This window comes from Ascaphus truei, chromosome 4 (assembly GCF_040206685.1).
Source record: "Ascaphus truei isolate aAscTru1 chromosome 4, aAscTru1.hap1, whole genome shotgun sequence".
NCBI lineage: Eukaryota > Metazoa > Chordata > Amphibia > Anura > Ascaphidae > Ascaphus > Ascaphus truei.
This window is the reverse complement of record NC_134486.1, coordinates 111,807,730-111,951,908: the sequence shown is the minus strand read 5'-3', so window position 1 is coordinate 111,951,908 and position 144,179 is coordinate 111,807,730. Positions and strand designations below refer to the sequence as shown.

Below are 144,179 nucleotides of genomic sequence, written 5' to 3'. Positions count from 1 at the left end.
TCTGGAATGCCCTTCCCCTCAATACCCGACTAGCACCCTCTATCCACCTTTAAGACTCACCTTAAGACACATCTGCTTAAAGAAGCATTTGAGTAGCACTGGATAATCATGAACACATGATACATAAAGCTTGGCCCCCTGCAGACGCACTTACTAGTATTCCCTCCTACTGTCTCAATACGTTCTCCCTACCTACCAATTAGATTGTAAGCTCCTCGGAGCAGGGACTCCTTCCTTAATGTTACTTTTACAGTATGTCTGAAGCACTTATTCTCATGATCTGTTATTTATATTATTTGTTATTTATATGATATGTATTACTACTGTGAAGCGCTATGTACATTTATGGCGCTATATAAATAAAGACATACAATACAATACTATACAGCACACTGAATTGAATGTGCCAGGTGGTGTCTTCCTGTGCTGCATGGTGTCTTTTGGTAAATGTATGTATGTCTTTATTTATATAGCGCTATTAATGTACATAGCGCTTCACAGTAGTAATACACGTGACAAGCATATAAATAACAAATAATTACAAATAACAGATCATGGGAATAAGTGCTTCAGACATAAAAGTAACATTTAGGAAGAGGATCCTTGCTCTGAGGAGCTTACAGTCTAATTGTTAGGTAGGGAGAATGTACAGAGACAGTAGGAGGGAGTTCTGGTAAGAGCGTCTGCAGGGGGCCAAGCTTTATGTATCATGTGTATAGTTTTATCCACAGTGCTACTCATACGCTTCTTTAAGCAAGGATATGTTTCCTCCTGCTGCCTAGTAATGTCTAGTTAATATCACTTATTAACTAAGTAGTAAAGCACCACTTATTTACTACCCAGCATTTTCTGTTACTTGTGGACATTATGGCCCACATTTACAAACAGTGTAACACTAGGCACAAAGCATTTTCTTCCAACTTTAGTAAGCCATGCACATCACAACTACAGATTTCTAGTACACCACAAAACATTTCCTCCCCCACTTTCAAATATGCGTTAAAGTTATACAAAATCCACCACTAGGTTAAAATATCAATAAATTAGAGAATATTCTAAAATTTCCACACGAAAAACTGAACAATATTAGACAATTTGAACCAGAAGATAGATGCAACGCATGGTCCATGCACATGTAATTTATTAACTGCAAACCATTACAAGTTCTGATGCAAAGAAAGAGGTCAGCACCTTTTGGTGGAAGAAGTATCTCTGTAGTGAAGACTGATGTGAATGTCCTTTCAGGTCGTGTCTCTAGCTTAATGTGACATGAGCAAAACCGCTACATAACTGTGCATCGGGTACTAAAAATGAGACTGTGTGCTCTCTGGGTGAGGACTCCGTGATGCCTTTATTACACTGCAATGTGCAGGTTAGCAGTGCAACATTACAGTCTTCTTATATTATGCTACAATGTAAAATAAACTACTATATATAATCTGTACATAAAGAGGATTAGAACATGAAAGTAAAACATGGGGAGAATTCATGCCCTAAAAAGCTACGTTGAGTAATTGTAGCTGTATTATTATCTTACCTTTCGCAAATAAAAGTATTCATTCTATGAGCTTTATGAAGCTGTATATTATGTTGAATTAAATCTGTAGGTAAGGAAGATAGTCCAGGCACTCCGTCTTTGCAAAGACCGAGTGCCTGGACTGTCTTTCTTACCTATGTGACTTCTTGGGGACCTTGCAGGACGATCCCCCTTGGTCCGTGGGCACCGGCAGGTGATACCTATCATTGTACTATTGAGTGTGTGCCAGATCACCCTTCTCCATTGAATTAAATCTTTAGGGCATGCTGACATTTTATTTGAACGATTTATTATGTAGGTGCATCTGAGGCTGTACAAAGCTATATACATGTCCATCACAAGAAACCAAGTCTGGTTTAGGGAGCTTTTGCAATGAAATCCGCCCCGGGAAAGGCAAGCTGGTTTTTTTTATACCCCAGGTGAAATTATTCCCATCAGACATGTCCGTAGGGCAAGCACCCCAAATCAGCAGGCGTATATGTTCACGCAACGTCTCATATATAACCCAGACAGCGAGAAAAGCTGGGGAGGGATAAGCAAACTCTGCTTACCTTGTCATCCACAGTCTCACAGGGAAGGCTTCCCACAGTCACATATTTGGGGTAGGAATGGATGAGATATTCTACGGCGTCCACGTGCTACATTACAGAGGAGAAAAGGAGTCAGATTGTGGAACCCAGGCCAACGTTGGAGACAGGGAAATCTTACTCTACAAATTTGTTGCTGTCCTTTCAACCAGTAAAAGGGATGGGGAAAAAGTAAAATTCAAACCTGTAACAACCTTTCAACAAATCCCCCATGTAATAAACATTTGAAATAAATAATATATACACACACACACGGCTCGACAAATGCGGTCGCCCGGGGCGACTGCATTGTGGCCGCTGTCGACTGCTTACCTGCGGCGGTGTCCTCCCGGTCTTCTCAGTCTTCATCTTTAAAATCATGTTTTTCCCCTGCAGCACTATTCAAAATGGAGCGGCGTCATATGGCGCCGCATTGCTATGGTAACAGGATGCTGCCTGAGGTCCCGCAGCGCCGGGTTACGCGGCGCCGCGTGACATCACAGCATCCGGTTGCCATGGCAGCACGGTGTCATATGATGCTGCGTGGCCATTTTTAGTGCTGCAGGAGAAAAACATGATTTTAAAGGCCAGAAGGCAGCAGAAGGCCGGGAGACATCGTCAGCACCCCGCAACCGGACCCCGGCACGGGTTGTCGTGGGGTACAGATTGTGACTTTTGGGGTGGGTGGGTTGGGCGGTGAGTGGGTTTTGGCCCAGTTTGTCGGGCCGTGTTTATATATATATATATATATATATATATATATATATATATATATATATATATAATGTGTATAGGCTCGAATCTATATAGGGCACACAGACAATATTTCTGATTTACAGCGAACAAAACCTCATGAAGAATAATATATTTGGGGAATAATGAATATGGGTAAAATTCTTAATGATGCGCACAATTAATTGCAGGCAACGGGGAGCCCATGGTGCAGCTGTGTCAGCGGTCCTACTTCTGACAGATCACAATCAATTTAGCGATTAAGTTGTCCTCCATAATCCTAAAGAATTGATACACCACTTATTCAGCTGTACTCCTCCCACTGACCACTGCCCTCTCGCCACTTATCTCGGTATAAATGATGCTCTATTTTGGAACATATATATATGTATCATATATATATATATATATATATATATATATATATATATATATATATATAATATGTAACTGTACTATGATTATTCTTTGTGCCGCTACCCTATCCCCCTTTCTAATCCATTTTGACATTTCAAAAGGCAAATAATGCGGAGTTTAAAAAATAAATATTGTTCTTCCAGCAATTATAATGTACACAGCACTGTACATAACACTGTTGCAGGCACAGTGAGGACTGCCAATCTGATATTAGCGCCTGATTTACAAGGAAATACAGTGACTTGTCCAAGGTCACAAGCAGAGCAGACACTGGGATCATTCAGAATACGTTTACACATTTAAAGTCTCTGCTCTTGCCACAAAGCTACTTTTTCTGCCCCTTTCCTATAGATTTCTTAGCTGTGGACGAAACATCCTGACATTCTATTAAATGATCTGATGAATTTTTAAAAGTTTTTAAAAGGAGTAAGTAAGCAAGCAGGTAATAGTGTAGTGAAGGAAAAAATTAAAACTCAGCATATACAGTACTAAGCGCTCAGCCTATTGACCTAACTTAAACAATACACTATAATGATTAATAAGTGCTCTAAATGTTGGAATCTCCTTGAAAAAACACAACAATATATTAAGGGATCCCACAACCTGATGTGATAGGCTGTGAGAATGGCTGCCTAAGGATTGAAAAAACAAACCTATCCACAAGGTATGTACAACATTAGCATAAAACACAGAAAATAAATAAACAATGAAACAAAATAGTCCTTGGCGCACTATCGGGTATATAAACCTGACACACAATGAAGTCCCAAAAACTTGGTAGTAGGGATGAGTGGATCCAGAGTCCAATTCCACTTAGAAGTCCTTTAAGATGGAGGAACCAGATCTGCAATTATACAAGACAAGACAACCATTGCGCAGTACTTCTGGTCAATCGTTATCTCCCCCACCGTTGCCAGCTACTTGCTTAAAAATAGAGAAACAGGTGCATTGAATGGTATCTTTGACTTCCTTCCCGGCTGGCTGTTCTTATATGTATTGTCAGGCGACATGACCCCTCTTCAGACACACGCTTACAACACGATACACCGGAAAGCAAGGAGAAATAAAGGCACCAATGGTAGGATACCGTAAAATGTAATAAAATACTACAGGACTAAACAACAGTACACTCACATGCCGATAGTCCCTATGCACAGGATACAACGTGCCGTCCGCTTGCGTGAGAGGATGCCGGGGTGATGCAGATGGAGGTGGGACCTAGCGTGAATCCCCGCTTCGTGGCCGCGACTCGGAGCGCCTTGTCCCCCTCCGATGACGTCACTGCTATTGCGCCCCTTCTCCTCCCCACACACGTGCACGCAGTATCACGTCTAAGAGAACTCCACCCTACGCACGTTTCGTGACTGCTGACATCCCTTCTTCAGGGGTTAATGGAGTAATGAGGGCAGTATGTGCTATTTAACCACATTGGAGAGGGGGAGATAAAATGAATCTGATATCCAGACGCGAAAGCTTCTGGATATATACCCTTAAAACCCTGACCCCAAGAGGTCTGAATATAGAATTTGATCTGGCATCATTTCTGAAAGATGGCTAGGTCATTTTCGATATTCTAAGGGCATTTGCTAACCAATCCTCTGATTCAAAACTTTTTTCCTCTGTGTTCTCTGTCTAATGAAATCAATGGAAGTCTCCGTTGGCATTATAAGGTCTAATATCTCCCGTGGAGTTACTAGCATTATTTATATATTTTTTTAATCATTGTATTCATATTAATGGTTTGTTTCTTGCAGTTGTAAGTGATGTATAGGATACATATTTTATGTATAGTATATATAGGATGTATGTATACTAAGTACGATTTTGATATGTGTTTAAGGGAATAAGTAGGAGGTTCTAGTTGGGTAATCATCCAATAGGAGCCCTGCGGACATTCCCTAATGTGGTTAGCGTTTGATAAAGCGTGGGATACCACGGGAAACGCATCAGAGTGTTCTTTTTGGCTGTTACTATGCCCTAAAATAAATTTTTGCACCTAGGATATTTTGTGGTTTGCAGTTTGTGGTTTCCATTCTTCAGCAGCAGCAGCAGATGCACCGCCGTTTTCCCTGTACTCTCTCCTAATGTGGTTAAATAGCACATACTGCCCTCATTACTCCATTAACCCCTGAAGAAGGGACGTCAGCAGTCACGAAACGCGCGTAGGGTGGAGTTCTCTTAGACGTGATACTGCGTGCACGTGTGTGGGGAGCAGAAGGGGCGCAACAGCAGTGACGTCATCGGAGGGGGACAAGGCGCTCCGAGTTGCGGCCACGAAGCGGGGATTCACGCTAGGTCCCACCTCCATCTGCATCACCCCGGCATCCTCTCACGCAAGCGGACGGCACGTTGTATCCTGTGCATAGGGACTATCGGCATGTGAGTGTACTGTTGTTTAGTCCTGTAGTATTTTATTACATTTTACGGTATCCTACCATTGGTGCCTTTATTTCTCCTTGCTTTCCGGTGTATGGTGTTGTAAGCGTGTGTCTGAAGAGGGGTCATGTCGCCTGACAACACATACAAGAACAGCCAGCCGGGAAGGAAGTCAAAGATACCATTCAATGCCCCTGTTTCTCTATTTTTAAGTAAGTAGCTGGCAACGGTGGGGGAGATAACGATTGACCAGAAGTACTGCGCAATGGTTGTCTTGTCTTGTATAATTGCAGATCTGGTTCCTCCATCTTAAAGGACTTCTAAGTGGAATTGGACTCTGGATCCACTCATCCCTACTACCAAGTTTTTGGGACTTCATTGTGTGTCAGATTTATATACCCGATAGTGCGCCAAGGACTATTTTGTTTAATTGTTTGTTTATTTTCTGTGTTTTATGTTAAGGTAATAGTGTAGCAGAGATGAACTAAAACGTAGCACATACCTGCAACAAACTAAGTCAGACAATAGGAAAGGAAATCCCTGCCCCGGAGAGCTTACAATCTAAGTGGTATGTTGGAAGAGTTACGGAGACAGCAGGTGAGGGAATCTGTGCAGTAGATGGCAGTGCTTGGCCTCAATGGTTGGTAGCAGTGACTGTGAGTGCAAGCTATTGGGATGCTTCATTTAAGAGGCGAGTTTTAAGGTTTGACTTAAAGTTGGGGAGAGAAGGTGCTTGGCGTATACTGAGTGTGAGGGAGGGCCACAGATAAGGGGCAGTGAGGGAAAAAAGTTTGAGGTGAGAGAGAGTAGTAGTGGTGAAAGGAGACAGTTATGGGGAGAGCGCAAGAAACGAGCAGGGGCACAACGAGATAAGAGCCGACACAGTATATAGGGAGGAGCAGATGTGTGCAGAGCCTTGAAGGGAAGGAGGAGAACTTTGCAGGCGATCTGAAACTTGATGGGAAGCCAGGAGATGGATGTAAGGAGGAGATGAGCAGAGACTGTTTGGGGAGAAAGTGAAATTATTCTGGTAGCCAAAATTTGGCTAGATTGCCAAGGAGAAAGTCTCTTCTACGGTCTGTAAATATTAGACCCTGGGCTCTATACATTCAACGGCAATAATTGCGTTTCCGTGAGAAAACTGCAGTCCTCACACAACTGCAAACAGTTTATTGCCACAATTTATTTCTGGACATTGTGGAGTATGGCGCTGTACAGCGCTGCGGTATATGTCGGTGCTTTACAAGTAAACGATAATAATAACGGTAACACTGCTACTTACTGGAGGAGGTGTGACAGAGGGCACCGGAGAATAGAAACAAGAGGGGGAAAAGAAACCAACTACAGAAATAACACGGGACAGGGAAGCAGGGTGGAAAAGAGGAAGGTAATTATTCAGATCACTCAGAGAGCGACATATAAATATTTACACCCTTGTTTGCTTTCCCTTGAGAAACCGTTGTACACTTGGGGCGACGAGTATTGGGAAGCTGGAGAGCCCCGGCTTACAGACTCGGGGGGAGGTTTGCAGTAGGTGAATAAAGTGCCAGGCAGGCTTATACATTTGTGGCCTAATTCCTGGCTCGGGCATTATACCTAATTTGGGGAGAAATCTCTTTACCCTCAAGTGCCTCAGTTTACCCTCTTCCAAGCAGCTAATAAACACAATTCTCTGTCTGCCGAAAGAACTGAACACCAGAAATGTACTGCCAGCAATACACCAAATAGGGGACTAACTGTACCCAGTTAGGGTATAAGCACAAAGCTCTTTGGTACCTAGCCTGGATCAATGAGATACAGAAATTCAAGTTATTATTTACTACCAGGCCAGTCACAAAATAATTCCTTCTTCACAAGTTTAAGCTGTAGCATGGTATAATTATCTAAGGAATCCATCTACTCCATCAGATGCTGGTTATGTGTTGCAAGCAATTAGTGTTATATTCCACAATAGTGGCTGTTCTGGATGAAACACACCCATGTGTACTAAGCGGTGCTATTCTATAGGAAGCATTTTGACGGCAGAAGACATCCTACGGCCCCTTCAAGTAAAGCGCAGGTGTTTTCTGGCGTTTAGAGGCATTTCCTGGAGTAGCACTGCTTAGGTAATACGTCCCTTGGTGCGTGTATGTCATTTTTACGTTTGAGCAGTAAAAAATCATTTCTGGAGCACTCCCTCGTCCGACGTTAGTGTGTGTAATTGTGTTAACTTTAAAGCAGCAGTTCAAGCAATATCCTACATGTGTGTTTTTTTTTAAATAAATCAGTTCTGTACTATGAGAAAATACTTGCAGCATTAAAAAAAAACAAAAAAATAACGTTTTAAAGACATTTTTAATGTTTCTAATGTAGGAAGCATCCCCAAAGTGACAGCCCCTTTCCCTTCTGATAGGCTCTGGCTCTTGAGCCCCGCCCTCTCTCTAGCAGTGTACCAATTGTATCTAGTAACTGCCCAGCCAATCATATTCCAGGACTACATTGCCCAGAATGCTGTGCAAGAACTGAATTAAAAAACCCTGAGCAAGCAATCTATTACAGTATATGCAGTATATGCAGCTTAGCTAATCACTTGTCAGTGTGCAGATTGTATTGATGCACATATTGAATGGGAAAAAAATATATATGTATTTTAAAAACGGCAGCTTGAACTGCAGCTTTAAAGCAGTTATTACCTCCTGCGCTATCTCCATGTACTTTGGCTCCTCCTTGTGGTATATCCTGGAGTTGTCCATTGTGTAATATAACAGGCAGACTTCTCCTTCGCTACATAATCTGGAAAAGGATACAAAAAAATAAATAAATAAAGTATGAAGCAAATTAATGTATCTTTGTGCCCAACAGTGGCGTAAAATAAAATGTCCATCGCTGCACACGGCGTGTTGTGTTCTGTCCCAAGCCCTTTATGTCAAAGTTTTTTTATAGATCCCATTGATAGAAAATACTTAATAGATCTAGGGAGATCTTGTCCTCATTTTAGCCTTAGTTCATTACCATCATTATTATTTTTATCAATATTACTGGGACATTTATTAATACGCAAAGCACTTTTTATTGTTTCACTCATTTAATGTATTATTGAACCAATCACTGTTGAAACCTTCCTGTGTTCCGAGGCCTGGCAGTAACCTGCTATAACAGTGCTGCCGAACCACTAAGAAGCTCAGAGAACAATACATTGATTTAGCATTGGGACGCCATTCTTATTGATGTAGCACTCCAAGAGAATGGTAAGATATTTTGAATGAAATTTGGCCAGTGGACTAAATAACTTTGATTTTATGTATTCCCTTGAAAGATATTCATGGGAGAGACTGCATTTAAAATTCAATTTCTTGTTTTGGTAATTTTATCGGAGATCTGCCTTTATGTACGTGGGTTAAAACAACATACATCTCTCAGCTCAACTCTGCCTTGGTACATATTCTACATCTACAATACACACACACACACACACACCTTAGATCACTCTAGGCCAGTGATTCCCAACAGGGGGCTCGTGAGGTGTATCCATGAGGTTTGGCCAAAAAATGATGTATAGCGGGTTCCTGACTGTGTGTGGAATGCGCATTTAGTTGGGTCCCAAACTGCACCTTGGCGCGGGTGGTATATCTGTCAATTACAGCAGGAGCTCCCAAAGTTGTTACCCACAATCCTCTACATCCACAGCGGCAAAGCATTGTAGGTCCTGACTTTGGAAGTTCCCACAGTGATTGACAGCTATACCAGCCATGCCGTCTGCACCCACTGAGGTGCACTTTGGGGCAGTATTAAGCATGTGTTCCCCTCACAAGCCCAGGATACTATATTGCCTGGGATTGGTCAAACAGTTATGTTACCTATTATCTGACGAGTACGTAATAAGATTTATTAATTAGAAGCTTGCAGAACAAATATTTTCTAGCAGGGTGTGTATGATGTAAAAATGGTCTAGCCCAGCGGTGCGCAAAGTGGGGGGCGCAGGGTTTACAGAGGCCCCGCGCGCTTCCCGAAGGCACTTAAATGAAGTGCCGGGGGAGCTGCAGGGCCTCTGTAAGCCTTTACTTACCCCGATTCAGCCGGCATCTAGAGACGTGTCACCGGTCATGTGACGTCACGTTGCTATGGCGACGTGACGTCATGACGTCCAGACGCCGGGAATCCAGGTAAGGAGGAGGGAGGGGGGCGCGCGGAGAGGAGGACATCCAGCAGGGGGGCGCAGGGAAAAAAGTTTGCGCCCCCCTGGTCTAGCCTGTAAGCGGAGTAGTGTAATTATAGCCATCACGCTTCCTTTATTAGAGGTCGCTAAAAAATGATACCAATGTTTTGGGTTTTACTTGACAAACCGCTATTGTTATCCATTTTGATATCTCAACCTCAAAACAGAAAAGCAATTCAATACAATGGCCTAAAACTACTTGAAGGAATAATAATATAATTCTATGTACAAGTCATGCAATATAGGGTTGCAGAGGAAGAGATTAGACTGACCTCACAATTCCACTCCGGAGAAGACTTATCCGGGTCGCTTTGTCCAGCAGGTCCAAGTCGTCTCGGACCTGTCCGTCCTCCCACCTCACTGGTGCGCCGTGTACACTGTGCGCCTTCTCAGCTGGAAGTGAGGATGTGTCGAATCAATCACCCAACAGTGTCCAGGAGCCATAAAAACGCGACCTGCTGTCTGGCGCCAGAATCGGCGAGATCTGCCATGGACTATAATGGCCGATTCAGCGCAGATCGCGCCTTGATGATTCCCAGACAAAGGTTAGGATGCTTACGAAAACCACGTATTCCTCTAACACAACTACAATGTGCCTATCTTACAATAGGCTCTGTGTACAAACGCAGCGCGGTCCTTGAACATTAGGGTCATACCATGTGGTAGAAAACCAGATCATTTGACAAAATCCACATTTATTGCATGGATTCCTGAGATCTTAGAAGCCTTTACAAGTTGAACTCATATCACTATCCTGCCCAGCTCTTTTATATTTTTATTAAAATCTTGATTATTTTCATCTTTATGGTAACCTTTAGACTGCTCTGAGCTCTCGGGTGAGCTCCATTTTAACCTTCCGGACACATAATATTTCACACCCTTATATCTCGTAATCAGATTTTACAACCGAAAACCGCATTGGAAACGGCGACAAGGGATCTCCTAAATACGTTCTTTTAAAATACATAAAATGTCATCTCTAGGGGTTCAAGGAGTTGCCTCAGCATTGACGGGCGGGGACATGTTCCGGCAGCGGGGGAAGACACACACACACACAGACACACAGACAGACACACAGACAGAGACAAATCTCACCCCGCACTACATCCAGCAGCAGGAGGGAAGGGAGCCGGGTAGATGTGCCGGCAGCAGTGGGGGGTGGGGGGAGATATATTCAATATTACATTCCCCGGGCGAAGCCGGGCACAAAAGCTAGTTAAAAGTATCTTAGTCCTGTGAAGACAACATGATGCATAAAGGTTTTACTCTGTATAGTAAGATCTCACAAGCAGGACCTTTTCTACCCGTTTGTGCTTGGTTGTCCTTATTTGGTACGTCCTTCTGGTTATGTAATTTACATCACTCTGTAACCCCATATGCCGGCACTTTACAAATAAAAGTGAATAACAACATTAACGGAGGTATACCTGGTGTAAGTGCAGGAGGTAAGCAGTCATGCAGGAACTCCTTAGCCTTTTGATCTACAGCACCATCCACTGGGGCGTACTCCGTCAATTTTTTCATCAATGAATGAACCTTTCGCAGAAATATGCCTCTACGTGGGTCATCCTGTTAGAAAACAAGCCAAGCATTACACAGTATAAATATCTATTAAATAAAATGGTCTTTTAGTTTAACATTTTTGGCCAAAATTGTTGTAAGCCCCTGAGCCACTGCACGGCAGACCACATTTCCAGGGGTCCCTAACACTAATATAAATTCTTAATAACCTGTGCAATACCAGGAAGAATAATTTATAATAAGTCTGTCAATATTATTATTGGATGTGCACTGAGCTCTGTCTGTATTTTATGTTCTGTCTCTGGTTTTAAATATATATATTGCCATGCTCAGTAGCACTCCTCTGTGACACTCATATGCTTATATATATGTTGTGGTTATTTTGGGGGTTCAATAGGAGCTTGTTAGGTGTCCAGTAAGCATTACATAGTGCAAGGATGTAACATTGTTCATTCAGAGCGCTCCCACGCTCAGGCACACAGGCGACCTAACTGTATATGTACACTGTCAATAAGGAAATTATATAGGGCAATAAGGCCCTGAAGAGCATCAATTGTATTTGCCTGGATCTCCGGTACTAAAAATAAATAAATCAGTTGTCCTGTGCTCATTGTCCCAAAAGAGCCGACACGGTCAATGCGCGCTAAGTAGCTGAGAGACAGTGGAAATATATCTGGAAACACATTGATCTCCACTGATACATTTTGCCTATATTAAAATTCTTTTAGGAAATGCTGAATCTGACGCTCCCATTACCATTAATGTGCTAAAAGGGAGGGGTCCCTTCCAACGTGTTAAAGCTGCAACTCCTGGCGACATGTTTTTGTTGTGGTCGTGTTTTCGAAATGTGTTTATTATAGGTTGGAAGCTGGGGGTCTCCGGAGCAGGACCGCGTTGATTTCAGGGGACCCCCTGCTTCCCCGAGATACTTAGCTTGGAAGGTGATGGCCGGTATCCCTGCAGGTTGAAATGTCCCGCGTCACGTGGGCCAATAGGAAGCCGTAAGGGATGAGGTCACTGCTTCCTAATGGCACGCAGGAAGGACATTTAAAGCCGCCATTTTGATAGCCCAAAACAGCCCTGGGCTGTTGCAGACACCTCCTTCCTGGGTAAGTAACTCTAGAAGCAAGGGGTCCCCGGGGCTGAAATTAATGTGGTTCTGCTTCGGGGAGCCTGCTTCAAACCTATTAAAAAATATATATATTTAAACACACTAAAAAGTGTCGCCAAGAATGCCTCTTAAATACAGCAACATACATTTTCACAGCATCTGCCATTGCAAAATAGTTGCTGTGTGCACTCCAGTATTCGTGTGTATGTGTATAACGCAATGTTACCACGTCGGCATTCTGGACGCCCATGTATTCCAGGTAATCCACTGGAAGCCCCTTCCGAAATTCCACATCTTCCTCAGCTGCGACCTGCAGCGCTGCCGGCAGGAGCTGGGGGGGAAACCAGGGGGCATGCAAATGAATGGCAGGTTGCAAGGGCAGCGTGCAGCAGATGTTAACCCCTCCAGTTCTACTGGAATTTAGAAACGTACATATGGATGGTAGATAACTACTTGGCCCATCTACTCTGCCCACTTTCCTACTTACCGTAAAGCTTCAGCACGACCTGTTTTTTCCTCCTTATTAGGGTACATTTTCGCCTAGTCCAAGCTGCATTGATTTACTTTGCTATGGTCACCTTCACCATCTCTGCTGGGACACTCTTCCATGGATCCACTACTCTCTTAGTGAATAATTACTCTCATGTTACCCTTGGGCTTAGCACCTTCAAATGTCAGAACATGAGCTCTCTAGTGTTTTCTTCTCAAACCCTTTCCCCTCTCCCCCCATCCCCAAACAACCCTTTCCTCCTTCGGCCCGTAGATATTATTGATAAAAGTTATTAGCATATCCTCTGTCCCTTCTTTTCTTACAGGTTTATACATGTAACACGAGATAAGAAAACATATCAAAACAATTACAAATAGTGATTATCAGAAAATAGCTTAGAACTGCACTTTTTGTGTGAGAAAAATGCAATGCTGTATTGTGAATACACGTATAATAAATGCCGTTTACAATATTGTGGGTGATAAAGATAATTAATTACACTATTCAATATAAAGCTGCCTTTTTTGCAGACTCATTATTTGCTTTATTTGGTAAAATGGGTTAGCGGTTGCAATGCTTTCAGTTAGTATGTTGTATGCAGCACAATGGTGGTATCTGTGTTGTATGTATGATTTATGCAGCCACTTAAAGTGATGCTTATCTCAAGTGGCCAGGTAACTTGTACAGTTAATTTAAGCATCTCACATTAAGTCCCGCTTTTGTGGCAATATTTGCACATTATTTGTGATGACCTCTGGATTTCCAGTTTTGACACACAGTTTTAGTTATCCCATGTAGCCAGCAAAATAACCTTAAACTAATCACACTCTGCTAAAAGCAAAGACATGGTTTCTTTGGTTATTAAATTAATTAGAGCAGTGGTTTTTTTTAACAGGGGTTCGGGTTCCCTGCAATTTTCATGAATTTACACTGCATCTGATCTCAGACGCGCTATTAGAGAGGGTTAGGGTTCCTTACAATGCATCTGATCTCAGGCGCGCTATTAGAGAGGGTTGGGGTTCCTTACAATGCATCTGATCTCAGACGCGCTATTAGAGAGGGTTGGGGTTCCTTACAATGTATCTGATCTCAGACGCGCTATTAGAGAGGGTTGGGGTTCCTTACAATGTATCTGATCTCAGACACGCTATTAGAGAGGGTTGGGGTTCTTTACAATGCATCTGATCTCAGATGCGATATTAGAAAGGGTTGGGGTTCCTTACAATGTATCTGATCTCAGACCCGCTATTAGAGAGGGTTGGGGTTCCTTACAATACATCTGATCTCAGACGCGATATTAGAGAGGGTTGGGGTTCCTTACAATGTATCTGATCTCAGACCCGCTATTAGAGAGGGTTGGGGTTCCTTACAATACATCTGATCTCAGATGCGCAGTTAGAGAGGGTTGGGGTTCCTTACAATGTATCTGATCTCAGACCCGCTATTAGAGAAGGTTGGGGTTCCTTACAATGTATCTGATCTCAGACCCGCTATTAGAGAGGGTTGGGGTCCTTACAATGCATCTGATCTCAGATGCGCAGTTAGAGAGGGTTGGGGTTCCTTACAATGCATCTGATCTCAGACTCACTATTAGTGAGGGTTGGGGTTCCTTACAATGTATCTGATCTCAGACGCGCTATTAGAGAGGGTTGGGGTTCCTTACAATGCATCTGATCTCAGATACACTATTAGAGAGGGTTGGGGTTCCGCAGAATTTCACAATATGATTATAGGGTTCCTTAAACCCCGAAAGTTGGAAACAACTGAAATAGAGGAATGATTGTCAAGCAAATGTTTTGTTTGCTTTTTACAGAGAGTCAGTAAAGATAGGGGGAAAGAGAGGGGAGGAAGTAGAGTGCGGTGTTGCCTGTGCAAACTCTTGTTGAACACAGCGATTTTATGATTACAGAGCAACAACAGTGCAGAATAATTAAGCCACAGAGAACATTCAACCACATATAATTAGAGTACCCTGAATGGGGAAAAAAAAACAAGATATCATTTAAGCAACAAAGTAATGTCTTAAAAAAAAAAAAAAGGATGCTAATCCTAAATAGTGGGACCACAGCACAATCTCGTAGTGAAACAGGGAGAAAGCAGCACTCTTGGAACAAACTCACAGTTAAGTAATTTTCTCTTAATGGAAATTGAAGAATTCTGTTCAAAACGGACTCAGATTTTTTTTTTTTTAATATACGTGTAATTACGATGACATCATTCATCTTTTATGGTGCCCTTGTAGCAAAGGGTAACGTGGGCAAGACAATCCGACACAGTCTCACATCTTGGGTAAACCCATTGAGAGGTTTAAACACGGTTATGTATGATTGTATTTAACTCACTCCCCGGGATGGAAAGCCGTGTTTGTATGCTCCAGAATAAGGGAGAACGACTAAACAGTGAGTTTGTTCCGAGAGTGCGGCCTTCTACCTGTTTAACCAAAAATCACCATGAACAAAATATACAATGCAGGGATAAAGGCACCAGGCAAAAGCAAAAGTAGGAAGGAGGGGGTGCTAAAATCTGAATGAAGATTACACTGCACAACAGAGGAGCCTTTTTGTGTAGCCCAGAGAAGCTCGTACCTTGCCCAGTAGATCTACCCAGCAGTTCCGCTGATATGAGGACACTGTTATGTGAAGAGAATGCGCGTCGGGAAGGCAGTCTCCCTGATGAATAAAACCTCGGGGGAAATACAGAAGATCTCCAGCTTCAAGCACTGTCTCCAGAACGGGTTCCCCAAGATCGTCGTCACTGAAATTAACTGTATTAAAAAATTAATTAAAAAACACGTCAATGCTTAACCAATGATTTAATCGTGCAATGCCCCATGTGGGTTGTCTAGACCAGGTGTGGCTAACTCCAGTTCTCAAGGGCCACCAACATGTCAGGTTTTAAGGCTCCCTCTGCTTCAGCACTGGTGCCAAATCAGTCAATGATCTGCTTCACACCGAACGGTGGCTCATGAGGACTGGAGTTGGCCACACATGGTCTAGAACAGTGGTTCCCAAACTTTTTCGGTTCAAGGCTCCCCAAGGCAATCAGAATTTTTACGCGGCCACCAAAGTAAAAACAAAGGTGTATATACATACCTAACAGTTGCAGTGCGCAGTTGGTGTCTCTCTCAGACACTCACACACTCTCACTGACCTCACTCTCTCTCTGACCTCACTCTCTCTTTCTCTGACCTCACTCTCTCTTTCTCTGACCTCACTCTCTCTTTCTCTGACCTCACTCTCTCTTTCTCTGACCTCACTCTCTCTTTCTCTGACCTCACTCTCTCTTTCTCTGACCTCACTCTCTCTTTCTCTGACCTCACTCTCTCTTTCTCTGACCTCACTCTCTCTTTCTCTTTCTCTGACCTCACTCTCTCTCTCTCTCTCTCAGACATCTCTCTCTCTCTCTCTCAGACATCTCTCTCTCTCTCTCTCAGACATCTCTCTCTCTCAGACATCTCTCTCTCTCTCTCTCTCAGGCATCTCTCTCTCTGACCTCACTCTCTCTCTCTCTGACCTCACTCTCTCTCTCTCTGACCTCACTCTCTCTCTCTCTGACCTCACTCTCTCTCTCTCTGACCTCACTCTCTCTCTCTCTGACCTCACTCTCTCTCTCTGACCTCACTCTCTCTCTCTCTGACCTCACTCTCTCTCTCTCTGACCTCACTCTCTCTCTCTCTCTGACCTCACTCTCTCTCTCTCTCTGACCTCTCTCTCTCTCTGACCTCACTCTCTCTCTCTCTCTCTCTGACCTCACTCTCTCTCTCTCTCTCTCTCTGACCTCACTCTCTCTGACCTCACTCTCTCTCTCTCTGACCTCACTCTCTCTCTCTGACCTCACTCTCTCTCTCTGACCTCACTCTCTCTCTCTGACCTCACTCTCTCTCTGACCTCACTCTCTCTCTCTCTGACCTCACTCTCTCTCTCTGACCTCACTCTCTCTCTCAGACAGACACTTTCTCTCTCTCACTCTCTCAGACACACTCTCTCTCTCTCACACTCTCTCTCAGGGAGGGAGGAAAGGCATGAGATCCGTGCAGGCAGCTCCCTGCACACAGACACACACACACACACAAATAAATACACACATAAATACACACACACAAATAAATACACACATAAATACACACACACACACACACAAATACACACACACACAAATAAATACACACACACACAAATAAATACACACACACATAAATACACACACACATAAATAAATACACACACACACAGATACACACACACACAAATAAATACACACAGATACGGGGGGGGTATGGCTGAACGGCCCGGTCTCTGCACGGGGGAGGTCAGTGCTGCGGGGGCCTGTGCCACGTGTGGGGAGGGCCGGTGTGCTGCGGGGAGGGAGGGCCGGTGTGCTGCGGGGAGGGAGGGCCGGTGTGCTGCGGGGAGGGAGGGCCGGTGTGCTGCGGAGAGGGAGGGGGGGTGTGAGGCTGCAGTGCTGCTGGGAGACATCTGTCTCCCGGTGCTGCTCCTCCAGCGTGCGCGCCGGGCCTCCCTGTCGCTGAGCCGGGCCGCGCTGAACAGATGCACAAAGCCCCTGCATCTGTAATCAGTGCGGCTATAGTTCCTCCGGCCTGGGACATAGTAAGCGCTTAGGTGCTGCTGCTGCTCGCTCTACCATGAGCTTTTTGCTGTCCTGGCAGAGGAGACAGCAAGCGCGCTTGGGAGGCGGGTATCACTGTGTGTTTGTCACTTGGTAGCCGTCAGTGTGTGTGTGTCACTGGGGAACGTGTGTGTGTGTGTGTGTGTGTGTGTGTGTGTGTATGTATATTATATAATATTTTAAAAATTAAAAAAAAAAAGACATGTGAGAATAAATTATTTATTAACATTGTGCAACTTTGATAAATATATTCACACGCACACACCACACACACAACGCACACACCACACACACCACACATACATATATACACCACACATACATATATACACACACCACACATACACATATATACACCACACATACACACATAATATATATATATATATATATATATATATACATATATATATATAATGTATATATATATATGTATATATATATGGATATATATATATATACCACACATATATACACACACACACACACCCCCTGCAGCCCGTTTTTCTCACACACACACCCTGCAGCCCGTTTTTCACACACACACACACAACACACACACACACACCCCCTGCAGCCCGTTTTACACACACACACACACACACACACACACACACACACACACACACACACACACACACACACACACACACACACACACACACACACACACACACACACACCTTGGTGCTGCCTCTGTCTGGTGGCTCTGAAGTTGCAATGCCAGGCAGGCTGCAGCCCCATTGGATGGGAGCGGTCACGTGACCGCTCTAGCTGCTGGCGGCCCTGACCGCGGCGCCCCTCTAGCCAAGCCGCGGCGCACAGTTTGGGAAACACTGGTCTAGAATAACCAAACCCCTACGGCGCGTCCCTGTGATTAGGAAATCATCGTGTGACTGCACTAAAACGTCTTATAAATCTGTTACCGATAACAAGCAAACTGCTACATTCGCTTACCGCTCGAGAACTGGGGGAGCCGTTCAGAGTTTTGTCTGCAATTAAGAAGCAATAGGAAAGTTAGAAAGGATACAGGAACGGTTAAAAACAGGTTATTCTGCATCCTTCATCCAATAATATTACGTTGCAGTTATTCAAATACAGTTATTACTACATTTTCAAAATCATTGTCTGCATCTCAACTTAAAACCTGTGTGTCTGCTCTATAATCATTCTCTTCCAGACAGATGAAGACAGTAGCACATATATTGTGGAATTTGGCACCCGAATGCCAATGTGTAGATATCTTTAACCCATTCCCTCCCATTCCTGGGGAGAACCTCGGTATTTTCAGCCCTGGGACCCTTAGTACTCGAGATACTGGTGAAGTTACTAGTATTACTTACTGGTTTTTAATGGCCGCCAAATCTCGGGTCAATAGGAAGTCGCGTCGTCATCAGTTGCAGCTTCCTATTGGCCTGAGATTTGGCAGCCATTTTGTTCCCCCTGGAGGTTAGAGCCCGGTAACTTCACTGGTGTGTATCCTGGGAACGGATGGTGCGGGGAGCTGAACAAAAAAAATGCGGTTCAGCTCCAGGGGACCCCAAGATTCCCATTCTGTACAAAAAAATGTTGGGTTAAAAAAAACCCAAAAACAAACAAGTCGAGGGCATTGCTGCGTTAAGTACTGAAGGGGCCTGCAACACACTGTAAAACCTTCAGCACTGTAAGCGGAGCGTCTTCATTCATTCTCCTGCACTCTACCGTGATTCCAATCTGTGGTTGAATTACTTAGGAAAACACTGACCGTGGGCAGTAAACTCTCCAGTGCTTCTTCCCTTCCAGCTGAACCACAAAAGCTTCAATGTCATCATAATGTGGTGCAAATCCCTGAGTACCCGCGGGAGTCAGATACCTGCAGCAGGAGAGCGAGGGTTACAGAAGCAGCATGCAGTCACTGGGCTGGAATAATAGGCATGACCATACCATATGGAGGTAGGAGCATGAAACATTATATTAAGCAGTGGTAGAAAGGATGCTCTGCCATGGGATACAGACATTGGTATGAACAATGTTTAGAGACAAGGAGACAAGTTTTTGCTAAAGGCAGTGCCCTTAATCTAAACTAGCCGCAGTCTCTTCCAAGTCCAGGAATGGCTTACTGTCTTCCTGGGGTCTTGCAGATTGTCTAAGCCACTGTGTTACATACATAAATGTTGAGGGGAAAAAAAAGTGTACACACACACACACACACACCATCAAAAACAAATAGTCTATACCGTTCTGTGGCTAACTAAATGCTTTTATTTGTGCGAGCTTTCGAGATAGTGATTTCTTCTTCGGGCGATGTTACAATTGATTAAGCCAAAAAACTCTCTTAGAAACAAGGCAACTGGAATGTTATCTGTGAGTGCAGCCTACAACCGCCCCCCCCCCCCCCTGTGCAGTATGCGATTTGAGTGTGTGGAGGGGGAGTGTATAACAATGGTATGGGTAGGTGTACAAATGTGAGAGGGTGTTGCATTTCTGTTCATGTGTGTGGCTACTATGTAGTCCCTATTGATATATAGGGATAGAATTACATTGTACATCTGTATGTGTAAGAGACAGGTGCGTGTGCATTCATATAGCGCAGTGTCATGGTAATATCATGAGCTACTAGGCCGTTTAATTCCCTTTGGTGCTTGAGGGGTTAATGAGCTACACTTGTTTGACAAAATACCAAATGCTGGGTTTGAAACTGGCCAGGACTGTTTCTGTCTGCTCTGAATTTCAAAGGAACTTACTTGGGGTTGGGGTCCATGTGGAGAACACACTCAGGGTGTTAATTGTTTTAATCAAGGGAGAGCAGCTTCAAAGTATTCTGTAGAAAGGGGTGGGCTCATGACAGTGCCTTAAGAAAGAATTGTATTTAAGTCTGGGCCAGGTTGTAAAATGTCAGATCTGACCAGGGGCATGCTTGGGAGAGCAGGGTAGATCTCATCTTCGGAACCAGCGCCTCTCTGTGAAAAATCCATAGCATGTGGTAATGTACTGTATAGGATTTTCTGTTTTACCCCTTTTATTTTAAGAAGCTGTTCTGCCTTATATGTTAACCGTATGTTTACTTTGTAATACCTTTTCTGTAATCTAAGCACTATATTTTTCTATATATTAAAACATTTAATAAGTAATGCTTTGGGCTCTGAACGAACTAATGCGCGCTCTGGAGAGAATAACTTACGAATTCGGGCACATGTTACTACAACTGATTTTGTGTTAAAGTGCATCGTTTTTCCTATAATAAACAGGGACCTGGGGCCCTGGTGATATTTTAATCTAAGATCTTTTATCATATCTGCATAACCTCAGGTGGTGGCAGTGGATGGTTATGATGTGCAATTGGGTAGGGGTTAATGCCAACTCGCTGGTTCCTTGCAGAGGAGAAAGGGGGGTTGCTAGAGTAGCCTTTGTGTATTAAACCTGGTTGCATGTCTAAGTCACGTGCTCACTTGTGTGCTGTTCGTGGCGGTGGTATATTGGGACGGCTTGAGGAGAGATACAACTCATTTGAGGGACCCTTGAAGGGGTGAAGATGGTAAAATAAGGTGCAGCTTAAATGGTAAAATAAGGTGCAGCTTCAACCCTTCATGTAGATTGCTTTTCCTCAATCCAAAAGTGTCAGGTATCCAGGATGTTTGTGAGGAGCGCAGATATATATGTGGAAAGAAAAACACAAGCAAAATAGTGCAAATATGCCTTTAAAAAAAATGGATATTCAGTGAGTTCTTAGTAGAATCCAGACAAATTTGTACTTACAAATTTCCCAAAGTACACATGTACATAAAGGTATCTTTTATCCCGAAACAGCAGCTTTCACCGAGATGTATATATATATATATACTGGGACCTTATCGGAATAGAACAGAAATACAGGACATAGCGCAGACTGTTCAAATTTTATCTTCTTAAAATACAAAGTATAAAAATGCACTCACATTTTACAAAATATAATCACGCATTTAGGATATAATATCCGCACCAACAGAACTCTGCTTCCACAATCTGTATGGCGTGTGACGCCTGCTCTCACGTGTCTGGAAGGGAATCCCTCAGGCTGACTGGAGATCGAGCTGCAAGCAGACAGATGTCCTTGGATACGCCGACCTCAGACGTCACTCGTATCCAAGGACATCTGAAGAGATTTCTCTTGTGTCAGGGTAGTGGCTCATGAAGCTGCGGTCTCGGTTTAGGCTACCGGTGAGGGTCCCGAACAGTTTAATAAATTTGAATTCATGCAACAGTCTCTCCTTCGGTGTTCTAAGATTACCTTTGAGTATGGCCACCGTCAGATCGTTCATCTTGTGGCCAGAGTCAGAGAAATGTTCGCCGACAGGGCTGTCTCTTGTTCCGCGTGTGATGCTGTGGCGATGCAGATTCATTCTCTTGTTTAGCCCCTCTCCCGTCTCACCCATGTAGTAGCAGCCCCCTGGGCATTTCATGCACATAAGGTACATGACATTGCTGGAGAAACAGGTGAACCTTCCTTTGATTTTGTACTCCAGATTCCTGTGTGGTATTTTTATTGTGCCCGTTGTGTGGAGCATTGCACAGGTTTTGCATCTTGCATTTGGCATGGTCTTGTCCCGCATTCAGTTGTATTGTTGAATACTTTACTTATCACCATATTTTCCTTGTGATTATGAGGTTGTCTGTATGATAATAAGGGTGTTTCAGGGAAGACCTGTGTCAGTCTTGTATCCTCCTGGAGAATGGGTTGTAGTTCCCTGGTGATCTTGTGTAGGGCTTCTAGGTGTGGGTTATATGTTCTCACCAAATGTTGCTTGTCTCTTTCTTTATGTATTCAAGGAGATCACTTCTTGGTATCCTGGTGGCATTGCTGGTCTACAATTCTGTGGTTGTATCCACGGTTAATGAAAAACGATCTCAAGGCTGTAATCTGCTGGCCTTTGTCTGCTTTGTCGGCGCATATCCGGTTGTATCGTATGTCTTGACAGTAGATGGTTGCATGCTTAGTGTGTGTGGAGTGGAAGCTGTTGTCCCTCAAATAGCTGGCTCTGTCTTTTTTGTTGGATCCTCCTGCAGAGTTTGGTGTAATGGAGTACCCGCAGGTAGTCTGTGGTGTTCATTATGACCATTATTCCTCCCTTGTCCATACAAATGTACAATGCAATTCTATCCCTATATACCAATAGGGACAACATAGTAGCCACACACATGAACAGAAATGCAACACCCTCTCACATTTGTACACCTACCCACACCATTGTTATACACTCTACCTCCACACACCTTTTGTAAAGCGCTGTATACACTGTGGGTGCTTTATTAATTTAGATACACACAGACACACAGACAGACAGACACACAGACAGACACACACACAGACAGGCACACAGACAGACAGGCACACAGACAGACACGCACACAGACAGACACGCACACAGACAGACACGCACACAGACAGACACGCACACAGACAGACACGCACACAGACAGACACGCACACAGACAGACACGCACACAGACAGACACACACACACACACAGACACAGACACACTCAGACAATTTAACACCTTAAGTCATAAATCGCATACTGCACAGGGGGGGCGGTTGTAGGCTGCACCCACAGATAACATTCCAGTTGCCTTCTTTCTAAGAGAGTTTTTTGGCTTAATCAATTGTAACATCGCCGAAAAAGAGATCCGTGTATCTCGAAAGCTCGAACAAATAAAAGCATTTAGTTAGCCACAGAATGGTATCGACTATTTGTTTTTGATTATTAAGCTCGGCTAACACGGAACAGATATATAGATAGATAGATATACACACACACGCATATACAAACGTTCATATCAACACACAGCAATAACAGATACATAAATATTTAATGTTACAGCAGCGCAATTGTTATAAACTCAGGAAATCTTAATGTGCCTATGCAGGATGGCAGATCACAACATATGGAGAGACAACAAAAGTACGAATTATAAAAGATTCTTATTTCATATATTATGACGTTCACTCGATGCAAACAAGACTCCATCTTAATGTTCCAGCACTCAACGATCAATGATTGGCTGGAAGATGACTATTACACCAATAGCCTTGTAAAATATTAACCAGGGGTTATGTATCTAGACAATGCAATGCCTGGGTATGATCATTTTTTTTTTTAAACACAGAATTTGGAGCATAAAGGGTATACTTTAAAATTGGCGGTGAACCAATTACTAAAAAGCCTACATTTTATAAATACTATATCCTACAAACTGCAACAGTACAACATTAGCAATATGGCAAAAAGCAAGCGCGCATCACTTAAAAGTGTGCGTCGGAAAGTCAGTCTCCATACAGATCTCCGGCTTCATGTACGGTCACCAGCATGCGTTCCCCAAGATTGTTAAAAAGATATTAAACTATATATAAAAAATAGCAAAAAAAGAAAAGACAACTGCACTGTAGGTTCGAGTTTTATCTTTTGACAATAAGAATGTATTGATTTTTTTTACTTTACATTTTGTACGTTCAGCTGATCCTGGTTGAATGCATATAGCTATATATTTCAACGCCGGCACTGCAGAAAAGCAGAACGTGGAGCAGCGTTCCTGTGAAACCATCACTCGCCATGAGTTTGTGCACTCGCGCGCCTCCGCAGGTGCACTCGCGCGCCTCCGCAGGTGCACTCGCGCGCCTCCGCATGTGCACTCGCACGCCTCCGCATGTGCCCTCGCGTGCCTCCGCATGTGCACTCGCACGCCTCCGCATGTGCACTCGCGCGCCTCCGCATGTGTGATCTTCACCACGTCACTGTACAGTATTTTTCATTTTTGCCCAACAAATCCCACTCGCTGTGAAGATGTTAAATATATCCCAGGGGACATTCATTACGGACACTGGCCAAACAATACCTACGTGTTTGCCCCAACCATGCTTCCAAAAAGCTCTTGCAGGGTGGATAAAACGTTCCACACTGTGAGGGAGAACGTCTGGGGATTCAACATCCGTAGAGAACATCCATTCTGTAAATAAAAGTAAAAGGTGAGAAGGGCATAGGAAATCAGCACATATGCTACCACCTATTCATTTGAAGGTTGATTAAAAAGCTCCCCTGGAGTTGTGTGGTCATCTGAACATCTATGCGTTTGAATGACATCACAAGATTTGAGTAACCTTTGAAAGATGAGCAGCCAGACCACCTAAAGAGAAGTAGGAGCTCCCATCTATTTTGTGACTACGTGTGTGACGGGAGAAAATGGTATTTAGGAGAGCTATGGCCTGCGGTGTAAATATTGACCGACATCCAAAATCCATTCCAAACTGGGTGTACTTTATAGAAATAAATCCTGCATAAGTCCACTGGTCAGAAAGTGCATTGCCCAGCAGATATTAATGCCAATTATTGACTATGGGTACATAGTGTATGGTACAGAATCCCAAATTCACCCGTGACATTAATTACACTCCCATTACGGATGGCTATTTGGCACCAGGGGAAGCAAGGCCGACTTTCAAATTGAGAATTTATTTGCCTCTGATTTAAAGGGAAGTACCACGGTCCATCAGGGGCGTGCGAGAAGCCTTTACAAGGTACCCCCAGAAACACTGCCCCCTTGCTCATTTGTATAGTATAGCCCAATTTAGTTGATTGCCATTTCTCACTTTGGTTTTGTGAGTGGACAGCATCCCCTTGCTATCTTCTTTCTCTCCTGTTTTTGTGAGACGCTTGTCCTTTTCCTGCCTCTTGGCAATTGCTTTTACAGTGGTGGATAAGTATTATTTCTCTGTATAGTATCGGGCTCACTCTTGGTTCCCCGTTTTCATATTGGACTATTGTTTGACCCTCTGTACTATCCACTGGAATTATTATGCTTGTGTCATAAAAATAATTATTTTATTTGACAAATGTCATTACTATTTGGGTTCTACTGCAGTCCCATTAGAATCTACTCTACATTCGAGTGCTGAAGACGCTTGTTTTGTGTTACGATCTTATTCGGGAATGAGAGATTGCCGATGTCTTTGACCACCGGTAGTTTTATCACATATTAAGAATGTTCTTTTTGAGTTGGGCTGTCTGGCCCAGACTATACAATTCCATGTGCCACTTTGTCTTCTTATGCAACTACAACACCAAGCATTATAATAAGTCCATTGGACTAGGCCGGGCCGCAGATAGATTTCCCGGGGCCAGGACTGGAGTTTCGGCCGCCCCCCACCCATGGTAACCCGACTATACTGTACTGGACTCTAGAGACAGCTACATTGTGTCCTCTCAGACACTTCATATTTCAACTGCTCATCTGAACAAAGCTACAGATTTTAAAAACAAACAACAAATCCCCTGAAAGGCAGAGATGCCGTCTGTTAATAATAATTTAGAAAACTATGCAAAAAAAACCCCCAAATACTTCAAGTGAAGACTGCTGCTTTAATGTGAATTCATGATCATTATGGGTCAAAACAATACTCGGTTACACTAAAGTTTGTATATTTTGTTGTCAACATTGATCATATTTACATTTTTAAAACGAAAGAAAGACCAAGATCATTTACAGAAAAGAAGGGTCCCGTCCAACCTGTCTTTAGCATTAAGGACCATATTTCCCACAGTTTAGTAAATATAGCCCTAAATCTTACTCGTCATTTCGTTAAACTGCAAGCTCCTCGGAGAAGGAATCCACTGCGTTTACTCTTTATGTTTAACACTTTTACCATGTTCTGTATTTGCCATTCCCTTCAGTTTAAAGGAGTTATTCTGACAAGTGTACCCCCCCCCCCCAGTGGAAAGCAGGTCTCCCTAGCCGGGTCATGTCAATCTCAGCCCCGGGGGACCCCGTACTTCCTGTGATACTTACTTCCGAAGGTGCAACGGAACCATTCCTGGCTGAGTAAACAATATGAAGGTTTAAATATCCCACGGCACTGGAGCCAATAGGAAGCCGCAACATCCCCCTCAGCCTTTCTTCCTATTGGCCCGCAGGAATTTAAGAACCAGGCAGTACCAGCCACTCCTACAGAGGCAAGTGTCTCAGGCAGCACGGGGTCCCCGGAGCTGAAATTAACGAGGTTCCTCTCCGGAGACCCCTCTGCTTTGCACCGAATTAAAAGAAATAACTAGAATGTGAATGTGTCTCGGTACATTACATTATATTTATATCTAACATCATCTAAAACACTTAATTGTTACATATTTTGCTATCATGCTTGGCTATTTGACTATTATATGCAACTCTATTTGTTTCATTTACATGTATTTTCTTCATTTGTTATTTATATTCTTAAGGTTCATATTTTATTAGGTTATTATGCTGTAGTATTGGTTATTTAATTGTTATGTACATTGTACTTTTCCACGGGATAATAACCATGTGTGTATATTTTTCTTCATTAATTTATATTATAGATGCTTCACATTACTTTCATTCTTGTTTTTAACACATTTTTTATTTTGTATTGTTGTTTTTTGTTTTCCTGTGTATATATACCTGTTATGGATTTTTTTTTACACATTTTCGTCAAACATAGGATGTCTTATGTGGAGTAATTTGACCCTATCCCTGGCTTTCAGCTTATTATTATTATCTGACCAAAGGGGGAGTAGCCATTACCTACTTAATGTGCCTGTGTGTTGAGAGTTCTTCACTCTTTGATAAAGTCCCATGACAGGACGAAACGCGTCAGAGTTTCTTTCTCTGTGATGTGCAGCACTTTGACTAAATAAAGCTGATTTTATTCCAAGTTTGGCTGATTCCCATCTCGCAGTGACCGCCTATCATCTTTATTTTCACCAAAAGAAATAACTAGCTTGGAATGCCGCTTTCATTGTCTATATGTTTTTACTGCAACGTGCTGCATACCCAGTTAGCACTACAATAGAAATACATCACTTGCTTGTTTGAAATAAAACCGACGGAACACATAAATAAATAATAAATAATATATATATAAAAAAATAATGCTTCATTTCAATTAATTGACACTGCAACAAAACACCAGGCTTCTGATATTCACCCTCTTTTCTAGCTTCACAAATATACTGCACTGGTATCAATGTTCATCGCCTTGCTTGTTCTGCACAGAAACAAAGAAGGACATCGAGCAGACTCGATCTACAACATTTCACCGCCTCCGGGAAATTTAGCCACCAGCCGTTTAGCTGCCAAGGTAACCCCTAAACCTTAACTCCTTACTCTTATCCATTAACCCCTTATCGCTAATCTTGACCCTAAAATCTTTAACCCCTTCCCCTAAAACCAAACTTAACCCGTCCCCTAAAACCAACCTTAACCCCTTCCCCTAAAACCCATTACCTTAAAACATTCCCCTAACCTTAACCCCTTCCTCTAAAACCCCTAACCTTAGCCCCTTTCCCCTAAAACTCCTAACCTTAACCCCTTCCCCTAAAACCCCTAACTTTAACCCCTTCCCCTAACCCCTTCCCCAAACCTAAACCCCTTCCCCAAACCTTAACCCCTTCCCCTAACCTTAACCCCTTCCCCTAAACTCCTAACCTTAACCCCTTCCCCTAAAACTCCTAACCTTAACCCCTTCCCCTAAATTTAACCCCTAATGTCAACACTAATCCCTTGCTTTAGGGGGGGAACGGCTGACAGTTGTTGGTCCTTGGCGGCTTAAACGGCGTGGGCGAAAGGTCCAATTCTGTTTACTGGGTGAGAACAGTAGCACTCTGCTCTTCATGCTTCACAATAGTTCAATGCAAGCCCGTGTATGTGCAAGGCTGGTCTCACCCACCTGGTAGTAGTCCCACACAACCAGGGGCAGAGCTCTGCCAGGGGGATTGTGGGTCTCTCGCTTGCCGTCAGTATAGCTGGTGATGTCCAAGTTAACGCCGAACTGCACATTATTCTAGAAATGAAGAGAAAAGAGGCTCTGAGATAATAGGAAAAGGGAAGTAGAGGGGATGTCTATTGTACTGTGAAGGAATTATACCCCTTTCCGAACAGAAAATCCTGCAGGAAAAGAAGTATGAGAAAATAAGAATGACATGCCATCATAAATTATTTTCAACGTAATTGTATTTCTGCGCATAACTGTAAATTCCTTGTGTGTGTGTGTGAATGTGTGTGTTTGTGTGTGTGTTTGTGAGTGACAGTGTGTGTGTTTGTGAGTGACAGTGTGTGTGTTTGTGAGTGACAGTGTGTGTGTTTGTGAGTGACAGTGTGTGTGTTTGTGAGTGACAGTGTGTGTGTTTGTGAGTGACAGTGTGTGTGTTTGTGAGTGACAGTGTGTGTGTTTGTGAGTGACACAGGGGGTGTGGGTGGTCTGCGCTCTGTGTCCTCTTCTCATATGTCAGCGGGCGTGTGGGGGGAACGGCGCCGCTGCCAGCCACTTCTGCGCATGCCTAGCGTCCGTCAGCGGCGCCATCACTACTGCGCATGCGCGGCATATGTCAGCGGGCATGTTGGGGGGGAACGGCGGCCGTTAGGAGCGTGACGTCATTTACGTTTCACATTTTCGTCTCCATGAAGGAGTTTTGTTCCATCAAAATTGACAAGGTGCCACTAAAGAAGTTTCACTTCAAAAGTCTGTCAAAAAACAGCCAGCTTGAATTGCCACTTTAAAAAAATGTTGGCTGGACCGATAAGGAAGTACAGACAATATGGATCAGCGAAACCAGCGTCGCACGGGAGTAAAAACAATTCACTCACTTCTCTGAGAATCTGATCAAACTCTGAAGTGGAGAATAATCCACTGTAGTAATTTATATTGTGCCGTCTGATCAGTGCAGGTCTTTTTTCCCAAATATCCCTGCGAGACAAGAAATAAAAACAAAGAATTATGGGGGTTGGAAGAGCTATATAATATATATCTTGTCATGTTATCAGTGTCTAACTATGATCTATATTTATTATAGACACTGGGTGAAGAAACGAAGGCCTCAAAGGATAAAACACAATATAATGCACTGTAATAGGCGATCAAAAAATAAAAAATGCTGTATTAAACGTAGTGACCGAAACGGCAACAACAGATAGTCTAAGCAACACAATAATTCCATGCAGAAATGTTAAGGATGCACCTGCTTCTGAGAGAAATCATTCATTTGAGCCACGTTTTAGTAAATGAAAGATGCTCACTAAATACTGCTTGTATCTAATGTCGTTTGCACACAACATGTTTTTAACCCGTTCACTGCCTGAGGGGCCTACAATGCAAGAGTGCGTGTGCGTGTGTGAGATATATATATATGTATGTATATATTATATATATATATATATATATATATATATATCTCACACGCGTACACACACACACACACACACACACACACACACACACACACACACACACACACACACACACACACACACACACACACACACTAAATTGTCCAAAAGACTCGTCTTGAAATGACGCCATTATTGGACCCCACGTACACTATAGAAAGCAGTCAGGAAGAGCATGGGTGTGCAAACTGGAGGGCGCAAGATTTTCTAGATGGGGCACGGTGGTTACAGAGGCCACGCGCTCTTCCCCAAGGCATTTAAATTAAATCTCAGGGGAGGCGTGAGGCCTCTGTAACTTCTCTTACCTGCTCTATTCGGCATGGCAATGCGGCATCAAATTATGCCGTGGGGTCGTGACATGACGCATCGCCATGGTAACGCGCGTCAAATGACGCTGCCGGGTAACGCGACATGACCCGCGGCGTCATTTGACGCCGGGTCCTGGGGGAGGGGTGTCCTTAGGCTGCCAGGGAGGTTGGCGCAGCTCAGAAACTTTGCGATCCCCCGAGGTAAAATACTGCTGTAGGGGCTTGAAAAAGAGCCCATTGCTTTAAAATGTCGCCCGTTTAAAATATATATATATATATATATATATATATATATATATATATATACACAGTGGTTGACAAATCACCAAAAAATGTACTCGCCACACAAAAAAATCTACTCGCCACCTAGTACCAAACGTGTGCTGCTTGGGCCAATATTTACTCGCCCGGGGGTTAAATCCACTCGCCCTGGGCGAGCAAATGTATAGGTTTGTCGAACACTGTATATATATATATTTTTTTTGTATGGAGTAACTAAAGGCACCATCACTATTTCAAGACTGGAGTGCTGTGGACAAGTTCTCTCTATTTTTGTATGCATCCGGATTCATTTTGGTGTCCAACGACCACCCATGGAGAGATGTACTTTTTTTAAAATTAATTCAGATCCATTAAAAAGACTGACCTCTACAATCCGATCTACATCACAATATAGAATGTGGTAAAGGTCACAATAGGCCCCTACAATGTGCACTCAATGCGGGAAAAACTCATTGTAACAGATTCCAAAATCCCTTAGGACCGGAATAGGTGGTGTATCGCCCACAAAGTATCTGGGTAGGTCATACAAATGTGCTCAATCAATAAAAACGGAAGAAAATAATACAATTTCATTCCATAATAGCAACAACGACGAAGGTGATATATATACACAGTGACACATATTTAAAATCCCTATTAGTGGGACGGTAAGATGGCCCGTGGGAAATAATGCGTGTTTGGACACAATACATAAATGTGCCAGCAGGCTGATAGCCTAGTTTGCATGGATAGATCCAGATTAAATTTACGGAGACCAGTTAGTCCAGCTGTGAGCCAGCTATTGCTCTGTATAAACAAGGTCTCTGTCTACATACTGTATAGACACCACAGTATATACTCAATAATAAATAGTGACATGCGGTTTATATGCAGAACCAGCTGTTTGTGGGACATATCTAGATATCCATGATACGTCTCACAGGATGTCATGTGATCAAATGATTCAAGGAACAAGTCCATACAGCGTAAATAGACCCTGCTGTTATGGATTGCATATCCTGTGTGTGGGGTAAATGTATGTATATGCCAATACAGCCATAGAGGGGCAGGTAAATAGCAGCGAATTGTACTCGTTGTTGCTATTATTGAATCAAATGTTATTATTTTCTTCCGGTTTTACTGATTGAGCACATTTGTACGACCTACCTAGATACTTTGTGAGCGATTCACCGCCTATTCCGGTCCGGAGGGATATTGGAATCTCAGTTACAATGAATTTTCCCCGCATCGAGTGCACATTGTATGGACATTGTGACCGTAACTCAAATTCTATGTTGTGTCGTGTTAATGAATTCCCTCTTGCACCCCTGCTGTTTTAGTATTCCAATGTCACACACACTTTGGCAAGCGATTTGTCTCGGTGTAGTATTATCTATCAACAGCACCAGACTCTCAGGTGCAACCTTGAAGTAAAATGTGACACACCTGAAGAAGTAACCCGGAGTGATGGGAGAAATCAGCCACTTGAAGAGGCTGTCAGCTCTGTCTTTGCTGTTCTGGATCTTCCCCAGTTCCTCAAGCACAGTCAGGAGGGGAGCGCCAATGTGGCACTTGGCACTGCTCACCGAAACCTGGAAGACACCAACATTAATTGGGATTCCATTCTCCTCTACAGAGCACCTGGAGATCATTCTGAAGATGGAGACCCAACATAAAAAACATGACTCCCCTGACGGCTATTGTTGGCCGCGAGTTGGGCACCATGCACGACATACGTGGCAGGTCTGGTCAACGCGCACGAGTGGGACGTGCCGAAGTTAAATGTTGTGGTAAAGCGAGAGTCAGCCGTTTGATTTGAAGCACAATCCACATTGCATCAGACACACCACCAGCTCACAACAGTGGTCAAAGTGACTGGAGGAGAAAGTAGCGGCAATACATTTATTAACCTTTGGAGCAAAACGCTTAGAACTATATTAAAGATAAAAGAAAGCAGCAAATCCCACATAGAAATTGTATTTATTTTGCACATATTTGGCACCAGTGAGTCCTTCGTGGTGAATCTCATATTTAGCACCAGGGACTCTCCTCCCCTCCAGTTCACAAGATCATTACCGTTGTACTCACTGGTGCCGGGCTCCCTCCTGGGGATACAATATGGCTGTTCCTGGTGAAGAAAATAGCACGAATCAGCAACGGAGGACCCCATGGTACCAATTATGCAAAAATGAATTAACATTTTTGGGGATTGCTACTTTTAATAAAACGTAGGCTGTCAAAATAGGTAAGGGAAGAGGCATTCCACCATGAATCACATTTCACTTAAAAAGTGGGATTGTAATTAAAAGAAAATGGTGGTACTCTGGCTGTGAAAATAAAAAAGTAGTGGTCCTTTCGCATCATCACACTTCGACTACTGGATCACAAACCACCCCCCCCCCCCCCCCATTGTAAACATAATTTGATTGGCTCCCGTAAACAAATGAAATGGCGCTGGAAGTCTTGTTGGTTTATTTAGAAATTAAGACAAATTTTCTTTTCACCGGGCACTCTTAATATGGGAGAGGGAGGCACCAATAAAGTGCTTTCGTTACCATTAGACTCAACTTGTTCTTGTGAGAGGGGAAATAATGAGAAAAGTGGGAGAACGAACAGGCCCAGATCCAGACGTTGAGCCAAACGGTGCACCTTCATTCAGCCATGTTTCCTCCCACAAAGAGCTGAGCGGTAACTATAACGGACATTAGTGATGACACGCAAAAGAGGCGGCAGCATAGGATTGCATATCCAATCAAGTCCGTCATGGTTTACGAAGGCGCTTAACGCTACGTTCGTTCAGTCATAGCGAAACTTGTTGTTACACAAATCCAAACCCTTAAATAGGGCTTTTACAGGGTCTGGATGGGTGTAACGCATCGGATAGTTAGGATTTAACCAACATGGCGTTATTTTTCTGCGTTCCCTCCCCCCTCTTTCTGAACTTGAGTTAAAGCGCCATTTGGGGGTCTCGACAGGAGTAACGCCAAAACACACTTGACATCAAATTAGTGGAAGATAAGGCAACACCATGCTACCACGCGTGGCATTATGCCTGTGTTAATGACATGTAGAGTGGCCGTTGCTTCGGCACATACTTAGCTTTGGGGAAACGCGTTAACCTCAGGGAATATAACGTCCGTTGCGGTTTGAGGTAATGTCACGTTATGAGCCCTGATTCCATGAAGCTTTGTGGATCTAGGCATGGGGTGCTCAAGACTTTTGGGGGCGGGGGGAGGAGCGCGTTTACAGAGGCCCCGCGCTGAGAGCGTGAGGCCTCTGCAATAAATTTACCCGGCTTCAGACCACGCGTCTCCATGGCAACACAGTGTCAAATGATGCCGTGGGCTCATGTGTCATCACATAACCCTGCGGTGTCATTTTTCGTCGCATTAGAGGTGGGAGGGAGGGGGGGGGGGCGTTACACAGGGGGAGAGCAGGCAGTGGGGGCGCAGAGCAGGAAGTTTCTTTCCCCTGTTCTAAGCCACAGTTACTTCTCACAATAGGACGTAGCGACAGGAAAGGAAACCCCCATCACGTACAAAAAAAACATGATCACTATTTTGTGCGGCGACTTTGTACGTCAACATATAAAGGACGTCAGAAATATTACCGTCTCCAATCGCGAATCGGGTGTTTCCAGTCTCTCATTTTTCCCAACACAATTGTGTTTTTTGGGCTTTTTCGCTGCCTTTTTAGCGGAGCGGTCTCGAGATGGGGTGAAAACCTCTCCATCTAGTCCGTCTGGATGACTTGGAGTCGGGATGCTGTTGACGTCCACGTCCTTTACGGGACGCGTCAGCTTTTTCTTTTTCACCAGTTTATGCTTTTGCGACAGCTTGGAGACGGGTCGTTTATTCTTCCTCGCCACGACCGTCTGAAAGACATAACCACGGTTATTCATACAGGGCAACAAGAGCTTTGTGCGCTAGCAGCGATTGGTGAAAGGGATTAGGCGGTCTGCGTGGGCTTCACATGCGGCCCCCAACTGCTGCCCGTCGTGGACTCTCTTCCTAGTGCAGAGCGCGCTGTGCATGAGCGAGACTCAGTGCAAATAATAGGCCGCGCTGTGCATGAGAGAGACTCAGTGCAAATGTGAGGCCGCGCTGTGCATGAGAGAGACTCAGTGCAAATAATAGGCCGCGCTGTGCATGAGAGAGACTCAGTGCAAATGTGAGGCCGCGCTGTGCATGAGAGAGACTCAGTGCAAATAATAGGCCGCGCTGTGCATGAGAGAGACTCAGTGCAAATGTGAGGCCACGCTGTGCATGAGAGAGACTCAGTGCAAATGTGAGGCCACACTGTGCATGAGCGAGACTCGGTGCAAATGATAGGCCGCGCTGTGCATGAGCGAGACTCGGTGCAAATAATAGGCCGCGCTGTGCATGAGCGAGACTCGGTGCAAATGATAGGCCGCGCTGTGCATGAGAGAGACTCAGTGCAAATGTGAGGCCACACTGTGCATGAGCGAGACTCGGTGCAAATGTGAGGCCGCGCTGTGCATGAGCGAGACTCGGTGCAAATAATAGGCCGCGCTGTGCATGAGAGAGACTCAGTGCAAATGTGAGGCCGCGCTGTGCACGAGCGAGACTCAGTGCAAATGTGAGGCCGCGCTGTGCACGAGCGAGACTCAGTGCAAATGTGAGGCCGCGCTGTGCATGAGCGAGACTCGGTGCAAATAATAGGCCGCGCTGTGCATGAGAGAGACTCAGTGCAAATGTGAGGCCACACTGTGCATGAGCGAGACTCGGTGCAAATAATAGGCCGCGCTGTGCATGAGAGAGACTCAGTGCAAATGTGAGGCCGCGCTGTGCATGAGCGAGACTCGGTGCAAATAATAGGCCGCGCTGTGCATGAGAGAGACTCAGTGCAAATGTGAGGCCGCGCTGTGCATGAGAGAGACTCAGTGCAAATAATAGGCCGCGCTGTGCATGAGACTCAGTGCAAATGTGAGGCCGCGCTGTGCATGAGAGAGACTCAGTGCAAATAATAGGCCGCGCTGTGCATGAGAATCTGTGCAAATGTGAGGCCGCGCTGTGCATGAGCGAGACTCGGTGCAAATGATAGGCCGCGCTGTGCATGAGCGAGACTCAGTGCAAATGTGAGGCCGCGCTGTGCATGAGCGAGACTCGGTGCAAATGTGAGGCTGCGCTGTGCATGAGCAAGACTCTGTGCAAATGATAGGCCGCGCTGTGCATGAGCGAGACTCGGTGCAAATGTGAGGCCGCGCTGTGCACGAGCGAGACTCGGTGCAAATAATAGGCCGCGCTGTGCATGAGAGAGACTCGGTGCAAATAATAGGCCGCGCTGTGCATGAGACTCTGTGCAAATGTGAGGCCGCGCTGTGAACGAGCGAGACTCAGTGCAAATGTGAGGCCGCGCTGTGCATGAGACTCTGTGCAAATGTGAGGCCGCGCTGTGCACGAGCGAGACTCAGTGCAAATGTGAGGCCGCGCTGTGCATGAGCGAGACTCGGTGCAAATAATAGGCCGCGCTGTGCATGAGAGAGACTCAGTGCAAATGTGAGGCCGCGCTGTGCACGAGACTCTGTGCAAATGTGAGGCCGCGCTGTGCACGAGCGAGACTCAGTGCAAATGTGAGGCCGCGCTGTGCATGAGAGAGACTGGGTGCAAATGTGAGGCCGCGCTGTGCACGAGACTCTGTGCAAATGTGAGGCCGCGCTGTGCACGAGCGAGACTCAGTGCAAATGTGAGGCCGCGCTGTGCACGAGCGAGACTCGGTGCAAATGTGAGGCCGCGCTGTGCATGAGAGAGACTGGGTGCAAATGTGAGGCCGCGCTGTGCACGAGCGAGACTCGGTGCAAATGTGAGGCCGCGCTGTGCACGAGAGAGACTGGGTGCAAATGTGAGGCCGCGCTGTGCACGAGCGAGACTCGGTGCAAATGTGAGGCCGCGCTGTGCACGAGAGAGACTCGGTGCAAATGTGAGGCCGCGCTGTGCATGAGAGAGACTCAGTGCAAATGTGAGGCCGCGCTGTGCATGAGAGACTCAGTGCAAATGTGAGGCCGCGCTGTGCATGAGAGAGACTCAGTGCAAATGTGAGGCCGCGCTGTGCATGAGCGAGACTCAGTGCAAATGATAGGCTGCGCTGTGCACGAACGAGCGAGACTCGGTGCAAATGTGCCGCCGCGCTGTGCACGAGCGAGACTCGGTGCAAGTGTAACGCTGACTCAGAGCAAACAAGATGGATAAGACATATGGAAACCATCATACCCTAAAAATTAAATTGTCGTTTGGACCATAGCCCACTTACCACATAGATCTGGGGTACTTGGGGGGTGGGTGGGAGAGAGAAGAGGGGGGGACTTTCAATCAGCAGAAAACTAGGGGGGGGGGGGGGGGGGAATACCACTTCTGTGTATTCACTTTATATATAATCTACTATTCACTTTACATGTATAGGTAGGAAAACAATGTTTGTGAATAGAGAATGGGAATGGACAGGAGACGCAAGCCTTGTTACTGCCCCTTAGAGAGCCCGCACTGGCCCTAAATAGGAGTCAAGTGGGTTAATGTTACTCAAAAGGTAGGATGCCATCAACTAATGCCCCTTGCAAGTATGCATCGTTATTTATATATCGCCAACAGTGTGCGCAGCACGTTCCAACATTACAAATCCCGGGAGATTAATTAGAAACAATGAGGTCAATTGCGCAACATGTCAATAATAACATAAGTAAAAGGCAGAGCCTGCCCAGCAGAGCTTACACTCTAAACGGTAACTACATTCATAGATTACACTAAAGTCGCTTTATTGCAACCTGCAAATACAAATCCTGTGTCCACGCTTTAGTTGGCCATGTGGCTCTATACTATTAAATAAGCCCTGTGTATTTTATTTATTTATAAAATATTTTACCAGGAAGTAATACATTGAGAGTTACCTCTCGTTTTCAAGTATGTCCTGGGCACACAGTTAAGACAAATAATACATGCTTACAAATACAGTTACATAAATGAACAGGGTATACATTATATACAAGACATTGCGTACACAGTTAAAGAAAATATATATTATGAGCGTATGAAACAGTTACAGACCAGATAAAAGTGTGAGACAGCCTTAGATTTGAAAGAACTTAAACTGGTGGTGGATGTGAGAGTCTCTGGTAGGTTGTTCCAGTTTTGGGGTGCACGGAAGGAGAAGGAGGAACGTCCGGATACTTTGTTGAGCCTTGGGACCATGAACAGTCTTTTGGAATCTGATCTCAGATGATAGGTACTGCATGTGGTAGGGGTGAGGAGCTTGTTCAGGTAGCTGGGTAGCTTGCCCATGAAGAATTTAAAGGCAAGACAGGAAAGGTGAACTTTGCGCCTAGACTCTAGTGTTGACCAATCTAGTTCTTTGAGCATTTCGCAGTGGTGTGTGTTGTAGTTGCATTGGAGAACAAAACGACAAATTGAATTGTAGAGGGTGTCAAGTTTGCTAAGGTGGGTTTGAGGAGCCGAGCCATATACTATGTCTCCATAGTCAATAACTGGCATTAGCATCTGCTGTGCAATACGCTTTCTGACCAGGAGACTTAGGGAGGATTTGTTCCTGTAAAGTACCCCTAGTTTGGCATAGGTCTTGGTTGTCAGGGTATCAATGTGCATCCCGAATGTTAAGTGGGAGTCAAACCATAAGCCCAGGTATTTAAAACTAGTGACAGGTGTTAGCGTTGGTTCTAATCAGGAGCTCAGTCACTGGAAGCTTTACAAATTTAGTCTTGGTCCCAAATACCATTGTTACAGTCTTGTCAGTGTTTAAAAACAGTTTGTTTTTGGGAAATCCAGTTTTCGAGTTTCTAAAAGTCAGACTGAAGTATGTGTTGAAGGTCAGAGAGGCTATGGCTGTGTGCATATAGGATTGTGTCATCTGCATACATGAGTATTGAGGCTTCCTTACAAGCTGTGGGAAGATCATTAATGAACACTGAGAAGAGTAGGGGCCCCAGAACAGAGCCTTGCGGGACACCACAGGTGATATCCAGGGGGTTGGAGTTAGAGCCTGAGATGGACACATGTTGGGATCTTCCTGATAGGTAGGACTGAAACCAGTTTAAAGCATGTTTCCCTATTCCAGAGCTCTGGAGTTTGTTAAGCAGGATAGCATGATCAACAGTATCAAAAGCCTTTGCATAATCTAGGAATACTGCACCAGTGAGTTGTCCCCGTTCCATTCCACACTGGATTTCATTGCAAACTTTTAGCAGGGTAGTTACGGTGGAGTGTTTGGGACGAACCCCAGATTGGAATTGGCTAGGGAAATTTGTCTTGGTGTAGAAATCGCTTAATTGGGAGTGGACACATTTTTCCATGACTTTGGATAGAATTGTAGCTGGCTCCGTTGTGTGTATGGGCAGAGTTATGTTGTGTGTATGGGCAGAGTTATGTTGTGTGTATGGGCAGAGTTATGCTGTGTGTATGGGCAGAGTTATGCAGTGTGTATGGGCAGTTATCCGGTGTGTATGGGCAGAGTTATGTTGTGTGTATGGGCAGAGTTATGCTGTGTGTATGGGCAGAGTTATGCTGTGTGTATGGGCAGTTATCCGGTGTGTATGGGCAGAGTTATGTTGTGTGTATGGGCAGAGTTATGTTGTGTGTATGGGCAGAGTTATGCTGTGTGTATGGGCAGAGTTATGCTGTGTGTATGGGCAGTTATGCGGTGTTTATGGGCAGAGTTATGTTGTGTGTATGGGCAGAGTTATGCTGTGTGTATGGGCAGAGTTATGCTGTGTGTATGGGCAGAGTTATGCTGTGTGTATGGGCAGAGTTATGCTGTGTGTATGGGCAGTTATGTGTATGGGCAGAGTTATGCGGTGTGTATGGGCAGTTATGTGTATGGGCAGAGTTATGCGGTGTGTATGGGCAGAGTTATGTTGTGTGTATGGGCAGAGTTATGTTGTGTGTATGGGCAGAGTTATGCTGTGTGTATGGGCAGAGTTATGCTGTGTGTATAGGCAGAGTTATGCTGTGTGTATGGGCAGAGTTATGCTGTGTGTATGGGCAGAGTTATGCTGTGTGTATGGGCAGAGTTATGCTGTGTGTATGGGCAGAGTTATGCTGTGTGTATGGGCAGAGTTATGCTGTGTGTATGGGCAGAGTTATGTTGTGTGTATGGGCAGAGTTATGCTGTGTGTATGGGCAGAGTTATGCTGTGTATGGGCAGAGTTATGCTGTGTGTATGGGCAGAGTTATGTTGTGTGTATGGGCAGAGTTATGTTGTGTATGGGCAGAGTTATGCTGTGTGTATGGGCAGAGTTATGCTGTGTGTATGGGCAGAGTTATGCTGTGTGTATGGGCAGAGTTATGCTGTGTGTATGGGCAGAGTTATGCGGTGTGTATGGGCAGTTATGCGGTATTTATGGGCAGAGTTATGCGGTGTGTATGGGCAGAGTTATGCTGTGTGTATAGGCAGAGTTATGCTGTGTGTATGGGCAGAGTTATGCTGTGTGTATGGGCAGAGTTATGCTGTGTGTATGGGCAGAGTTATGCTGTGTGTATGGGCAGAGTTATGCTGTGTGTATGGGCAGAGTTATGTTGTGTGTATGGGCAGAGTTATGCTGTGTGTATGGGCAGAGTTATGCTGTGTATGGGCAGAGTTATGCTGTGTGTATGGGCAGAGTTATGTTGTGTGTATGGGCAGAGTTATGTTGTGTATGGGCAGAGTTATGCTGTGTGTATGGGCAGAGTTATGCTGTGTGTATGGGCAGAGTTATGCTGTGTGTATGGGCAGAGTTATGCTGTGTGTATGGGCAGAGTTATGCTGTGTGTATGGGCAGTTATGCGGTATTTATGGGCAGAGTTATGCGGTGTGTATGGGCAGAGTTATGCTGTGTGTATGGGCAGAGTTATGCTGTGTGTATAGGCAGAGTTATGCTGTGTGTATGGGCAGAGTTATGCTGTGTGTATGGGCAGAGTTATGCTGTGTGTATGGGCAGAGTTATGCTGTGTGTATGGGCAGAGTTATGCGGTGTGTATGGGCAGTTATGCGGTGTGTATGGGCAGTTATGTTGTGTGTATGGGCAGAGTTATGTTGTGTGTATGGGCAGAGTTATGCTGTGTGTATAGGCAGAGTTATGCTGTGTGTATGGGCAGAGTTATGCTGTGTGTATGGGCAGAGTTATGCTGTGTGTATGGGCAGAGTTATGCGGTGTGTATGGGCAGTTATGCGGTGTGTATGGGCAGTTATGTTGTGTGTATGGGCAGAGTTATGTTGTGTGTATGGGCAGAGTTATGTGTACGGTTTAGAGTTATGCTGTGTGTATGGGCAGAGTTATGTTGTGTGTATGGGCAGAGTTATGTTGTGTGTATGGGCAGAGTTATGTTGTGTGTATGGGCAGAGTTATGCTGTGTGTATGGGCAGAGTTATGCTGTGTGTATGGGCAGAGTTATGCTGTGTGTATGGGCAGAGTTATGTGTATGGGGAGAGTTATGCTGTGTGTATGGGCAGTTATGTGTATGGGCAGAGTTATGCGGTGTGTATGGGCAGTTATGTTGTGTGTATGGGCAGAGTTATGTGTACGGTTTAGAGTTATGCTGTGTGTATGGGCAGAGTTATGCTGTGTATGGGCAGAGTTATGTGTACGGGCAGAGTTATGCTGTGTGTATGGGCAGAGTTATGCTGTGTGTATGGGCAGTTATGTGTATGGGCAGAGTTATGCTGTGTATATGGGCAGAGAAGGGTGAGTACTAATGAGAATCAATGTGTGAAGCTACAGAACCAGGTCAGACAAAAACAAACGGGCGCCGTGCACATTAGTGGCTAGAGCTCGTGTTATAGTGTTTATCACGCTGTGCCTGGAGCTGTGAAACACAGAGAGAGAGATAGCAGAGGCGCCACAGCGCTCTCCTCTCATGTGAGCAGCCGCTTATTGCACCGAGGCTACTGCCGGCTGTTTCTAGGCTCCCCCGCTCCGCTATATCTACCACAAAGTCGTTAAGAACGCAAGCACTGTTTCCTCCCTCCCCCTCCAATCCCGACCCCGTTTGCCACTGACCCGGCGCGCGGGCCCCAGCTGTACGGGTTGTTGCTGGGTCGCGTGGAACACGGCGAAAGCTGACACACGTGGGCCATCCATGCCGACCACACACGCCTCCAGATTGTGGTGAGGGAAGAGGCGCGCAAGTCGCGGCGTCAGCTGCCAGGAGTACGTCGCCTGACGTCATCATAGAACAGGATGTGTGGATAGAGGTGTAACCGTAGCTGCGTGCCATGCTCCTCCTAGTGGCATGTGTGTGTAATACACACTGTATACACAAGATCCCTATCAGAGTACAGCAATACGTAACGTTTAATGATGCAATCAAAAAAGGTGCAGGTAACTATGTTTAAAAAGGAATGCTATCTCTCCTATAGAGACGGCCTATGCTGTAATAGTACTGAGGGACCACCTCCATTTGCTGGACGCTATAAAGAAACTTGTGCTGAGGGTACAAAACCATAAGCTGCAAATCAAGCAAATCAAATACCGTGTGTGTTTAAATAAATCAGTTCTGTACAATGAGACATAGATATAATAATGCTGTACTATCAGAAAATGCTTTTAGCATTTATTTTTTTATTTTTAAAAAACAACTGAAAGACAATTTGAATGTATTATAATGTAATACGCATTTTTTGTTCCTATAGCAACTATTTACAAAGGCACAACCTCTTCCTCTCCTTTTTGAGCCCTGCCCTCTCTAGCAGTCACCAATTGTATCTTATTACTTCCTGGACACGTGATCTTCCCCCACAGAACTTTGTCAGCACAGCAAAAGAGGATCAAGGATGCAGAGTAGCTCAGATAGGTGAATTAGACGTTATTCCAGTGTTTATTCCATTGCACGTGTGTATTTAATGTTAAATATTAACAACTCATTTAAAATCAAATGTGTGTGTATATATATAATGTAAACAATATGTATATTTAATTTTGTGTATGTGAATGTGTACAATTGGATATACATGTGTGTTATTACAATTTAGTGTGTAATTAAAAAATAAAATATATGGATTCTTGAGAATGATACATAAGTGTGTGTGTGTGTGTGTGTGTGTGTGTGTGTGTGTGTGTGCGTGTGTGTGTATAGAGGTATCTGTACCGTGTTAGCCGAGCTTTAATAATCAAAAATTAATAGATGATACCATTCTGTGGCTGACGAGATTATATATATATATATATATATATATATATATATATATATATATATATATATATATATATATATAAAAACAACATTACCATTCTCTCGTCCGGTAAAGAAAGACTGCACTCGGTTCAGTAATCATGAAAAACTGTATTGGGCATCTGAATAGAAAAGATAAGTCACCCAATCCGACGTTTCGGTCCTGGAATAGGACCTTTCTCACCCCCTTGAGAAAGGTCCTATTCCAGGACCGAAATGTCGGATTGGGTGACTTATCTTTTCTATTCAGATGCCCAATACAGTTTTTCATGATTACTGAACCGAGTGCAGTCTTTCTTTACCGGACGAGAGAATGGTAATGTTGTTTTTCTATTATTTGAGACTAGCACCTGTCTAAATGAACCAGTACATTGAGTGCAAGCTGTGATGTTTGTTTTTATATATATATGTGTGTGTGTATATCTCTATATCTATATATATATCTATATCGATATATAGATAGATAGATAGATAGATAGATAGATAGATATCTAGATCTAGATCTAGATCTAGAGATATAGATATATATATACATTGAGTTAAGTTATGGTGAGTAAAAAAAGTGACAAAAACCCTCCACAGGAAAGCAAATATGCAAATATAGCTGTATGCTCATCTGCATGTCTTAGGCAGGTCTGCAACCCCGCCTTTCCCCATTATCACCCAGCATACAGCACTTCCACTGCAGCAAGGGATTCTGGGAAATGACATGCAAATGAGCACACAGTGTCACTTTTTGCCTCAATAACCATTTTTAACATGGTTCCCTATAGGCTTAAGCTTGCTGCATGGTCACAGCTTTGAGCACAGCCAGGGTTAAGGTGCATACCCAGAAAACCACCCACAGACAGCTTGCTTTTTTTTTTTTCTCCCGAGAGGGTTGCCCCTCTCGCTCATCGGGTCCCAGTCCACTTCAGCGGATAGGGAGCTTGCCTTTGGACTGTCCAACCAAAGTCAGACCCGCCCTCAGTGCACAGTTTCCCTGAAGGTTTCAGCCCGAAAGCCTAGGTCTCCAGGGACATTGATGCCTTCCTCCGTTAGGATTCAGGACATCCGTCTCTTCCTCCCTCTGGCCCGAGGCCCGCAAGGGAGTTCGCATCATCTCCCCTCTTTCGAGGGTTGTGCGGGTGCACCCCAGCCCTGAAGGGCTGGTTGTTCGAGTGCCATCCCCCCTTAGCCCGAAGGCTCAGGGGTTCTGTGGTACGGGGTCTGGACACCACCTCTCAACGAGCTAGAGGGCCAAATGCTTGCCACAGACCTTTCCTACTGAAACCCCAGATAGGATAGTACTGCATTTGGTCATAGCTGTGCAGGTCGAGAGGAGCTCTCATATCGCCTTGATCTAAGCCAAAGGGCCAAGGCACCCACAGACAGCTGTTTCGACCTTGATGGGTCTCATCAGTGTGGGGTTGATTTTACTGGGAATGCAAGAGAGGCTTATGGGATAGGCCAAACCATAATACTGAGTTAAGTTATGGTGAGTAAAAAAAGTGACAAAAACCCTCCACAGGAAAGCAAATATGCAAATATAGCTGTATGCTCATCTGCATGTCTTAGGCAGGTCTGCAACCCCGCCTTTCCCCATTATCACCCAGCATACAGCACTTCCACTGCAGCCTATAGGGAACCATGTTAAAAATGGTTATTGAGGCAAAAAGTGACACTGTGTGCTCATTTGCATGTCATTTCCCAGAATCCCTTGCTGCAGTGGAAGTGCTGTATGCTGGGTGATAATGGGGAAAGGCAGGGTTGCAGACCTGCCTAAGACATGCAGATGAGCATACAGCTATATTTGCATATATATATATATATATATATATATATATATATATATATATATATATAATGTATAGGCAATACGATACCGTGTTTGAGACGAATATCAAGAGGCAGCACTCCAATAGATGGTCAAAAAAGCTTTGTATTATCAAGACATCATAACCAATCATCACCATCACCTTGAGAAAGGTCCCGCATGTAGGACCGAAACGTTGGTTATGATGTCTTTTTATAATACAAAGCTTTTTTGACCATCTATTGGAGTGCTGCCTCTTGATATTCGTCTCAAACACGGTATCGTATTGCCTATTTATTCTCTACAGGATTTGCACCCATCATCTTGAATTACCCGACTGAGTGCCTATTGTTCTTGTTTATTTGCTATATATATGTATATATACACATACAGGACAGGCACTCCTATACTCTGAAAAAGTGATTACATTTCAATTTTCTGAATATAGGAGTGCCTGTCCTGTTTTCCTTTTTTGTAACTTTCCTTGGACGGTATGCACCCTCCCTTTACCTTTATTTCATGTTTTGTTTTGTGTGGAAGGGGACGTGGGCGAGGCCTATGTGTTGCTGGGCAATATGTAGAGAATGAGGACACTATATACCAGCCGCGTGGAGAAATTGAGGTAAATATTTTTTTGTGTAGTAATTGTGCCATTCATGAAAGCATTTTAACAAACAATATACTTTGAATGACATTTTTTTTTGTTTAACTTTTTTTTTCAGGCAATGGTTGCCACTCTAAACCGCGAGCAGTGGGATCAAACCATGGTAGATCTCATCTTAATTAACCCCAATGTCTACTTTAGCTTGTTGCCACCATCTCCACCACCTCAAGTTCCTAACTCTCCAAACTGGTGCACATGCGGGAAGTGCCGACCGATGCCCACGGCAGAAGAAAGCGTATGCTGTGGCATGCGTCCAGAAACATGCACGTCGGAGTCGCAGTTATTTTCATTACTATGTCTTACCGAGACCGTTCTTGCCATAGCTGCCGCAGCACGTAATGACTTTCTCGGCAATCCTTTACACTTGGCCAACGATAGAAATCGTGAGTTACGATGCTGTTCATACCGTCAATTTATCCTATGGCAGTATGGGAGGATAAGTGCCGGCCTGCGTGGTGGAATTCCTTCTTGTTGTGTGTGGAAAATTAGGACTAAATTTCCTGATGTCAACGATCGTTATGTTGGGTTTTTGCCACACAGATTTATTAATTAGATTGTCATATGTATCTATCTTCCTGTTATTGGTTACATGTTATTTGTTTTTATACTATGTGAATCTGTTTAATAAAAGGGTTATACTTTACCACAGTTACATTTATGGTCTGCCTTTGAAGCTATATGAAATGCATATGTATACGAGTCTTGTTATTGCATAAAGCTGTGCGCTTGTCTGGACCAGTGACAAAAAGCGCTTCACAAACCACTGTTTCCCCCATTCACTTGCACCACATATCGGCCCTCGCACCGCATATCGGCCCTCACACCACATATCGGCCCTCGCACCACATATCGGCCCTCGCACCGCATATCGGCCCTCGCACCACATATCGGCCCTCGCACCGCATATCGGCCCTCGCACCGCATATCGGCCCTCGCACCACATATCGGCCCTCGCACCGCATATCGGCCCTCGCACCGCATATCGGCCCTCGCACCACATATCGGCCCTCGCACCGCATATCGGCCCTCGCACCGCATATCGGCCCTCGCACCACATATCGGCCCTCGCACCGCATATCGGCCCTCGCACCGCATATCGGCCCTCGCACCACATATCGGCCCTCGCACCACATATCGGCCCTCGCACCGCATATCGGCCCTCGCTCCACAAAGAGCATTAGTCTGCACAAAGGAATTACTCTTTCCCTCTTTCCTCCCACTTCAAACATGTCAGCTGTGCAGCGGGCACTTCTTGCGCTGCAGGGAGATGATGAAGAGGCTTTTCTCTCTCTCCTCCGTGCCAGGCAGCTTGGGGTTGCCCGGTGTCCATTATTGAACCGGTCTGTCCTGTATTGGACACTCTGTCCAGTGAAAAATAAGAGGTAATACTGGACATGTATGTGTTCTGTATTACCTCACCGGACATAGTGACCTGACCAGCTTGGAGTGCTGTGGGATTTCCCTGAGCAGGGCTGTTGCTAGGAAGATGGGCAGTTTCCTCCATTCTGATTGGTTGCATTACCCAGCAGCAGTCAATCAGGAGGAGGTGTCAGCCTGGGGGTGGGGCCAAGGAGAGGAGGAAACAGCATGGAGCGGTGAGAGGGGTGTGTGTCTCGAGCACGTTGCACCTTTCACCAGTATTTTTGGAGAAGCCACCTGGCAACCCTAGCGACCAGGCTGCGGGTGGCGGATCACAACCTTTGTCCACAGGAAGCGCGTTTTCCCTTAAGGCCGTGGCACAGATTGGCTTTTTATTTATTTGTGCATTACATTATTTATGTTTCTGCTTATAGGTGTGTTTAAATTCAGCTATTTTTAAATTCAGCTATTTGTTTCCATCTTCCCATGTGTCTATATCAGTGATTTTCAACTGGGGTTCGTCTGCGAGCTCCCCTCAGGGGTTCCACGGCCGAAAGGGGGGGAGAGCTGGGGCAACTCTCCCAGCTGTCCCAGGCACGGCGGCACCCTTAACAGCAGTGCCCCGGTGGCTCCCAAGCTCAGCTATCCTTCCTCTCCCTGCTTCTTCCTTCAACTTCAGGCTGACAGGAGGAAGAGAAAGCATCAGCAGAGAGAGCTGGCTCCCTTAAAGGGACAGTGTGTGTGTCTGTGTGGAGGAGGGGCAGAGAGTGTGTGTGTTTGTGTTTGTGTGGGGCAGGGAGAGAGTGTGTTTGTGTGTGAGGGGGAGAGAGTGTGTGGGGGGTGTGTGTAGGTGAGGGGGTGAGTGAGTGTGTGTGATTGTGTATAGAAGAGAGAATGTGTGGGGGAAATACAGGGGAGGGGGTTAGAGGGGTGCAAGGGTTGGGGTTCCCCAGAATTACACAATCTAATTCTGGGGTTCAGTGTGTGTCTGCCTTTTCCCTCGGCTGATTGTGCATGCTAGCCTGTGTCACACTGATTCCGTTTAACTGTTCCTTTTTACTGAGACACTTCAAGTTAAATTTGAGTTTCTATATTGCGCCTTGTGTTTATTTTCAATTTGTATCTAATTGTTGTTTGTTTGTGTAGAACCTTAAACATTATGTCAGCATATTTAGACACTATCACCACACCTATAGGCAGTTTGTTTTCTGCGCATCCATTACATACCAGTATGTATATTTGCGTGTGTGTATGTATGTATATATTTTGTTCTTGTATAGCGCTGCTAGTTTTACATAGCGCTTTACAGAGACATTTTGCAGACACAGTCCCTGCCCCGTAGAGCTTACAATCTATGTTTTTTTGGTGCCTGAAGCACAGGGAGAGAACATGACTTGCCCAAGATCACAAGGAGCTGACACAAGGAATTGAACATGGTTCCCCTGCGTCAAACTCCGTGCCAGTCAGTGTCGTTACTCACTGAGCCTACATTCTCTACCAGGTCTGCACAACATGCGGCCCGCCTGGCCTCTCTGTGCGGCCCGCGATGACTCCGGCCGGGCGCCAGTTAATTAAATAAATAAATAAAAAAAAAAAGGTTTTAAAAATGGCGGCGATTCATCTCCCCCTGCCCCTCCCCCCCCCTCCTCCTCCCTCCCGGCCCCCGGGTTTTGCGGTGCGCGGGGGCAGCAGCAGCATGAGAAGGATGCGGCAGCCGTGAGTATTTTTTTTTCAATAGCTGGATGCCGGGGAGGTCAGAGCATGCCGGGGGCGGGGCGTAGTATCGGGGAGGATGTGCTGAGCTGATCTAAGGCTGCGGTCCCAGTCACCGCCACAGCGCACGGCTCGGCGTGCGCTGTGCTATCAAGCCCCCCCCCCCAGTCAGGCCGGTCCCAGTCCCTACCTTGTCGCGTACTTTTCCCCAGCGATGCGCGACAGGTTTTCAGGGAGGCAGGAGAATTTGACCTCGACATCTGCGGCCACGCCCCCGCCGGCGGTTCAGCCAATAAGGGCAAACCAGCCGCGGGACGTCATGGCCACGCCCCTGCAAACCCACAGCCACGCCCCCTCCCGTCGCAAACCTTCCCTCTCCACCCAGATCGTGGTGTAGCGCTGTGCACGCGCCGACCCCCCGCCGGGCACGCGTGCCACAGTGCTGACTGGGCACTCGGCCTAAGAGCGGGGTGGGGGTAAGAAACGGTCTGGTGGGGGGGTGGGGGTGAAAGACGGGCTGGTGGGGGGGTGAGGGTGAAAAACGGGCTGGTGGGGGGTGGGTGTGAAAAACGGCTGGTGGGGGGGGTGGGTGTGAAAAACGGGCTGGTGGTGGGGGCGGGCTGCTGACATGTGAGGGGGAGTGGGCTGCTGACATGTGATGGGGGGCAGCTGACATGTATGGGGGGGCTGCTGACATGTGAGGGGGGTGGGCTGCTGACATGAGGTGCAGGGGGGGGGGGAAGTGATGTGAGTTGCAGGGGGAGGGTGTGATGTGAGTTGCAGGGGGAAGAGTGTCATATTGAGGGGAGGGGGAGAGAGTGTCATATTGAGGGGAGGGGGAGAGTGTGTCATATTGAGGGGAGGGGGAGAGAGTGTCATATTGAGGGGAGGGGGAGAGAGTGTCATATTGAGGGGAGGGGAGAGTGTGTCATATTGAGGGGAGGGGGAGAGTGTCATATTGAGGGGAGGGGGAGAGAGTGTCATATTTAGGGGAGGGGGAGAGAGTGTCATATTTAGGGGAGGGGGAGAGAGTGTCATATTGAGGGGAGGGGGAGAGAGTGTCATATTGAGGGGAGGGGGAGAGAGTCATATTGAGGGGAGGGGGAAAGAGTGTCATATTGAGAGGGGGGGAGAGTGTCATATTGAGGGGAGGGGGAGAGAGTGTCATATTGAGGGGAGGGGGAGAGAGTGTCATATTGAGGGGAGGGAGATTGTCATATTGAGGGGAGGGGGAGAGAGTGTCATATTGAGGGGAGGGGAGGGAGATTGTCATATTGAGGGGAGGGGGAGAGAGTGTCATATTGAGGGGAAGGGGAGAGTGTCATTTAGGGGAGGGGGAGAGTGTGTCATATTGAGGGGAGGGGGAGAGAGTGTCATATTGAGGGGAGGGGGAGAGTGGCATTTAGGGGAGGGGGAGAGTGTGTCATATTGAGGGGAGAGGGAGAGTGTCATATTGAGGGGAGGGGGAGAGTGTCATATTGAGGGGATTGGGAGAGAGTGTCATATTGAGGGGAGGGGGAAAGAGTGTCATATTAAGAGGAGGGGGAGAGAGTCATATTGAGGGGAGGGGGAGAGTGTGTCATATTTAGGGGGGAGAGTGTGTCATATTGAGGGGAGGGGGAGAGAGTCATACTGAGGGGAGGGGGAGAGAGTCATACTGAGGGGAGGGGGAGAGAGTCATATTGAGAGGAGGGGGAGAGAGTCATATTGAGAGGAGGGGGAGAGTGTCATTTAGGGGAGGGGGAGAGAGTATCATATTGAGGGAAGAGACATGGGGGGGATGCTGACTTGTGGGGGGGGGATGCTGACATGGGATGCTGACTTGGGGGGGGATGCTGACATGGAATGGGCTGGGGGGGTGTGGAGGGGTATTGTGTTTGATGTGGAGGGGGGTATTCTGTGTTTGATGTGGAGGGGGGTATTGTGTGGGTGAGGGGGAGAGTTGGGGGTATGAGAGATAGATGGTGAGTATCGTAAAGGTTGATAGTGAGAGGTGCTGGAGGAGAGATGATGATGATGAGGATGTTGATGATTTAACCCGTGCGGCCCAAATTTTTTTTCCTTGGAGCAGTTCGGCCCTTCTCACTTCACGAGTTGGGCAGGCCTGCTCTATACTGTACAGGGCTTGACAAATTACCCCAAAAAACTACTTGCTCAACCAAAAAAGCTACTCGCCCCCTGTCCCCGCCCTCCATTTCGAAAAACAGAATAAATTCCTAATAAGAAATATTCTGCGTCTTTCTGCACCATTCTTTTCCCATTTTAGTTCCCCAAAACAATCTGCAACATCTGTAGTGGCGCAAGTCTACAATTCTGCATCTCCTCCCTCTCCCCCCCTTCCCCTCCTTCCTCCATCCCCCATCCTCTCCTCCCTCTCCCCCATCCTCTCCTCCCTCTCCACCCATCCTCTCCTCCCTCTCCCCATCCTCTCTTCCCTTCCCCTCCCTCTCTCCTCCCTCGCTCTCCCCTCTTTCCCTCTCCTCTTTCCCTCTCCTCTTTCCCTCCCCCCTCCTCTCTCTCCCCCCTCACCTCTCCTCTCTCCCCTCCTCCCTCTCTCTCCCCCTCTCCTCTCTCTCCTCCTCCCCTCTCTCGGTCTCCCCTCCCTCTTCTCCCTTCTCCCTCTCTCTCCCCTTCTCTCTCTTTCCCCTCCTCCTCTCCCTTCTCCCTCTCTCTCCCCTCCTTCCTCTCCCTCCCCCCCTCTCCTCCCTTTCAGGAGTGAAGCACTTGGAATGTGTCTCCCCCCCTGCAAGAGCGCACACCGACCGGAACAGGCAGAGAGAAGGATAGCAGTGACCGGTTGCTGCTGCTTAGCTCGGGAGAAGGCGCCTTGTTCAGCTCCTGCTGCTGCATCACATCCAAGGGGGGATGGGGCACTGTGAACAATTGGGGGGGGGGGACACCTGGACCAATCAGGGGTTGGGGATTTGAACTTTAGGTGGGGAGTATTAGAATTGCAGGGGAAACAGCTTGAAGAACCACATGTTGATTAGGCAGTCATGACGGCTCGCCTGCGGCCAAAATGCACTCGCCCAAGGCGAGTGCATGAGTGCATTTGTCAAGCCCTCTATGTGTGTGTTTGTGTGTATATATATATGTAGCCCCCTGTAAACAGCTCAGGCTATACCTATCTTCCTTCTACTGCGGTAAGTCCTGTTAAGATCAGGCGCCAGTAATCATTATGGGTTTTCCCCCTTCATAGCCCTAACCTGAATGGTAGACGCAGACCTGGACTCTGCTGCAGGCGTGAGCAAGAGGGGAGGTTCTGCTGACACCAGGATGGGAGCGGCTAGCTCTATATCTAGCAGCCCACTCCCGTGAGTGGTGGTTCTTCGTGCTTGCTGTTGTGCTATGTTCCTTTCCGACTGATGGTCCTTTAATGAAGAACTTGAGCGAGCAGAGAGACCAAGGGTCTACAGCTGCTGAGTATTAGGCCGTAAGCCACGAGTCCTGCGGAACGGTCCGAGGAGTATCAGGAGGCTATGGGCTCCCCGGCGCAGCATGCCGGTTGAGAGCAAGAGGAACCAAACCGATCAGCGTCTATAAGTAGAGCTGATAGACTTATATACTGGTGGACCAATGCCCTCACCCCACTGCCAGGGGTGATGGGGAGAGAATTCAAGACCCACCTCGAGGCTAACCTCGGGGGTGGGCCACAGGGTATTGCAGCCCTAGCTTAGACCATCCTGTCGGCCGAGTGACTTGGAGGGAAGGAGAGGAGAAAGTCGTGGGAGGTGAGCGGGTTGTACCTCGCACCGGCGATTGTATTGAGGCTGCTGGAAGCCTTGTCGTTGGGATATCGCTGCTCTGTCAAATAAAGAGACTGTTCTGTACCGTAAAGACTGTGTGTGATTTGTGAGTATAACCCTGGGACCTAAGGGGTTCTTCTATACCGGTCCTGTACCATTACCCTGGGAGTATAGAAGATGGAGGCGCTGCACCACTGAGATAATATGGAAGGCTACCACCCCAGAAGCCCGGTCCTGGCTCCCCCACAACATTGTGGGAAGCTCAGGCCCTCCTGTTCCTCACAGTTACGCACCCACCACACCTGTAACCCACCCCATGCATCCCTCACACTCCCGTAGAGACTGGGGGGGGGGGGGGGAGAGAAACAGGGTTACATATATATATATTGTTGCATAGTAGATAAGGTTGAAAAAAAGACATGCGTCAATCAAGTTCAACCTATGCTAAGTTTAGACCTATATCTATACACTTTAGACTACATCCTATATCTATACTTATTGATCCAGAGGAAGGCAAACAAAACCCCAGAGTCACATCATCCAATGATATCTTATAAGGGGGAAAATAAATTCCTTCCCGACTCCAATAATTGGCAATCGGATTACTCCCTGGATTAACAACCTTCCCATGTATACTTATTTGGTATATCCCTGTATACCTTTCCTATCTAAAAAGATGTCCAACTTTTTTTTTTGAACAAATCTATTGTATCTGCCATCACAGTCTACATGGGAATGAATTCCACATTTTATAACTGCCCTTACTGTAAAGAGCCCTTTCTTTTGTTGTGGTAAAATCCCCTTTCCTCCAACCTTAAGATATGACCCTGTGTCCTTTGTACTGCCTTTGGGATGAATAGTTCTTTTGAAAGCTTGTATTGTCCCCAAATATATTTGTATATAGTTATTATATCCCCTCTAAGATGCCTTTTTTTAAAACAAATCTATTGTATCTGCAATCACAGTCTCCATGGGTAATGAATTCCACATCTTAACTGCCCTTACTGTAAAGAACCATTTCCTTTGTTGCTGGTGAAATCGCCTTCAACCTGAAGGGGTGAGCCCGAATCCTTTGTACTGCCCTTAGTATGAATAGTTATTTTGAAAGCTCATTGTACTGTCCCCGAATATGTTTGTATATAGTTATCATATCCCCTCTTAGACACCTCTTTTCTAATGTAAATAAATCTAATTTAGCTAACCTCATAAACCAGATTTTTCCATCGCCTTTATTAATTTGGTGGCACTTTTCTGCACTTTGACTAGTTCCATAATGTCTTTTCTATGGAGTAGTGCCCAAAATTATACTCCATATTCAAGGTGTGGTCTTACTAATGCTTTATAAAGGGGCATCATTATGTTTACTTCCCTTCCATCCATTGCTCGTTTGATGCAAGATAAGATCTTGTTTGCCTTTGCAGCTACTGCATGACTTTTGGGCACTATTGCCAAGCCTGCTGTCTACAAGCACTCCTAAATCCTTCTCCATAAAGGATTCCCCTAATTTATCCCCAGTAAATCGCCTGTTTATTCTTGTTTCCCAAATGCATAACCTTACATTTATCTGTATTAAACCTAATCTGCAATGTACCTGCCCAAGTTTCCAGTCTCTCCAAGTCCTTCTGGAGAGAAATTACATCTTGCTCTGATTCTATTGCCTTACACAATTTAGTATCATCAGGCAAAGATGGAGACTTTGCTCTCAATGCCAAACTCAATGGTAATTAATAAACAAATTAAAAGGCAGGGCTCCCAATACCGATCCCTGAGGTACTCCACTCACGACTTTAGGCCAACCTAAAAAAAGTTCCATTTATGACAACTCTCTGTTGTCTATCCCTTCAACCAGTTTTCTATCCAGGTGCAAATTGCATCAATACTTCACACCTTTCTCTGTGTAAGTTGTAAGCACAACTAGTAGTCTGTACTTCACTTCAGCTGGGCGGCCTTTTTAAACCCCCCACATTTATTCTCAAACCCATAGTTTCCACCAGGGCCGCCGACGGGGGGGACAGCGGGATTGCTGTCCCGGGCCGCAGATGTGAATTACCTCTAAATGGCCTTTTAACCCCTGGTGTGCTTTTAGTCATAAGGGGATAATCCTGCAGTATAAATGGTGGTTCATGTCATGAGAAAAAAAGCTCTAAAATGTATTGTGTTTGATAAATAAACAAAAGAGAACATAAAAAACGGCTTTATCAGTACATTTTTTCATGTTGCGTATAAAAATAACAGTGAGTGACTCATTCTTGTGATCTTATTTCAAGGGCCCTTTTAAGATGTTTTCTTCTGTGTTTAATTTTACAATTCATTAAAATGTCATTGCAATCTTTGGTGTTTGTTACAAAATAATAAATAAATGTAGGATGTATGCATTAGCATTTTTCACTGTGATACTTAATTACATAATTGATTTAAAGAGCATGCAGGAAAAAAAATGTTTGTCTTTCTCTATTGAATTCGACCTCACCTGCCAATGGTGTACTGTTGTTAAAGTCATACATTTTGTATATATCACTAGCTTAGAGACCCGGCGTTGCCCGTGAGTTAAATTTCCCACTAGGAAAAGGTGGGGGGAGGGACAGTGGACAGGAGATGGGGAGGGGGAGGGACAGTGGACAAGAGGAGGGGAGGGACGGGGACAGTGGACAGGAGGGGACGGGGACAGTGGACAGGAGGGGATGGGGACAGTGGACAGGAGGGGACGGGGACAGTGGACAGGAGGGGATGGGGACAGTGGACAGGAGGGGACGGGGACAGTGGACAGAAGGGGATGGGGACAGTGGACAGGAGGGGGGGGGTGAGAGTGGACAGGAGGGGGGGTGAGAGTGGACAGGAGGGGGGTGAGAGTGGACAGGAGGTAGGTGAGAGTGGACAGGAGGGTGGGGACAGTGAACAGGAGGGGGGGACAGTAGACAGGAGGGGGGGTGGGTTTCTTAAAATTTACGGGTCCCTCCTCTCCACTCCCCCTGTATGTTTCTCCACTCCCCCCTCTCTCTCCGCTCCTGCATCCCTGCCCCCCCATGCGCAGCTCCGGTCCCCACCCTAGAGTGTCTGACACACACACAGTGTCCCCCACACACACACACTGTGTCCCCACACACACACACACACACACACAGTGTGACACACACACACACACACACACACACACACACACACACACACACACACACACACACACAGTGTGTCCCCACACACACACACACACACACCCAGTGTCACACACACACACACACAGTGACACACACACACACAGTGACACACACACACAGTGACACACACACACAGTGACACACACACAGTGACACACACACACACATACACACACACACGTACGTCACCTCTCCTTCCGGCCGCCGCCATCTTAGTTACTCAGTGAGGGAGGAAGGGGGTCCTTCCGGCCGCCGCCATCTTAGGCGCCGCGTGGCAGCTGCAGGCTGCCTGGCCACTGCCTGTCCCCGCGCCGGGGGAGGGAGGTGAGTGGAGCGGGAGGGAGGTGAGTGGAGCAGGAGGGAGGTGAGTGTAGCGGGAGGGAGGTGAGTGGAGCAGGAGCGGGAGGGAGGTGAGTGTAGCGGGAGGGAGGTGGAGGGAGCGGGAGGGAGTGGAGCGGGAGGGAGTGAAGCAGGAGGGAGGTGAGTGGAGCGGGAGGGAGGTGAGTGGAGCGGGAGGTGAGTGGAGCGGGAGGGAGGTGAGTGGAGCGGGAGGGAGGTGAGTGGAGTGGGAGGGAGGTGGAGGGAGGTGAGTGGAGCGGGAGGGAGTGGAGCGGGAGGGAGGTGAGTGGAGCGGGAGGGAGTGGAGTGGGAGGGAGGTGAGTGGAGCGGGAGGGAGGTGAGTGGAGCAGGAGGGAGGTGAGTGGAGCAGGAGGGAGGTGGAGGGAGGTGAGTGGAGCGGGAGGGAGTGGAGCGGGAGGGAGTGGAGCAGGAGGGAGTGAGTGGAGCGGGAGGGAGGTGAGTGGAGCGGGAGGGAGGTGAGTGGAGCGGGAGGGAGTGGAGCGGGAGGGAGGTGAGTGGAGGGAGGTGAATGGAGCGGGAGGGAGGCGAGTGGAGTGGAGGCGAGTGGAGCAGAGGCGGGGAGGTGAGTGGAGCACCGGGGAGGGGGGAGGTGAGTGTGATGGGGGGGGGAGAGGACAGAGAGAGAGGGGTGTGTGTGTGTGTGTTGTGTGTCCTTTGGCCCATCACTCCGCCTCAGGCCAATGAGAGGTGTGCGGGGGCGGGCGGGCCAAGGGACCAATGAGATTTCCCCTAGGGACAGAGGCCATGCAGACAGGCATACAGTGCTTTCACAAATATAGTATAAGATGTGATGTCATTATATACTCACGGCATTTTTTTTGCTAATCATAAATATATTTTGATGCTTTGGTTGCATAAACCAGTTGGTCTTTAAAATATAGTTGATATATAGTGATTCATATGGTAGCAAATGGATAAATCATGGCATTTTTTGTATTGTTAGGTTGAATGTAAACATATAGATTGTTGATAATAAATTGGGTGTGAAAGCTAAAATATAATAAATATATACTGTATGAATATATTTTTATAAAAATTATATATTTGAAAAATCTTCATATAAAAATATACATAAAAAATATTTTATAATAGGGGAATAATGTTTATAAAATATGAATTTAGAATAAAATATGGATAATAAATATAATGCAGACAGGATTATAGAGGGTGTAAAAACTTCAAAAATAAAAAACAATCTTTTGCATTCTAACCATATGAATCCCCAATCTTACATCTAAGGGCAGTGGGTGTTCGAATACCAATAGAACCGCTAATCCGGAGAGACTGATCAAAGATCATGTGTGACCCAGGCTTAAAATAAATGAACAAAACCACGTGTTACCTTAAAAATGGGGACATGTCTAAAAGTATAAGAACAGTTCTAATTGTTGGAATGCTAAAAGAACTAAATCTTCATTTAACCCTGCAGGTTGTAATGTCTGCAATTTAAATATCCAATAAGTTTCCTGTTATCTCAACCTGAGGAGTCCATATCGTCTCATGGATCCTGTGCTGATGTGCTCTATACCTATGACAGAGATCTCAGTATGATTTTTATTATGAACATTTAGAAAATGCCTTGGGGGCCCCATAACCAAAAAAACCCTTCAGTGATGTTTCTCCTGTATTCTACAAATCTTTCTTTAAGGCTCCTTTTTGCCCCCCCCCCCCCCCCTATATATTGTAGGCCACATGTACAGGTCAACATATAAATTACATACAATGTATTGCAGTTTGTAAATTCCTTGATTGGGAATTTTTCGTCTGTTACTTTTGATGTGAAATCTTTGCTTTTATTCACTAAATGTTTGCATGTCAAACAATTTATACGACCACACTTGTAACAGTATCCAAGGAGATGTAGCGCACAGCAAAGAGAGTGGGTCAAAGTTTGATAAAAATGCAATCTTTTATTCGATTGATAAAGCACCTTGATAAAGTGCAATACGTACGAAACATGTAGGAGGTTTTTACACCTTCTTTTTTTTTTAATGGACGAATAAAAGATTGAAATTTATATCAAACTTTGACCCACTCTCTGCGCTGTGCGCTACATCTCCTTGGATACTGATCCTCATTTTCTACTAGTGGCAGCACGCTTCAGCACAAGCACAGGATGGGGACACTCCAGGGATGCGAGTAGAAATCTTCATTCAACATGATATTATTCTGTGTGGTTTAATAGTGATCCAGGGTCCATCCCAATGAGGTTCTGAGTAGTGGGTTTTTATCCCCTTGCTTAGTCCCTTATAGGCCCCTTCAAGAATTCCATACCACTGAATTACTGTTACAAGACTACTGTACCCCCTAACCGTTGCTGTGGATTAATCACTGATGACCAGTGCTTGACAAATCACCCAAAAATCTACTCGCCGTACCAAAAAATCTACTCGCCACCTAGTCCCGCCCCCAACCCCGCCTCTAGTCCTGCCCCCAGCCACGCATTTTAAAAAAAGCCATAAATTGAATAAATTCCTAGTAAGAACATTCGTTTTTGATATTAGTTTATTTATTGTATTACATTATACTACAATTAGTCCTTGGTGTGTGTCTGTGTGTGTGTGTGTGTATAAATGTCGAATCTAGAAAAAAAAAGCCAGATGTGAATGACTAGTTTCCTGCACCCCTTAACTAGTGTCTGGATGCCCCCGCTTCACAATATTTAAAGCAGCAATCCCGTCTGGGATCTTACCTGATCCGCAGACCCTCAAAGTCCAGGTACCCTCATTCCCGCAATGTTATACATTGGAGGGGAGGTGTTCGTTACCTGTCTTCTGGGTTAGGGGGGGTTCGATGTCTTCCGTGTGAAGCTTGAGTCAGATCTGGAAGTAAGCAGTATAAGTTATTTCAGTGTAGTATAGGGCAGTTAAGATATCCAGATCCAGAGTGTGAGAGTGTGTGGGGGAGAGTGTGAGAGTGTGTGGGGGAGAGAGCGAGAGTGTGTGGGGGAGAGAGCGAGAGTGTGTGGGGGAGAGAGCGAGAGTGTGTGGGGGAGAGAGCGAGAGTGTGTGGGGGAGAGAGCGAGAGTGTGTGGGGGAGAGAGCGAGAGTGTGTGGGGGAGAGAGCGAGAGTGTGTGGGGGAGAGAGCGAGAGAGAGTGTGTGGGGGAGAGAGAGAGAGAGTGGGAGAGAGTGAGTGGGAGAGAGTGGGAGAGAGAGAGAGAGAGAGAGAGAGAGAGTGGGAGAGAGAGAGTGGGAGAGACAGAGAGAGAGTGGGAGAGACAGAGAGAGAGTGGGAGAGACAGAGAGAGAGTGGGAGAGACAGAGAGAGAGTGGGAGAGACAGAGAGAGAGTGGGAGAGACAGAGAGACAGAGAGAGAGACAGAGAGAGAGACAGATAAAGAGACGTCAAGGCGCCGTGACGTTGACGCTGCTCCGCGCTGATTGGATGTTTTCAGCCGACAGTGCTCTGAAAAACAGCTTGGCTGTCGGCTGAAAACTCCAGCGCCTCAGCACGCCTGCGGACGCTCGCGTGAGCCCCCTCTAAAGGCATCCTCATTGAGTATGCAGGGGCTCAGGCGGAGCGTCCGCACAGCTCAGCGCGGCCTGTCCTTCTATGGACTCGGCCAGAGAGACAGATAGAGAAAGACAGATAGAGAGAGACAGATAGAGAAAGACAGATAGAGAGAGACAGAGAGAGACAGATAGAGAGAGACAGACAGATAGAGACAGATAGAGAGAGACAGATAGAGAGAGACAGACAGATAGAGACAGACAGAGAGAGACAGATAGAGAGAGACAGAGAGAGACAGATAGAGAGAGACAGAGAGAGACACACAGAAAAAGAGAGAGACACACAGAAAAAGAGAGAGACACACAGAAAAAGAGAGAGACACACAGAAAAAAGACACACAAAAATGAGAGACACACAAAAATGAGAGACACACAAAAATGAGAGACACACAAAAATGAGAGACACACAAAAATGAGAGACACACAAAAATGAGACACACAAAAATGAGAGACAAAAAAAGAGAGACACAGAACACACACAGAGAGAATGAGAGACAAAGACAGAGAGAGGGCGAGGGCGACACAGGGAGAAGGCGAGGGCGACACAGGGAGAGGGTGACACTCACAGACACACACTCACTCTCACTCACTCAGACACTCACAGACACGCAGAGACACACTCACGCAGACACTCACGCAGAGACACACTCACGCAGAAGACTCACAGACACACACTCAGAGACACTCACACACACACACACAGACACACACACACAGACACACAGACAGGCACACAGACACACAGACAGGCACACTGACAGACACACAGGCACACTGACAGACACACAGGCAGACACACAGACACACAGGCAGACACACAGACACACAGGCACACTGACAGACACACAGGCACACTGACAGACACACAGGCACACTGACAGACACACAGGCACACTGACAGACACACAGGCACACTGACAGACACACAGGCACACTCACAGACACACAGGCACACAGGCACACTCACAGACACACAGGCACACTCACAGACAGACACACAGGCACACAGACAGACACACACACAGGCACACTGACAGACACACAGGCACACTCACAGACACACAGGCACACTCACAGACAGACACACAGGCACACAGACAGACACACAGGCACACTGACAGACACACAGGCACACTGACAGACACACAGGCACACTCACAGACACACAGGCACATTCACAGACACACAGGCACACTCACAGACACTCAGTCTGTCACTCACACACTCACCGGGTCACACGTGGCAGCAGTGGGGTCTCCGCACGGCAGTGGGCCCTCCACATGGCTGGGGTGCCTCTCCAAGACATGGGACACACAGCGCAGCGTGGGCCTCAGCAGAAGCAGCCCTCCCCCCCCCGAAGCGGCCGACGCCGCAGCACGCTCCCCGGACACCCCCGGGCAGCAAGCGAGGATCGGGGGCAGGTGATTAGGGGGAGATCATGGGCAGGAGGCGGACTGGCGCAGGAGGCGCGCACGGGGGAAGCTGGGTTGGCACTTCCCCCTCCGTCCCACGTGGGGAGCGGAGGGGCTGGATCGCGCGCTTGTTTTGGGCTTCCCCCTCCATCCCACGTGGGGAGCGGAGGGTGCGGGGGGGCTGGATCGCGCGCTTGTTTTGGGCTTCCCCCTCCGTCCCACGTGGGGAGCGGAGGGGGGAGGGTGTGTGGGGGGGGGGGGGCTGGATCGCGCGCGGCGCTTGTTTTGGGCGTCCCCCTCCGTCCCACGTGGGGAGTGGGGGGGGGAGGGATGCGGGGGATTCTGGGTTGCTGGGGGGAACAGGCAGCGCAAATGGCAGGACACTCTGCTTGCCCTGTGCACGCGCGCCGGGACCACAGGATTTGCCGCCATTTTTTAAAACTTTTTTTAACCCAATCAGGGAGGGGGATTATGTATTTATTTAAAAAAAAAAAATTGGCACGAGCAGGGGAATTCATTGAGCTGCAGCACGGGTCGCCAGCTGCCTAAATCCACTCGCAACGGGCGACTGGTTATCATTATTTGTCGAGCACTGCTGATGACTATAATTATATATACTAAACGGATCTGGCGCGAGAGCGCAAGTACCACACTTAATCTCTTCATACACACTTGTAACTTGGAACCATCTCTATCGTGTACTCCTTATATACTTCTCTTATATATAGTGCCTATTACCTGGATGCCTTGCTAACGCACATATGAACTTTATATATCTTCTACCACTGCAGTGTTTCCTGGAGCTTACAGCCAGTTTTGTTTTTCATGCTATGACTCCAAACAAGTAAGGCTGACTCCATAGACATTTCTCCCATGCGGAGGCTGTGGGAAAGCGAATGCATTCCCTGGCCTTACTACCCGCGACGTCCGGGGGCGTGTCTATGAACGGGCCAGTGACGTCACGGAGCAGGTTCGCCCTCATTGGGCGAATCGCTCACGTGACCGGCCCTCCGCTCCCCTCAGCGCTGAAACGAAAAAAAATTGTCTGCTACGCCTCTGCACGCCTGCGGAAGCGTGCGCGAGCATCTGCTAAAGCCGTTCTCATTGCGGCTGCTGGGGCTCACTGACAAGCGTCAGCGCGGCTCAGCGGCTAAGTGCTGACCATGCCCGCGGCCTAAGGTAACTGGAGTTCAATCAATGGACTCCGTCAATATGTGGCCACTAAATCTGTAAGTGAATGGCAGGATAAGGTTTACACACAGTTACAAAGTGGTTTCTTGTGAGTGAAACATACTGAGCAGCTCTGTCTTCCTGCGGCTGTTGACCTAATGATATAATACGTTCCTGAGTCTTGTATACAAACAGGGATGCCTCACAGGACATTTTGAGCATTTTTAATGTTTTGCATGGGTCGCCTTACATTCTCTATACTTATACCTGGCTTATGGATATTTATAAATGCACTCTAAATTGTAATACCCTGCTTTAAACCCTATACATTGTTGCATTGAATTGATTGGATTAATTTATCTGGGATATTAATCTGCAACTTGTTATTTTGAATACCTTTTGAATTTGTTATGGCTGGTAGATTTAGCTAAACTGATGTGTCTTAAACGAGGGTTAATCACAGGTGTAACACTGTGGTTTAAGTGTATATGAATTCTAAGTATCGTTTCTAATACAAATTGAGAAACTAGCTTCTAATTTAAAACAACACGAAAACTATGAATAAAAAGTTTTTATAACACACAGTTGCCTTTCTATTCTCTTAGTGGCATCACCATGGGTGATATCTAGGAAATCATTCATTCAATAAACAATCTGTTATGTTACTATTGAGTATTGGAAAAAAAGTGATTTGCAGTAGTCCGGACAAGTTGAGCACTTTCTGTATTTGATTAACCTGTAATTAGCCATTCTGAATATCTCAGAAATACACCTGGCTGATAGGTTTAGATAAACTGTTGTGTCTTAAACGTGACACTTATAGGGTTAACCATAGGCGTAACACATTATTCTAAGTGTGTATGAATGCTTAAGCAGTATTTAGTACAATCTGACTCACTAGCTCCAGCTATATGTTAATAATGAGCCTGTGATTTGATAGGTCTGTGTTGCTGAATACATTTAGTGGAATTTGACATTCTATAAAACGCAGCAACTCAATGATTTGGTATTCTCTGGTAACACACTGATGCTGTACTATTGAATGATAACTGAAGGAATTTTTAACTGGATACTAGATACCATGTCATCATTGAATAGCTGTATAAATGGTGACCTGTATCAGTTCTCAAATTCGGAGAACTTTTGTATCAAACCATCTTCAATTAAATGCAGATATGCTGAGTACCATCTTCTGATTAACAGCATTGTGGTGCTGTTTTGGCAACTATATTTTGTGTAATGAATTAGTGCTAGATATTTCATATATACCTGAGCAGGCTAAAATGTATTGTGTGCATTCCTGATGCTTGGGTTGCAGGTATTAAACTTAATAAGATACATTTGTAAGAGGTATTTTTCGTCCATTGAATACTACCAGACAGGTCTACATAGGAAAATATTATAGATAATATATCATATAATAGATATATTAGAGCGCCATCTAGGGTTGTTTTCACATAAGGTCTATATAGTTAATGCCTAGGACTGTTTTTTTAGTTTAGTTTGGTGTACAGGCAGTCCTTGTTTTACAACGGTTCGCTTTACAACGAATGGCTTATCTAACGCTATGCAATGCATACCTATATTCATTTTTACAACGCCAAAATGGCTTATCCAATGCTCTTACGACGCTTTGCAACGTTGTGTATGTGTGTATATATATACACATTCATATAAACAACGTTGCAAAGCGTCGTAAGAGCGTATATATAATATTATACTATATAATATTATATTATACTATATAATATATTATTTATTATGTTATATTATATATATATATATATATATATAATACAGTATATACACTATATCATTTATGTGTGTGCTGCATATCTTATTGCCTGTATAAAATATTTGGTGTATTTTAGTGTTAAAAATGCCTTCAGGAACGGAACCTTTCATTTAAACAGTGTTCCTATGGGAAATGTGTTTCGCTTTACAACGCCATTTTGAGTAACGCATTGTGTCGGATAACCGAGGACTGCCTGTACTCACCTACTGTATATAAGCAGCATTTTTTTTTATATTGACTACTATTAAACATTATGTTTTAATTAAAGTTCATTAATCATCAATTCTGTGGTGCGCCGAAAAGGGAGACACTTTTTGTGGTATTTCTCTGTACTATATGCTCTGCAAATGTATATGCATACTGACTCTGATACTTCATAGACTTTGAGACTTTGTATATGTTTATTGATGAATACGTTCTTTCAAATCAACTGTTGCATCACCAATTGCAACCCTGGATATTACACTGCTTTTGAGCACTATATTCTGGGATTGAGTTCCCTATTGTGACCGTAAAAACTTTGAGAAACCAAGTATCAGGTGCACTTCTTAGCAACATGAGATACAATTAAACGCAGGTGAACTTTCAAAGGTGTTTGTAGACATGTAACAAAGATATAGACCTCCTCGGCTTGTGGAGATATGCCTCAGGCTAACTCTGCCAGGAACCTGTCTCTCTCATAGAAGAAGCAAGAGAAACCACTGAACAGGCTCCCTTATGAACAGGACAAGGAGGAGGGGCGAGGGGTGTTACATTAGGATAATCAACATATCCAGTAGGTGGTGTAAATATACTTTTCAATAGGCATCTTAAAACGTCAATTTCCCCTCAAAAAAAAAAAAAGAAAGAGAGAGAGAGAGAGAGAGATGCTTATTTTACAACCAGGAAGTGAGGATCGCAGATCAGTTGAGAACCTGGTTGTGTGGCTTTGTCAGATAGAGACATTACTGGGACAGTAAGGGCACATGGCCTCTGAAGAAGAGCCTCTCTCTGACAGTAAGGCGAATTAAACTGTTTGCTTTTGCTAACGTGTCTTATGCCAATTGCAGGTTTATTATCAGCGGTGTGTTTTTTTTTTTTTTCTCCCTTACTGCCTTAATAACCCGTTGCATTGCTGGGGCACTCTGGTAGCAAAGGTGTTGAATGGTATAAACCATGGAGGCTGAGAGATAGTGTCACTGCGTTGACAGGGTGTACAAATGCATGATGCCTGCAGACTCTTCCACGGTGAGTAAACTGGAAGAAACCCCCTGAGAAACGAGTACCCTCGGCATTGAGGGAAGTTTCCTGCGCCCTGCACCCTGTGATAAAGCAGATTGCAATCATGTTGGGCTTCAGGTAGAGTTCTGAGGGCAGGATTCTTGGTGTAACTGGGATCTTGGGGGTCACGGTTACCGTGTGAACTGAGGAATGGTTGTTTTGCAGTCCCCCAAAGGACTGAGATATCTCAGTATATCTCTAATGTGGAGTAAAAAAAGGTAGCAGAATCCGCAAAGAAACCCATTAGCATTATGACTGGTTTCATTTCGTTTGACCAACTCTAATTAAACAACGTGCTTATATTTGATTGAAGTTGGTGGGCATGACGAAGGTTTCCCAGTTGTTTCAGGATCACTTTTGACAAAAAGTTGACAATTTGCAAGAAATGTACTCTAAGCGTGCGGGTGGTTCAAACTGCCAACATGTATGCAAAAGTCTCCTATAATGCTGTGAATGTGGCAATCATTGAGCCATAATGTAAGAGAATTTCAAGATAAATGCAGTTGGACAACCACTTTGTGGGGTATGTTTTAAGCCCAGACTGAAAGTCAGGTGGGGCTTTCTTCAGGCAGTTTTCTCATACAGTATGTTGTGTTGCATGTCTGCCACTTGCAGAAAAGGAGAATATGTGCTAATGTCCTACACAGCTAAAGTCAGAGCAAGAGTGCTTGTCAAAACTTGTTGCTGATATTGTTGGGATTAGTCCTTTATCAACCAAATGCCCCAGTGTGTGCTAAAGCAGTAATACGTGAAGTATATGCTAGACAGCATAAAAGGCTTGGTAAAGTCATCAAAACTATTTTCTTTCCTTTTACATAAAATAGTGCATTTTTAGACACGTGGCACTGAATCACGTACACCTGACCCAGTTGAGCCTTCCCGAATTTTGGTAGCTGTAATGAGTTATCTCTATGCAGAATGTCAGATCCCAGTAGCTTGTGCTGTTATTGGTTTCCCGAATGGATATTAAAGCAATAGTTGTTATTTACATAGTTACATAGTAGATGAGGTTGGAAAAAGACGTACGTCCATCAAGTTCAACCTACATTATGCTAAATTTAGACAACATTTCTTTGGAACTGTACCTAAATCAGGGGGTGTTCGCAAGCTCGGAGCAGATCCGAAGTCCTCTAAACTTCTAAAACCCCTCAGTTGACAAGATATTTGTAGGCTTTTTTTTGGTGCCGGTCTTGGACCCAAACGAACGACAAATATGGGGTCAGCAATATAAAGTCGCAAAGTAATCTCCCAATGACTCTAAAGCTTTCCATTGGCCGTCGGAGAAAGGCTGACCCTGGTAGCTATGTTGTGTCCACCGGGGAAGTCGGGAAGGTTGGGGCACTGTGGATCGTCACCCCCTGGTTCAGGTCATATAAACAAAATACCCTTCCACTTAAACACCCCTCCCCCCTCCTCGCCCCCCAGCTGCGAGGTCTACTGCTTTAATCCCTGTTGTGTCCACTCTTCCAACTCTCCTGATCTACAAACACACAGCGCTGTGTGAGCAGTGTACACAGGCGGGTCTATGTATCAAGGCAAATGAGGTGCAATTCTGGGGCCAAAAGTGAGTATCCTATGTATCAGAGGAACTAACTAAATCCATTGAAAATCAATAGGGTTTATTTATGTGATAGAGGTGGGGCAATTTTATTTCCCCACCAGATATTCCCCACATTTGCCTTGGTACATAAACCCCCAGAAGTTAATGCCAGAGATACAGACGTAGTTAGCCTAACTGTCTGGCACGGTCGCGGCACTGAAGGATTAACGCCGCGGGGATCCCATTCAGAAGCGAAGACACCCGGAGCAACATCGCGGCAGACACGGTCCCTGGCTCCGCGGCCTTTGTCCGTGTTTGTCCGCGGCGCCGGGGACCGTACGTCTTGCCACATTGTTTCGAAGAATGAAATCTATCTATCTAAAGGTGACATTAGCATCACAGATCAAAAGGTAGTCCATTTTTTAGATTTTTTTTTTTTTTTTAAATATGCCCAATTTTCTGTCAAAATATAATGGGACAGATCAGGTTTTCATGATATCCCTGCTTCAGCAAAGGCGACTCAATCAGTCACTGCTTCAGCGCCGATGTCTCAATCAGTCCCTGCTTCAGCGCAGATGTCTCAATCAGAGCCTTTGACTGAGCTTCTGATTGAGCCACCTGTGCTGAAACTGGGATATCCTGAAAACCTGACCTGTTGAGGGGATGGGGCGGGGCTTGGGGCCTGGAGTTGAGCACCCCTGTGCTACACCACATTATAAATAAACATGTACTGGTACTCTCGACCCTTTAATACCCTCTCGCTTAGACCACTGCCCTTAAGTACGTGAATAGCCGTGAAACACTGATCTGTGCGGTGCAGGGTTTGTGTCACTTTTTCTACTTGCCATAACTTGTTTGTGTACTACAGTAGGTAACAGGCACCATATCTTGATTGTCAATCATGTTCTCTTCACCACAACAAGAAGTAATCAGATTTATTCAGGCTCCTTCCTTGTTTTTCGCACTCTCCTCAAACCAAAGCTGTAACTTTGTAACATTTTAGTTTTTTTTTCTGGGGGGGTTGTTACAATCTTTATCTCACGTCTATTAGTGATAAGAATGTTTGTTGTTGCTCAAATCTACAGGAACGTTTTTGTTTTTATATTGTTCTCTGTTTGTGAATTAGTTATGTTGACAACTTTAGTTTAGCGCAGGGGCGCTCAACTTCAGTCCTCAAGTCCCCCCAACAGGTCAGGTTTTCAGGATGTCCCTGCTTCAGCACAGCTGGCTCAATCAGAGGCTCAGTCATAGACTGAGCTTTTGGTTGATCCACCTGTGCTGATGCAGGGATATCCTGAAAAACCTGACCTGTTGGGTGGACTTGAGGACTGGAGTTGACCACCTCTGGGTGTTGTGTACTGATAAATATAAGTACAGTATCATATGCACAAACTCAACGGACCCAAAGAAAAAGAAAACATACATTTTTCACAGGATACAAATAAGTAAAATGGTAACCTTAATGGTGATTTACACTGAACTTGTTTAAAAAAAATAAAAATGATATATATATATATATTCCTTTTTTTAATGTGAGACAGCCCCCTTAGAAAATAAAAATAAAAGGAAGACATACAAAAAAGAGAAATGCATTAATAACTAGAGATGGCCAAATTTGAGAGAGAGAGAGACTTTCAAATGTAATCAATGTCTCCAGTTGTATATATATCCCCTCAAACAAATTATGGAGTCAAACCTGAGATATAATGACTGTGCAAAGTATATTTAAATGAGACTCATCCCACACTTCCTGAAAGGCTTACCATATCAACTATATACTGTAGAGTTGATGAGGTGCGACGGGCAGGTCACGTGAGCGATTCGCCCAATGAGGGCGAACTAGCTCCGTGATGTCACAGACGCCCCTAGACAAGCCCCTAGACACGCCCCCCCACAGTGCGTCTCCTTGGCCACAAAACGCTCCCGCTTAACGCGGATGACGTCACTCGCACGGTCACCTCCGAGCGGTCTTCTGCTGCATGGACGCAGCCTTCGTCTGCGCTTATAGTGCCAGCGACGCAACGTCGCGGCAAAACAAATGCATTGTGACAGAGTGACCGAACGACGGATTGGTTGCAATCACTGGAAGTCATCTCTATTTGATTTTCCAGCGACCGTCGCCTCACCATTGCGTCGCCGTCGCCGGCACTATAAGCGTAGCCTTACACTTGTCAAGCCAATAACACTTTGTATGCTGTGGGAAGTCCGCAGAATTACTTCCTGCGGTTTGTAGAGTTTTATTTATTTTAAAATAAAGTATTTCAATTCAGTATGTGTCTGGCACTCTGGCAGCAGAATAGCACGTTTGGCCATGGCCGTTTTGCCGTGACCAAACCGCTGCCAGTGCTCCGCCGCTATACATGTCGCCAGCGGGCCACAGGGCACCTCGCCGCGTTCTCTGATGCTCCCACAATGCCCGCTGCAACAAGCCATCTTTAAATGTGGGATATTTAAAGATGGCGGGTCGAAGCGGGCAGTCTAGGACGTGTAGCGGTCCTGTGTGAGAAATATAAAAATGTCTTGTCGGAGCGGGAGACGTGGGGGGACATTGCCATTTAAAGATGGCGTCGGAGAACACGGTATATTACACGTGCGGCGAGGTGACCTGCGGCCAGGTGTCCCACCGGTAAGTTGTCCTTGTGGCGACATGTATGGCGGCAAAGCGCTGGCAGCAGTTTGGTCACGGCCAAACATCCTACTGTAGACCGCTCTGGAAGATGGCACAGTGAATCTTTTTGTCCCTGTTCGGTTATACCGTAACCATCTTTGTGCACATCCGTCATCTAACACGAAAATGAGTGCATATAACTGTAGTAGCTCCCTCCCCTGGCTTCCTTTAAAAGCAGTCCACTTCCACTTGTTGGTTGACAGTTTAGTGTTCCTTGTGAAGCACACCTGAGATGCTGTACCTGTGAGATACGCTAATTGCTAGATTAGCTACATGTGTGAGCAGCTAAAAAATAGGATGACAATGATACTATCAATGAGCTGGTTTAGATAACACCACTAGAGCTATGACCTAGAAATGCAGTGGTTGTGTGTTCTAGTTCTGTTGGGTCTGACACCTTTCTGGAACCCTCGGAGGTAGCATGGAAATCCACAAAAGACAAGAGACTGAAATATGTAAAAACTGACAGGGTTTATTGTTACACTAAAGGAAAACAAAACTGGGAAAACCAAATGGAGTCTGCAAAGTGTGCAGAGCTACATGCAAAATGTTCTGAGCTACATGCAAAGTGTGAGAGCAATCAGTGTCGGGTCTGAGGAAGGGACACATTAGTCCTGAAACGTTATCTGTACTAAAGCTCTGATGCTGTGAACATCTTATTGAAGTTTTTCAAAACTCAAATCAAGTCTCCTGTGTGCTCCTCCTTTCCTTCATTTTTGTTACATGCAAAGTGTGCAGAGCTACATGCAACGTGTGCAGAGCTACATGCAAAGGATGCAGAGCTGCATGCAAAGTGTGCAGAGCTACTGTACATGCAAAGTGTGCAGAGCTACATGCAAAGTGTGCAGAGCTACATGCAAAAAGAAAAAAAAGAAATCGGGTTTCGCAAAACCGGAGCCAAAACACAAAACATTTTAAAAACTAATACCACATCCAAAACCAAAACATGGAAACTTTATAAAACCGAAACATGCAAGTATCCTTTTTTTTTTAACGACTACTTTTTTTCCCTTCTATATAACAAGAAAAGAGAGGAAAGTTTAGATATAATTTCTGTTACTGGGTATCAGGATCCTCTGACAATGAATGGGTAATTTACCCAATATCTGCATCAATGGTGTCAGGACGATGTGCAGTTCTTGGTCAATGCAGGAACTTTCCATCTGCAGTACACTTTTCCAAAATGCGTATGTGCATGTAGCGATCCCACATTCTCTTTGGTTTACAGGTATTTATTATGAAAATGACGAGCAGATGGTGACACGGAGAGAAATGTATGGAAAAGGAATGCAGTTGTTGTCCTTATTCACATGTTCCATACTCTGTCTGCTCACACATCAGCCTCACAAACCTTCTCTGTTTGGATTCAGTTTCGAAATATGTTTGTTTCAGGTGAAGCATTGTTCACTGTCTGCAAATTACCTAACATCAGACAGCGTGCACCAGTAATCGCTCTCTCTTTCCCACACGCTGAGACTCCTAATGTGCTCGCTTGTCTGTCTACCGTATTGCATGGATTGCAAGATCCGAGGGCTAGAATTCCCCAAAACGGGTGGCCAACTCCAGTCCTCAAGGGCCACCAACAGGTCAGGTTTTAAGGATATCCCTTGTACCTGGCCTGTTGGTGACCCTTGAGGACTGGATTTGGCCACCCCTGCCCTAAACCTAATTGTTAATGTTATGCTTGAGGCTTTCATTGAAGTACTGGCCTCAACGTGGATTTAGAGCAAAGGATAGATTTAATGAAGTACATTCACCCCATGTTGGAGTTTTTATTTTTACATGACTACTTTAACTGCAGATTTGAGGCCCTCCTGTTCCAGAGACATTTGACCTTTTATATACTGATTTTTTTTAAAAATGTGGCTGCCTGGGTCACCCAACAGTATGCCACAATTTCCTCATGAAATTACCCCTTCCTATTGGACACCAGAGTGAGGCTGACTATGGGGGCCATATTGTGTCATATCTAGTGCTATTATTGTTCAAATAAGGGCTTCTGGGACGGAAGCCCTTATTTGAACAATAATAGCACTAGAAGCATAGAAATCAGATCTACATGAGCACTAATGGAATAACCCTCCAGACTCTTTATTTCTAGTGGGATTCCTTCAGTTTAGACGCTGTTCAGAAATGTAAAATAACATTAAAAACGGTGTAATATTTAGTAAAAATATGTTAAGCACACTATTTCTAATCAATAAAGAAACCGCAGTAATGAGTTTTATAAGGGCAGTCCCTTCCTAAATTGGTACCCCTAACAGAGTGCTGCAGATAAAAAGACGCAAAGCAAATATCTGCCGCACCTCACCTTTTTCCTTATTTTTTCCCCCTATTTTTTATTTTTATATTTTTTGTGTATTTATGCTGGATATGAAAAAGTTATGGTGGGTAAAAAAAAAAAGGTGCCAAAACCGCTCCACTGTACAGTGTGCAGCAAATAAAAATACCACTTGTAAGCACATTAACATGTCTCAGACAGGTCTGCAACCCTGCTTTTCCCCATTATCGTATACAGTGATTCCTCTGCAGCCAGGGATTCTGGGTAATGGCATGCAAATGAGCACACACAGTGGGCCACTCTTTACTACTTATCCATGGACCCATATAAGCTTATGCCTACCATATTACAATTTTTTTTCAGCACAGCCTGGGATAAAGAAGTTCATGTAATTACCCAGAATCCCTGGCTGCAGGGGAAGCTAATGGGGAAAGACAGGCTTGCAGACCTGTCTGAGACATGTGAATGTTCTCACATGCGGTATTTGTATTTGCTGTACACTGTACGGTGCACAATGTACCCACTACCCGCTTCACATTGCATCGCCAGCAACCAACCAACCTTGCACTGATAAGACCCAAAAGGTCAAAACAGCTGTCTGTGTGTGGGTTACTGGCTGTGTACTTCTTTAACCCAGTATGTGCTGAAGAACTGTGTAATACAGCGAGCATAAGCTTAAACGGGTCCATGTTAAAATGAATAAGAATTGTAAAGAGGGACACACGGTGCTCATTTGCATGTCATTACCCAGAATCCCTGGCTGCAGTGGAAGCATATTGGAAAGACAGGGTTGCAGACCGGTCTGTGACTTGTGACTGTGCTCACAATGGGTGCTTTTATTTGCTATATTTATGCTGTAATACTGCATACATTATCTGCACTATGTGATCATAAAAATTGCATTAAATCCAGACACTGTAGGAGTTAATATTCAACACGCTACATGTTTATTATCCACTTAGATTGTAAGCTTTTCCGTTTGGAGATTGCCTTTCCAACCATTTGCCTATGTTTGTTTTACATATTGTATTATAATTCCCTGTGTTCTGATTATTTTGTAAAATATTGTGTACATTGTTGGAACTAAAAAAAAAAAATATCTATATACATACATACAGAACATTACAAATTGAATCTATTGGTTTGTACAGCATGCACACACTCATTTAGTGGGGGAACGACTTTCCCAGTGTGCTTCAATTATAATTTCCTTATTAGTAATGAAAGATTGGCTAATGCCAATTTATGATCATTTGGGGGTTATTTAAAATGGAAGTTCAGGTTCTGTGCAAAATGCGTTGGGCTTGTGCCAATGAAAGTATCTAAAAATGATTTGAGTTCTACTATGCAAGAAGAGAAATATGCACTTTTATTGTAATTTGTGGTGCACTATTGTCATAATTATAGATGATCAACAAGGTATGAGCTTTAAACCTGGTACAATAATTTGTCAATCTTAATATATAAAATCAAAGGTTGGTACTAGCTGCGGTGAATGTGATTGGTCCGTGGCCACCCCGACTGTCATTGCCCAAGAGGTACGCCCCACTGTGACACACACCGCCCACACGACTGTCATTGGCCAAAACTTACAGTGACATCACTGACACACACCTACTTCACTGTCACACACTTGCACTGACAGCATACCCCCAAAGAAGCCCTGCAGAGTCCTTGGTAAATTCATCTCACACTCTCACCCCTGTGTGTGTACACACACACACACACACACACACACACACACACACACACACACACACACACACACACACACACACACACACACACCAAATCACCTCTCCCCCTCCCCGCTCCAAATCACCCCTCCCCAGCGGCATCACCTCTCCCCGCTCCAAATCACCTCTCCCCCTCCCCGCTCCAAATCACCTCTCCCCCTCCCCAGCGGCATCACCTCTCCCCCTCCCCGCTCCAAATCACCTCTCCCCCTCCCCGCTCCAAATCACCTCTCCCCCCTCCCCAGCGGCATCACCTCTCCCCCCTCCCCGCTCCAAATCACCTCTCCCCCTCCCCAGCGGCATCACCTCTCCCCCCTCCCCGCTCCAAATCACCTCTCCCCCCTCCCCAGCGGCATCACCTCTCCCCCCTCCCCGCTCCAAATCACCTCTCCCCCTCCCCAGCGGCATCACCTCTCCCCCCTCCCCGCTCCAAATCACCTCTCCCCCCTCCCCAGCGGCATCACCTCTCCCCCCTCCCCGCTCCAAATCACCTCTCCCCCCTCCCCAGCGGCATCACCTCTCCCCCCTCCCCGCTCCAAATCACCTCTCCCCCTCCCCAGCGGCATCACCTCTCACCCTCCCCAGCGGCGCTCCAACTCACCTCTCCCCCTCCCCAGCGGCATCACCTCTCCCCCCTCCCTGCTCCAAATCACCTCTCCCCCTCCCCGCTCCAAATCACCTCTCCCCCTCCCCGCTCCAACTCACCTCTCCCCCTCCCCAGCGGCATCACCTCTCCCCCTCCCCGCTCCAAATCACCTCTCCCCTCTCCCCAGCGGCATCACCTCTCCCCCCTCCCCAGCGGCATCACCTCCCCCCCTCCCCAGCGGCATCACCTCTCCCCCTCCCCAGCGGCATCACCTCTCCCCCCTCCCCAGCGGCATCACCTCTCCCCCCTCCCCAGCGGCATCACCTCTCCCCCTCCCCAGCGGCATCACCTCTCCCCCCTCCCCTCTCCAAATCACCTCTCCCCGCTCCAAATCACCTCTCCCCGCTCCAAATCACCTCTCCCCCCTCCCCGCTCCAACTCACCTCTCCCCCTCCCCAGCGGCATCACCTATCCCCCTCCCCGCTCCAAATCACCTCTCCCCCTCCCCAGCGGCATCACCTCCCCCCCTCCCCAGCGGCGCTCAAACTCACCTCTCCCCCTACCCAGCGGCATCACCTCTCCCCCCTCCCCGCTCCAAATCACCTCTCACCCCTCCCCAGCGGCATCACCTCTCCCCCCTCCCCGCTCCAAATCACCTCTCCCCCTCCCCAGCGGCATCACCTATCCCCCTCCCCGCTCCAAATCACCTCTCCCCCCTCCCCGCTCCAAATCACCTCTCCCCCCTCCCCGCTCCAAATCACCTCTCCCCCCTCCCCGCTCCAAATCACCTCTCCCCCCTCCCCGCTCCAAATCACCTCTCCCCGCTCCAAATCACCTCTCCCCGCTCCAAACCACCTCTCCCCGCTCCAAATCACCTCTCCCCCCCCGGCGGGGGAACAGGCAGCTGCCACGCGGCGCGTAAGATGGCGGACCCCCTTCCTCCCTCGCGGCGCCGAGTCAGAAGATGGCGACCAAACGGAAGTGAGAAAGGGCGCATCAACTGAGACGTGTGTGTGTGTGTGTGTGTGTGTGTGTCACTGTCCACTGCCCCCCCTCCTGTCCACTGCCCCCCCCTCCTGTCCACTGCCCCCCACTCCTGTCCACTGCCCCCCCCCTCCTGTCCACTGCCCCCCCCTCCTGTCCACTGCCCCCCCCTCCTGTCCACTGCCCCCCCCCTCCTGTCCACTGCCCCCCCCTCCTGTCCACTGCCCCCCCCTCCTGTCCACTGCCCCCCCCTCCTGTCCACTGCCCCCCCCCTCCTGTCCACTGCCCCCCCCCTCCTGTCCACTGCCCCCCCCTCCTGTCCACTGCCCCCCCCTCCTGTCCACTGCCCCCCCTCCTGTTCACTGCCCCCCCCTCCTGTCCACTGCCCCCCCCTCCTGTCCACTGCCCCCCCTCCTGTCCACTGCCCCCCCTCCTGTCCACTGCCCCCCCCTCCTGTCCACTGCCCCCCTCCTGTCCACTGCCCCTCCTCCTGTCCACTGCCCCCCCCCCTCCTGTCCACTGCCCCCCCCTCCTGTCCACTGCCCCCCCCTCCTGTCCACTGCCCCCCCTCCTGTCCACTGCCCCCCCTCCTGTCCACTGCCCCCCCTCCTGTCCACTGCCCCCCCTCCTGTCCACTGCCCCCCCTCCTGTCCACTGCCCCCCCCCTCCTGTCCACTGCCCCCCCCCTCCTGTCCACTGCCCCCCCCTCCTGTCCACTACCCCCCCCTCCTGTCCACTACCCCCCCCCTCCTGTCCACTGCCCCCCCCTCCTGTCCACTGCCCCCACCCTCCTGTCCACTACCCCCCCCTCCTGTCCACTACCCCCCCCTCCTGTCCACTGCCCCCCCCTCCTGTCCACTGCCCCCCCTCCTGTCCACTGCCCCCCCTCCTGTCCACTGCCCCCCCCCTCCTGTCCACTGCCCCCCAACTCCTGTCCACTGCCCCCCCCTCCTGTCCACTGCCCCCCCTCCTGTCCACTGCCCCCCCCTCCTGTCCACTACCCCCCCCTCCTGTCCACTGCCCCCCCTCCTGTCCACTGCCCCCCCTCCTGTCCACTACCCCCCCTCCTGTCCACTGCCCCCCCCCTCCTGTCCACTGCCCCCCCCTCCTGTCCACCGCCCCCCCTCCTGTCCACCGCCCCCCCTCCTGTCCACCGCCCCCCCCCTCCTGTCCACCGCCCCCCTCCTGTCCACCGCCCCCCCCTCCTGTCCACCGCCCCCCCCCTCCTGTCCACCGCCCCCCCTCCTGTCCACCGCCCCCCCTCCTGTCCACCGCCCCCCTCCTGTCCACCGACCCCTTCCTGTCCACCGCCCCCCCCCTCCTGTCCACCGCCCCCTTCCTGTCCACCGCCCCCCCCTCCTGTCCACCGCCCCCCCTCCTGTCCACCTCCCCCCCTCTCCTGTCCACTGCCCCCCCTCTCCTGTCCACGCCCCCCCTCCTGTCCACCGCCCCCCTCCTGTCCACCGCCCCCTTCCTGTCCACCGCCCCCCCTCCTGTCCACCGCCCCCCCTCCTGTCCACCGCCCCCCCTCCTGTCCACCTCCCCCCCCTCCTGTCCACCTCCCCCCCTCTCCTGTCCACTGCCCCCCCTCCTGTCCACTGCCCCCCCTCCTGTCCACTGCCCCCCCTCCTGTCCACTGCCCCCCCTCCTGTCCACTGCCCCCCCTCCTGTCCACTGCCCCCCTTCCTGTCCACTGCCCCCCCCTCCTGTCCACTGCCCCCCCTTCCTGTCCACTGCCCCCTCCTGTCCACTGCCCCCTCCTGTCCACCGCCCCCCCCCCTCCTGTCCACCTCCCCCACCTCCTGTCCACCTCCCCCCCCTCCTGTCCACCTCCCCCCCTCCTGTCCACCTCCCCCACCTCCTGTCCACCTCCCCCCTCTCCTGTCCACCTCCCCCCCTCTCCTGTCCACCTCCCCCCCTCTCCTGTCCATTGCCCCCCCTCCTGTCCATTGCCCCCCCTCCTGTCCACTGTCCGTCCCTCCTGTCCACTGTCTGTCCCCCCCTCCTGCCCCCCCCTCCTGTCCACTGTCCGTCCCTCCTGTCCACTGTCCCCCCATCCTGTCCACTGTCCGTCCCCCCCCTCCTGTCCACTGTCCGTCCCTACCCCCTCCTGTCCACTGTTCATCCCCCCCCTCCTGTCCACTGTTCGTCCCTCCCCTCTGGGGAACACGGAGAAAGAGGGAGAGAGAAGGGAGCGGGAAATTTTACTCACGGCCAACGCCAGGTCTCTCTCCCCCTCGCCGCTACAACTCACCTCTCTCCCTCCCCGCCGCCGCTCCAACTGGAACAGATGGCGGCGCCCGGAAGGACCCCCTTCCTCCCTCGCGGCGCCCAGTGAGAAGATGGCGGCGCCCGGAAGTACAGGTAGGTGTCGCGTGTGTCGCTCCCCCACTTCCCCCCCCCCCCACTTCTCCCCCACCTCCCAGAGCATGCTCTCTACGGCTCAACATCCCCGAGGAGCAGGAGGAGGGCGGCAGGGACTTAATGCTGCTAGGTCAGGAAATGCAGGGGGAGGAATCCATGCCTTTGAGGCCCCCCCCCCCTGCCTTTGACGCCCCCCCCTGCCTTTGACGCCCCCCCCTGCCTTTGACGCCCCCCCCTGCCTTTGACGCCACCCTCCCCTCTCCCTTTGACGCCCCCCCCTGCCTTTGACGCCCCCCCCTCCCTTTGACGCCCCCCCCTCCCTTTGACGCCCCCCCCTCCCTTTGACGCCCCCCCCTTCCCTTTGACGCCCCCCCCTCCCTTTGACGCCTCCCCCCCCTGCCTTTGACGCTCCCCCCCCTGCCTTTGACGCCCCCCCCCCCTGCCTCCGGGCAACGCCGGGTATACACACACCTCTCCTCCCCCCCATCATACTCACCTCCCCTCCCCGGCGCTCACTCCCCCTGCCTTTCACGCCCCCCCCTCCCTGCCTCCGGCCAACGCCGGGTATACACACACACACACCTCCTACACCCCCATCACACTCACCTCCCTCCCCGCCGCTCATTCACCTCCCTGGCGCTGACCCACCTCCCCTCCCCGCTGCTGACTCACCTCCCCTCCCCTGACTCCCCTCCCTGGTGCTCCCCTCCCCGGCGCTCCACTCACATCACCTCCCACACACTGACTGACACACACAACTTACTGACACACACACGCTGACTGACGCACACACACACGCACACTAACTGACGCGCGCACACACACTGACTGACACACACACACACTGACTGACACACACACACTGACTGACACACACACACTGACTGACACACACACACTGACTGACACACACACACTGACTCACAGACACACACTGGCTCACACACACACTGGCTCACACACACACACACTAACTGACGCGCGCACACACACACACACTGACTGACACACACACTGACTGACACACACACTGACTGACACACACACTGACTGACACACACACACCGACTGACACACACACACCGACTGACGCGCGCACACACACCCCCACACACACTGACTGCCGCGCGCACACACACCCCGACACACACACACTGACTGCCGCACGCGCACACACACACACTGACTGACTGCCGCACGCACGCACACACTGACTGACGCGCACACAAACCCTGACTGACGCAGGCACGCACACACTGACTGAGGCACACACACACGCACACACTGACTGTGTGTGCGTCAGTCAGTCTGTGTGTGTTTGTGTTTCTGCCTCAGACTCACTGACGCGCGCGCAAACACACAGTGACTGACGCACACACGCTACATGAAGCTGTAAAGGAGGGAGGGGGGGGGGACTGGATTGATGTGAATGGGGGACAAACAGAGAGAGGGGGGAGGAGAGAGAGAGGAACGGGAACATTACATCCCGGGCAACGCCGGGTCTCTCAGCTAGTGTAAAATAAAACCATAACTGAAGCTTGCAGTAGAATGTGTTGAATACAGTCCTGACTGTGAAGGTAATTCATTAAAGTGCGACTATGCTGACCAGACACATACAGACGGAGCATTCAAGCATCCTAAAACAGGTGCACATTTTGCATCACTGCATCAAAGGGCTTCACTTCAAATTTTCTCCACTTTCACCAGCAAGCGTGGCAAATTTCACCCTTTTTGGTTCGGCGAAAAAGTTTGCTTTGATTTAAACGTTTGCTCAACGCTAAGAATTCAGTGGCCACGGCATGTTTGATTAATTTCACTTACAAAATCCGATCAAAGTTGAAAAAAATGCCACATTGCAAAATAGCGAATTTGGAACATTTTGGGCTAGAACTTTTAGCGCCAAAAATTTGATCTAAATTTATATGGGTTTTCCAAAGTTCGATCGAAACATCGGCGAAGCATATCTCGACAGATTCCCACTTTTCTAAGTGAGTGTTTCGGGGCGTTGTTATACATTCGGAGGAGTTAGGGGATCAGAAAGTCATCGCAATTTTATAATCGGACATATCAAAATTTGAGCTATAACTGCTGCAGTTCTCTTTGAACCAGACAAATCCGTCAGGTTTAGATAGCGGTATGTTTGGGGTTGTATTGTATTGTATTGTCTGTCTTTATTTATATAGCACCATTAATGTACATAGCGCTTCACAGCAGTAATACATGTGGTAATCGAATAAATAACAGATAATATAAATAACAGATCATGGGAATAAGTGCTTTAGACATAAACATAATATTAAGGAAGAGGAGTCCCTGCCCCGAGGAGCTTACAATCTAATTGGTAGGTAGGGAGAACGTACAGAGACAGTAGGAGGGAGTTCTGGTAAGTGCGTCTGCAGGGGGCCAAGCTTTATGTATCATGTGTTCAGAATATCCACAGTGCTATTCGTATGCTTCTTTAAGCAAGTGTGTCTTAAGGTGGATAGAGAGGGTGCTAGTCTACCTGGGGTTAACTAGGTGTGCACCCTACAAAAGGATATTTCATCATTCCCTTCTCCCTTGTCCCTTTTTGTTGTCTAGTTAACCTCTGCCTCTCAGAGATCTGAATGCCAGAAGATTAACAAGAATCACCTGCCACCTGCCCCTGGTGTAAATTCACACAGATAAAAACTTTTGCTCTGTGTTTAAAAGCAAATTGCTAGATCTTGATACATATCCTCCTTTATAGTGATAGTGGGATACATGATGCAGGTTTAAGCATCAGAAGTCATGCAGAATTGCAGATACATCCATGGTTTTTTTTGGTTGTTGCTGATGAAAAAAGGGCCGTTTCTTTGAAGTTACAAAATGCACTGTATGTAATTCAGAATGTCTTTAAATACCAGCGTATTAGTGTGCTTTCTTCTTGTTAAATTACCTGTATATATTAGCATGCGAGTGGTTACATGGATTATATGCACTGGTGAATTTACGTTTGTGCCACCTGTAGGCGGCCCTCTGCCCTAGCGTAGTGACGTCATGACAGCATGTGACACGTTGTTATGGCAACACGTCGTCATGTGATGTCGTGGCGTAAATCCGCCACTGATTATATGTAGTAGTAGAAGTAGCGATGAGAAAATTACATCACACACACGTACTGCACCGACACACTTTATTCGAGCAAATACCCAGTATGTACCTGGCAGATACCTGGAATGCGCCGCTCCTCACCTCTGACAAGCCCCGTTGCATTTGCCTTCCCAGCCTGGGTTCATGCCTGGCTGACAGGCGGCTGATCTGTTAAATGATAATGATTAGGATTTAATAGGCTGCAATGCTTCGCGTGTCTACCAGATGGCATAAATTCATGAATTGTAATGCAGTATATATATATATACTGTGCATTATTGCAGCCAGCGGGAATAAAATGCTTCAATCCCTGCTTGGAAAATACCTCAATGCACTCGGGCAGAAAACAGTCACAAACCTCAATACACCCGGGTATACCCGAATTCGTGGGACTAGCCAAGCTCGAATAAAGTGTGTCGCCAGTGTATTAATAAATGTTGTTTATAAGTTCATAGTGCTATGATTTTACTCAGGCTTTCTATTTTTACGTCAGTCAGTTAAAATGCAATGTCTGCTCCCAGAATATACTAATTAATACCAAGCGAGGCCCACCAAGTTGGCTGCTTTGCTTTGTCTCCACCCGGCCGTTCACTATCAGCTGGCATCCTCCTTTTGGACCACAATAAACTCACAAAGACAGTGCCAAGGTGCAGGTCGGAAAGGGAGCTCTCCAAAAATATCTATATTGCCTAATTTAGGTCTACACGGTAGGCCTTGATTCCAGAGAAGACTTTGCTGGGACCGCACAAGGGCCATCTGATCACTGCTAAGAGTGGGAGAATCGAGCTCTCACATAAATCAGCTCTTGTATAGGTACTCTGATTGTTGCAAAAACCCTGGTTACATTTTTTACCAGCGTCGCTGGAAAGTTAAGGTAAGTAAAGTTACAGAGGCCTCACGCGATCCCAAGCATTTAATTTAAATGTCTTCGGAGAAGCACGGGGCCCCTGTAACCGCCGTGCTCCCCCCCACCCCCAGAAAATCTTGCACCCCAAAGTTTGCACACCCCTGTACTAGGGGATGAGGATTTTCACTTATACTCTGCGTGTTATTAATAATTGGAGCTTGCGTGTACTGACTGATCCGTGTGGTTGATTTGAAGTGCTGGTTGTTTAAAGTGTGTGCAGTTAGAACCAGAAGGAAAGGGAAGTACTGGGTAGACTAGCAGGGGCGGCTGTTTTTGGGGAGCGTGCAGTGGGTTAATTTATTTTTAAAGTGTGCTGTAATTTGAAGCCTGTATCTTTTTTTCCCCTTTCTCCTGCCAGAGGCAGAGTGGGTGTGGTTGGTTAATTGGCTGGCCTAACACACCTGCTGTGTGTGGGGTTAGTTAATTGATAACCTAACACACCTGGTGGGTGTCCCTATTTAAACAGAGGCTTCTAACGAATCCTGAGCTTGCGTGTACTGACTGATCCGTGTGGTTGATTTGAAGTGCTGGTTGTTTAAAGTGTGCGCAGTTAGAACCAGAAGCAGTTTGAACAAGGAAGCGGTTAAACAGGGTATAGTATATTGAAGTACAGTTTACTGTTAGTACTTCTAAACTTCATAGTTGCCAAAATGAGCAGGATTGAAAATGCCACTCAATGCACATCTTGCCACATGTATGTGCACTTGGAGCAGCTGTTCCAAGGAGCATACCGCTGTGAGAGGTGTGAGCTGGTGGTCTCTTTAGAATCAGAGATTGCTGATCTGAAGAGGCAACTTGCAATATTGAGGGACATTGGCAATCTTGAAAGGGAATTAGAGCTTACTGAGCAGGCCCTTGCTTCGACTAGTGGTGCAGATGGTGGCGCTTTTAGTGAGGAACAGATAGGTAGCTGGGTGACAGTTAGAAGGGGAAGTAGGGGCAATAGGGTGAGGCAGGTCGTTTCTGAGCTGACACATCCCAATAGATTTGCCCTGTTGAGTGAAGATATTGGGAATGTCGGGGCAGAAATGTCAAGGCTGGGGGAGACTAATTCCTCTAGCAGCCAGGGGAATAGTTCCTCCAGCACAGCAATCTGTTGCCGTGACCGCATGAACCGAACAGTTTGTTGTCTCCCGGGTGCTCGGGTTCGGCACATTGCGGATCGGGTAGACAGATTGTTGGGGGGGGCTGGGATTGACCTGGCGGTCTTGGTACACGTTGGCACCAATGACAAAGTTAGAGAAAGATGGAGAGTCCTAAAAAATGATTATAGGGATCTAGGCCAAAAGCTTAAGGCAAGGACCTCCAAGGTAGTATTTTCTGAAATACTACCAGTGCCATGCGCTACCACAGGGAGACAGTCAGAGATCAGGGAGGTTAATGCATGGCTAAGAAAGTGGTGCAGGAAGGAGGGGTTTGGTTTTTTAGAGCACTGGGACTCCTTTTCTGAGAGGTGCCATCTATATTCTAGGGACGGATTGCACCTCAATGAAGAGGGATCTTCTGTGCTAGGAGGGGAGAATGCTAAAAAGGTTGGAGGAGATTTTAAACTAGGATGGAGGGGGGAGGGGAATGAAACAGATAATGAACTAAATGGAACAGAGGAGGATACAAGGTGGTATGGAGGTAGAATGGGGGCAAGTGCGAGTTTGACAAGCAGTGAGACACCCATAGTAAATACAGATAATACTAGAAAACTTCTAAAGACTAAACCAAGTGGGCGCAGAAAGGAAGGAGCTGATAAGACAATAGTACAGGCTGAAAAAAAACTTAAATGCATGCTTGCTAATGCAAGAAGCCTGACAGATAAAATGGGAGAGCTTGAATTAATAGCTGCAAGGGAGCAGTCCTGGAACATTTGGGTAACAGTGATCATAGCATGGTCTCATTTGAAATAAATTATCAAAAAATAGATTTCTTGGGTTCAACAAAGACCTTAAACTTTAGAAAGGCAGATTTTAATAAACTGAGGTATAATCTAGTAGTAATACAATGGGGTGATGTTTTTGCAGGGAAAATTGTAGAAGATAAATGGGCAGTCTTTAAAACATTGTTAGAAAAGCACACTTATCAGTGTATACCCTTGGGTAATAAGTATAAAAGAAATAAGTCAAAACCAATGTGGCTAAATAAACAGGTAGGGGAGGAAATGGACAAGAAGAGGAAGGCGTTTAGATTCTTTAAGTCAGAAGGGACAGAGACATCGTATCAGAATTATAAGGAATGTAACAAAAATTGCAAAAGGGCAATCAAATTAGCAAAAATGGATAATGAAAAAAGGATTGCAATAGAAAGTAAGGTCAACCCTAAAAAGTTCTTTAAGTACCTTAATAACAAAAAAATGGGAAAAGAAAATATAGGACCCTTTCAGTGTGAGATGGGTAGGCAGATTATTATTGGAGATAAGGAAAAAGCTGAGGTATTAAACAAATTCTTTGCCTCTGTGTTTACCAGGGAAGAATCAAGTTCAATAGTAGTAAGCCACAACCTCCATATTAATGAACAATTGGTTAACTGAGGAAGAAGTTCATAAGCGACTTAAAAAATTAAAGTAAATAGGGCACCTGGTCCCGATGGCATACATCCAAGAGTTCTCAAGGAGTTAAGCTCAGTAATAGCCAAACCATTATATTTAATATTCAAGGACTCCATTTCCACAGGCTCAGTACCACAAGATTGGCGTATAGCAGATGTGGTGCCTATATTTAAAAAGGGAGCTAGATCACAACCGGGAAATTACAGACCTGTAAGCCTGACTTCAATAGTAGGGAAACTACTTGAAGGTTTAATACGGGATAATATTCAGGAATACCTAATGGAAAACAAAATTATTAGTAATAGTCAGCATGGATTTATGAAGGATAGATCTTGCCAAACACTAACCTTATTTGTTTCTTTGAGGAGGTAAGTAGGAATTTAGACCAGGGTAATGCAGTTGATGTGGTCTACTTAGATTTTGCAAAGGCTTTTGATACGGTTTCACACAAGAGGTTGGTGTACAAAATAAAGAAAATTGGACTCAGTAATAATATATGCAATTGGATTGAAAACTGGTTAAAGGAAAGACAACAGAGGGTTGTCATAAATGGAACTTTTTCAGGTTGGGCTAAAGTCATGAGTGGAGTACCTCAGGGATCGGTATTGGGACCCCTGCTTTTTACTTGTTTATTAATGACCTTGAGGTTGGGATCTAGAGCAAAGTCTCCATCTTTGCTGATGATACTAAATTGTGTAAGGTAATAGAATCAGAGCAGGATGTAATTTCTCTTCAGAAGGACTTGGAGAGACTGGAAACGTGGTCAGGTAAATGGCAAATGAGGTTTAATACAGATAAATGTAAGGTTATGCATTTGGGATGCAAGAATAAAAAGGCGACTTACATATTAAATGGAGATATATTTGGGGGAATCCTTTATGAGAAGGATTTAGGAGTGCTTGTAGACTGCAGGCTTAGCAATAGTGCCCAATGTCATGCAGTAGCTGCAAAGGCAAACAAGATCTTATCTTGCATCAAACAGGCAATGGATGGAAGGGAAGTAAACATAATTATGCCCCTTTACAAAGCACTAGTAAGACCACACCTTGAATATGGAGTACAATTTTGGGCACCAATCCTAAGAAAAGACATTATGGAACTAGAGAGAGTGCAGAGAAGAGCCACCAAATTAATAAAGGGGATGGACAATCTAACTTATGAGGAGAGGCTAGCTAAATTAGATTTATTTACATTAGAAAAGAGGCGTCTAAGAGGGGATATGATAACTATATACAAATATATTCGGGGACAATACAAGGAGCTTTCAAAAGAACTATTCATCCCACGGGCAGTACTAAGGACTCGGGCCCATCCCTTAAGGTTGGAGGAAAGGAAATTTCACCAGCAACAAAGGAAAGAGTTCTTTACAGTAAGGGCAGTTAAAATGTGGAATTCATTACCCATGGAGACTGTGATGGCAGATACAATAGATTTGTTCAAAAAAAGGTTGGACGTCTTTTTAGATGGGAAAGGTATACAGGGATATACCAAATAAGTATACATGGGAAGGATGTTGATCTAGAGATTAATCCGATTGCCAATTCTTGGAGTTAGGAAGGAATTAATTCTTCCCCTTAATGGGGTTTTTTGTTTGCCTTCCTCTGGATCAATAAGTAAGTATAGATATAGGATAAAGTATCTGTTGTCTAAATTTAGCATAGGTGAACGTGATGGACCTACGTCTTTTTTCAACCTCATCTACTATGTAACTATGTAATAGGAGGTTGTAGACTATATGATGACAGCAGGGAGATATATGTAATGGCCATCTAGGAAACAGATAAACTGTAAGAGTTATAACCCTCCCTGCCCGGCTCTTAGGGAGTTTACAGCAGTGTCTATATTATTGGCTACTCAGGAGGCATTACCTTGTTCAGGGTGCTGGATGCAGGCAGGCTGGGTGGTGGTAATGCAATGATGGGCGCCAGGAACTTTATTCATTCAAACAGCAGCTTTATTATCATATGGACACCATCTTACATTTATAAAGTACATCGCATAAGGTGTCGTAACTATAGTGTCCCTGGCCTGTACTGTCTGTGCTGCTTCCCTATATGCCCTTACGGAGATGCTGAGGCTTTAGTCTTCTTAAATGACCTAACAGATCCCTCTCCTTGATAACGCCGGTATTGCTCCATCCTATGTGGGCTCCTGAAGGGCCTTATACCAATCTCTCTTTATGTAGGCAGTACCCCCATTGTGGATACTAGGGTGAGAGTCAACCATGGACCTCGGAACGGGCTCATCCGGCTTGTCCTGGGGCTCCATATTGGAGAACCCCATATCGGCATAGGTTTCCTCTATTTTAATCAAGAGAGTTGTATGAAGCCATTTCTAGGGACAATATCTGATTGGAACACTGTCCTATCTATAAAACAATAAAGGGGGTCCTATACTAACCCTATCTATACACTTGAAACTATATACACTGTGAGGTCCCTCCACTTTGTCTCCTCCAGGGATATCCCCCACAAATTGTTTTCCAGCGCACAGCAACAGAGAGTCAGGTCATGAGAAATGAGATCTTTATTGAAGCTGCATTAAAAAACAGAGGGTGTAACCACTCCTACGCGTTTCGTGCGACACACACTTTATCAAGGAGTCCCCCTTTCAATACATGTGTCTCCTCCAGGGACCTGACCCTTTGAAACCTCCCCCTCTATATATATCCCCCCGTGACGTCACTATCACTGGACAGAGGCGGATGGGGTTATGAGCCTGCCTTTTCACCTAACCATGTGATGGGAAAGGGGCGTTACTCTGTGTGGGCCCACACAGTTAACCCCTAGAGGCCACAGTAATTCCAGAAAGAGATTAAAAAGTCAGTCAGGTGAATGAGCAATAAGTTGTCTTTTAGAGTTAGAAGGTGCCTTGCGATATAGTGCTATTTAGTATACGTGGGCCAAACTCTTCAGGCACAACCTCAGCTCCTAGCAAATAGTTTTCAGGATTCTGGCACATTACTACACAGTGTGCACAGAGCCAAATGTTAATAGCAAGTAGAAACCGTGACTCAATTCATGTTACAACAAATGTAGGATTATCATGCATGTCTGCCATTCAGTTCAAGTTTGTACATGCAATATGTATTTGATGTGGAAGTCTTGTGTCAGCAGACACTTCCATTTTTTTTCGTTGGTACATAGCATTTCTAAGACCAAATACAGACAAGATTCGCTTTATAAAAATGTTTTTAACCATGTCACTGCCTGTGGATTACCCTCTTGCGTAAGGAGTGTGTTCTATAGCAGGGGTGCGCAAACTTGCCCCCCTGCATGCTGTCCCCCCTTGCTCACGCCCCGCCCCTTACCTTGGTTCCGGCGTAAAATGACGCCGCGGGGTCAACGTGACGTCATTTGAGGTAAGGGAAGTTACTGAGGCCTCATGCATTTAATTTAATTGCCTTGGGGAAGAGTGTGTGGCCTCTAACTGCCACGTGCCCCCCTGGAAAATCTCGCGCCCCTCCAGTTTGCGCACCACTGTTCTATAGTGTAAAATAAATATTAAAACTGTTATATAGAATCATGTGGCATTTTTTTGTTAACCAATTTTGCATGAAAGTTATGTGTTTTAGCATTGAGTCAACAAGAGATAGGTGAATGGAGAGAGGACATCCTTACCATTCTGCATTGAGTAATGACACAAAGTATTTCCATCCCATGCGGCTTTCCCTAACACCAGTATAGAAGCCTTTGATAGATCCACCATGTTGATTGTGTGTGGTTGCTTCCTCTGCTGATCTTTAGTCCATAATAATAACAACAACAACAAAAAAACATATCTTTCCCCATAGGAGAATTTGATATTGTTATCTGAAAGGGAATAGACACGATTAATAATATCCTGAAGGATGAAACAAAGAAGCATGAAAAAGAAATCTTGAAATGTAATGTCGCACCTTAAAAGGTTTGATGCACCAGAGGAGACTATCCCTCCATTCCCTAGAGCAGCGGTGCGCAAAGTGGGGGGCGGGAGATTTTTCCTGCGCTCTTCACCGAGGCATTAAAATTAAATGCCTGGGGATCGCGTGAGGCCTCTGCAACGCTATGACTTACCTTGACTCTGGCGGCATCACTCGTGTCCATAGCCCGTGACGTGACGTCACATGACCCCACAGCGTCATTTGACGCTGCATCAAGGTAAGGGAGGGCGCACGAGCACCAGCGGAGGGAAGGAAGGGGTGGGCAGCTGCAAAGGTTTGCGCTCCCCTGCCCTAGAGCAGAGGTTCCAAACTCCAGTCCTCAAGCAGGGTTTAAGGATGCCCCTGCTTGAGCACAGGTGCTTCTGTCAAAATGATTGGGCCACTTGTGTCAATGAGAGGATAGCCTTAAAACCTGCACCGTTAGTGGTCAAGTCCTGGAGTTGGGAACCTCTGCCCTAGCAGGCTCCATAAATGTTGCTCCCGAAGGCTCACCTGTTCATTTTTAACACAGTGTAATTTTTTTTAGATATATTTTGAGAGAGTGACGTCTTCTTTTCACTGGGTTGGTGTATATTTTTATAGGGGGCTGAAGGTCCCCCCTCCCCTCTCCCCACCCTTACCTGTGATACTAGCACCTCTATTATTTCATTTCATATTTGATATATTTTTCTGATACAGTGGATGTTCCTGTCTCTACATTGAGATTTCATACTCCAGCCACAACGTGCAAGTGTTAGCAACAATGATTTAACGGCTTGGCTCTGAAATGCATTGCTGGCCCACTCTGCCTGCCACAGGGTTAATGCAGCTGGTAATAAAGTCGGGATATTGTACAGTAATCAGGAAAACAGTTCACGGTTAAAGAGAGCTGCAGGGCATTGCAGGTGAGGTGAACCGAAAGAATGTCCATGTGCTGTAAGCTGCAACTGTGAATGTCAACTAATTAATTGTGGCAAAGATTAATATCTCTTTTAAAAACAAGAAGGGCATAACGTGTGTGCTCTAGATCAGGGGCGTGCAAACTTATTTTATTATTAAAACCAAATGCTTCCCCACTAGTGGTCCACAGAGAATATTGGTAAAGTGGGTGACCATAATGTCCCCACGTTAAAAGTAGAAACTGCCAGAGGGATGGTAATGGTTAGTTAAACAGAGTCAAATGTGTGAGGAAGATCTATGTATATACTGGCAAATGCAAGATCCACGATCTATGGTAGTAAGACCTTGGTACACTCGCAATCTTCCCCCAAATAACCACAGTGGATTGTATAACCTGACTCAAGTAATTGGTAAGATGGTTTAAGGTAAGCCCCGTGCGAGCGCTCAGAGAGACTGTGAGGTCTGTTTATATGTGCTCAGCGTTTGTAACAGGAGCAGGTAACTGCAGCGGTATAGCAACAGGGTGGCCAAAAAGCAGCGCGTCCTGTAACAGAAATCCTACCCCTGCGTGCGCGTGCATGAGAATGTCCGCCTTACTGCTATATAAATAAACAACAGTAATAATAATATGTACTCATCAGAATTAGAAATGTTTACGTTATTTGGGCAACAGTAGACAGAGAAGGTAAGGTATATGTATATAGATGTATGTAACTAAAAGTGGCAAGCGCCACCCGCTCAGCGTCCGTCACACACACACACACACACACACACACACACACACACACACACACACACACACACACACACACACACACACACACACACCTACCTTTTGGAGGTGGGGGAAGCTCTGACACTCCAGCCCCCGGCGCTGATAGGCTCACCAGCGCACCACGTGACGCGTCACCACTCGGGATCGCAATCCTCTTGTATCCCCTGGCGGCTGACGCGTCACAGCGCGTAGTGAGCCTCGCCGGAAGGAGGCAGCGGGGACAGACAGGCATGAGGTAAGGGGCTGGTGGCCCGCGTGCTCGCGGTCGTCCGCAGCGGGTCCTCAGCCTAAGGTTGCGAGCGCTGACCCGTGCTGAGCGCGCTGACGCTTCTCAGTGAGCCCCTGCAGCCGCAATGAGAGAAAGTCTTACCAAAATTTTAAATTCAAGCGCTCAAAGGAGCGCAGGGCTGCTCACGTGAGCGATTCGCTCAATAAGGGCGAACCAGCTCCGTGACGTCACATCCCCCCCCCCCCCGACACGCCCCCGGACGGCGCGCGGACCAAGGCCAGGGGAAAGCACCCGCTTTCCCTCAGCCTCCGCGCGCCTCAGCACGGCTGCAGTCCTATGGACGCAGCCTTAGGCAGAAGGGGAAAGGCTTAATAGCTTCTGGTGACACTCAATGTGGGTAGAGGAAATTGTGGCCAGCAGAAGAGAGGGATACCTTTTTTTGAGAAAGGGAAAGAGGTGGGCAAATGCAATACACATAAGACAGAAACAAGTTGAACAGCTAAGGAAGCAAGGCCAGCAGGCGCCCACACAGATTGTCTACAAGGATTATTCTGGTTTAGCTTGAGAACCATTGATTGGTAGGCAGCCTGAGAGGACTGGAAGTTGTAACTCAGGAGACCTATAACTCAAAGAATTAACATTGGGATGCAGGGTAACGCATCTGAATGAAAGTTAACGCCAGATCGGCTACGATAACCCTCATCGTAGCTTGCTGAATCTGCCCCTAAGCATTTGGGGCGTAAATTAAGTATCAAGATAAGAACAGCTGAAATTCACAAAGGACAAAATAATGGATTCCTATTTCTCTGCAGCTTCAAGTGGCAATCTCATGTAGGACAAGTGTAACTAATGACAATGACATGTATGGGGATTAAAAATGGGTGATTAATGCCCCCCCCCCCCTTTTTTTAAATACACCTATATGTATCCTTTAATAAAAATAGTAATTTTGCAACAAGAAGGGAGCTCCCTTTTGAACATTTGATCTAATTCACCTCATCTGTTCATACTCTTCTAGAACCCGGAGTGTCGTACACACTCACCTTAGGGTTAATATATATGTGTGTCTTTTGCTGAATTTTAACACTCATTATTTTAATCAGTCTAACATTAAAGATTTATTGTTAATATTGTCATATCACTATCATTTTGAGGGTATTGAGTGCTACTATTAGGTTCTTGTCTCTTTTGCTGTTTACCCATTGCATTACCCATAAGCACCTTACTCCTGTAACGGTATTTCTGGCCCGGCCTGACCCACCCAATCTCACATTGGCCCCTGTGGTCTAACCGGACCCCATTACAGTGTAGATATGCCTGATGGTGCACCTGTTGGCTACAGGACTCCTGAGTCTCCCGCATGATGGTGTGTGGGGAGGACCCGTCAGACAGGCAGCTGAGGTAGTGTGCTGAGTCTCACCTAGTTCCAGTGCAGCGCCTCCACCTCACCAGGGCCCCTGCGTCCGCATGGGGATGATCCTGACGAGGAACTCCTCTGTGGTGCAACCTCCTGTGTAATCATTGGACTCTCACACACAGGGGTTTCTCTGATCAGCTCCATCTTTATTGTCACGGTGGGCATAGCTGCCCTCCACAATGGTTATATTCAGCCGATCATCTCGCCCGTGCTCCCTTTAGATAGGTATATCACCTAGATCAGGGATTCACTTATTCCCTCAGGAATCACTGTCCTGTGCCAGGTCCCTGGACACAGCCTCCCATGGAGTTACTATAACATAACTGACACTCTGATAGAACTTGAACTCCTTCCTCAGCTCTGACAAGAGCTGGAACTCCTTCCTCCTCTCAGCAGAACAACTAACTCTTAAACACAGTGCTGTGCCTTATGTAAGCTTCTGAGGCTGACACACCTCTGACATCACTAACCATGGAGTCAGAGCATGTGACCAGTCCCAGCCATACACAGGGCACCCCACCAGGGTGTGAGGGGAAACCTCCATAATTACTGCTGGCATGCCCACACTTACCAGGCCTTACTGCCAACAGGAGAGATGACTGTAGGCATTTTACATGACCGCTACATTCTCCCCCTGGTGAATCCCATCGTCCTCGCTGGGACCTAAATTTGTATACCTCTTTCCAGGAAGCACTGTAACGGAAAACATAATTAACATCACACAAATTTCCTCATAATGCAGTACACATGAATACAGTCATCCGCCAAGCCCGCCCCGACCAGCAGCCACAGACCCGCATGATGCGTTAGTACCCCCTAAAAATAGTGATCTGGGTCGGGTTTCCTCACCTCCCTGTTACCCATATCCAGGACCGTGACATAATAATGCCTAGGCGATCCTCTCTCTGGCACATAGGTCACCCTATGTTTATGAACATTTCTCCCTATGCTCCACACTCGCATCAGGGTGTCTATCCTTTCTTCCGCCTTCTTACCTACAATGGCGCTCCCCCTATTGACTAAATACAGCTCTATAGTTTCTTGGAGCCACGTTTCCCTATTGTCCTCAATTTCATCCATCAGGGGCTCCGGAACATAGGGATACTCCAACCCATGGGATTTTTTATATTTGACTATTATAGCCCTCTCCGCCCTACTGACCCTGGTCAGATCAGCATTACCTGCCCTTCCAGTTAACACCCATGATAGGGGCTCATCAGGATCGACTGGATCTGACAGTGTGTCAGGACCCATGGGCGCTATGTCTCTACGCTCCAGCTGGAACCACCTCTTCTGTAACTCCCTGTCCCTCTGCTCAGGTGTAAACTCTCCCTCTTTCCACCAGAAATCTACCACGTCCTCCCGCCGGATGAGGAACCGAGTACGGTCCATCCACGCGGAGTACCCTTCAAATAGCGGGGCCCACCACCGGGTCTCCTTAAATGGGTTAGGCCCTGGTTCCCTGTCGTCGTCAAATGAAAATACTCCTGACGACCTTGTGGATCGCGAGTTGAACCACCTCGAGGACCCCGGAGCCTTTACTGCCGGTTGGGGTGCTGTATCTGCTACCCTCAATTCTCCCCCTCCCCGTGAATCGCCCTCCGTAGCGCCACTGCGCTGTCTTTCCCCAGTCCGTCTTCCCTCTCCCCCTTGTGAATTGTCCACGTACTCCAGGCTAGGCGGTGAACCCGGTGACCGTGTGATGGGGGTAGGGGTATTAACTATGGCGGGGGTTTGGGCATAGGGGCACGGAACGGGACCCCACGGGGTTACGACCCACTCCTGGCTGTCCGTAGACTGGTCCAAGGATAATGTCTCACCCTCCTCAGTCCTGAGATCGTCTCTCCAATTTCTGGGCCTTGTAAGTGATCGGGGACCTTCCCCCGATCGCCGAAGCGTCGCTGCTTTCTCTTCCTGGGTTCCGCCGTCGCCACCGGAAGTGACGTCCTCCCCGGAACCGGAAGCGTCGCCATCTCGCGTGGGACCCCCATGCGGGATCTCTTCCTCTATGACGACATCCGGTTGCTCCGCCGTCGCCACCGGAAGTGATGCCGTCGCTCCATGTGCTCTTTGGGCCTGGCGCGGCCCTTCCAGCGCTTCGCCGTCTGCTGCAACCAAGTAAGTAATAGGGCTGCTTGGCTTACCCGTCCGCAGGGGTGTAGGCGTCTCTCTCCCGTCTCCGCCAGGTCCTGGGATGGCGGGACTCCGTCGGTCGGATCGCCGATCTGCGGGGGACGTCCTGCCACTCACCCCACGGGGTGTCGTTCTCCCGGTATGCCTTTTCAGTTCCGTTTTTACTACCGCCAGCTCACGGAGGTCCTCGTCTGAGTAATCCCCTCGCCCGGACTTAGGGGTCTCCGGGCGGGGTGACAGTCTCTTTTCCCCGAACGCGGGGGTTGATTCAGCCGCCTCAATCGCCAGTGACCCAGCCGACTTGACCGGCTCCAGTCCCTTGTTTCCGGGACTCGCGCGGTTGATCCATAGCGCGCCCGGGGACTCGGCGGAGCGCCTTGTCACGTCCACCGGGGGGTCAGCAGGCTGTATAGGAATGAATGTGGGCATAGGCCACAGGTACAAAGTCCCGCAATGATGGCAACGTGCCGCCGTGTTGACCGTGCCTCCGGGCAGCCCGCATTGTAGGCATAGCCCAACCACCGTCTCGGTATTGGCCACCCTCACTACTAGCACCCCGCCGGGCACTGAGTAGGGCTGTGTAGAGACCATTGTGCCCACAGTGGAGGAGCAGGCCATTCTCTTTACAGGAGCCACTTCCTGTACAGGTCTCTCCTTCTCAGTGGTTCCTCGCAACTGACTGATGGAAGTTGCTGGATCCGCCACTCCGTGCTTCGGCTCCTCCCTTCTCTGACAGAGCTGGAACCCGCCCCCAGGGGTTGCAATAATGGGCGGGTCCCACAGGGGAATATCATGCCCCTTAATTAAGGCCGCACCTCTCTCAGTCCTGGTGGGCGCGGTTAGCGTTTTCGCGCCAATTTCCCCACAAGGGTGGGGGTCTTTTCCCGCGGCTAGTTCCCGCCTTCTCCTGGCAGCCACCCTTCGTGCAAGATAACCATCCTTTTTGCACGGTTCTTCCACGGCCGGAACTACTTTTTGTAGTGGCGCCGTCTGAACATCAGTCCCTGGGCCCAGTGGGTGCATCCCCACAGGCCATAGTTGAAAGTCACTCCCCCTGGTAGAAATCAGGGGAGGGTCCCATAAACTCAGCGGTTGACTCAGCACAGGGGCTGAATTAGTCACTGTCCATCCCGGCGCAGCCATAGCTTTCGCGCCATGCCCCCCTTCAGGGCGGGGCTCTGCTGTTCGCGCCATTCCCGGCCAGCTTTTTGCAAGTCCTGCACCAGCCACATTTTCTGTAACTGTCCCATGCGGTTTCCCTAGCAAGCGGGAACCGCCATTTTGGTTGACTTTTGAGCCCAAAAAGTCCATCTGTTGGCTCTCCTCACGGGGTTCTCCCCCAATTATAACAATTTCTTCACACTCTTCAAGGGTGGCCCTCGCTGTCCCATACAGGATAAAAACGGGGCAGCCATAGCCTTCGCTCCGCTCCAGAGCAGCCTGGTCAATGACAACTCGGCGACAGTCTGCTCTTCAGTGGGTTGCACGCCACGGGTGCCCTCCCCATCAGCCTCTGTCCGCCATTTCATGTTCTCCGCACCACGCGGATCCTCCACTCTCTCGTAACAGTTGTCGTACATGGGGCTCCACTCTGCGGGGCAGCCACCACACCGGTACAATAAAGATTAGCTTCAGATGCACCACCACATGTGTACCTTATCTAGGTGTGACCCAGTGTTGCACTACCTCAGGCTAGGCTCACTCTCTCAGTGTCTGCTGTGACTCCTTCCTCCCAGTCTGTGCTCCCTACGGTGAGTGTCTGGAATGGGCTAGGTACTCTGGCTCTGCCATGCAGTACTTGGGGCGTCTACCTGTCTTGGTCAGCCTAGCGCAGACCCTCTCCAGGACTCCTGACCAAGTTAACAGGCTATCCCTTCTGGCATCCTACCAACTAGCACTGCCTCAAGGTGACTCGGTCAGCTATAACCCGGCTCCAGACCCCACACTCCCTTCAGGCCCCTAGGTTGTCCCTGCGAACTGACAATATCCCGTCAGCCCCCTGACCACCCCTAGGTCCGTCCCTGCGCAGCACAAAGTGGCAGCAGACACTCTCCCTGTTTCCCAGTGTGCCTAGCTAGAGCCTGTCCTGATGACAGATCTGATCTCAGCAGCTCGCCTCCAAATGTAACGGTATTTCTGGCCCGGCCTGACCCACCCAATCTCACATTGGCCCCTGTGGTCTAACCGGACCCCATTACAGTGTAGATATGCCTGATGGTGCACCTGTTGGCTACAGGACTCCTGAGTCTCCCGCATGATGGTGTGTGGGGAGGACCCGTCAGACAGGCAGCTGAGGTAGTGTGCTGAGTCTCACCTAGTTCCAGTGCAGCGCCTCCACCTCACCAGGGCCCCTGCGTCCGCATGGGGATGATCCTGACGAGGAACTCCTCGGTGGTGCAACCTCCTGTGTAATCATTGGACTCTCACACACAGGGGTTTCTCTGATCAGCTCCATCTTTATTGTCACGGTGGGCATAGCTGCCCTCCACAATGGTTATATTCAGCCGATCATCTCGCCCGTGCTCCCTTTAGATAGGTATATCACCTAGATCAGGGATTCACTTATTCCCTCAGGAATCACTGTCCTGTGCCAGGTCCCTGGACACAGCCTCCCATGGAGTTACTATAACATAACTGACACTCTGATAGAACTTGAACTCCTTCCTCAGCTCTGACAAGAGCTGGAACTCCTTCCTCCTCTCAGCAGAACAACTAACTCTTAAACACAGTGCTGTGCCTTATGTAAGCTTCTGAGGCTGACACACCTCTGACATCACTAACCATGGAGTCAGAGCATGTGACCAGTCCCAGCCATACACAGGGCACCCCACCAGGGTGTGAGGGGAAACCTCCATAATTACTGCTGGCATGCCCACACTTACCAGGCCTTACTGCCAACAGGAGAGATGACTGTAGGCATTTTACATGACCGCTACACTCCTCTATACTTATCTAGTATTTAGCTGAAGCGGGGTTCACCTTGCTATAAGCTATATTCTGCTTGTGCTGAATACAGGGGGGGATGGAAGTGAGGGATGGAAGTTGGGGTGGGGGGGGTAATATTTGTATGTTTCTGATTTTGTATGTGCAGCCCCCACTCACACATAAAAATGTTCCGGCACTGCTGACTGAGTTCATTTCATTCCCTGACAACGAGGTTGTACCATAAACTGTTTAACTTTAGTATGTAAGGAAAGAAAGAAACGTGATTACATTCAGAGGAACAAGGTATGAGACTATGATATCATTTATTTCCCATAAAAGTTCCAATGTTCAGAAAAATCCATAACTACATTGAATGCCGGTACCACCAAGGCGCAACCTGACAAATATCTATACAATGAAACAATACTCGGGCCAAGTCTGCAATGTTTCTACAACGCTTATTTCATTTCTTGTAATTATTGCCTTAATTGAATGTGTTTGAAAGGCGTTTTTCGACCCTCTGAACTTATGAACACCAGGGTTGAAAAGGTGCAATATTTACTCCTGTGCAAAAATTACAACATGGTGCAAAGTTAGGTCGTTATCTGATTTTACTTAAAGGAGCCATCCATTTTTTTTGGTGACTTAATCAAAAGAATAGAATTGAAGCAGGGAGTCTCGGGATTGGTCGCTTAGTGAAACCCTTCCATTGCCAAAGTGCCTGCTCCTCTCCTTGCTCTTCTGCAGGAAACGCTTGATTGACATGCATTGTACGTTTCAAGGTCCCCATTTAAAAGTTTTACTCTTCATTTCCAAAGAGACTAAAAAAGATTTTTTTTTTTTACAAAATCAAACATTTGCGTTCGGGATGATTGCATTTGTTTAACCGATTCCGTTGTTCAGCTGTTTGCCAACTGCGTATTTTTCATTTGCTCTATTTGAAAGGCTGGGGCCATAGAGGGGGTAGCAGGACTGAGGCGCGCTGACGCAGAGGCTCGCCTGCTGAAATCTGCGCGATTTCATGCCCATGCAGGTGAGCCAGTGGGCGCGATCGGGAGGCGGGGCAGTGACGTCGCTGGGCCAATCGCCCGCGACGCACCGACGTCAATGTCACGGCGCCGACGTCACGGCGCCGTGACGTTGACGCTGCTCCGCGCTGAGTGGATGTTTTCAGCCGACAGCGCTCTGAAAAACAGTTTGGCTGTCGGCTGAAAAATCCAGCGCCTCAGCACACCTGCGGACGCTCGCGTGAGCCCCCTCTAAAGACATCCTCATGGAGGATGCAGGGGCTCAGCGCGGAGCGTCCGCACGGCTCAGCACGGACGTGCCTTCTATGGACTCAGCCTAAGACTGCACCTTTAAGAAGGAAGTAGCATTTATTCTTTGAGGCAATGTTTGGGTTTAGAACCAGTCCTACAAAATATACCCAGAGTGTATGGGGAAGCCCCTTTCTGCTCCTGCTTCTGCAAACCTGACATCTGTCAGCAAAGATAACACAGGAAGGTTGTGTGTTACATTGACTTGTCATCTGTCTGCAAACATGGAAAAAACCCCATTGATGTTGCTTGCTGGCAGTACGCTCAACTTTAATATTTTTACACTTCTGCCTGCGTACAGAGCTATGGGTATTTGTACAGAACTTATTTAAAAGATGGGACCTTTTTTAGTCTCTTGATCATCCTATGTTCTTATAATAGATGAGTTCAGAATTGGTCAAAAGTAATCCCCCAAAAATTATTATTATATTTGGATATCAATAAAAAATATTACTTGTGACCAATACTGAACTAATTTTCTTTGAATTCAAGGTAGACAATGTTTTGATATACTGTATAATTACTTGGGAGTTGGTGGGGATTCCCTGTCACCCTGCACCTTCTTCATAACAGATAGATAGATTGAATATGATTCTTAATCTGGGTGGTGCTGTTTGATATGTTCTTTTAATAATTAATCAGTGTCGATTGTTTAATTCATAATTGTTCATTTTTTTATATATAGATATTTTGTTATAATTCTGTTTGCTACTAAAGTTGTATCACCTTATGCAAGTTTGCTGGAAAGGTAGAAATGTGACATTACAGAAAAATGCCTTTGCATTCAGTAAACTTTCCACTCATCTAAATGTAGGCATAGAGAGATCCCATAATATGCAACTAGACTTTGTTTACTGTAGTTTTGTGTGAACTGAGGTACAGTATTGTAAAAACAAGATCTGACCTCATCTAGTTGAATGATAAAATATTTTGTAAACTAGAAGCAAGCTTAGTCTATTAGGAAGCTTTGATGAGGCCCTATCCATGCAGCCATGGTCATCAAAAGGCAGGGGCAGATTGGAGACAGATATAGGCCCGGACGATATCTGTCTTACCGGCCCTCCTCCCATGATGCTGCGTCATGACGTTGCGTGGTCATAGTGACGCATAGCCATGTGACGTCACATTGTCATGGCAACGTGTCGCCATGTGATGTCGGGTCGCTATGACAACACGACGCTTCAGGAGGAGATGCCGCACCGGTAAGGGACACTTACAGAGCCCCCACGCTCTCCCCTGGCAATCAGTTTGAGGTGAAGAAGAGCGCAGGGCCTCTCTGACCACCATCAAGCCCCCTTTACACTTTACACCCCCCCCCCACCCCCAAACAATTTTACCGGCTTACGGTAAGGAGTCAAGGTGGCACCGGCCCATGGTCCTACCGGCCCACCAGATCTTTGCTCTATTACTCTATTAGTCCCCTGTGTAACTGCATCAGCTTGTGTTTAGATTTGAGAATTGAAATGCTAAAGACATCTATTAAAAATAAAACTTAATTACCTGGAATTTGGAGATTTCCAAAACTGGTTGAAGTGACATTAATACGTAGAGTGGCAGCCACAAGAAATGAGTCGTTTTGCACTATTATTAGTCCACCACCTTCTCCTATCTGCCTATTCAGAAGGAAAGCCCAGATCATAACATTGCCGACCAACTCAAGAGGGCACCCTAATTCTGCTGGCCAATCAGATCCACGCATGAAGCACATGGAACCCATACAATCCATCCTTTCAAGAGGCTAATAAGACTGTCCCCACCACCTGTGACACCAAATAACAATCGGGCTTCAAGCGAACAACATTCAATATAATTCACGCAATATTGATTTTCCAATTGCACATTAAAAAAATAGCCTGTTCAACCAACTACTCTACATGAAAAGGGGAACTCATTGCAACAGATATGTGATCATTTGGGCCTTATTGTATATAGTGCGAAGCGGCCGTCCAGTCAATGGGAATTTTGGTCAAAGACATCCACTTTGGACTATATAGAATAAGGCTCTTAGTATTATAGGTAACAAAGGTACATGAGAGTAGAGATGGTCGAATCAGCCCAAATCCGTTTCGCTGTGTAAAATCCGCCAACCGGTTTGGTTGGCTTTAATCCGCACGGATTCATCAAAAACTGCGATTGGATACAATCCGTTGGCGGATTCTTCAAAATTCGCCAATGGATTGCTGAATCCGTGGATTGGATTCTACAATTCCGTCACCGGATTGCAATAATAATAATAATAAAATAAAATAAATGCAAAATGCGAATCACCCTTCTGGAGATCGATCCACGGAAATCCGCAGATCAAAGGAACCGGCCGATCCGGTGCAGATCCAACATTTTTCGTCCATCTTTACATGCGACTACTGTTACATTATATTGATCCTTTTTTTAACATGCTGTAATCCATTTTTGATAACAGGTCATGGGGCTAAAGAACCAGTTGAAGACACTGAACCTAGCACGTTGCCTTTTGAAACAGTAAGTCCATTTTAATTTCTATGTGTGTATTCCTTATATCCCCCCACACCGCACCCCATACATTAAAGAAAATGAACCTCACTAAAAATAAAAGGACCGCTTCCTGTGATAATTCTGGTGCAGTTTTTTTTTTTGCCTTCGTTCTCCCCAACTTTTGGCGCCAGAAGACTCGACAAGATGTGTCAACATGCGGGGGACCACTTACCAGTTACTTTCCAACCACAGGTGTATATAATGGAAGTCAGGTTCAGGGAAAACTAATATTCTAAATGCCCTACTTTTTCATCAGTGCGACAACCAGAAGAATGTTCTTTTATGGGCCAAAACATGGGAACCCGACACTGATGGACAAATAAATAGTGAACTCAGATACTTGCGGTGTTGCATCTTGCTTGTCTACCTTTCGTTTGTATATTAAAATGTCACTTTCTTGTATCAACATGTCTGGGCTGAAGGTGGAGCTCAGTGGTTATGTCACTGCCGGTGAGCAGGGTGAACCCAGTTGAAATCCCTATGTTGGCTCTCCTTGTTTCCTTGAACAAGTCACTATGTTCCCCTGTGCCTCGGGTACTAAAAATTAGATTGCAAGCTCTTGGGAACAGGGAATCGCTGTGCCTGCAAAATGCTGCATACAGTCAGTGCTATATAAAACCATACATTCTTATTAAACTGACCACAAAATGCTCATTATATGTTAGTGAAAAATAATGAATTACAAGCAAAGTGGTTGAAAGGGATACTTCCATTTGCTGAAGTGTTTTGTTAAATAATGAACATCTGTAATTTCAAGCAATGAAGAAACCTGGCTTCCAATTGGCTAATGCAGCAGTTTAGCAGCTAGCATCTATTTACTTTAAAAGAACTCCTCGTGCCCTTGAGGGATGTTTTTATATTTAAAATCCGATCCTTCGCTCAGGTAATAGGAGCAGTTGAAATATTAATTGTCCGGGAGGTTAAAATGGAGCTCACCCATGAGCCCAGTGTAGCCACAGCCATGGTAACCTCATTTAAGATGAAAACTTTTATTATTAATGCTAAAAGCAGTGAGCAGTAAATGCTCAGCAGGCAGGATAGCAGCATTGCATGATCTAAACTTTTATAGGCTTGTGGGGAGGGTTTAAGAGTTTTAGGCCCGTATAAAATAAACTCTGGAAAACCCAATTGACTTCAATAGCGCTTTCTGTGCAATAGTGCTGCATCGGTGCTATCGCGGTTTACAGAAAGAGGGTCTGGGTTAATATAGTCAGTCACACAGCTTACTGTAAAATAGCTAGAACCGTTAAACGGCAAACCACAATAACCCTGTGTATCTGCGATGCTGAGGCTAATTGAGGCATTTTGAATTGTGATTAGCCCATGTACGGCAGCTTGCGATTTTGGGGAGCGGTTGTCGGAGGTGATAGGGAGGAGTGACCAGACTTGCATATAAAGGCCAGCGTATGGCTCTGTTATATGCACATCTGAGAGCAGGAGATCCTGGTCTGACTTAGCATCCACTTCTCAGGCTAAAGATCTGGGTCAAACGTAAGACCATTGCTGAGCAAGGTTTCATGTCTCTACTACTACGGCAAAAAGGAAAAAACAAACACACACATTTGTGGGAGATCTAAAAACACTTTATGTATGATGTATGTGTGTATAATATTATTTATATAGCGTCACAGATTACGCAGCACTTAACGAAATGACTATACAAGGTAATTCAAGTGCAAACAATGGGGATACGCGCAATAGGTAAATTACAACATAAGGCAAAGGAAGACCCTGCCCCCAAGAGCTTACACTCTAAGTAAGATTCTCTTGGACCAGGGGAGCTCAACTCAGTCCTCAAACCCCCCACCCCCCACCAACAAGTCAGGTTTTTAGGATATCGCTGCTTAAGTACACGTGGCTCAATCAGTCCCTGCCTCTGCACAGGTGGCTCAATCAGTCCCTGCTTCAGCACAGGTGGCTCAATCAGTCCCTGCTTCAGCACAGGTGGCTCAATCAGTCCCTGCTTCAGCACAGGTGGCTCAATCAGTCCCTGCTTCAGCACAGGTGGCTCAATCAGAGGCTCAGTTTTCGACTGGGTCTCTGATTGAGCAACCTGTGCTGAAGTTGGGATATCCTGAAGACCTGACCTGTTGGGGGCCTTGAGGGCTTGAGTTGAGCACCCCTGTCTTAGACGATACATCTATACCTGTGCCCTATATACTGTACATTACAAGAGGTAAAATATGACATACAAATCATGTTGTTTTACTGTACTCAGCTGTTATTGTCACATCCCTAGTCTTACTGTGAGTATTCTGTTCTTTCTCTTGTATACCAAGTTTTCATCCAGGAATAGATATACGCACTCGGTTAAGTGGAAGGACCTAATATAAGGGTCTCATTTTATTGAATATACAAAAGATAGACAGAGCACAATGTTTCAGGGTGTTATCCCTTCCCTGGAACATTGTGCTCTGACGATCTTTAGTATATTCAATAAATGGTCTAATAGGCTCTTCCACTTAACCAAGTGTGTATATCTATTCCTGGATGGAAACTTTATGCAGTGATGGTTCGTGGGAGATCCCACCATATAGATGTGAAATACTTTTGAAAATTCTCATTAAAAAAAAAAAACACAATGGGAGTGCAGGGTAAGTATATCATTTTCTGTACTCTTATATATCAAAACAAAATCGTGTGTTTTTTAAAATTTTTTTAAACAGACAGAAAAGTATCCAGTGCAAGATACAGCACTCCCTAAAGGTACAGTACGTATTTTGATTTTATATCATCCTCATTCATAGTACGGTTTTATAGTAGAATGAGATTTACACATGTTGAAAACTTCCCCACACGTGTGAAGCAGAGGAGTCTGGGAAAAAGAAACCTTAAAAAGGTGTTGGAAAAAACCCAATGGGTTCCTGAGAGAGAAAGCATGTTACATGTCACGGGAGACCAGGATTTTTGACACTTATTTATATTTATACCGGGATCATTCACTAGGCAAAACAAGGTAGTAAAAACAAAATGCAGTTTATTCGGGTTACCCGCGTACAACACAGAGAATACACAAAATACAGATAAAAGCACTCTTACTGGGGGTGAAATCTAGGCTCTACTAGGTGCAGGGCGCCTGCTTCGGAATACCCAGACCGGGATATACACCCGGGCTTCCTGGTCCTCTTTTCGGCTTCAGTTCCTAGCCGCGACGCTACGTTCAAAAACGAGAACTTGGACCTCGCGTCTGGCTTAGTCTCTGCAGGGCAGGCTTTCCTAGCTTCAAAACGAAGCCGGTTGCTCTGCTATTCGTGGCAGAGCAACTTTGAAAAGCCCGCTCTAGCTTCATCGACACAAGCTACTAGATCGTCTGATTCTCTGAGTTGGCTTCCTCCTTACATAAACTCCGCTAAGCTATCCTTAGCATGGAGGTAGGAGGAGCACCCAATCAGAGCGTGGGAACCCTATCCCACTAGCCAATAGAAATGGTGGCTCGTCTCTTGGCTGACGTCAGAGAGGGGGCATGCCAAGCAGGCTTGGGATGTCCTGTGGGTGGAACAAACCAATTGACCAATGGGAAATGCGCCAACATTCTGCCGGTTCCCCCAGTCAACCCATTACCACCTACTGGGCAGGCTCCACTGAGTCTGGCAGACCAGAGTGTCCTCCCCGCAGGTGGTCTCTGTTCTCCAGACCCAGTACTCCACCCTGCCCCAGCCACTTAGCACCCAGGCACCTCTCAACATCCCGTCTCCTCTTTGAACTCCGATGTCTATCCAGCCTTCCCGGCACCTATATGGATGCCCGGGCTGACTGTATAGACATTCATAGTAAAAGCACAAATGAAATAAAATATACTTTAATACATCGGATCACTTGGGGAGACTCATATCTGTAAAAGAAATAGGACTGGGATATCTGGGCTCAAAAACCAGGAGACTGGGGGACACTGGGCAGCCCCGGTGTAATTCAACCCGCGTACCGGCAAATCATGCCAGCTCGCCGAGGAGAATTAAGGTACTACTGGTATCTTTGGCCCCCGACTTCCTGCAAACAAAACAATTGCATTTCTACCCAAATATCCCACCTAAAACTTACACATAGCAAGTGTCACGAGTCTAGGGCACAGGGAACATGAAAAGTGGAAAAGCAGGGGACACTTTAACTTTTACATGTTATAATACCGGCCCCTGGCTTATGGTGCTAGGTAGCTGCCAGGGGCCCACGGTTCTCAGGGGTATCCAGATGGGCTTGACCTTTATTGTATAGCCTGGTTACCCCCATACCGTCACATTACACATACAAATAAATACAGTAATTACACCTGGGTACCCTTAAGGTAACATTCCTCAATTACATTAGACATACAGCTGGAGGTATAGTGTCCTTTCAAAGAAGGTGCTAGCAAGGGTATAACGTTATGTACTGTATTGCATGGATAGAGTGGGGGCTGGATATTATAGAAAATTTAAAATACATCAATGGTATCAACATAGTACAACAGAGAAACATTTTACAGAAAGTGAAAAAGTGGAACAAGATACCGTCATCATTTCTTTTTTATACAAAATACAGGTAATGGGAAGGGAGTGCATTTCGACCATTATATGGCAGGGCCAACATGGCTCGCTTTTAACATAGTAATTAATGAGAGAACATATAGCATTCAAACTCATGAACTGAATGATTAGTGAAAAAAATAAAATCTATCTTTAATGCTCAAAAATACTAAAATAAAGGTGGTATAAAATAGACATACAGTAGGCGCACACTATAGATTCTGTGTCGAGTGTAGTGTAACACCCTGGATCAGTAGTATAAAAACATAATTGAGCTGTATTAAATCAGTGATCAAATAGGGGGAACTGTAATGCAGTACTGCCCTAATTGTTGGTGTTAATGGGCAAGAAGAAGAGTAGACTGTGTTAATTGACAGACACTGGTTATGTAACCTAGTGCACACTTAATTGTTAAGTAGTCCAATTACAGGGGAAAGCAGACACACGTGTAATTACAGGCTGTTTGTTCGGGAAACGTAGCAAGTGTTTGTTTCCTTAGCCTAAGAAGTCCACAACTAATTGATGAGTAGTGCAACTGGCAACATAATACATAACAGTATCCAGCAGACTGGACACCCTGCTACTACAAATAACCTCAGCTAGGTTAGCGATGTGATACAATTGGAACTTATAGTAACTGTTGGTAATACTAGTGCTCTGAACTATATAACGTGTCTACAGCCTATACATATGGCTCGAGACACTGTATAACTGATGAGTTACCAAGTATACCTAAAGCCCATATTCATGAATGGGCTGCAGCAGCTAAACTAGTAGAGGCACTAATGCCCTTTAAACACCTATAGTGTGCGCCTATTGTATGTCTATTTTATACCACCATTATTTAAGTATTTATGACCATTAAAGATAGATTTTAGTTTTTTCACTAATCATTCAGTTCGGGAATTTGAGTGCTATATATTGGGTTTCTGTTCTCACATTAATTACCATATTTAACCTACCCACCAGCACCCCTCCCTCGTCCTCACAGCATCATTACAAAGCTAAAGCGGGGCCTCCCCACTGGGTATCACTTTTAACATACAGTAGGTAACAATAAAACATTTGTACAGTAACGTTCCTTATGGACATATTTATGGTGTATTTCATAAAACTTAGCCATTAATCCCCTGGGGTTTTTCTTTTTCCTTTTATACTGTATAATACACGAATTAGCTCATCGTGTCCGGGTTAGCTGTCCAACCAGGGTTCCCAAACTCTATTAAATGTTCTTGTGTTATGATTCAGAAAGGCCGTCTGCTGTTCCATTACCATAACCTAATTTACTTTTTGTATCACTTTGTTTAGGGTAGGAGCTTTTTTCTGTGGCACCGCTGTTACACATCTCGCTGCTGTAAGAATGTGGGGTGCTGGTTTCCAGAGAGGTGTGGGTAGGGTCTCTATTGGTTTTGCTGATTGGAAACTCAGAGGTTTCAGTTCAACCTTTTGTTTCTAGTATCAATTCCAGGAAATCCTGTATAGGGGCCCAGTACAGTTTGATTTTTGGGCATGTCATTTTCCCACGCATCCTCACTACTTTTTGCCGTACTGGCCTCCTCTTGCATCGTCCCAACGTCACATGGCGACACGTTTCCAAGACCAGGGGACGCCATGTGCCGTCATGTGGTCATAGCAATGCATCGCCACGTGACATCACAGCATCATTTGACGGTGCAGAAGGAGGAGGGCAACACTGCAGGAGGAGGTAAGAGACCTTCACAGAGGCCCCACACTCTCCCACGGAAATTAGTTTAATTGTTGTGGGGAAGAGAGCCTATGCCTAAATACGGGCCTGTAATCCCACATTCCCTGCAGCATTTATCAGTAGTTACCGGGAATATATGCCTTCATTTCTTTGGCGTTAAATACCACCAGAACAGAATTTGTAAATGCTCCCTTATATTTGTGTAAATTGAGGACTTGAAGGCCCCATCCCATATGTCATCCCAATCATCAGCTGTTACGTCAATGGCAAGTTCTTGAGCTCATTGGGTCATATATTTGTGTGCCTGGGTTTCCCCTACAGGGACAAGTTTCCTATATACTGTAGTTTCAAGATTAGACCCTTTTGGTAATCTTCACATTGGCACATATTCTTAAAATTTGCATATCTCAGGAATTGTCTGGTTGGGGCCTCCCTTAAGACAAAAGTCTAGCCTGTAAGAATCTAAATAGTTCTGAATGCGGGAGCTTGCATTTTATACAACATTCGTTAAATTCTAGTGGATTATCCCTGTTTAATAGGTCTCCTATGTCTTTGATCCCTGCCAGTCTCCTTGTTTCATATGTTTTGGATTGTACAGTATGCCCGGCAGGAAGTTGGGGTTGTCCCATTGTGGGGTCAATTTGGATGGGTTGGTTAGGAGGGGTAACGTGAGTTTGGCCAAGTTCCAAATTTTAACTAAAAAGTTGATTGTTGGGGACTTGGGGCTATAGATCTTTTGTTGCCCTTTGGCCAGCCATAACCTAGCCAGTAGAGAAACAGGTTTAGAGAGCTACGCCTCTATAGTTACCAATCTGTTATGTTCTGGGAGGAATGCCAGGGGATTCATTGTTTTATTTGAGATGCCAAGTAGTCTCCACGTAGATCTGGATCTGCAAATCCTCCCTCCTCTTTTGGGAACATCAAGAACATCCACCGCAATTGGAAGTGTATGAAAATAGTACAATAGTCTAGGTCGGACGTTCATTTTTAGTGAGCCCATCCGCCCGAACAATGAGATTTGGTAACTGTCCCATTTAGCTAAGTCTTTCTTTATCTGGGATATAAGTTTGGGATAATTATATTGATACAGCGTCTGGTAAGATTTGGTAATGGAGATGCCCAAGTACTTTATGTGGGTCTTAATGAATCTGTACAAGCTTGACCTTCTGCCCTGGCAGGGACATGTTTAAAGCTTTAAACTTATCTGTATTTGTCTGATAGCCAATCTCCACTAGGGCTGTCTGGAAATAAGGGAGTGAGGTCAGGGGATTTGCCAATGTGAGAATTATATCATCCGCAAACATCGAGAGCGCATATGTATCTTTTCCAATTTTTTCCCCCTTAATATTGGCATTGTGTCTAATTGTCTGGGCCAGAAGTTCTCTTGACAGAGCAAAAAGGAGGAGGGGGAGGGGGGGCAGAGGGTATCCTTGCCTTGTTCCGTTTGTTTATTTTTCCCCTCAGGGAGTTTCATGGAAGCTGTGGGGTTCTAATATAGTTCCTGGATTCCAATCAGGACTGGGCCTCTAAAGCCGGATGCCTTCAGAGGTTTTATCATGAAAGGCCAGCTTTTACTGTCACATGCCTTTTCCTTGTTTAAGCTTAGAACTACTGCTTTGATCTTAGGCCGTGCTTCTAGTGCCGGCGACGCGAATTCGCCCAAAAACAAAAGCATTGCCGCCACCGCGTGCGCTTATAGTGCACGCGACAAGCGACGTCACCATCGCGAAAACCCACCGTCGGCAAAATTAGACTTTTCAAGGACCGTCGCGTCACGTGACGGCCCTTTAACAAACCAAATTGTGGGAATCCCGTGATGCCGCCGACCGGCGAAACATAACTTTTGCCGTTGGCGACGGGTGACGTCACCCATCGTGTCTCCATCGCCGTCGGCGGCACTATAGGCAAAGCTTTACTGAGTGTGGCATGTCCATTATATTGATTATTTTCCTGGTGTTACCTGAGGCTTGGCGTGTGGGGATGAATTCCACCTCACCGCGTGAGCAAGTCTGGGAAGAATCAGATTCAATCTATTTGCTAATAGTTTACTATAAATCTTTAAATCTGAGTTCAGCAATGAGGTGGCACGATAGCGCTCGCATCTCATGGGATCCCTGCTCTCCTTGGGAATGACTACTATCTTAGCCTCAGATATTTGCTGTGGGATAGGACGCCCTTCCAAGAAAGCATTAAAAAATATAAGTTGGTTTAAACACTTCTTATAATAAATGTTGGGTAGGCCGTCTGGTCCCCTATGCCTTGGAGGATTTTAAGTTTTTTTACTACCTTCCTTAATTCTTTATCTGAGATTTCAGTATTTAGGGACATATGCTCACTTTGGGTTAGGGTAGGGAGGGCGCATTCTGCCAGAAACATCTATTTTCATAATTTGTTGTTTATGCCTCCATCCAGTAGCTGACGTGCCTTACAAAAAAGTAGTGATACCATGCCTGACTGAAATAAATTCTAGACCTGATCAATAAAGGGACAGACCTCTTTAGAGATATTTATTACAAGGGTTTATAAAACATTTTCATGTAATAATTACACTGGTTTCCAATTTTTTTTTTACTTTGAGCTCCGCCTGCTACAAAATATTTGTGCTACAAACCCTTAGTTAATAAATCTTACTGCCTAGTCATTATACTATAAGTAACAAAACTGTTTGACCTATTCCAGGCAGGTATAGTGTCCTCATGCAAACAAAAAAATGTCATGTCCCCTTATGTAGAGAGTTCAAGTAGACTAAAAAAGTCAAAAATATTCCAGAACTCTTTACTTACAAATCTTGTGTTTTATTTGTGAACAATCAGAGCACACACAACGGTTTAGATCCATCCCTCGACCTTTCAGGGGTAGACTTGGAATGTTGTGTGTACTCTCTGATTGTTCACGGATGAAACACAAGATTTGTAGGTAAAGACTTCTGCAATATTTTTTACTTTTTTTAGTCTACTTGAACTCTGCATAAGGGGACTTGATATTTCTTTACATGATTGTATTTGGTGTTGGCTGCACTCTTTGGTTCTGCTTGACCCAAGAGAACTGTTTAAGGCTCCATCTTCTTTTTCTATTGTTCGAAGTATAGTGTCCTGAGCTCGTGGGGGGGGGCACACTCGCTTAATAAGACCCCAAACTGCACCTCAGCATCGGTGATATAGCTGTTAATTACTTCCAAAATTACGCCCCACTATGCCTTGCCGCTGTGGATGCAAAGCATTGTGGGAAGCGACTTTGGAAACTCCTGCTGTAATTGGCAGCTACAGTATATTGCTCGCACTAGGGTGTAGTTCGGGACCTCCTTAAGTGCGCTGTCCCCACACGGGCTCAGAAACCCACTATACTGCCTGGGATCTGCCATCATATTATTTGGGGTCAACCCCTTGCGGATACCTCAAGAACCCCTAGGGGTTTGTGAAATACCCCCCCCCCCCACCCCACACCGTTGGGAATCACTGAGATGATTTACTTTTTTAATAGTTACTTTTAATATCTAATTAAATAAAGAAAACAAGAGAAAGAAAATAAAAGTAGTTGTAACCCGAGTACCATCACACTTTGACCCCCCTGCCACCACCAGAATGGATGAATATGTTCTCATGTTTGTGAAATGATCTCTGCAGCTGGTTCTCCGATGGTATTTCCAGTGCTGATGTAACTTTCCTGCTGATAGCCCGAGGGCAAAGGGAAAGTCCCGTCACAGGCATTCCGTTTATCTCTGTGCAACAAGACAATGCAGTATTCCACCGAAGACTGTGTGTGGCGATGGCTGATTGCTCGTGAAAAATGTATTGTATTCGATTAAAACAACCCCACGTTTAACCTCTTCACTCCCTGCAACACATCGAAGAGCAATGTGCACATTTATATAATGTAACACATATAGCTCTCGTAGGTTTGAGAAGACAAAGGGACTTGGGCAATAGGAAATGTGTTATGCCCATTTGAGATAGTGCTCAGAATCTGACTGTCAGTAATAGGAAGAAGTACAAAATATGCAAAGATGATAGTGTGCTGAGAAACAAGCTATCCCTGGTAATGTATGTATATAAACATATATATAGCTTTATTTGTATAGCGCCATCCATGTACATAGCGCTGTACAGCAGTAATACACTTGGCATATTAGGAGACATAAGAGGAATAGGCGATTCATAGATAAAAGTAACATTAGGAAAAGGAGTTCCTGTCCCGAAGAGCTCACACTCTACGTGGTAAGTAGTGAGGACTTACAGAGACAGTAGGAGGGTGTTCTGGTAAGTGCGTCTGCAAGGGGTCAAGGTCGGTGCATAAGTAGCAAAAAAGACCATGTTTAATTAAGCATGAAAATAGTAAACTGAATACAACCTGCCAAACAACTTTAATAATTTCAAGTAGATTGGAGCCCCTTTATTATCGATGCTAGGCTCCTCCCCATGCTATGCCCCTTCCCTCCCCTCCCCCCACGTCAGGGGGTGGCGTGTGGGAGAGGGAGGGGCCGGGGGACTAAATGTCTGGGCAGGGGCAGTAAATCCGGTCCGCTCTCTGCCAGGAAGGTTCTCAGTCTGGAGCTGCGTGTCGGCTCTAGACTGAGGCCTACTCCCACGTGGGCTGCTGGCTGAAGCTGTAACTGCATCGGCGGCTTGTAGGGGCCGACGGGCCGGGCTTTACCTGCGCGGAAGCAGGGGAGGTGCTGGAGCAACACGTGCACCGAGCGCATGGCAGCCAGCAGGACGGGGATGGTCCCTCCCCTCCTCCTTACTTGGATGGGAGTGGTGGAAACCCTCACTTGAGCTATGCCTCCCCGCCACATGCTCGCGGTGGGAGATATTCTAAGCCCCACCCCCGTGCACGAACTGTGCCATTATCTCCGCAAACTCCCTGGTCTAGCCATAGCACAGGTTTTAGGGAGCAAGTATGACACTACGCAGCGGCGGACCATATTCCTAGTGGCTGCCGACCATGACCTATGTTAAGAAGGGGCTCCAAAGGCCTTGTATTTACAGGATGCTCCCGCTACGGGCTGCCTAGTGATATACCCAGCTCTCGCCGCCTTACCCTTGACCTCTACCCCCGGGACCCATAGTTGGCGCTCCCTATCAGGCTGCACTCCTCCGCATCCTGTGTCACCTCCAGACACACCGTAGAGCTGAAATTCTCCACTCGCCATCTACCACCGGATGGGATGAATATTCCAGTCGCCTGGCAACTGGTGGGTCCAAATTGGGAGTGACTCTAACGCAATTAGGGGAGGCAATCACCATGTCTTCCCAAGCACAAAATTACAGGAAACTGAAAGCTTTCTCTGGTATGCATCCTAATTGTGGGCGAAGAAGGAATCGATTCCTGGAGGGAACACACCCACAAGGTGATGAACGAATGGCCCTTCTCCGAGGCGGTTAGGCGACAAATAATGGAGAGCCTTCGACCTCCAGCATCTACCATGGTCGGTGCACAGCTCGATCAAGATGCTTGCTTCTCGGCTCATCGGATCGTGGAATTACTAGTGCGTATTTATGGCCGGGATGAAGACGAGAGCGGACTGTGGTCCAAATACTACGGCCTCAGACAACAGGACGGAGAAGACCTGTTCATCTTCCTTCAACGGATCCAAATGGTCCTCTAGAAGCTGCGATGTCGCAATATCATCCCGCCGCAACGGTAGATGAGTGCCGGCGCAAGCAATTCCTTAGAGGGGCAATCCCCACTCATCACATAGTGATCATGATCCGGTGCTCTCTACTACAAGGACCTCCTCCTACCTTCAAGGATCTCTTGGGGTTAGTAAAGGGGCACGAAGCGTATACCCATCTGCATACGTCCCCAAAGACTAAAGAACTAAAGGGTGAACCCAAGGGAGCATCTGCTCCGAAAGTTAAGGAACGCTATAGTATAGAGGAGGACTCTCAATCAAAGTCATCTGCCATCAAGTCCAAACCGTCCAAGAGAGCATCTCCTACCTATAAGGGCCGCACCGCCCCCCGAGGGCCTCATCTGCTACAGCTGTGGTTGGAAGGGACACCTCCCACGAATGCCCCGAGAAAGAACAACAACAAAAAATGCCATTAAGAATTTCCACTCTAACGTAATGGTTTGCAGGGTTCACACAGCCGAATCCCCTGCCCCAATCGGACGAAATCACTTCCCGCCCTATGACGACCCTCCTGATCAAAGCCCCAACGATGGAACCCCACCATTGGACTCTTACAGTCGGGTAGGACCAGCCGCTATCATACGTGTCATCATGGACGGTGTAGATTCATCAGCGATGTTGGACACTGGGTATCAAGTGACCATCATGTACAGAGTTTTCTATAATCATCACCTTAAACACCGTCCCCTGCCATCGGCGGAGGATATGAAAGTGAGGGGGCTAAGTAATGAGGACTACCCCATTGACGGAATTGTGAATGTTCGTCTCAAGATGGATCAGTTGAACACAGGCAAATCACATCCTATGGATGTGGAGGTACTAATGTGACCTGAACCCCAAGAGCAGCCCAAGTACCCAATTATCTTAGGAACTAACACCGATATAGTGCGGGCAATAGTCAGTGCCCATCTACAAGAAGTCGGAGAACTGTCTTTGAGTAGCCTGAATCTCCACCCCATCCTGTTGGAAGAGTGTTGCAAGATATCTGCTCTAGACCATCATGGAGATCTCTTCAACCAGCGAGCAGGGCTAACAGAAATTCCACCAGGGGGAGTGTAGCGCATTGCTGCATGGTGCTGATACCCTGACCGAGATGAGGATGATCATCTCTTCTCTCTGAAAAGCACGCCGGAGGAAGATGCCCAGAGAGGCTACAAGTTAATACCAGAAGTCCCTGGAATGGACTTCGGAGATCCCTCATCGAATTGACGTGTTTGTCCAAAATATCTCTCCGCACTCCATGACTTTCGATCAGGGAGGAAAATTGGGCTGTATATACCCAGTCACCCCAATGGAGACAATGCCTCAGGTGAATGCTGCCGCGGTGTCCGAACAGCCAGCCGAACTGACATTCAACTTCGGAGACTCAACCCTACCGGCTGAGTGGAAAGACCGGTCAGAAGCCATATTGGAAGAACGCCAGGCTGTGTTCTCCACGAGCGAGATGGATGTGGGTTGCAGTTGCAGTGCCCAACACACGATCAGGCTGAGTGACACTACACCCTTCCGAGAACCTTCTCGTCCCATCGCCCCTCGGGATGTGGATGATGTAAGGGACGTCTTACATGAGATGGAGACAGCAGGGATTGTGACCGAATCTCAGAGTCCCTATACCTCGCCCACCGTTGTGGTGAGTAAGAAGAATGGCTCGGTAAGATTGTGTGTCGACTACCGGACACTGAACAACCGTACCATACGCGATCAGTACACTCTTCCCCGCATTGAAGAGATTCTCAACGCACTAACTGGGAGCCAGTGGTTCAGTGTTCTGGACTTGCGATCTGGGTACTACCAGGTACCGATGAGTGAAGCTGGAGTTCCTCGCTTTCAAGTGGGCCATTGTGAACAAACTCCATGACTACTTGTACGGCGCTCTGCAGGAGCGATTCAACAGGACGTTGCTGGATATGCTTGGCACGTTGAAAGGCGCTCAGAAAACAGAGTGGAGCCGACTTGTGGAGACCCTAGAACATGCGTGCAACTGTACTCGACACGAGTCCACAGGATTCTCCTCATACTTCCTTATGTTTGGGCGAGATGCCAGGCTGCCAGTGGATGTACGTCTGCGAGTGTCAACAGATGGGATATACAATGCAACGCACTTCAAATACGTGTAAAGGCTTCAGGAAACCCTGCAACAGGCTTACCAGCAAGCCGAGAAGTCTGCTGCTAAGCTCAACGCCAACAACAGAGGCACTATGACCACAAGGTCAGACACCGGGAAATCCGTCCTGGAGATGCAGTGCTTCTCCGCAACCTTGGGATTCCCGGGAAACATAAACTCACTGACCGTTGGCGTGACGGTGTGTTTGAAGTCGAGTCGCAAATGCCGGGCCTCCCTGTCTACCGTATAAAAGACACGGACAGCCGGTTAAGGGTCTGGCATGTAACCACCTTCTTCCTATTCCACAAGTAGGAGACTCTGAACCAGAGATACCGGCTACACCACTGGACAGTGAGCCGGAATAATTAAATGAAACTATCTCTGAGACCATTAATGATCATCCAGATTGTGAAGAGACTGTTAATGAGACTGTAGAGGATCCAATGGAGGGACCCTCTCAAAGGGGCTCCCATAGTCCCGGAGGAGCCACGTGTAAAGGGTCCCGACAAACGACGCCCTCTAGGGTGACTCCATGAGCCAACCCCTGGACCCCAGAAGCCCATGCTTCACCCCAAGAAGAGACTATTGAGAGACATTATTACCCTCAATGAGTGAGGCTGAGCCTCAGGACTATACCTATTACTCCCCAGAGGGAGAAGCTGAAGAACAGCTCTGGCGGAGCCAAAGAATTAGGTACCCTCCAAATCGGGTAACCTATGATACAATTGGGGCACCCACTATGAGGCTCAGCAGTGGTCTCGCAGTAAAATTAAATCCATCATGTGATGTTCACAGAAATATATAACCTCATGTAGAGTTATGATGTGGTAAGATTGTACATAACTACTGTATTTTTATAATATGTAAGCTATAAGTTTTGAGTTATGATTGTTGTTACACTGTTCCCAAGCGGGGACGTTGATATTTTCTCCAGGGGGAGAAAGTGACCCGGTCCCCCTTCATCCCCTTACCTTCCGCTGTGGCTGCTGCCAGCAGCGGAGGATGGGGAGAGTGCTGGGAGGTCTGCGGGCAGTTGGAGTGGCGATCAGATCACATGGGGCTCTCTTAGCAGGGCATCGCCATTTTGCACGTGGTCGCGCATGCGCAGGAAGAAAGTGGAGTTGCGGCGGCCATCTTGCTTCACCCGCACGCATGTGCAGTATAGCACAAGTGGTGGCCATTACACCCAACAGCCCCACAATGCACAGCAGTTGGTCAGGTGCTAGGAACCAGCCAATAGGGCTGCAGCAATCCCCTGCTCACTGAGATTGTTACTTTTGGCGCGTCTGCACCCGCCAGTCGGAGCTGGGACAAGGAAGGGGTTGGTTGTATGTGCAGTTGTCTGTGGCATTTGTACTAGGCCAGATACCCCCTGTTAGGCCCCAGATAGGCCCGACTCATCTCAGTTTGTGGCTGCTATAGGGACAGGCCCCTTAGATAGGGATCCAGAATGGTGTAGCAGCAGTCAGAGCACAGCCAATGACATCTAAAAATAACCCCAGGCAAACTCCAAAATACGTTAATCAGCTATTTATTGCAGACTTCCAACAAAAGCAGGAGCTACGTGAACGCACCACCTACGCGTTTCAGTGTTTTGGAGTTTGCCTGGGGTATTTTTGGATGTCATTGGCTGTGCTCTGTCTGCTGCTACACCATTCTGGATCGTCTTCATTTACAGATTGCACGCCCTGGATGCTTTGAAAGAAACAACAGCAGTGTTCCTGCAAAGGATACAGGTATTGGGCCCTAGTGCCATATAATTGTTTCCTGATATACACTACAGCTGTTTAGATTGAGTGGGTCATTTATAAGTGCCATTATTTGTGGTCATCAAGTGGATGCCACTAGGCACTGGGTCCCATTATTATTTCTCATCATTCTGAAGAATGGACATTATACAAGCATTCTGACGCTTATTGGACTTATCAATATGTTTCAATGTGGTCACATGTGATTTTTGGAGCAGCACAGTACTCCTACTGAAATCCCTTAGATAGGGATACTGCCCCGCTTAGCATCCCTAGTGTCAGGGACACAGCGGAAGCTACCCAGCATTTGCGGCCTGTGGTCTGGGACCAGACCCCCACTAAAAGGCACAGAGACTCTCTTCATGGTGGGACACACCAACCAGATACCACCCCACGCGGAGGCAGACTCATTGCGAATGACGCCATCGCTGGATCAGCGGATCCTGTCTTCCTTTCTGTCGGCGCGCCCGGGTGCTGGAGCACCCGGCAGGTACCTGACCATGTGCACCAACTATACACCTATTCTAGTGGGAAGCCCTGTCTCACACATTTGGGTGGGTGGTTGACTCTGTGGACACCAGGGTGGTTGGGTGCTCAAGGACACCTCAGTACAGTGGGGGAAAACTCTACCAGTCTTGGGTAGACACGGTGCAGGGTTACGGCCCTGTGAGACTTATGTTCTGTAGTGTCGTTAGTTATATATCCTGTAAAGTAAAACCTGTTATATTATACTGGTGTGTATTACATTGTCCTGCACGGGGTTATCCCACATTGTTAGGATCCCGCGCAGATGGAGGCGCTGTCATCAACCGGATCAAGTACACAAGTTATAAGCTGACTTAGTAAAACCGAGAGCATTAATACGTAGCACACAATACCACTTTCTCCGTGTTCATTTATAAATGTTTTGGAGGTCTATTGGAACTGGCTTTGAGATAAGAGGAACCGGTTCAATCCCAATGTCAGCTCGGTGCAACAAGCCAAGTCTGCGCATACTGTACACACCCCTTTTGGTCATTCTCCTACAATTAGGAAGTTGCTGGCACAGACATGCAGAACAGCACGTTTCATCTCAAATAAAAGGAAAACTTGCAGCTGGGGAAAGATCTACATAATTTTTCAGCAATTCTGGCACTTTTGCCACTGCTTAGTATTTATAGCGTCTGCCATATGTACAGCACTGCTTATATTGTCAGCAAAATCTAAGCATTTTATTTTACTTGCAACTGGTTAATATGTGATATATACATTTAAAATACCTTACCGTAGTTCTAATGCAGTGCTGTAATATAATTTTTAAGTAATTGGGGAATTAAACAATTAGGTCTAAATTAGCTCCTCTGGCAGGTAATTACGTAGAAGGAGTTGCGTTTGCTTCGGTTGTCAGTTGTGTTTTCAAGGAGCACGCCGTGCTTCTGAAGCGCAATTATCCACGTGGCGTTTAAGAGCTTAAAGGATTTCCACCATCCACACCGGCACAATTTTACAGCCACTGGAATATTTGCTCCATAATTATAAATATAATAATTAAAATAATTGCCTGCGAGTCACTCCCAACCCTTTCTGAGAGCACGGGGAGGGGGGGGGGGGGAAGAAATGTTCCTAACGTGTGCTGGCATGTGTTTTCTACTCCGTAAAGTTAGACCTTGAACTTGTGTGAACCCCGGGGGAAAGTAATATATACTTGCCGTAGGTACACGAAACTCTATCAAACTGTAGGTGCATACAGCATGTATGAAGGGAACGAAAAATGTGCTCTTCTGCACTGCAAGCCAAATTAGAACAAGCAACAGAGGGGTTCCCAAAAGGAGCTTGCTGGGGTTGTGTGTGTTGTTCAAGCCAAATTAGAAGCAGGGCACTACGGATTTCTGCAAAAACAAAACTATTTATTGAGCCAATGTTTCGGCAGATACAACGGTCTTTCTCGAGTGTAGCTGCCAGCTATTGTATCTGCCGAAACGTCGGAACATTGGCTCAATAAATAGATTTGTTTTTGCAGAAATCCGTAGTGCCCTGCTTCTAATTTACCTCGCAGACTTTGGGGTACAGACGGGGATTCCCTGAACCAGGAGCACCGCTGATTAGATCGTTATATTTATTTTTGGTGTGCAGCAGATATCTGTTGTATTGTACTGTCATGCACTGCGCCATTTTGTAATCCCGCTTGCGTCAAGCATAAAATTGTTAGCCAGAGAGTTTAGTCGTCTCACGCCTGTTCGATTTTAATTATTTTTTTTTAACACGGAAAGAAGGATGAAATAAAATGAGACACAGAGAAGCAGAATTTGACACACCCTGTTATATGAGTGCACAACAAATAATCCCAAACTCATCCTATTGACATTCCCTAAATTGTAAGCTGACACAGCGGCACGAAAGTCGAGCGGATGCCAGTTAGGAAGAGGATATAATAATCATTGCACTCGCTTTGCTCCAAAGTTGCCTGGAAACATCGATGTTAACAAGTGGTGTTTTCGTAGGAAACAAAGTCCCCAAAACCCTAAGCAAAGATACATTAAGTTATACTACAACATATATTTAAGCTTCAAAGCAGCACTCCTGGTGACACTTTTTTTTGTTTTTAATACAGGTTTGAAGCAGGGGGTCTCCGGAGCGGAACCACGTTAATTTCAGCTCTGGAGACCTCCTGCTTCCTGAGATACTTACCTCGGAAGGGGATGCTGGTAGGAGCTCTGACGGGGCTAGGAGCTCTGACGGGGCTTGCTGGGGGCTAACATAATGGCGGCTTGCTGGCCAATGGGAAGCCGTAACATTATCCCTGGCAGTTTCCTATTGTTCGTGTGCCCGAGACATTTAAACTGAGTAGGAGGCACCGGCACACCCTCGGAGGTAAGTATCTCAGGAAACCGGGTGCCCCCAGAGCTGAATTCAACGCGTTCCGCTCTGGAGAACCCCTGCTTCAAACCTAGGGAAAAAAACTTATTTAGCATCCCCGGTGCATTCCAAATGAGTTCATCCTCAAAATGGAGTAACTTTTTGATCAATAACAAAAAGGTGCCGGAATTCCTTGTTGTTGTTGTTGCTGTTGTTGTTGTTGTTGTTATTATTATTTATTTATAACGTGTAAGTTCCCCTGAAAACATATTATCTGCAATGCTCGGAATGATGAGAGAGCGCGGAGAGAGATATCTGGGGATGTATTTGTTTTCTATACATGTCAATAGACCTGAGATACCTGGGGAATGAGCTCATTTGAAAGAAGAGTGTGCTCCCTCCCTCCCCCCCAACCCCCACCTTTAGTGACTACTAGTTAGTGTAAGGGGTTAACAGCCTTAATGAGTTAACAGTGCAGGATCACACAGGTTATTCCCCTCCCCATCATGTGATGCAAGATGACTATGCAGAAAGGGATAGCCACTCTTTTGTATGTCTTGTGACCAGTGATGTCACTATAGGGAGATATAAGTGTATATAGAGCTCCACCCAGTATTCTACAAACAGGCACAGCCATGTATATATCGACTTCCTTAGAGCAGAGCAAGGAGGGTTACAACAGTATTTTGGGAGTTCGATCAGTAAATGGGTACTTTACCAAAAATGATCTCTCTCTGTTCTCTCTCTCTCTCTCACTCTCCGTTCTCTCTCTCTCTCTCTCTCTCTCTCTCTCTCTCTCTCTCTCTCTCTCTCGCTCTGTTTTCTCTCTGTCTCTCTCTCTCTCTCTCTCTCCGTCTCTCTCTCTGTCTCTCTCTCTCTCCGTCTCTCTCTCTCTCTCCGTCTCTCTCTCCATCTCTCTCTCTCTCCGTCTCTCTCTCTCTTCGTCTCTCTCTCTCTCCGTCTCTCTCCTCCCCCTTGCCCCCCCTCCCGCCCTCCCAAATAAATAAACACCTCAGGGTCTAGAATTCCAGCATTACAACATTTTACAAAGTCTTGCAGCATCTTTGACTGATTTCCTGATTAATTTTAACCCTGTAAAGCTCGGCGGGAAAAGGCAAAATGAAGAAAAAACTTGTGTACATGGTTCAGAGAGTTTCAAACATCTCTAGTAAAGAGGATGTTTCTGATATTGCTAAATATGTAAAAGTTGCTAAATGTTTACTTTTTCCCCCCTCAGAGGATGAATGTCTAGTGGATTATATCCCATTGGGAACTCCAGATGATTCCCCTGTAACTCTCACATCAGACTCTGAAAGGATACAACAGGTAAGACAGTAACATGAATTAGTATCAGCAGTGTCCTTGTTTATTAGGCAGAACTTCTCCCTACATCCCCAGATCTTGAGTTTTCTGTATAAAACTAACAAGTCCAAAATGCCGCGGGCTAGGAATGCACAGTACCTCACCTGCTACTGCTTGATAACACAATCCATACACGTTCACATGTGTATATATATATGACTTTGTGAAATGCAGTTTGCAGAATAATCTTTTGTGCGCAGAACACAGTCTCCCCATGAAAACGGACAAACAGGATATGACGTTGCTGCCATGTCATATAGGGCTTCTGGAGTGGCAGAACCCATGAGGTGATAGCTACATCTAAAGGGCACACAAGGGGTTACATTTAACTGTTATCAATCAAAAACCTGTGCATTCGGCCAAGCAAAATCCTTTCTATGCAATGCATTGATGGTCCCCCTGGCAAACGTTTAATAAAACATAACTACTATACACCAAAAAGTATATAGCAGAATCATGATCCTGAGTTTTCAGTATATTTGAAGATACAGTAACTAGTATCTTACTAGGATAAATGACAGCAACACGTCTATCCTTCCCGAATCTCCCTTCTATAATCAAATGTATATACCACATAATTATTTCATTTCTTCTGGCTTTGTTGGCTCATTGGAATTTGTATAGATTCTTGTTTCTTGTTTTTTTTTTTTTAAATATATAGATCATAGAAAGATAGACAGTACTGTTGGCTAACTATATGTTGTGTTATATTCTTCTGATCTAGCCAGAAGAAAATGAGTGTCCACAGACGACTGCTGAACCACTACCTGGTACGTAATGTTTGCACGATATGTTTTGGAACTTGTATTGGCTTCAGTTCCTGTGACTAGCTAGAGAGGTACAGAGATACGAAATCACAGTAAAGGCAGCAGCCAAACGGTGATAGCCGTTTGCTGCCCTTCATGATGTTTCTGATTTTACTGCTGCGCTGATACTGGATGAATAATGAAACCTTTCCACCTTCATATTCTAATTACCTTGCTCTCACTGCTCAATCTACACTTCATCACAATTCCATGATTCATACTGTTAGCAAGCGGCTCTCCGAAGCACTGCAAACTTATTCACCCCCGGTACCTTATGTTTCCCTTATCCCTTCCTTATAGATTCTAAGCTCATTACCTACTGTACCAGTAAATGCTGATATTTTATCATTACTGTTTTCCGAATCCATGGTCCTGAGCTGCAGAAATATATTGGTTAGTTATGAATAAATAATAATAATAATAATCTTGTTTAGCCATTATCTTGTATTCATTAACACTGTTTGCAGCATCAATGTAGATTATAGGCTACAAATCTAATACAGGCAGAAAGCTAGTTACTGTACATTTCCAGGCTTTATTACACTGACGTCCAATCCTTTTTAAACAAGGCACCCCAGGAAGCATTTGTTTTGCCTGCGGAACTTCTGTTCTGTATTATTTGCACACTGTTTCGATCTGTCACTATTTCTAACTCCCTCATTCTGTTTATTTGTCACGCTATAGCAGGCATGGCCAACTCCAGTCCTCATGGGCCACCAATATGTCAGGTTTTAAAGGATATCTCTGCTTCAGCACAGGGGCTCAATCAGTAGCTCAGTTGGTGGCCCTTGGGGACTGGAGTTGGCTTCCCAGCTCTGTTTTCTTTGCCACTTTCTGTATCTCCCAGTGTATATGGCGCCTCCTGTCACTCTCAGCCCTCAGGTTGGAAAACGCAGCTTTCATGGAATAGGAAATCTGAGACAATTCAAATTAAAACCCACTCACATGTAAGATCCCTTCTAGCTTCCTTGAAAGCTGCTTCTTAAAATTCGGAATCACAGGGCACCAGGAATCTCTTTCCCAGGCTTTTTCTAAATTGATGCATTTGAAGGAGCGTTCACATGAACTCTGCTGTAATTTTCCCCCAGGGTGCATAGGACCTGCACAAAAAGCAGTGTCCAGACAAGCAATGTAATAGTCAGCACTCCCAAGGTCTTGATATACTATAAACGTGAGAGATTATTGTGGGATCAACTTTTCAGTCCCTCCTAAAAAAAAATGTTTTCATTCCCTGCTTTACTTGACCATCAACATCAAAAATGGTTCCAGAAGTAGCCAGAGAGAGCGACTGAAATAAGTTGCTACCGGCCTGAACAGCGGCTGTCTTGTTTAGTCAATATCTACGAAACTGGCTCCTAGTTGATTGTGGCTTCTTTAACAACTTCGCTGCCAGCGTGGCCTGAAACCCAGCATAGGTTACATTTTGTGTGTATTGCAAGTTTCAGGACAGGGAAAGTGGAGGTGCACACTGCAGCACCAGAGCAACTCTGGTAAAAAAAAAAAAACAAATTGCACCAGAGTTGTTGAAGAAAAAATCCTCTTCTAATGTAGCGCCAAAACATACTTGTCAAGTCTGACGCGTTCTAGTTAGGTGCGGCTTGCACATTCAATGTTCTCCACTGGGAGGGGAATATTTCCTGAACCATGAGTAGTTACGCCAGCATGGTCCTGCTCTGGGAGACCTCCAGTTTCATCTTGTTCTGGGAGACCTCCAGTTTCATCTTGCTCTGGGAGACCGCCAGTTTCATCTTGCTCTGGGAGACCTCCAGTTTCATCTTGCTCTGGGAGACCTCCAGTTTCATCTTGCTCTGGGAGACCTCCAGTTCATCTAAATGTGAAAACATGGATAGGGGATTGCAGCTTTAATGTAGTGGTTTAGGAATGACTTTCTTTTATTAATGTCGTATCAGCACCAACCACAAAATTCCCTTATTTGTATGATTAGATCTTTATAATTGTAATGTATATTTGATTGTAACGGTGGACATTTTTTACAATCAGTTTTTATATTGTTTTTAGATCTAACCAAGACCAACAACTCCTGCCAAGAAACAAGTGAGACCTGCTTCTTTCCACCAGCTATAAGTGATTTGCTGAATGATGAGGATCTGCTGTACACCCTCAAGATAAAGCTGGACCCCAGCCACCCCACTGTGAAAAATTGGAGAAACTTTGCCAGCAAATGGGGGATGAGTTATGATGAATTATGTTTCTTGGAGCAGAAACAACAAAGTCCCACCATTGGGTTTTTGCTAAGGAACAGTGAAAGGACTGTGGAGCAGCTAATTGACCTTTGCAAACTCTATAGAAGAGTTGATGTCCAGAAAGTGTTGTCAAAATGGGTAGATGTGGATTGGCCAATGAGGGTACATAGAAGCTTCGAGAGAAGCGTCTGACTTGAAACCTGTGTGGACTTTTGTTGCTTTGATATGAGTTTAGAGTAGTAACATGCTCCTAGCCATTGAAGTGAGTTTCTTCCACCCTTGTCTCACCTATGCAGCAGAATGTCATCTTTCATTATGTTGTACCATATCTATTGATGGGCTTGAGCCAAGCTCATACTGTATGTCTAACAACTAAACTCGGTATATAGAGTAGAAGAAACAACAGAATAATATTAAGGATGGAATCTTTGTGGCTGCGTGGCTTCCAGAGAATACATTTTTAAATTGTGTGACACTGCCAGTTAATTGCGTTTGAATATTTTTGCACAATTAAAATTACCATCTACTATTTGGTACTCCAAGGCACTGGAGATACATTCAAATGTCCATGGTTATACCTGGAAGAATGTCATTCTTAAAGATAGGGTGTCTTTCCCCACTTATTACGTTGTTCATCATTCTTTGAAACCACAAATTTGTGGTAGATGACCTTTTTAATAAACCAGCAAGGCAGTTCTTCGTGGATGGAAGAGTATACACGGCTTTTAAAACCGCACAGGTCTCTTCTTCATGTGTATCCTGTACCTGAAGAAGTAAACATGAAGGAGAGACCAGTAAGGATTGGAAATTGTATACACCATAGTATGTGGATAAAGAAATCTTTAATAAAAGCTACAACAAATTATGATTATACACCCCATATTTGAATCTCTGCTCTTCATCTTTGAAAACTGTTATTCTGGTCTATTTAAAAGAGGTAACAACAAAGAATCAATCAAAAATATTGCTTTACGTCCTGCTATGTACATTGTTATGAATAAACATTTTATATGAGCTCATTTATTATAATCCATTATCTGGGTATGAGTATTTTATACTGCCAGACACAAATTGGTGAATGCCAGCAAAGATGACAATGGAATAAACAAATCAATTGGGAGAGAGACCACAATCGTATAAAGGTACAAACAAGGAGGATTTAAGTTTCACAATAACTAAAATAGACACACTATGGAATAAAATTGTCTTTATCTTTGTTTCTATGTTATATACGGCATCATTTATGGTCCTTTCAAGGCTGAATATTACAGCACAGTGAGCAAGGATGGTATATGCCCATATTACAGTTCATAAGTTCAAGAAAAAATGAATGCACAAAACGTATGATGGGGTTGTAAGGTAGGGGGGCTCAACTCCGGTCCTTAAGACCCCCAACAGGTCAGATATTAAGGCTAGCCCAGCATCAGCACAGGTGCTCATTCGAAGCTGGGACATCCCTAAAAAATGACCTGTTGAGGTCTTGAGGACTGGAGTTGAACAACACTGTTGTAAGGATTAGAGCTATTTTTGCTAAGCAGTCTTCTGACACGGCACATTACAGAACTGGGAGGTGCACAGAAGACTGCTTAGTAAATATGCTCCATAGTGTGTATTAAATATGTCCACCAATATCCCCCTGCTTATGATTTTGTTTCTCCTCTAATTTGCAGACTAGCAGCAATCCAACGCATACGTAAATCTCATTTTGGTGAAAAGCCATCTTTTTCACAAATGTTAATCATTTGTAGAGGTGTTATTTATTTCTGTGTTTATCTAATTGTGTGCTTCCATTTAATTATCATAACCTGTAATCTTGTCAAAGACATATCTATGTTGCAGATCTTATCATTGATATGGATATGCTATTTCTAGGCAGCGAGGAGGAGACGTTGTTTGACACAATACCACACATTAGCTCTGTAGCTAGGGCATTGGATCAGGGGATAAGGAGAGAAGAAAGATGGGTGCATGAAAATGGGTCCTTGATACTCGTAAATCTATGTATATTATTAAAACATCTCATTCCTAATGAAACCCCACAAGAAAGTTACACGACAAAATCTAAAGTTTATATGACTTGCTTTCCACACAAGTACTGTATAGTCATCCTTTATAATAGAACCCAATAAAGCACCATTTATCTACAAGACAAAATCTAAAGTTTATATGACTTGCTTTCCACACAAGTACTGTATAGTCATCCTTTATAATAGAACCCAATAAAGCACCATTTATCTACAAGACAAAATCTAAAGTTTATATGACTTGCTTTCCACACAAGTACTGTATAGTCATCCTTTATAATAGAACCCAATAAAGCAACAGTCCATTACACAATAAGAAAAATATAAGAAAAAGAAAGAAACATCTTCATTAGATTTCTTAGAAGACCAGACACAGATCACTGCTATGGGTGTGTAGGAGGCAGTGGGTCTTGCTTGTGTGTTCATGTGAAATCCTACCTTGTACAAGGCTATCATAAGTCTCATCACTATCTGCCTGTATACACAAGGGTAACCGGAGCAATGGCAATAGAGTTGGATCTAACATTCAAAGGTTTCTCAAAGGGTTACACCAACACACTATGGGGTTATTAACTAAGGTCACCCAGTGGCAAAAACCTGTGCCAACCATATTTATCACAGTAGAAGAAAGTAATGGGATTTTCCCTTGGTGGCGCGAGTTTTGCCGCAGTTTTGCAACTGGGAGACAATGTTTTCATTATGGGAGACTGGAAGTTTGATATTCATCATATGAACGGGCCTTGAGTTGAGCAACCATTGCGCCTAGATAAAAAGCTAACCTTGCCTACACATCGTTTGTGCTGCTTTGCTCTCTTTTTAAAAAAATTTATTTTTAAGGTTATTGCTGCTCAGGTATTTTTATTTGGCTGTATCGTTTTTCAGGGAATTTATTTCAATTTTTCTTTTCCAATAAATCATTTGTTAAGTACGCCACCTTTTGGCTTATTTGTTCATAACATTTCTGGGCTCATTTGTATCAGATTGATCCTGATATCAATAGTTTGACTATTCATTTTGGAGGATTTGCAGGCACAAGTTCCCTGCACTAAAATTAATATAAGTCGGTCTTAAACACCCGAGTGCCAATATTGAAAAGGAAATGTCTCTGTGGTTAAGGTACTGCAATGGGAAATAATTAATATTATGGTAGGTTTTATCTTGTAATATTACCCTGTATAGGCCATAGAATATTTTGTTTATTGTATACCCTACTTTCTGGTGCAATCAACTCTCTATAGGGCTTTTCAATGAGAAAATATGGTTAGAGACCGATTTTTAGACCCATAATTCTCTTTTCGAAAAATGTACTGTACATAACTTTTAATTTCCACATGCTCAGTAATCATGGAAAGCTGGGAGCCAAATATACCATTCTGAGTATACTAAGCAGTACATACACAGAGGTCTGTTAAATCTGTGCTACTAATGTGATGTTACCTAAATAGGTCCGTTAGTGATCTTATTAACATAGGCTTAACGCTATGTGAAGTTATCACTGCCCTGTGTTAGACCGTGCCTAAAATGTTGTCCCTGGCGCCTGTGTTTTGCCACAGTGCTCTTGCGGCCCGAAACGTTTAGTGGTTGTTTTATTTTTTGTATTTTGAGGGCTTGAATAAAAAAAATTATTTTAATACTCCAGTGTTGTGGACAACCCCAATTTTGTTGGTGTATATATATATATACACAATGTCGTGTACCTTATCATGTGCAGAAATGCCAAGGGGGCTACTACTATAAGGTGAGACGGGACAGGGGTTAAACAAGAGAATTACTCTGCATCGTCACAGCATCACACGTGGAACAAGAGACTGTACTGTCGGTTAACATTTCTCTGACTCTGGCCATAAGATGAACGATCTCAAGGTGGCCATACTCAAAGGTAATCTCAGAACACCGGAAGAGAGACAGTTGCGTGAATATAAATTTATGAAACTATTTGGGACCCTCACCGGTGGCCTAAACCGAGACCGCAGCTTCATGAGCCACTACACAAGAGAACTCTCTTCCCACGAGTGCTAAGGCCCATGTCTATGAATACTGCGCTGCATGAATGCACACACACCTGCCTCTTACACATTCATATGTAAAATGTAATTATATCCCTTTATACCAATAGGGACACATAGTACCCACCCACATGAACAGAAATGCAACACCCTCTTACATTTCAACACCTACCAACACCATTATTATACACTCCCCCCCTACATACACCTTTTGTAAAGCGCTGTATACACACACACACACACACACACACACACACATACATGCTTACTCTAACATCACAAATATTCAGGGACCATTTAACACTTAAGTCATAAATCGCATACTGCACAGGGGGGTGGGGGGGGGGGGGGTTAGGCTTCACCCACGGAAATAATATTCCTAGATGTCCTGTTTGAAAGTAAATGTCTCGGCTTAATGAATTGTAACATCGCCCGAAGAAGAGATCACCATATCTCAAAAGCTCGCACAAATAAAAGCATTTTGTTAGCCACAGAACGGTATCGACTATTTGTTTTCGATTATTACGCTTGGCTAACACGGTACAGATACCTCTGCATCTATCTATCTATCTATCTATCTCTATCTATCTCTCTAGCTATGTATATATATATATATATATATATATATATATATATATATACACATTGTAATACTTGGTGCTCTATGGAATAAATAAACCCTCTGTATGATTTTCCATAACTTTTGTCAGTGCTGGTATTTAGTGTACATTTCACACACTTACACCACTTCCTGTATCTATCAGATTAGCTGGCACGGCAGCTTGCCCTTAAAGGCTGTTTTTCAGGAGAGTGCGGCCATTTTCGAACTTCTGTATAACAGATATAGCATCATTTATTGGCGCATGTGTCTCGCGGATTGCGCCTGCATCCCCGATCTTTTTTTGGCTGATCGCAGCTGACTCACGAGTGTGCGTCACGACTGGGGAAATTGATTTTTAGCGTTGGTTGCAATACTCCGCTGAAATTCTAGTAGGCGCTACTGTGCTAGTGTGTGTTCAAAATCTAAATGCAATGTACAGTAATCCATCCCTTACTCCCGTTCATTTGATACGATACGATATGATATCCCATATATTTAAATGTAACCCACCACTTATTCCCCTAAAAACTTCAGATGGCTAAAAAAGTATTTTAAAATAGGAAATATTTTTTTAATAGATTACAGTAAATGACTTTGTGAAAATACAATATTACACTAGTCTTCGCTCTTCTTCAAAATTTACAATCTTCTTCGGGTTGACTGGCTCTTGGACATTATCAGCTGTACAAGAGAATGTTGTATATTAATAATTGAGCAGAAATATAGTAGTGTAGTGCAGGGGTGCGCAAACTTTCCCCCCTGCATGCTGGTCCCCCCTGCTCGCTCCCCCCTTACCTTGGCTCTGACATCAAATTACACCTCGGGGTCATGTAACGTCACATTGCCATGGTAAAGTGACATCACGTGACCCCACGTTGCCATTTGATGCTGCGTTGCTTCGTTGGAACCCAAGATAAGTGGGTTACAGAGGCCCCCCAGTTTGCGCACCCCTGGTGTAGTGCATGAATTATATTGTGTGGTATGAGTGTTTCTATGGGATCTGGTTGAAACACATATGCGTGCCATTGAATTCCTGCACATGCGTGTTTCTATTGAACCTGGTTGAAATGCATATGCATCATTGAATTTCTGCGCATGCGTGTTTCCATTGAACCTGGTTGAAATGCATATGCATCATTGAATTTCTGCGCAGTATTGGTATTAGGGGTATTAACAACAAAAATAGATGCATGAATGACAACATTACCTGACACTATCGCTGCATGTGTTTCCTGCATGAACACGGTGTTGATGCTCATCAGCCCGCCAAACCTGCAAAACATGAATGAAAATAAGAATTAAACAACGACTACAATAGGAATTTAAGACTTTTTAAAATACTACAATAATACAATCTTCGTCAACCACCAACCGACATTTTATCGCTGTGTCTTTTACACGTTCAAATGTTAAATAATTGTGAGAATTTTATTTAGAGAAGAAAGTACTGTAGATCCATGAATTACACAGTCACACAGTACTGTGCATTGAAAGGGATCCCCAGGGGGAGGGAGAGAACAAAGCCGCTCATTCAGTGCACAACTACTGAAGAAACTGACACAGTTGTGGTTAGTTTGGTAAGTCGTTTAAGAGACTGTCTCAGCAAGCATGGGGAAAGCAGCATGTGCTGTGTGATAGGATCGGTGTGAGGGAAGGCCGTGTTGCTGCATGATAAAATGTGTCACCTAATATATAACTTTTAATGCATAAACTATAAAATAATATATCGCCAAAAGTGATTGCCAGTAGTATTTAATAATATATATTATAGAATATATAGTATATAAGTAGTATTTAATAATATATATTATAGAATATATAGTATATAAGTAGTATTTAATAATATATATTATAGTATATATAGTATATAAGTAGTATTTAATAATATATATTATAGTATATATAGTATATAAGTAGTATTTAATAACAATTTGAGAGCAAACATATAAAACGTAAAAATGAACCCTTATGGCCAGCGCCGCTTGCGCATGCCCAGAAGCGGCAAACGACGATTGCTCATGCGCAGGGCAGCAAGCCGGCATACCGCCCCGGGGCCCGGGCCTATCAGGCCTCATGGGAAATCTGCCAGTAGTCTATGCCTTTGTGGTGCCGCAGGTGTGCTTTGGAAAGCGGACACAGTTAACTGCCCTGGGATGACACTTTCCTACAGGTCTCTCTCTCCATCGGGGGGGGGGGGGGGGCTCGTAGCCAAAATGTCCTCCTTGTCTATGATGTTCTGTGACATAGCATGGAGACACGGGATGGAGAGGGTGCCTCCAGATGTCTTGCTCTCTCCTATTGCTCTAGACCTAAAATAGAATAGAGACCCATGATGTCCCATCCTTTCCATTCTCTCCAAAATCTGGTCCAACTTGGCTTTCACTCTGTCACTGTATGGCTGCGTTGGGACAAGTTTCTAAATGTACCTCAAAGTGTCAACATGCGTCTGACTGAGGTGGATCCGGGGCAAGGTGAGCTGGGACCAGGTTGGACTGTGCTGGGTCCGGTGTGAGGTGAGACGGTACTGAGTTGGATTGTGCTGGATCATAGACTTCTTCACATCATGCTGTTGAGGTCCATTGCATCATGGAGCAAGAGTTGGTGCCGCTGTTGGACGAGGAGAGTGAATGTTCATCCCGGCAAAGGTAAGACATTGAGCGGATTTTTTTTTAATTGTGTATTTTTTTTAGGATGCCCATTGACTGGCAATGTGTTTATCTATGCCCCTTTCAGGGTATAGATAACCTCATTGACTATCAATGCGTTTTTTGGCAAATGTTTGGTTTTAAGGAAAAGGAATTTTTTTTTGTTTTTTTTTTGATAATTTTAGATTGCCCATTCATTGCCATTTTGGGCATGGTTTACCACTAAGTCAATCAATGTGTTTATTGGCAAATGTTTGTTTTTATTTTAATGTAATGTATATTATTTTGTGGTTCATATTATGGGCATGGTTTACCACTGTGACAACCAATGGGTTTATTGGCAAAGTATTGTTTTTATTTAAATGTATTATATATAATCATGCAGCCACACTGCCTTCCCTTATACCTGTCCTAACTGATCACACAGCACATGCTGCTTTTCCCATGCTTGCTGAGACAGTCTCTTAAACAGCTTACCAACATAGCCACAACTGGGTCAGTTTCCTCAGTAGTTGTGGTAGTAAAAAGATATGTCCGTGCTGCCCAGTTTTTGATCCAGGAAGGGTAAGGCCGCTCTTACAGTGCCGACGATGCGACGTCGCCCAAAAACAAATGCATTGTCGCCGCCGCGTGTGCTTATAGTAAGCGCGACGGCGACAAAGCAACAGGGCGACGTGGCAACGTCTCATGTGACAGCCCCTGAACCAATCAATGGCCTGGTCGCCCGCGACGCTACCGCAAAGCGAAATACAACTTTTGCTAGCCGCGACAGGTGATGTCACGCAACGCTGTCCTGGAACTAGATTCCATATTCCTTTGTCCTTCCTTTAGTTATGGGATCCATTTCTCCCTTGCTTAATTGCCTGTCAGTTTCCCCTGTCCCAGCAGCAACGCTGCATGTAAAATGCAACATTATTGCTACATGTTGTAGTCCCCTCAGACATTCTGTGAGTTGCCATAGCAGCCCCAGCCTTTCTCTCCAGAATGGGCTAGTCTGCCCTCTCTTCTGTTTGTTTTAAGATAGTCTGTCCCAAGGCTATTTCCTTACCCACACTGCTCCTCACTTCCTTTTCTACCCTAGATCACAGTGAGTACAGTCCTGTCTGCCACTGGTAAGGCCTTTCTCTCTTACCATAGTCTAACCCCATAGAAGCATCCCACATAGAGAAGCACTCTCTGCCTACACTACACCTACAAGTTCCCGTGTTTTCTACTCCTGCAATAAAGTTAAGAAAGACATTAAGGACTTGTCATGCTTTGGAAGAGGGAAGACATGAGTTAAAGCTAACTGAAGCTATTCATACCTCAACACGTGACCCTAGCTTCAGGATAGACACGGTCACAGGCACTATAAGCACGGTCTCAGAGACAGAGTGAGTCTTAGAGCTGTAATCCTGCGAGCTGGGATCAGCTAATTTCTCAGTAATGACCATCCACCTCCAGGTTCGTGAGTCCCATATGTTTACAGTCAAGCGCGTCTCACTTCCAATTCTTCCGATCTTGAACTTGCAAATAGCGGCTTCACAGGACAACAAAAAATACTCTATACCACATCGCGTTTCACACACTCATGTGGTTCGTAAGGCGGTAGTTTGTTTCACCCATATCCGTATAGACAGTGTTCGACAAACCTATACATTTGCTCGCCCCGGGCGAGTGGATTTAACCCCCGGGCGAGTAAATATTGGCCCAAGCAGCACACGTTTGGTACTAGGTGGCGAGTAGATTTTTTTGTGTGGCGAGTAGATTTTTTGGTGATTTGTCAACCACTGCGTATAGATATACTTTCTGCTTCAGCAGAACTCAATTCGCCTAAATTGGGCATAAAATGTAATTTAAAGGAATACCCACTTCTCATAATTCTGGGCACTCTGCAAGTACAGAAGCCACAGTAGTGATTATACAAGGGGTTACAGTATAAGTGTAATACAAAATATGTTAAAAACCGAAATGGTATATAATATATATAGAGATTAATATTACAATTATATTGATCAATCGGATATGGGTTATAGCATCTATTTAGGAGTATATATAATTCATTAATAACAATAAAATTAGGGTTAATAAATATATTAATCCTAATAAATCCAATACATAGTATGATAAATTACACACTAATTCCAAAATGAAGGGGGGGTGGGGGACAGGGAAAAAAGGAGGGGAGGGGGGAAAAGGGGGGGAAGGAGGGGGGAGTGAATAGGGGAAAGGAATGAAGGGCGGAAGAGGGGAGGGGGGAACAGGGTAAGAAGGGGGATGGGAAGGGAGAGAGAGAAAGAAAATATCATTGGAAATGGGAAACGAATGAGAAAATACAAAGAACACACGGCAGTGTAGGAATAGATTAATTGAATACAACCGCTATGGTAATGAAGGGGTTAACTCCCCTGCGACCCAGCCAGTAGGCCTAATAACCCACCCTGGGCCAAGTAGCCCCTTCACCCAATCCCTCTACCCCCAATAAACATTACAATACCTACTACTCACCAATACACAACCCACCCACCCCCTGTACCGGCACATAAAAGCATTTTTAATTTTTTCATGCACAGGATTGATACCAGAGGCCGGTGGTGTAACGCTTGCGCTCACCACGAACAAGACGGGACCCCGGTACTAAGGTGGGAAAGTATAGAACTGTGCACCCACAGCAGTGGAGGCACGCCTGGAGGGTGGATAGTCAAGATCGCCGGGTCTGGGTTGGAGAGAGTGGGTTAGTCGTGATGCTTGCCAAGGTCGTGGGTAGGTGCCAGGAGGATAGTCAGAGTCCGAAGTGCGTGGTCAAGGGTTGGAGCCAGGAGAGCAGTAGATAGTCCGTTTGCCGTGGTCAGTAATGGAGAAGGTCGCATGGTCTGAGGCAATCCGGGGTCGATAATCCAGAGCAGGGTCCAAAGTCTAGACGGGTCAGTACACAGGGAGGCAAGCGGAAACAAGATAATTAAAGCAGAAGGCGCAAGGCAGAGACAGAGTCGTGGGAACACAAGGCTACCAATAACTATGCTCAGCCAAAGAGGAAGTGACAGAGCTGAGCATATATGGAGATAGGAGTCCAATGAGAGAAGGGGGTTGAGCAGAGGAGCGGCCTCTGCGGAGGCAGAGATAGGCTTTGAGAAGCAGGAGACATTTGAGGCCGATATTAGAGTTGACGTGCAGCTGGAGAGCGGTGCATGCGCGTCACGTGTGCACGCCGTGTGGGGCGGCCGCATGGCACAAGCGGAGGAGCGGAGCCAAGCTCCGTAGGAACTGTGAAAGCCCTGCATGGGCGCGTGCTCTGTAAGGTCCGCGGGTGGCTGTGCAGCAGGAGGCAAGGGGGACACGCTCTCTGAACAATTGCAGCGGATGCTGTGCAGCAGGAGGTAAGGAGGGAACACGCCACAAGGGACGTGTTCCCTGATTCCTTTCAGGTGGGGGTTCTCAAGTGGTCCCCACAGGTGTCCATTGGCCTCCAGGTGGTCCCAGAGGGTGTCTGGGGGTCCCCAGGTGGTCCCACGTGTGTCTGGGGGTCGTTGGGTGGTTCTTGCGGGTGTCCGTGGACCTCCAGGTGGTCACCGTGGGTGTCTGGGGGTCCCCGCTGGCCTGCGGTACCAATCCTGTGCCAAAAAAATAAAAAGTGCAATACGTGGATATAAATACACCCCTTCCCCATGCATACAGTACAGTAATGGACAAAATTACTATTATCCACATATGGATAATAGTGCATTTGCCCATTTAAAATAAAACATAAATCAACAGCATAAAGTAAATTAAATTGGCACTTACCCCTGCCAGGATGAGTGCTGTCCTCATCCTCATCACCGTCCTTGTCCTCCGTGAGCATCAGCATCAACAGCACAATAAAAAAATACAATCTAATGGCCCCTAACCCCTCAATCACCATAACAGTTAGTTACCACTATAATAATTAAGGGGTTTACCCACTCTCCCCCGCTGCCCACCCTACTCGGGGACACCACCCCCCACTACCCATTGATTGGTACAGTGTTAAAGCATGCCCATATAATATGGGCATGCTTTAACACTATAGCAATAAATGGGAAAGCTAAAAAAAAAAATCAGGCCCAAAATAAAACAGTATTACATAGAAAAAAATCCACATTAGAAATGCCCCAAAAAATTGATTGGAACAGTGGCAAACCCATGCCCTGTGGGCATGAGCTGCCACCATGCCAGGCAATATACAACCTGTCAATCACCAAAACAAGCCTCAAATTAAAAACACATTCAATTTAATTTAAAAAATGCCCAAACAACAATTGATTGGCACAGTGGCACACCCATGAGCTGCCACCATGTCAGGCAATATACAATCTGTCAATCACCAAAACAAGCCTCAAATTAAAAACACATTCAATTTTTATCTTAAAAATGCCAAAAAAACTATTGATTGGCACGGTGGCACACCCAAGTGAAGCTTATGAGTGTGTGAAACACGTTGTGGTATAGAGTATTTTCTGTTGTCCTGTGAAGCTGCTATTTGCAAGTTCGGACGAATAGGAAGTGAGACGCGCTTGACTGTAAACATACAGGACGCACGAACCCGGAAGTGGACGGTCATTACTGAGAATTAGCTGTTCCCAGCGCGTAGGATTTGCAGCTCTAAGACTCACTCTGTCTCTTACCCTTCCTGGATCAAGAACTGGGCAGCACAGACATATCTTTTTACTATCTGCTGAATTGCTGACGCTATATATGTAAGTCTACATTTACTTACTTTTGTAATGGTGAATACAATTTACCATCACCTTTGGTGCGCTCTGTGTTTTTCTTTTCTACGATTATTCCACCCGTGGAACTGGTCTTCGGTGGATGATTGTGGAGGTGAGGAGAATCTCAACACACAGTAGCTTCAAGAAGGAGAAGTTGCATCTGAACTTTTAGAAAGCACGAGCGTGGATCAGAACTCTTTTGCTGCCATATTGCGAGCATGGTTTACCACTGTGATACTCAATGGGTAGAGGGTGTAAGGGGTAGTTTTCCTGTGGTGAGTAGTTAGGCCTCCCAGGTGGGTAGCAGGAGGTTTAGCAGGAGGGACTTAATAACTGAGAAGTTGATTAAGGGGTTACAGATCAGTAGTTATTTTTTATAATTTTACTGCAGTGCCCAGTGAAGATGAGGAAGATGAGGATGACAGGGATTGCGTTTCTCCTTGCAGAAGTATATTTATTTACTGTATGGTGGCTGGGTAATATTTTGGTAATGTTTTATTTTTTAGAGGGCAAATGCACTATTATACAGATCTGGATGGTTGGGATTTTGCCCATTACTGTATGTGTTGGGGTGGGTATATCCGCCATGTTTAAATGTCCAGGTCACGTGACCGGCATATTTGAGTGACCGAAACCAATCTGTGTGAGGCAGAGCAGCCCTTATGGGGGCGCCTGCGCCATTTTGGGGCCTCTGCATCTTCTTATTCATGGTCTGGTTAAAACTTTTCACTTCATCCTCTGTAACATCGCCACGATGCCGCCTTTCCTCTTTCATTCTCCTGAAAAACTCTAATGCATGCCCTCATCCTCTCCAAGTAACTTACTACTAAAAGGTCTTCTTTTGCAATCTAACCAAAATTCTGCAGCTAGAATCGTTTTACTTTGCCTGCTCATCTCATTCTTAAACCCCTCGCTTGGCTTCTGATTAAATTCCAGATTCCCTACAATGTTTTCCTCCTTCTTCTCTTCAATGTTCTCCCCTCATCCGCTCCTCCCTCTATATCAGCTTTGATTTCCTGCTACAGTAGGTGCTCTGCTTATAACTCTGTCATTTCCACCCCTTCCATCTTTACTGCTCACTCTCACCATAAACCTTTTTTTACCCCACTGCTCCTTGGAACAGCCTAACACTCAGCATAGAGCTGGCATCTTCTCTCCCCACCTTTAAATCAAACCTAAAAACACCCCTTCTGAATAAAGCAATGGACTCACCACTACACATGAGGCGACCCACAGTCGGCCAGAACAGTGCTGCTCATCTGATCCTTAAAGCCCTCTCCTGGCTTCCTAGACCTACAACGTTCTCCTTCTTACCACTGCCCCTCACATGTGGAAGACACTCACACTCAGTAAACACCAAGCACCTTCTCTCCCCACCTTTAAGTCACACCTAAAGATTTGAGTGCCCCAAGTAGCTACTATTTAGCTACTATGTCATGGCTTCTGACACCATGGGTGCCCCATGAAGTATTAGCTACATCCCCAGAGAAATACTCGTTCTCTTAGGCGAGATCGCATTATCTGCAATGATGGCGGATGGAAAAGGGATGACTCCTCCCCTTTTGTTCCATCATCGGTAACGGGCGGTCATGGGATGGCGAGTGCCAGAGGGGTCCCGGCACTTCTGCCCCGCGGCCCCTCCGACACACAAAGGGTGCTTGATTTGATGTTTGCAGCACTTATTGTTTTATAATTCAATGAACAGTCTCTATTGTACAGCACTGTGTAGATTGGTCGCGTTATATAAATAAAAAATATACATACTGTACATACAAACATCACATTTAGAGGCTCGCTCTATTATAATAATTTGCTCTTGTATAGCGCTGCTAGTTTTACATAGTGCTTTACAGAGTCATTTTGCAGGCACAGGTCCCTGCCCGTGGAGCTTACAATCTATCTGTTTTGTGCCTGAGGCACAGGGAGATAAAGGTGACTTGCCCAAGGTCACAACAAGCTGACGCCAGGAATTGAACCAGGTTCCCCTACTTCAAACTCAGTGCCAGTCAGTGTCTTTACCCGCTGAGCCGCTCCTTCTTCCACTGAGCCCTTTAACAAGTTGTTTCCCTGTGCATTACACTGATTCCATTAAAGGATGCCTTGTGACGGCTGCAACGTATCTGGGCAAGATTCTACAGTCAATTTGTGTGCCAACTGCCTGCAAAGGTCACGTACTTGGGATTGAATGAGGTGGAATGTTAGGTTTTGCTGCTACATATGGCATACTCCTCTTAATAGGTATCACCTAACGTGTGGGTAGCAGTATAAGTATACTTACATTGTGTTTGCAAATGTTCTGCAATTTATACTACCTTAAGTTAAGGTTACCTGTGGTTTTATTTACCAGCTCCCCACAAGGCTGTCGGGGACATCTCTTTATTACTTCACCATCTGATACTGGGGAAGAACTCAGGAACCACCGTTGGAGAGTAACCCAGTCATTACAAAGGGACATCAGGCCCAGCAATCCCTCCGCAGGGGCGGCCCGGACTAAAGTTATTTTCAAAGCCCCGCTTTTTACAGGAGTAAAACTGGGTTACTGTTATGAATTCAGCATTACCATTGATGTGATGTTAACTCAGATTAACTTTATGTATATCTTTATTTATATAGCACAGTGTACTCGGCGCCTCATAACAAACGCAATACAGTAGAGGGAATTATAATACAATAAGTGCGAATACCTAAGTCAGACAATCGCAAAGGAAATCCCTGCCCCGGAGAGCTTACAATCTAAGTGGTATGTTGGGAGACTTACTGCACCGACACACTTTATTCGAGCAAATACCCAGTATGTACCTGGCAGATACCTGGAATGCGCCGCTCCTCACCTCTGACAAGCCCCGTTGCGTTTGCCTTCCCAGCCTGGGTTCATGCCTGGATGACGGGCGGCTGATCTGTTAAATGATAATGATTAGGATTTAATAGGCTGCAATGCTTCGCGTGTCTACCAGATGGCATAAATTCATGAATTGTAATGCAGTATATATATATATATATACTGTGCAGTATTGCAGCCAGCGGGAATAAAATGCTTCAATCCCTGCCTGGAAAATACCTCAATGCACTCGGGCAGAAAACAGTCACAAACCTCAATACACCCGGGTATACCCGAATTCGTGGGACTAGCCGAGCTCGAATAAAGTGTGTCGCCAGTGTATAGACAGCAGGTGAGGGAATATGTGCAGAAGATGGCAGTGCTTGGCCTCAACAATTGGTTGGAGCGACTGTGGGTGTGGGACAGTAGACATGAGTTTAGGCCACTGATTTCCAACCTTTTTTTGGTTAAGAAACTATAATTATATTAAGAAATTCTGCGGAACCCCAACCCTCTCTCCCTGTTGTTAGTCCCACCAACCCCTCCCCACCCTCCGCCCCCTTTTTTTCTCACAACACCACACACCCCTGTATTTATCGCACCCTCCCTCTCCTTGTTTTTATTCACAACATCCTCATCAGTGCCCAGTTGGTGGTGCAGGAAGGCCCACCAAGGCAGCAGAAACAGAACGTTTGGTGCCATTTCTGGCAAGGCCTAACTTGCGGGTCCTCTCCACTGCCTGATAGGTCTCTGACAAGCAAATTGCATGGAACCCTGGTCTAGGCTATTGAAGTGCTTCATTTAAGAGGTGCGTTTTGAGGTTTGACTTAAAGGTGGGGAGAGAGGGTGCTTGGTGTATACTGAGTGTGAGGGAGTTCCACAGGTAAGGGACAGAGAGGGAAAAAGATTTCGGGAGAGAGAGCAGTAGAGGTCAAAGGGTTGGAAAAAGGAGACAGTTATGGGACGAGCATAAGAGACATGCAGGGGCATAACGAGAGATCAAAGCAGATATGTAGGGAGGAGCAGATGTGTGCAGAGCCTTGAAGGTAAGGAGGAGAACTTTGCAGGTGATCCGAAACTTGATAGAAAGCCATTTATGTTAAATAGACAGTTAATCTGACCTAACTCTATGCACTGTGATTGGCCAAACCCTCAATTAGCAGCTTTGGATAATATAGAATTAGCCCCAATGTCATCACAAGATCTTAATCAAGTCCTTGTTTTTCTTTATATAAAGCCCAATGCTTTTGCTGCTCCACATTTCAGTGGAAAATAGCGTTGGTGAATTAGGACTGAACAACAATCTTATGATGATTTGGGGTTAAATTAGCAATAATGTTATGTTTTTAAAAAAAAAAAGGTATACAGGGATATGCTAATTTATATTGTAACATAGGCCGATCCGGATCCAGCTATGCTATTGCCATTTACTCTAGTAGGAATGGAAATCTTTTCCTGTAAAATATGCTGTAATTACCAATAGAGTTTTTCATTTGCCTTCCGCTGGACCAATACAAATATAGTTACAGTATCTTTCACAGCTAAAATCTATCAAAAAGTTGCATTTTATGGGTCTATGTATTTTTTTAACCTCAACTATTATGTCACTATGTATCAAGCATTATGTTGCAGTAGAACTGACACTAATAAAGGTATATTAGCATCAATGTACTATTGTATTGTATTGTATGTCTTTATTTATATAGCGCCATTAGTGTACATAGCGCTTCACAGTAGTAATACACGTGGTAATCAAATAAATAACAGATAATATAAATAACAGATCATGGGAATAAGTGCTTTAGACATAAAAGTAACATTAAGGAAGAGGAGTCCCTGCCCCGAGGAGCTTACAGTCTAATTGGTAGGTAGGGAGAACGTACAGAGACAGTAGGAGGGAGTTCTGGTAAGTGCGTCTGCAGGGGGCCAAGCATTATGTATCGTGTTTAGAATATCCACAGTGCTATTCATATGCTTCTTTAAGCAAGTGTGTCTTAAGGTGGGTCTTAAAGGTGGATAGAGAGGGTGCTAGTCGGGTACTGAGGGGAAGAGCATTCCAGAGGTGTGGGGCAGTCAGTGAAAAAGGTTTAAGGCGGGAGAGGGCTTTAGATACAAAGGGGGTAGAAAGAAGACATCCTTGAGAAGAACGCAAGAGTCTGGATGGTGCATACCGAGAAATTAGGGATGAGATGTAAGGAGGGGCAGAAGAATGTAAAGCTTTAAAAGTGAGGAGAAGAATGGAGTGTGAGATGCGGGATTTGATCGGAAGCCAGGAGAGGGATTTCATGAGGGGAGATGCTGAGACAGATCTAGGAAAGAGTAGAGTGATTCTGGCAGCACTATGACAAACTATTGTTCCCCTATATTGTCCTGTTCACGTCAGCTTGTGGTTTGAAGATGATTATAGGGAAATGGCATTAGGCATATATAGAACTAGGTCATATACAAGCAAAGCAATTGCATAGTGCCTCAGCAGTGTTAAAGTACCTCCCCTGCTCATTCGGATGGCAGATTTAATCCATTCAAATTTAAGGTTAACAACAAAATTCTCTGCAATATATAATAGTATACTCAGCAATTTGGCCTCAATGCATAGGTCATTTTTGCGGTACCTTTTGGCAGCAATGTAAATAGATGTTTGACCAAAACCCTCAGAACTCTCCCATCTGGTTCTGTGGACTAAGAGAGTTATGAGGTATAAAGAGGTGCCATGATGCAGTGGGACCATCTAACACAAGGTGAGATTTTAGGAATACAATATTTCACTTGGGATTAGCAAAAATGATTGGGTTTATACTAGTAACTGGCAATGTGGCAGGTGGATGACAATTCTGAGGTGGACATGGTCCAATCTGGTAAACAGATGTGCACCAAATGTACACATCTTGATTAACCCCTTAAGCACAGAAGGGGTTAAAATGTGTATTAGATTCGATGCCTCATGCATAAATAAATAAATGAATACATAAATAAAAAGTTAAGAAAATAATAGTTAGATGTGTATGTGTATATGCACAATTTCAAAAGCCTTGTTAGATGGAGATGTGCAGATATGGTTTGCATTTACTGGAATATAATTGGCTTTCAGAAGTATTATAGCATATTACAGTATTCTCTGTGTCTGAATTAGATGGGCATTGAGTTCACTTCTGACTCGGTTTATGGCTTGGTGTTGTTACCATGCACCTCACCTCTGGAACAATCTACCTGAAACTATCGAAGCCACCACCAGGCTAAATTCTTCCCAGACTTCAACTGTCTCACATTTTAATCTGGTCTGTAACTGTTACATACGCCCAAAACATATATTATCTCGAACTGTCCATGAAATGTCTTTAAATATAATGTATAACCTCTGTAAATTTAATGTAACCTAACCATGTATTGTTATCATAACTTTGTGCCCAGGATATACTTGAAAACGAGAGGTAACTCTCAATGTGTTACTTCCTGGTAAAATATTTTAGAAATAAATAGTTAGTACACAAAGACACTTATCTCCAGTAGATGGCGGAGTTGCAATTCTCTCTTTTAAAAAAACATTTCAGATCCAGGACAAATCTGCAGAAGTTGTATCATATCGCATGGCGAGGCTCGCCTATTCCCTTCAATGCATTACAGCTCATAATGCTAAGGTGAATGAGGCTGGTCTCAGCCTGTGAAGTTAGCTATTAGCTCCCCTCCTGGTTTGTGCTCCCCCTACTCCCTTTATTCCGCCCCTCCCTTTAAAGTATATGTAACACATGCATAGGGTGACCAGATTTACAAAAGTAAAAACCGGGACACATTAAAAAATATATTTTTAAAACAAATGACATCACCAACTGCGCTTTATGTCTCCTTTATGTCTCTCTGCCCCTCTCTGTCCCCCATCCTTACACACACCTCATTCTCTCCCCCCCCCATCCACCCATTCTCGTTCCCCCCATCCCTCCATTCTCATTTTCCCCCATCTTTGTTCCCCCCCATCCCTCCATTCTCGTTCCACCCTTGCCATTCTCTGTGTCTCTCTCTCACCACCATTCTCTGTGTGTCTCTTTCTCTCCCATTCTATGAGTGTCTCTCTCTCTCCCATTCTCTGAGTGTCTCTCTCTCTCGCATTCTCTGTGTGTCTCTCTCTCCCATTCTGTGTCTCTCTCTCCCATTCTCTGTGTCTCTCGCCCCCCCCCCCATTCTCTGACTCTCTCTCTCCCCCATTCTGTCTCTCTCTCTCTCTCTCTCTACCCATGCTCTGTCACACTCTCTCCCCATGCTGTCTCTCTCCCCATGCTGTCTCTCTCTCTCTCCCCATGCTGTCTCTCTCTCTCCTCATGCTGTCTCTCTCTCCCCATGCTGTCTCTCTCTCTCTCCCCCCTTGATGTGTCACTCTCTCTCTCCCCCCATGCTGTCTCTCTGTCTCTCCCCATGCTGTGTGTGTCTCTCTATCTCTTCCCATGCTGTGCGTGTCTCTCTGTCTCTCCCCATGCAGTGTGTCTCTCTCCCCATGCTGTGTCACTCTCTTTCCCCATGCTGTGTCACTCTCTCTCTCCATGCTGTGTCACTCTCCCAATGCTGTCTCTCTCTCTCACCATGCTGTGTGTTTCTCTCTGTCTATCAACAGACCCTAGCATTGCAAATGCAACAGAATATTTTAGAAAGGCGAAACCTCTGAGGCTTACTCTGCACACACTCATCCGGCTCCCAACAGCTTCATGCAAAGTTACCTCCCTCTGTGATAATGAACCTGCTACTTATCTCAACTCTGTTCTTTCTTATGACTTCATAGAAATGTTACTCTCTCTATCCACTACAGACGCCTCCCTCCTGGCCCACACCCAGTACCATCATGCACCTCAGATTACTCTTAAGCCTGGCACTATCTACTGAATGTTGGGGGAGAACTTTGAGACCCAGCACACCAACCCCCGCTCACTCTAATGGATAATACAGAAGAGAAGGGATGGGGAAGGAAAAACGGGGACGGAAACTCTTGCATCAGCCTAAGAAAAAGTAATGGTGGGGGTGCATGAAGGGATCATGGGACCATTATACACAAAAGAACAAGAACCCAACTGGATTGCACGTTACACACAGTATTGAGAGAAATGAAGTTAGTATAAAAAAATGTCTTTAATGGAAAAACTCGATTAAAAATAAGGAATGATTGGTAATGACACTGGTGGCCCATCAAACATAGACATGGACCCTAACCAACACACAACAAAAAACTGAAAGGGAAGCTCTCACTAACTGTACCAGGTGGGTACTAAGGGACACGTGTTCAGGCCACGAGATGGTACAGCTGCCCAGAGGTGCTTCAGCATGTGAACAGAGGAGGGGATTTGGAAGTTGTTATGCGATTAAATAACGTGGTACAAGGGGGCTGACACCAAAAAACAATGAGCATACCCCTTCAAACTGCCGGATAATCAATCTTACTGACAGAGATAAGAAGCACTGGCCGCACAGAGGATATTCCCTCTGAGCCAGCGGTGTCACAGCGAGGTGACGTTATAAGCGTTCAAGTAACTGTGTCCCACTGGTGCTGATTGGCACCATTTTAAAGCAGCATTCCCCGGGCAGAGTAAGCGAGTACCAGTAGATGTTGCTATAGAGTACTGCAGGGATATGCTGGTTTAAACCCAGGGACAATGTTACAAAGGAACACCATAATTGGTAACATTCCCGATACCCATCATGGGAGGTCCCCTTTGCGTATAGTAAAGCAGTGTGGATTACTGTATATACAATCCGTATAGGGTACACAGCGTCACAGCGCAGGCAAATGGCGTCTGCGTGACCAGGTGCTGGAGACCCGGGTAATTTTGGGACCCCCCCCCCACTAGGCAATATAAGGTGTACCCGGTACTGTGTGTATAACCTCAATAAAAACAGTCTGCTGAATTAGCAGTAACAGATTTAGTAGCAAATTACTAGATCGTAACACGGTTATGTGCGGCAATTTACAGCAGAGCTACAGATGAAACTGGTTCTGTGCCACTTGTCTTGCGGGTCCCACACGGCATCCTATCTGTAGCAGCGAGATCCCAGCGGCCAGACTAATGGCCCATCGGGATTAACACAGCAGGGTCCCTGCTCACGTTGTGTGAATCCTACCGGGTTCCACCTGTCTGTAAGAGACGCGCAGTCAGAGAGAGACTGAATCAGTCTATTTTAATAACATAGTATTGTAGCAGGGGGTCTACGGAGCAGAACTGCATTGATTTCAGGTCCAGGGACCCCCGGCTTCCTGAGTTACAGGCCCCATTATGGGGTGCCGGTATCCCAGTCACGGCCCACATGATCGGGAGATTTAAACATGTCTGGGATACCGGCACCCTATAACGGGGCCTGTAACTCAGGAATCAGGGGCTCCCCGGACCTGAAATCAATGCAGTTCTGCTCCGGAGACCCCCTGCTACAATACTGTGTGATTAAAATAAAAGCAGCTTCATTACCTTAGCGGCTAACCGCTATGGCAATAACGGGGTTAAGCCAGACTACCTGGTTTATTGGGGGTAGAAGGGGTGAGGGAAAGGGGTAGTTGCCCCAGGGTGGGTGGTTAGGCCTCTCGGGAAGGTTGCAGGAGGGGTTAACCCCTTCATTACCTTAGCATTAGTAACTGCTATGGTAATGAAAGGGTTAACCCCTCCCACTATTGGATTCAGAAGAAAGAAGAAAAGAAGAGCTTGCCAGAGGACCATCGGCTGTTGAGGAGCATCACGTCGTGGATCAGGAGGTGCTGCTGTTGCTGCTGGAGTCGGATTCGGAGGGGGAAGACGTCAAAAGTAAGAAACACGTGGATTGTATTTTCTTTCTTTCTTTTTTTTTTAGGCTGCCCATTGACTTCCAATGGGCTTATCTATGCCACTTTCGGGTTATCGATAAGCACAGTGACAAGAAATGAATTTTTGGGGGGCAAATGCTTGTTTTATTTAATTGTTATGTATTGTATTTTGTGTTATTATTTTTTTTTAGGCTGCCCATTCATTGTCAGTGTGGCAATCCATGGCCATATATAGTGGGCATGGTTTACCACAGTCACAATCAACGGCTTTATTGTGAAATGCTTGTTTAATTTAAATGGCATGTGTTTTATTTTGTGCCTGTTGTTTTTAGCTTCCCCATTCATTGCAATAGTGGCAAACCATGCCCATATGGGCATGGTGTACCACTGTGCCAATCAATTGGTTTATTTGCTTTGTTTTGTATTGCAATGTAATTTATTTTATTCAGTGCTTGT

General features: G+C 45.9%; 3 protein-coding genes across 7 annotated transcripts in view; 2 read left to right on the top strand and 1 right to left on the bottom strand.

Annotated features, from left to right (window-relative positions):
* LOC142493035 (ribosomal oxygenase 1-like) overlaps positions 1–41,490 on the bottom strand; it is a 42,897-nt gene extending 1,407 nt beyond the window's left edge. The window contains exons 1-14 of the mRNA XM_075596451.1: positions 41,329–41,490; positions 33,940–34,203; positions 31,776–31,921; positions 29,182–29,281; positions 28,265–28,378; positions 24,425–24,531; positions 19,316–19,423; positions 18,529–18,563; positions 15,531–15,709; positions 12,682–12,786; positions 11,251–11,392; positions 10,096–10,216; positions 8,301–8,400; positions 2,089–2,175 (exon numbers count right to left, since the gene is read on the bottom strand). Of these exons, the coding sequence (XP_075452566.1) occupies positions 2,089–2,175; positions 8,301–8,400; positions 10,096–10,216; positions 11,251–11,392; positions 12,682–12,786; positions 15,531–15,709; positions 18,529–18,563; positions 19,316–19,423; positions 24,425–24,531; positions 28,265–28,378; positions 29,182–29,281; positions 31,776–31,921; positions 33,940–34,203; positions 41,329–41,409 (1,689 nt within the window). The 5' untranslated portion in view covers positions 41,410–41,490. The remainder of the gene's footprint in view (positions 1–2,088; positions 2,176–8,300; positions 8,401–10,095; positions 10,217–11,250; positions 11,393–12,681; positions 12,787–15,530; positions 15,710–18,528; positions 18,564–19,315; positions 19,424–24,424; positions 24,532–28,264; positions 28,379–29,181; positions 29,282–31,775; positions 31,922–33,939; positions 34,204–41,328) is intronic.
* Positions 41,476–45,612, top strand: LOC142493036 (P2X purinoceptor 7-like). The gene is made up of 4 exons (XM_075596453.1): positions 41,476–41,649; positions 41,961–42,121; positions 44,835–44,916; positions 45,017–45,612. The coding sequence occupies exons 2-4, from the start codon at positions 42,102–42,104 to the stop codon at positions 45,509–45,511; spliced, it is 597 nt and encodes a 198-aa protein (XP_075452568.1). The 5' UTR covers positions 41,476–41,649; positions 41,961–42,101; the 3' UTR covers positions 45,512–45,612.
* An 18,257-nt stretch (positions 45,613–63,869) lies between these two features.
* Positions 63,870–125,814, top strand: EDARADD (EDAR associated via death domain). 5 transcript variants are annotated; one of them, XM_075596446.1, is made up of 6 exons: positions 63,870–63,954; positions 99,168–99,226; positions 101,926–101,965; positions 119,020–119,108; positions 119,869–119,914; positions 121,970–125,814. In XM_075596446.1, exons 1-6 carry the CDS (start codon positions 63,897–63,899, stop codon positions 122,344–122,346), a joined length of 669 nt encoding a protein of 222 aa, XP_075452561.1. In that variant the 5' UTR covers positions 63,870–63,896; the 3' UTR covers positions 122,347–125,814. The 5 variants fall into 5 exon arrangements, with proteins under 5 accessions (XP_075452561.1, XP_075452562.1, XP_075452564.1 ...); XM_075596447.1 differs by lacking the exon at positions 63,870–63,954 and adding an exon at positions 64,037–64,175; XM_075596448.1 differs by lacking the exon at positions 63,870–63,954 and adding an exon at positions 64,221–64,406.
* Positions 125,815–144,179: the final 18,365 nt, after the last annotated feature.

Coding starts and splice junctions, on each gene's coding strand:
- LOC142493036 (XM_075596453.1), top strand. CDS start 42,102: ATGCAGAGTAGCTCAGATAG. Junction 42,122..44,834: donor ATGCAGAGTAGCTCAGATAG/GTGAATTAGACG, acceptor TTTGTGTGGAAG/GGGACGTGGGCGAGGCCTAT. Junction 44,917..45,016: donor AGCCGCGTGGAGAAATTGAG/GTAAATATTTTT, acceptor TTTTTTTTTCAG/GCAATGGTTGCCACTCTAAA.
- EDARADD (XM_075596446.1), top strand. CDS start 63,897: ATGAACAGGACAAGGAGGAGGGGCGAGGGGTGTTACATTAGGATAATC. Junction 99,227..101,925: donor GCACGTTGCCTTTTGAAACA/GTAAGTCCATTT, acceptor TTTTTTAAACAG/ACAGAAAAGTATCCAGTGCA. Junction 101,966..119,019: donor AGATACAGCACTCCCTAAAG/GTACAGTACGTA, acceptor TTCCCCCCTCAG/AGGATGAATGTCTAGTGGAT.